Genomic DNA, 144,179 nt, shown 5'->3' with positions numbered 1-144,179 from the left:
CAAGGTGGTCTAACAATAGCAAATGACACCCAGTCAGATTTAATTAACTTCTATTGGTTAACTAGACTTGTAAAAGACTTCCTTGAATAATGAGATACCATTTTACACCAGTCAGAATGGCTATTATTAAAAAGCCAGTTTGGGGCAACTAAAATGGCCAACTAGTCACAGCTGGGAAATGCCTCTCCCATGAAGAGGAACCACAATTTCAAGTAAATTATCACAAAACACTGCAAGTCAATAGAGAGACAACACAGACAACCTGGTTGAAGAGGGAAGAAGATGGGAAGCCTGCAAGGAGTTGCCAAGTACCAGGACTGGCTTTTGGTACTGAACAAGTCCTAAGGAAGGGGTGAGTGAACAAACGCCTGAGCACCACACTCCTGCTGTAGACCTCTGGGATCCTAGATACAAGAGATCTCACAACCCCCATAGATATTTGAATTGGCAGGGGAAACTTTCCAGAGATTAGGCAGAGGCAGAGCTCAAACCTGCACAAAACCCAGAAGGTTTCATGACATGTGGTACAGCTGCAGCAAAACACGACAGGCACCTATCCCTCAAGGCTCTCCATCATGCTCTGAGTGAGTGCAGCTCCTGCTGTCTGCTGAGTTGGGAGAGAGCAAGACTGCCTTTCCTGTGGGACAGCAGCATCAAATCCACGTGCCCCTTTGCAGGCCACTCCCTAGACCTCATGTTTGGCCGCTCCTGCAGAACTGTGTCTCTACTGCCTAGCATATTTTCCTGGCTACCTAGGAGCAATTTGGCCCACCCAGCCTAGCCAGTGCTAACCCTGAGGGGCCAGAAGACAAATCAGTGGGTGCAATCCAAACTTGTCAGAATTCAAACACATTGCCCGGGGATATTGAGCTAGATCTGCAGTCTGAGCTCAAGGAGGAGAAGAGCCCCCACACTGAGAACACTGAGAAGACTGTGGCACAGGTTTGTGTATGTGTGTGGGAGCTGCATGTCCATTCCTCCACAAGACAGGTCTGCTCTTGAAGGGTGTGGCCTGTTAGCCAGTTGCAGCTAGCTTCCTAGGGAGTGCCATGGTCCTCATCATTTGGAACAGCCCAGAGATCTGGGTGCAGAAGGCCTGGGACAAGCCTGGCTGGTCAGGCCTAAAGCTGGTACAGATGCTTGAGAGAAATGCACTGGGTTGGGGTAACACAAACTGAGCAGATGAGCAGATGAGCAGACCCCACAGCCATCTACTGGGCTGAAAGTCCCAGGAAACAATCATGACACCAGCTGCAAACACATGGTACCACCATCCTACCTAGACCACTGTCTTGGAGATTTCCTCCAAAGTTTTCTTGTAGTACTTTCATAGTTTAGGTCTTAGATTTAAGGATTTAATCCATGTTAATTTATTTTTTTATATAGCAATAGACGGGGGTCTAGTTTCACTCATCTACATATGGCCATCCTGTTTTCTCAGCACCATTTATGGAAGAGACTGTCTTTTCCCCAGTGTATGTTCTTGGCACATTTGTCAAAAATTAGTACATTGCAAGCATGTGAATTTGTTTCTGGGTGCTCTGTTCTGTTTCATTTGTCTATGTGTCTGTTTTTATCTCAGTAGCATGCTGTTTTGGTTACTATAGTTCTGTGGTATGACTTGAAGTCAGGTATTGGGATTCCTTCAGTTTTGTCCATTTTATTTAGGATAGCTTTGGCTATTCTGTGTCTTTTGTGGTTCCATATAAATTTTAGGATAGTTTTGTTCTATTTCTGTGAAGAATGTCATTGGTATTTAGATAAGGGTTGCATTGAATCTGTAGATTGCTTTGGGTAGTACGGACATTTTAACAATATTGATTCTTCTAATCCATGAATGTGAAATATATTTCTAGTTTTTAGTTATCTTTTTTTTTTAATTAGTGTTTTAGGGTTTTCATTATGGAGTTTTTTTTACTTCTTGGTTAAGATAACTCCTATATATTTATTTTTATTTGTGGCTATTTTACATAGGATCACATTTATATTTATTTGTCAGATTGTTCACTGTTGAAAAATGCTACTGAGATTTGTATGTTGATTTTGTATATGCAACTTTACTGACTGTGTTTGCAGTTTGAATAATGTTTTTGTATAGTCTTTAGATTTTTTTTTCAAATATAAGATTATACCATCTACAAACAAGGCTAATGTGACCTCTTCCATTCCAATTTGAAAGACCTTTATTTCTGTCTCTTGTCTAACAGCTCTGGCTCTGAATTCTAGTACTCTGTTGAATATAACATTAGTGAAAGAGGGCATCTGTGCCATGTTCTAAATCTTAGAGTAAACCTTTTCAGTATTGTCCTATTTAGTGTGATACTTGCTGTGGGTCTGACATATATGGCTTTTATTATGTAGAGGAATGCCCCTCTTATACCCAGTTCTTTGAGGGATTTTATTATAAAGGGATGTTGAATTTTATCAAATGCTTTTCAGAATCAATTAAAATGATCATATAATTTTTATTCTAAATTCTGTTGATATGATATATCACATTGATTAATTTGCAAATGTTGAACCATCCTTTCATCCCAGGGATAAATCCAACTTGGTTATGATGAATAATCTTTGTAATATATTGTTGAATTTGGTTTGCTAGTACTGTGCTGAGGATTTTCACATTAATATTCATTAAATATTGGCTTCTATGTTTCTTTTTTTTATGTGTCTTTGTCTGATTTTGGTATCAGGGTAATACTGACGTAATAGAATGCGTTTGGAAGTGTTATCTTTTCCTCTGTTTTTGAAACAGTTTTAGTAAGATTGGTATGAATTCTTCTATAAATGCCTGGTAGAATTCATCAGAGAAGCCATAAAGTCCTGGGTTTTTCTTTACTGTGAGACCTTTTATTATGGCTTCAATCTCCATACTTTATATTGGTCTCTTCAGGTTTTGGATTTTTTTCTGGTTCAATCTTGGTAGGTGGTAGATGTTAAGGAGTCTGTCAGCTTCTTCTAGATTTCTATCTAAAAGATGTGTCCAATACGGAAAGTGTGGTATTGAAGCCTTTAGCCATTATTGTATTGGGGTCTCTCTCTTTAGCTCTAATAATATTTGCTTTGTATATCTGAGTGCTCCAGTATTGGGTGCATATATATTTTAAATTGTTATATCCTCTTTCTAAATTGACTCCTTTATATTATATTATGTAATATAATATATTAATAATTATATTATCTCATTATTGGGGGAACCTGCCCCCAATATTTCAACATAGGTTCTATTTTCCATAAGCTGGCTGAGAAATAGAGAGAGAGTACAAACAGAGGAATTTTACAGCTGGGCCGCTGGGGGCGACATCACATATCAGTAGGACAATGATGCCTGCCTGAGCCTCAAAACCAGCAAGTTTTATTAAGGGTTTCAAAAGGGGAGGGGTGTAAGAACAGGGAGTAGGTGCAAAGATCACATGCTTCAAAGGGCAAAAAGCAGAACTACTAATAAGGATCTAACAAAGATCACATGCTTCTGAGGGAACAGGACAAAGGGAAAAAGCAGAACTACTGATAAGGGTCCAACAAAGATCACAAGTCAAAGGGCAAAAGCAGAACTACTAATAAGGGTCTATGTTCAGCAGTGCACATATTGTCTTGATAAACATCTTAAACAACAGAAAACAGTGTTCAAGAGCAGAGAACCAGTCTGACCACAAATTTACGAGGGCAGAGTTTCCCAACCCTAGGAAGCCTGAGGGTACTGCAGGAGAACAGGGAGTATCTCAGTCCTTACCTCAACCACATAAGACAGACATTCCCAGAGCGGCCATTTATAGACCTCCCCCAGGAATGCATTCCTTTCCCAGGGTATTAATATTAATATTCCTTGCTAGGAAAAGAATTTAGTGATATCTCTCCTACTTGCACATCCGTTTATAGGCTCTCTGCAAAAAGAAAAATATGGCTTTTTTTGCCCGACCCCGCAGCAGTAAGACCTTATGGTTGTCTTCCCTTGTTCCCTAGAAATTGCTGTTATTCTGTTCTTTTTCAAGGTGCACTGATTTCATATTGTTCAAACACACGTTTTGCAATCAATTTGTACAGTTAACATAATCATCACAGTGGTCCTGAGGTGATGTACATCCTCAGCTTATGAAGATAACAGGATTAAGAGATTAAAGTAAAGACAGGCATAAGAAATTATAAAAGTATTATTTGAGAACTGATAAATGTCCATGTTAAAATGAAATCTTCAAAATTTATGTTCCTCTGCCATGGCTCTATCGGGTCTCTCTGTTCGGGGTCCTTGAAATAAAGGGTATACAAATAGGAAAAAGCAGTCAAATTGTCCCTGTTTGCAGATGACATGATTATTTATTTAGAAAACCCAATCGTCTCAGCCCAAAATCTCCTTAAGCTGATAAGCAACTTCAGCAAAGTCTCAGGATACAAAATCAATGTTCAAAAAACACAAGCATTCTTATACACCAATAACAGACAAACAGAGAGCCAAATCATGAGTGATCTCCCATTCAAAATTGCTTGAAAGAGAATAAAATACCTGGGAATCCAACTTACAAGGGATGTGAAGGACCTCTTCAAGGAGAACTACAAACTGCTGCTCAATGAAATAAAAGAGGATACAAACAAATGGAAAAACATTCCATGCTCATGGATAGGAAGAATCAATATTGTGAAAATGGCCATACTGCCCAAGGTAATTTATAGATTCAGTGCCATCCCCATCAAGCTACCAATGACTTTCTACACAGAATTGGAAAAAACTACTTTAAAGTTCATATGGAACCAAAAAAGAGCCCGCATCGCCAAATCAATCCTAAGCCAAAAGAACAAAGCTGGAGGCATCACGCTACCTGACTTCAAACTATACTACAAGGCTACAGTAACCAAAACAGCATAGTACTGGTACCAAAACAGAGATACAGACCAATGGAACAGAACAGAGCCCTCAGAAATAATACCACACATCTACAACTATCTGATCTTTGACAAACCTGACAAAAACAAGAAATGGGGAAAGGATTCCCTATTTAACAAATGGTGCTGTGAAAACTGGCTAGCCATATGTAGATAGCTGAAACTGGATCCCTTCCTTACACCTTATACAAAAATTAATTAAAGATGGATTAAAGACTTACATGTTAGACCTAAAACCATAAAAACCCTAGAAGAAAACCTAGGCAACACCATTCAGGACATAGGCATGGGCAAGGACTTCATGACTAAAACACCTAAAGCAATGGCAAAAAAAGCCAAAATTGACAAATGGGATCTAATTAAACTAAAGAGCTTCTACACAGCAAAAGAGACTACCATCAGAGTGAATAGGCAGCCTACAGAATGGGAGAAAATTTTTGCAACCTACTCATCTGACAAAGGGCTAATATTCAGAATCTACAAAGAACTCAAACAAATTTACAAGAAAAAAACAAACAACCCCATCAACAAGTGGGTGAAGGATATGAGCAGACACTTCTCAGAAGAAGACATTATGCAGCCAAAAGACACATGAAAAAAATGCTCATCATCACTGGCCATCAGAGAAATGCAAATCAAAACCACAGTGAGATACCATCTCACACCAGTTAGAATGGCCATCATTAAAAAGTCAGGAAACAACAGGTGCTGGAGAGGATGTGGAGAAATAGGAACACTTTTACACTGTTGGTGGGACTGTAAACTAGTTCAACCATTGTGAAAGTCAGTGTGGCGATTCCTCAGGGATCTAGAACTAGAAATACCATTTGACCCAGCCATCCCATTACTGGGTATATACCCAAAGGATTATAAATCATGCTGCTATAAAGACACGTGCACACATATGTTTATTGCGGCACTATTCACAATAGCAAAGACTTGGAACCAACCCAAATGTCCAACAATGATAGACTGGATTAAGAAAATGTGACACATATACACCATGGAATACTATGCAGCCATAAAAAATGATGAGTTCATGTCCTTTGTAGGGACATGGATGAAGCTGGAAACCATCAGTCTCAGCAAACTATCGCAAGGACAAAAAACCAAACACCACATGTTCTCACTCATAGTTGGGAATTGAACAATGAGAACACTTGGACACAGGAAGGGGAATATCACACATTGGGGCCTGTTGTGGGATAGGGGGAGCGGGGAGGGATAGCATTAGGAGATATACCTAATGTAAATGATGAGTTAATGGGTGCAGAACATCAACATGGCCCATGTATACATATGTAGCAAACCTGCACGTTGTGCACATGTACCCTAGAACTTAAAGTTTAATAAATATATATATATAAAAAAGAAAAAGAAAACATTTTACATATACACCACATATATACCATGGAATACCATGCAGCCATAAAAAATAAGATTATTTCTTTTGTAGGAACCTGGATGGAGTTGGAGGCCATCATTCTCAGCAAACAAACACAGGAACAGAAAACCAAAGACTGAGTGTTCTCACTTATAAGTAGGAGCTAAATGAAGAGAACTCATGAAGTCAAAGAAGGGAAAAGGAGACAATGGGGCCTACTTAAGGGTGGAGAAAGGGAGAAGGGAGAGGAGCAGAAAAAATAACTATTGGGTACCAAGCTTAGTACCTGGATGACAAAATAATCTGTACAAGAAACATTTATAACCCGAGTTTACCTATATAACCAATCTGTACATTTCTCCCAAACCTAAAATAAGAATTTAAAATAAGGAAACAAAAAAGAGCATAAAATAAATAGTTTTTAACTACATAGAAAATAAACTAACTGGTGAATAATAAAAAAAGAAAGATTTCAATTCAGCAACTCCGTTACTAAAAGTATCGAAACTTGTATGAGGGGTGGGTTCATCAACCCCTCCCTATACAGAGTGCAGCATCCCTGCAGCTGAGTGTAGACAAACCACAGAACTGCCTGTTTTGGGCTAAGGGAAGAAGTTCCACCCTGAGAGCATTTCATTGCTAGCCACCAGATGGGTGTATACCATGGATGTCAATCAAAATGTGGCCTGAAGGGCCTGCCCTAAAAGAGCTCCTGAAGGAAGCACTAAACATGGAAAGGAACAACCGGTACCAGCCACTGCAAAAACATGCCAAATTGTAAAGACCATCGAGGCTAGGAAGAAACTATAGCAACTAACGAGCAAAATAACCAACGAACATCATAATGAGAGGATCAGATTCACACATAACAATATTAACGTTAAATGTAAATGGGCTAAATGCTCCAATCAAAAGACACAGACTGGAAAACTGGATAAGGAGTCAGGAACCATCAGTGTGCTGTACTCAGGAAACCCATCTCACGTGCAGAGACACACATAGACTCAAAATAAAGGGATGGAGGAAGATCTATCAAGCAACTGGAAAACAAAAAAAGGCAGGGGTTGCAATCCTAGTCTCTGATAAAATAGACTTTAAACCAACAAAGATCAAAAGAGACAAAGAAGGCCATTACATAATGGTAAAGGGATCAATTCAACAAGAAGAGCTAACTATCCTAAATATATATGCACCCAACACAGGAGCACCCAGATTCATAAAGCAAGTCCTCAGTGACCTACAAAGGGACTTAAACTCCCACACAATAATAATGGGAGATTTTAACACCCCACTATCAACATTAGACAGATCAACGAGACAGAAAGTTAACAAGGATATCCAGGAATTGAACTCAGCTCTACATAAAGTGGACCTAATAGACATCTACAGAACTCACAACCCCAAGTCAACAGAATATACATTTTTTTCAGCACCACACCACACCTATTCCAAAATTGACCACATAGTTGGAAGTAAAGCTCTCCTCACCAAATGTAAAAGAACAGAAATTATAACAAACTGTCTCTCAGACCACAGTGCAATCAAACTAGAACTCAGGATTAAGAAACTCACTCAAAACTGATCAGCTACATGGAAACTGAACAACCTGCTCCTGAATGACTATTGGGTACATAATGAAATGAAGGCAGAAATAAAGATGTTCTTTGAAACCAACGAGAAAAAAGACACAACATACCAGAATCTCTGGGACACATTCAAAGCAGTGTGTAGAGGGAAATTTATAGCACTAAATGCCCACAAGAGAAAGCAGGAAAGATCCAAAATTGACACCTTAACATCACAATTAAAAGAACTAGAAAAGCAAGAGCAAACACATTCAAAAGCTAGCAGAAGGCTAGAAATAACTAAAATCAGATTAGAACTGAAGGAAATAGAGACACAAAAAACCCTTCAAAAAATTAATGAATCCAGGAGCTGGTTTTTTGAAAAGATCAACAAAATTGATGGACCGCTAGCAAGACTAATAAAGAAGAAAAGAGAGAAGAATCAAATAGATGCAATAAAAAACGAAAAAGGGGATATCACCACCGATCCCACAGAAATACAATCTACCATCAGAGAATACTACAAACACCTCTATGCAAATAAACTAGAAAATCTAGAAGAAATGGATAAATTCCTCGACAAATACACCCTCCCAAGACTAAACCAGGAAGAAGTTGAATCTCTGAATAGACCAATAACAGGTTCTGAAATTGTGGCAATAATCAATAGCTTACCAACCAAAAAGAGTCCAGGACCTGATGGATTCACAGCTGAATTCTACCAGAGGTACAAGGAGGAACTGGTACCATTCCTTCTGAAACTATTCCAATCGATAGAAAAAGAGGGAATCCTCCCTAACACATTTTACGAAGCCAGCATCGTCCTGATACCAAAACCTGGCAGAGACATAACCAAAAAAGAGAATTTCAGACCAATATCCTTGATGAACATTGATGCAAAAATCCTCAATAAAATACTGGCAAACCGAATCCAGCAGCACATCAAAAAGCTTATCCACCATGATCAAGTGGGCTTCATCCCTGGGATGCAAGGCTGGTTCAACATACGCAAATCAATCAATGTAATCCAGCACATAAACAGAACCAAAGACAAAAACCACATGATTATCTCAATAGATGCAGAAAAGGCCTTTGACAAAATTCAACAACCCTTCATGCTAAAAACTCTCAATAAATTAGGTATTGATGGGACGTATCTCAAAATAATAAGAGCTATCTACGACAAACCCACAGCCAATATCATACTGAATGGGCAAAAACTGGAAGCATTCCCTCTGAAAACTGGCACAAGACAGGGATGCCCTCTCTCACCACTCCTATTCAACATAGTGCTGGAAGTTCTGGCCAGAGCAATCAGGCAGGAGAAGGAAATAAAGGGTATTCAATTAGGAAAAGAGGAGGCCAAATTGTCCCTGTTTGCAGATGACATGATTGTGTATCTAGAAAACCCCATTGTCTCAGCCCAAAGTCTCCTTAAACTGATTAGCAACTTCAGCAAAGTCTCAGGATACAAAATTAATGTACAAAAATCACAAGCATTCTTGTACACCAATCACAAACAAACAGAGAGCCAAATCATGAGTGAACTCCCATTCACAATTGCTTCAAAGAGAATAAAATATCTAGGAATCCAACTTACAAGGGATGTGAAGGACCTCTTCAAGGAGTACTACAAACCACTGCTCAATGAAATAAAAGAGGATACAAAAAAATGGAAGAACATTCCGTGCTCATGGGTTGGAAGAATCAATATCGTGAAAATGGCCATACTGCCCAAGGTAATTTATAGATTCAATGCCATCCCCATCAAGCTACCAATGACTTTCTTCACAGAATTGGAAAAAACTACTTTAAAGTTCATATGGAACCAAAAAAGAGCCCGCATCGCCAAGTCAATCCTAAGCCAAAAGAACAAAGCTGGAGGCATCACGCTACCTGACTTTAAACTATACTACAAGGCTACAGTAACCAAAACAGCATGGTACTGGTACCACAACAGAGACATAGATCAATGGAACAGAACAGAGCCCTCAGAAATGATGCCACATATCTACAACTATCTGATCTTTGACAAACCTGACAAAAACAAGAAATGGGGAAAGGATTCCCTATTTAATAAATGGTGCTGTGAAAACTGGCTAGCCATATGTAGAAAGCTGCAACTGGATCCCTTCCTTACACCTTATACAAAAATTAATTCAAGATGGATTAAAGACTTATATGTTAGACCTAAAACCATTAAAATCCTACAAGAAAACCTAGGCAATACCATTCAGGACATAGGCGTGGGCAAGGACTTCATGTCTAAATCACCAAAAGCAACGGCAACAAAAGCCAAAATAGACAAATGGGATCTCATTAAACTAAAGAGCTTCTGCACAGCAAAAGAAACTACCATCAGAGTGAACAGGCAACTTACAGAATGGGAGAAAATTTTTGCAACCTACTCATCTGACAAAGGGCTAATATCCAGAATCTACAATGAACTCAAACAAATTTACAAGAAAAAAACAAACAACCCCATCAAAAAGTGGGCAGAGGACATGAGCAGACACTTCTCAAAAGAAGACATTTATGCAGCCAAAAAACACATGAAGAAATGCTCATCATCACTGGCCATCAGAGAAATGCAAATCAAAACCACAGTGAGATACCATCTCACACCAGTTAGAATGGTGATCATTAAAAAATCAGGAAACAACAGGTGCTGGAGAGGATGTGGAGAAACAGGAACACTTTTACACTGTTGGTGGGACTGTAAACTAGTTCAACCATTGTGGAAGTCAGTGTGGCGATTCCTCAGGGATCTAGAACTAGAAATACCATTTGACCCAGCCATCCCATTACTGGGTATATACCCAAAGGACTATAAATCATGCTGCTATAAAGACACATGCACACGTATGTTTATTGCGGCACTATTCACAATAGCAAAGACTTGGAACCAACCCAAATGTCCAACAGTGATAGACTGGATTAAGAAAATGTGGCACATATACACCATGGAATACTATGCAGCCATAAAAAATGATGAGTTCATGTCCTTTGTAGGGACATGGATGAAACTGGAAACCATCATTCTCAGTAAACTATCACAAGGACAAAAAACCAAACACCGCATGTTCTCACTCATAGGTGGGAATTGAACAATGAGAACTCATGGACACAGGAAGGGGAACATCACACTCCGGGGACTGTTGTGGGGTGGGGGGAGGGGGGAGGGACAGCATTAGGAGATACACCTAATGCTAAATGACGAGTTAATGGGTGCAGGAAATCAACATGGCACATGGATACATATGTAACAAACCTGCACATTGTGCATATGTACCCTAAAACCCTAAAGTATAATAAAATAAAAAAAAAAGAAAAAAAAAAAAAAAGAAGAGTCAATTGAAAAAAAAAAAAAAATGTGGCCTGAAGATGAACCATAATGTCTATCTGGACTGAAAGTCCTGAGTCTTGTGATAGGGGCATGATAATAAAGTGAATTACATTCCTGCCTGCCCAAAACAAGGAGTTGGTTCAGAACCCTCTGCACCACACCTCAGACCTGAGAGTATCCCATTACAAAGTCTCCCTGCCAGTCCAGTCAAGACAGGTGTTTCCATTCATCATCACAGTAGCCAAGGGTGAGCTGGCTGTTACTTTTAAGTGCTACCTGCTGGACTGTGGCACTTAAGTACCACACAAAAAAACTGTACTACACACACACAGAAAAAACCATGTGGGTAGAAGGGCATAGTGCTAGGATATGAATTAACTATCCTGAGACCTCTGTGCTCATAGCCTTACAGAAGATAGTAAGTTGGCTCATATATCCAATAAATTGCTACAACAAGCAGCATTTGAGAAAGCCACAGCACAAAAGCAATCTATAACCAAGGAATTCACACAGAAGCTTGGCCCCATGAAAACATGCATAAATGAAGCCAAATGATTATATACAATATATACTACAGTTGGAACCTCAGTGGAGAAAAGAATAAAAAAATAAAAAAATAAAAAATTATAAAAATGAAAGCAATCTCAAAAATAAGAAGTGAAAGCTTCTTCAAATGAGAAGAAATCAGTGTAAGAACTCTAGTGGTACAAAGAGACAGAGTGTTTTGATATCTCCAAAGAATCTCAGTAGCTCTGTAACAATGGATCCTAACCACACTGAAAATTCTGACGTGACAGATAAATAATTCAAAATACGAATTGTAAGGAAGCTGAATGAGATCCTCGAGAAAGCTGAAAAGCAACATAAATACATAAAAATTCAGGATATAAAAGACAACATGGATATATATATATATATACATACATAATATATATACATATGTATGTATGTATATATATACATTTCACAATTTTTTTCTGGGAATTTCTCTCTATATATATATATATATATAAAACTCAGGTTTCGAAAACTCAGGTTTTTTGAAATTTTTTGAAAGTACAGTTGAAATCTTTAAAAATAGATTAGACCAAGCAGAAGAAATAATTTAATAGCTTGACGGCCAGTTTTTTGAATTAACCCAGTTAGGCAAATATGCAGGAAAAGTAATATAACCAAAGCCTTTGAGAAATATGGAATTATGTAAAGTGACAAAACTTATAAGCATTCCTGAGGGAGAAGAAAAAGGGAAAAATTTTTTAAATGGCTGAGAAAATAATTCAGGAAAATTTTCCTGATCTTGCTATAAATGTAGATATCCGGATACAAGAAATTCTGAGAACACCGGGAAGATATGGTACAAAATAAGCATCACCAAAGTATATACCCACCAGACTATATCCGGGCAACATGAAAAAGCAATTTTTAAATGTATGTAAAGAGAAGTTTCAAATCATCTATAAAGAAAATATCAGACTAACAGCAGACATCTCAGCAGACCTAAGCCAGAAGAGATTGGGAGCCTATTTTTAGCTTCCTTAAAAAGACTCAGCAAATATTTTATATTACACAAAATTAAGCTTCATAAATGAAGATGAAATATAGTCTTTCACAGAGAGTAAATGCTAATGGAATTCATCACCACTAGACCAATCACATAGGAAATGCTCAGAGGCATTATAAACATGAAAATAAAAGGATGATGCTCATCATCAAAAAAACAAACATCAATACAAACCCACAGGTTCTATAAATCCATTACACAATTGTGACTACAAACCAATTAGCTAACAATGCTACGACAAGCACATAATCTTACATATGAATATTAACCTTTAACATAAATAAATAAAATGCCCCACTTAAAATACATAGTCATATTGGATAAGAAAAATAAAATAACCATCTGCTTCTTACAAGAGAGCCATCTAATGGCTAAAGTCACCTACATATTCAAAGTAAAGGGTTGGAAAAGGATATGCAGATGAAAAACAAAAGTGACCAAGAATTGCCATTCTTATATCTGATAAAACAGACTTTATACCAATAAGAGTGAAAAATAAAAGACAAAGGGAATTATATAATGAAAAAGGTTCAATAAAACAAGATTTAACTATCTTAAATATACATGCACCCAACACCAGAGCACATAGACTTATAAAACAAATAATACTAGAACTAAGAGATTGACAGCAATACAATAATAATGAGGGACATCAACACCACACTGATAATGCTAGACAGACCATCAAGGCAGAAAATCAATTTAAAAACCTCTGAAATTAAGCTGGACTCTAAACCATATGCACCTAGTAGACGCTTATGGTACATTCCACCAAACAACCACAGAATATATATTTTTCTCACCTGTGCATGGAACATTCCCTGAAATGCATCATGTATTTGGCCACAAATCAAGTCTCAATAAATTTTAAATTAAGACTGAAATTATATAAAGTATCTTTTTGGATCACAGTAGAATGAAATTAGAAATCAATACCAAGAGAAACCATCAAAATGCATGGAAACTAAAAAACTTGCTTCTGAATGACTTTACAGTATATGACAAAATTAAGGCAGAAATAAAAAAAAATTCAAATGAATGCAAATAGAGACACAATATACCAAAACCTGCGGGATACATCAATAGTAAGAAGACAGTTTATACTATTAAATGCCTACATCAAACAGATATAATGATATCAAATTAACAACCAAATGGTAACACCTCAAGGAATTATAGAAACAAAAACCAACCCAAAGCTAGAAGAAAAAAAATAACAGAGATCAGATCACAGCCACATAACACTGAGACCAAATATATATATATATATATATATATATCAACAAAATGAAATGCTGATTAAAAGAAAATATAAAGCTGATAGAGCACTGACTAGATTAACCTAAAAAAAGAGAGGTGATTTAAATAAGCACAATCAGAAATGATAAAAGTTTCACTAAAACTGATACAACAGAAATACAAAAGATTGCCAGAGACTATTAGGAATACCTGTACACACACAAACTATAAAAATTAGATGAAATGGATAAATTCCTGGAAACATACAGCCTCCTAAGATTGAACCAGGAAACAATAGAAATCCTGAACAGACCCATAATAAGTAATGAAATTAAATCAGTAAAAAAAAAAAAATTCAACAAAAATGCCAAGACTAGACAAATTGACAACTGAATTTTACCAGATGTACAAAAAGATCTGGTATTAATCTTTCTAAAAGTATTCCAAAAATTTGAGGAGGATAAATTTCTCCCTAACTCATTGTAAGTAACTAGTATTACTCTGATACCAAAATCAGTCAAGGACAAAACAAAAATAGAAAACTACAGGCCAATATCCCTGATGAATATAGATGCAAACAGTTAACTACCTCAGAAAACTGTGAGGAGAATCAAATTAAATAATGGAAATAAAACCAAATTTTGATTTGCAAAACATAATACAAACTTTCATTTTGTTTTGATAAGTAGTCATTAGGTCAGTGGGATAGCAGTAGACGGGGTGAAAGACTTCCATGAGTTTTGACTGTTGGAACTATTGATAAATTTTGGAAATCAGCCTCTAGGGGAGACATTATTATTCACAAAATTACTGCTTTTTAGATAAACATCTATTCAACACACGCTATCTGTCAGTGTGTTAAAGGTTGAGGGAAGATAGATGTCTTGTGAAGAAATCCTGCTTTTTAGATTACTAAATTACTGCTTTTTAGATAAACATCTATTCAACACAAGCTATGTGCCAAACAGTGTGTTAAAGGTTGAGGGAAGATAGATGTCTTGTGAAGAAATCAATTACTATATCAGTTTTAATAAATTCATGTTCTGGAAAAATGAATGTAAACCACTTTGTTACCTTTATATATTAAAAACGAAAATGGTCTAATCTTTTCTTCTCAATGTAAAAAAAAGTAAAAAAAAAAAAAGTATGACTGGGGAAACAATGGTGTGCAAATTGTTATATACCAGATGGTAGGTAAAAGTTGGAATGTCTCAGAAACTAGCTGAAATTACTTATGGGTGCTTCCCCAGGTAGTTTGAATAGATTAAGTGGTATCACATTTTTTGTGCTTCAATTTTATTTTTAGCAATAGCAAAAATTTGGAGCCAAAGTTGTGAGTAAAGTGAGTTATTAAGCCTGAGAATATGATTTCGATTAAAAAAACAGATTGTGACTATTAAAACAGTGATCTATTTTTCGTTTAAGTGGCTCGTAAACTTACTCTAAAGACATTTTTCAAGAAGAATTTCTAAAAGAATCTTGAAGCTATAGCATAATTGTTGAAAAATGTGTATTTTTCTATGGTAACAGCTTTAAGGACACAACTTTGATTTCATTATTCTTTTTTCTATGTCTGTATTTTTCAATCACATTTATTTAATAACATAATTTTATTAAATCTATCTAGTTAAACAAAATAATCATGCCTGTAACCCGACCATCCAAACCAACTTAATGTTTTATATTTTATTAGATAATAGTCACTGCAGCTGGGCGCAGTGGCTCACGCTTGTAATCCCAGCACTTTGGGAGGCCGAGGTGGGCGGATCACGAGGTCATGAGATAGAGACCACGGTGAAACCCCGTCTCTACTAAAAATACAAAAAATTAGCCGGGCGTGGTGGCGGGCGCCTGTAGTCCCAGCTACTCGGAGAGGCTGAGGCAGTAGAATGGCGTGAACCTGGGAGGCGGAGCTTGCAGTGAGCCGAGATGGCGCCACTGCACTCCAGCCTGGGTGACAGAGCGAGACTCCGTCTCAAAAAAAAAAAAAATAGTCACTGCATATAATGTATTATTATCCATTTATGCAATGAAATTTCATATTTAGGTATACATCTCATCCATCTGTAGCCCCAGCTAAAAAAAAAAAATAAGCCAAAAAGAAAACGCGCTTATTTAAGGCTGGAAAGACCCTCCATGATTTGATGCCCTTTTGGATGAAATTAGTAAATGTCAGGTTGCTCAAACTATTTTGTGTAGCTTATTTCTTTTGTTTGAAAGTTTCCGACATGCATTTTTGAAGTAGGAATATTTACATTTCTTGTTTTCTGCTGCAAATTCCAGCTTCCTGCAGACTGTATTTGAAAAGTTTATAGCTAGTTAAATGAGGATTACTATATATGACTTCATGTGACTTACCAAGGAGCAAGTCTTTTCATTGTATGGCAACATATTGTAAAATCAATCACGGTAATGAAACACACACAGGAAATTACTAATGTTGTGCTGTAAACACAAGGGTTAGTAGACTCTATGCAGTGAAAAAGTCTGGCATGTTACTGGAAGGTAGGACTTAGTAGGTCTGTCGAGAATTACCATTAATAAGGGAATATAGAAAATAATTTGAGTGAACACATATTTACTAGGGCTGAAACTGTGGGAACTATGCAACAGCCTGTGGAGAAAAAACAACTATGATTTTGTTTCTCTTTTACAAAATATAAAGGAGCACTTCCTTACCTTCTGATGCCACAAGATGCTCCAGGTGCATCTTGTATTTTCTCTGTCCTAGCCAAAGAATTAACCACTTTCCCATGTCAAAAGGTTAAAGAAACTGTGTTAGTCCATTCTCATGTTGCTGTAAAGAAATATCTAAGACTAGATAATTCATAAATAAAAGAGGTTTAATTGTTGCCTGGTTCTGCAAGCTGTACAAGCATGGTGCTGACATCACTTGGCTTCTGGGGAGGCCCCTGAAGCTTACAATCATGGTAGAAACTGAAGAAAAATGAGGTACTTCACATGGTGAAAGCAGGAGCAAGGGCGGGGGTGGGGTGCTACACACTTTTAAACAGCCAGATCTCAGGAGAACTCACTCATTATTGTGAGGAGAGTACCTAGAGATGGTGCTAAGCCATTCATGAGAAATCAGCCCCCATTAGCCAGTCACCACCCACTAGGTCCCACCTCCAACATTGGTAATTACATTTCAATATGAGATTTGGGTGAGTACACAAATTCAAACTATATCAAAAAACAATTTGAAATAACTGCTGTCTTAGTCTGTTCAGTTTGCTATAACAAGGTACCTTAGATTAGGCAATTTATAAACAACAAATGTTTTGCAAACAATTCTAGAGGCTGGAAAGACCAAGATCAAGGCATCAGCAGATCCAGTGCTAGGTGAGGGCTTGTTCTCTGCTTCAAACACAGTGCCTTGTTGCTGCATCTTCCCATGTAGAAGGGGGTGAAAGGTGTACTCAAGCCTCTTTTATGAGGGCACTAACTTCATTCATGAGGACAAAGCCCTTATGACCAAATTGCCTCCGAGAGGCCCCACCTCTTATTACCACCAAAATGAGGATTAGGTTTCAACAAGAATTTTGAAGGGAGGCAAACATTCAGACCATAGCAAATCCCAATAACTTATGATGTTTGCATCACCTTCTCTTCATCTCATCATGAGAGAGGGATTTCTTGCCTCAGGATTAAGGGGATGACTGAACACATGACACATTACTGGTCAGATGAGATTGAGAACAGTTTGTTAGTCACATATATTCACGCCCTGGGGAGTAGGGGAGTAGGACACTGCATGCCATGCAACGACACAGGTGTGGTGCACTTGGGAACATAGTGAAAAAGCAAGGGCTGTGTAAATCAGACTTTGTAGTATCAAAAGGGTGGCATGGCCCCTGGTTCTTGCAGAAACATGTGATTAGCTCGTCTGCACAAATCCACTGGCTCACAAAATACTAAAACTTGATACCTAGGGATAAACAGCAATGGTACCTTGTCCCCATTATAAAAAGGATTGTTTGGCTAGGGAAGATATCTATGGGAACAGAATGTGGAGGAGAACTTGCAGTTTGGCCATTTGAGGCCATCCAGATTTCAGCAGATGTCAAAGCAGCACATAATGTTAATTATTAATTTTAAGCCTTATACCACAAATGGAATAATTTAAATAATAAAATAAACAAGAATAATATTGTTAGCCACAGAATAATATGATGTCTTTTTTATAGAAAATTATAATTAATAGATATGGATGAAAAATGATAATAAAAACTACCATTAGAACACCACAGTAATAATTGTTTTTGGCAAGATCTACTGAAGCATATTAAAATTAGTGGACAAAAATTTACAGAAAATTAGCACATATGAATAGTCTCAAAGTACCCTCCCCAAAATATTTATTACTAACAGGAGTACAATAGTAAATTTATGGTAGAGTAAGCTGTCAGGCACTGCCTTAACTGAGTGATTAAGATTAATGTTACCAGTAACGAGAAATAGAGATATCCGGTAATCCCAATATAATTCAGTGAAAAGCAAAACACGACCTCTGTGGTCTTCTTCCAAATATTGCACCACTTCAGTCTAATCATCAGAAAACATTAGAGAAAACCTATTTGAGGGAAAACCTATTAGAGAAAACCTATTTCTAGAAATACACTGACCAGTATACTTCAGAATTATTGAGACATAAAAGACAAGTAAATTTCAAAGAATTTTTGCAGCTTGAAGGAGATTAAGAAAGCATGGCGACTTAACACAATGCAGTATTTAGGATTAGATCCTGGAACAGGAAAAAAAATGGAAAACTGAAGCAAGTTTGTAGTTTATATAACAATAATGTATAAATGTTATTTTCTTAGTTTTTATAAATTCACCATGGTTATGTAAGATGTTAATAGGAGAAACAGGGTGAAGAATGTATGGGAACTCTACTATTTTTACAATTTTTCTGTATGAGTCTAAAGTTATTCAAAATACATTTTTGAAAGATCAGCTATATACACACAACACAAGAGAACCACCACCAACGGATCCACATGGTGATATAATTTCAAAATTGCTTGTACTTTAGTTTTTGTTGTTTAAATTACACGAACTCTGGAATATCGTTTTGTTCCATTCCCAATAAAAAATAGGGTAGAGTTTGGAGGATTCCATATTGTCTTGTCATGTATATAAGTAGTATGGACCCCAGCTTCATGCATGTCCTATAACCTTTGCTATCATTAAATGAAGCTCTAGCTAATTGCTGTTGTTTTGCCATCCACTTCAACTGGCATTTACTGTGGTAATCCTGGACCCACTGTGGCCTCTGGTTGATAGTCTTTGCACTATGTGTCCTCCTTATCCAAGCCACTAATATACGTCTCCTTGGCCTGCCTTATTTCAACTTTCCCTGCACTCACCTGAGGTATAGGAATTTTACAAAGCTCTATAACAAGGTACATATAACTCAGTGAGCCTACCTTTAGGTCTATCTACTTTTACTTTCACTCAAACATTGTTGGTTGAGAGTTCCAGCACCATGCTGAATGCATGTCTAACAATATTCTCAGCTAACAACATGAACAGCTAGACAAAGGTTGCTTCTACTTTAGAGAGTACCCTCCAACTTATCTGGTGTTTCCTTCACATTGTCCCTCTACCTGGAATGAGTGTGGGGAACACACGATCCCTTATTAGAGATACTCAGTGTCTTCTAACTCTTTTGCTCTAAACTTCAGCCTTAGCATCAAACATATCTCTTTTTGGGATGGTAAAAGCTCTACATCAAGGTATATATGACTCAGTGAGCTTACCCTTAGGTCTATCTACTTTGACTTTCACTCAACCATTGCTTGTTAAGAGTTCCAGCACCTTGCTGAATGCATGTCTAACAATATTCTCAGTTAACAATATGAACAGCTAGACAAAGAGTGCTTCTGTTTTAGAGAGTGAGGTAAACTTATCTGGTGTTTACCTCACATTGTCCCTCCACCAGGAATGAGTGTGGGAAACACAGGATTCCTTGTTAGAGATACTCAGTGTCTTCTAACACTATTACTCTAAACTCCTGCATTAGCATCAAACATATCTCTTTTGGGGATGGTGAAAGAGTGTAATATAATCATGAATTCTTTCCTCACTCATTTTTATAACATAAATGTTATCCACGTAATTTTTTAATCCTTCAAATGTTTGTATTTACATTCATGCTGCTGTTACCATAATAATGGATTTTATATCTCCAAAGTCTTAATATAGATCCTACAAAATCAGAAAAAAACTTGGCTTTCAATACTATTGATCATTTTCCATGAGTTTTACAAATGTATTTAAAAACTCAATTGATAGGGTGTTATCAGCAAGGTGGTGCAGTAGTCGACAAGCCTTTCAGCCTCCACTGTCATAGTCTGTTTTGTATTGCTTATAGCAGAATAGAGGAAACTGGGTTATTTATAAAGAAGATGACATTTATCTCGTATAGTTATGGAGACTGAGAAGTCCAAGTTTCACTTGAGAAGTTCAATGATTGAGGAGCAACATCTTGGGAGAGCTTTCTTGCTGGTGGGGACTCTCTGTACAGTCCCAAGGTGGTACAGGGCAGTTCAGGGCATCACATGGCAAGGGAGCTGAGTGTGCTAACATGCTAGCTCAGTTCACTCTTTCCTTTCTTATAAAGACACCAGTTGCCTTCCCATGATGACCTATTAATTTACGGATGAATAGATTCATCCATTTGTGAGGGGAATACCCTCACAAACCAATCACCTATGAAACGCCCGACCTTTTGACACTGTCACATTGCGGATTAAGTTTTACCATGAGTTTTGGAAGGCACAATATTCAAATCATAGTATCTACAGAAAGCAACAAATAGACAGTTATTCATGAGGAATAACAGCCCTGGGAGGGATCAAGGGTTAATTTAAGAACTTGAAGCAACACAGTGGAGAAAAAAGAAAAAAGCAAAATGAAACAATACATTAAAATGAAGAGTAAAGACACAGAAAAGATCCCTGGGGAAGTTGGCATACCTGAGATGTCTGGAGATAGTAGGAACAAAGAAATAGGCCAGTGGCTGTCAGCATCAGTCAGGCAATGGGTGACATCATGGTCTTCAGTTGCCTATGCTAGAGAGAACACTAGCATCTTTTACCAGTGAGGTAATCAACAGCAATCCCTTCCAAGAACCCCTGAGATGGAGATGTGAGTGTGCCCCCGCCCCCCCCCCAAGAAGAAGCAGCTGCACGCTGTTTCAAGGCTGGAGCCATCACCTCTTCCAACCTTGCACACACTCTTGACTCTGAAGTTGTGACTGCTGTGCATATGCCCACACTTCAAACACTGGCTCCAAAGAACTCCTCATTGTCTAGTGTTTCAGACTCTGGCTCTGTGGCCAAGCCACACACACCCATGCTGCAAACACCAGAAATATTGCAGCTACAGGCCAGCCTTGTCTCATTCTCTGGAGCCTTGGTCACTCTGTGCGTGCCTGTACTACATATTCCTCCTCCAGGGCTGCTTTATGTGTGCCTACTCCTAGGACATCTGAGCTGCAGTTACATCAAGTTAATCACTACTACATCTGGAACTCCAGAGCCACTATAACTTCTTATGTGCCCATGTTCCAGACTGTGACTACCTGGCTGTGCTGCCTACACAGTTATGTATCCACTATAGGTTTTTTTTTCTTTTCTTTATTATTATTATACTTTAAGTTTTAGGGTACATGTGTACAACGTGCAGGTTTGTTACATATGTATCCACGTGCCATGTTGGTGTGCTGCCCCCATTAACTCGTCATTTAGCATTAGGTATATCTCCTCATGCTGTCCCTCCCCCCTCCCCCCACCCCACAACTGTCCCTGGAGTGTGATGTTCCCCTTCCTTTGTCCATGTGTTCTCATTGTTCAATTTCCACCTATGAGTGAGAACATGCGTTGTTTGGTTTTTTGTCCTTGCGATAGTTTACTGAGAATGATGGTTTCCATTTCCATTACATAATGGTAAAGGGATCAATTCAACAAGAAGAGCTAACTATCCTAAATATATAAGCACCCAACACAGGAGCACCCAGATTCATAAAGCAAGTCCTGAGTAACCTACAAAGAGACTTAAACTCCCACACAATAATAATGGGAGATTTTAACACCCCACTGTCAACATTAGACAGATCAACGAGACAAAAAGTTAACAAGGATACCCAGGAATTGAACTCAGCTCTGCACCAAGTGGACCTAATAGACATCTACAGAACTCTCCACTCCAAGTCAACAGAATATACATTTTTTTCAGCACCACACCACACCTATTCCAAAATTGACCACATAGTTGGAAGTAAAGCTCTCCTCAGCAAATGTAAAAGAACAGAAATTATAACAAACTGTCTCTCAGACCACAGTGCATTCAAACTAGAACTCAGAATTAAGAAACTCACTCAAAACCGCTCAACTACATGGAAACTGAACAACCTGCTCCTGAATGACTACCGGGTACATAACGAAATGAAGGCAGAAATAAAGATGTTCTTTGAAACCAATGAGAACAAAGACACAACATACCAGAATCTCTAGGTTTTTGCTTTGTGGTCAGCATGAGATTTCTTATAGTTAGAAAAGACTATTTTAAGCTAATAACAGCATAATCTTAAATGAATAAAAAGAACTCTACACTTTTACTCCCCCTCCCACTTTTTATGTTTTTGATGTCACAATTCACATCTTTTTATACTGGGTATCCATTAACAAATTATTGTAATATAGTTATTTTTAATACTTCATAGTTTTACCTTTAAAATATTAATGAGTTATAGGTGGTTTACAAACCATCGTTGTGAGTATTCTGAATTTGATTATATATTTATTTTACCAGTGAGCTGTATATAGCAGATACACAAAAGATAACAAGAGATGAGTCAGGGCATACCACTACAGGACAGGAAATCATCAAATCACCAAAATAATGATAATAATAATAATCATAATAAAGACAGCAGCAAGAGTATAAGAAACAACAAAAGATCTACAACATAACCAGAAAGCATTAACTAATGGCAGTAGTAAGTCCATACCTATCAATAATTCTTGAATGTAAGTAGATTAAATTATTTAACCAGAAGATGCAGAGTGGCTAAATGAATAAATAAACAAGACCCAATTATATTATCCCTGTAAGAGGCTCACTTTAGATTTAAGGACACTCAGGGACTTAAAGTGAAGGAAAGAAAAAAAGATATTTCATGCATATGTAAACCAAAAGAGAGCAAGAGTAGCTATAGTTTTATCATATAAAATAGACTTTAAATCAGAAACTGTGACAAGAGGCAAAGAGGGTCATTATATCATGGTAAAGGGGTCAATTTATCAAGAGAATAGAGCAGTTGCAACTATGTATGCACCCAGAATTGGAGCACCTAAAATATAAAGCAAATATTAATAGATCTGAAGGAAAAATACAAAACAATAATACTGGGGGATTTGAAATCCCAGTTTAAATGACAAATAGACCATCTAGACAGAAAATCAATAAGGAAACATTGTTCTTGAAGAACACTTTAGACCAAATGAACCTGGAAGGCATATACACGCATGCCTTCCAACAACAGCAGAATATACGTTTTTCTCAAGTGCACGTAGAACATTCTCCAGGATAGATCTTATATTAGGCCACATAACAAGTCAGTGAATTTAAAAGATTGAAATAACATCTAGTATCTTTACTGACCCAAATGGTATGCAACAAAAAATAACAGGAAGAATTTTGGAAAATTCAAAATTTGTGGAAATTAAACAACATGCTACTGAACAAAAAATAGATCAAACAAGAAATCAAAAGGAAAATTTAAAAGTTTCTTAAGACCAATATAAATAAGAACACAGCATATCTAATCATATGAGATGCAGAAAAAGGTGTTCTAAGAGAGAAGTTGCTAGAAGTAAATGCATATATTAAGAAAAAAGAAAGTTTCCAAACAACCTACTTTTACACCACAAGGAATAGAAAAACTGAAGTTAGCAGAAGAAAAATAATAAAAATTAGAGCAGAAATAAAACAGAAATGAGGAAAAAAATATAGGAAACTTCAACAGTCATTTTTTTAATATAGTAAAATTGACAAACAGCTATACTAAGAAAAATCAGAAATGAAAATATGTTACAACAAATAAAAGGATCATAAGAGACTACTATGAACAAATATATACCAACAAATTGGATAACCTAGGAAAAAATTGATGAATTCCTAATCATATACTGTCTACCAAGACCTATTTCATGAAGAAATAGAAAATCTGAACAGACAAATAAAGAGTAAAAAAATAGAATCAGCAATAAAGAATCTACAATCAAAGAGAAACTCAGGAATGTTTTATGGCTGAATTCTACCAAACATTTAAAGAAGGAGTGCTATCAGACTTTCTCAAATGCTTCCAAAATACAGAAGTAGAGGGAATATTTCCAATTCATTTCATGAGGCCAGCACTAGTCAAATTTCAAAGCCAGACAAGGACACTAGAAGAAAAGAAAATTACAGACAAATATCCCTGATGAACATAGATGAAAAAAATTTCGACAAAATATTAGCAAAATCAAATTCAACAGCACACTCAAAGAATAATTTACCATGATCAAGTAGCATCTGTTCTTGGGATGCAAGGATGGCTCAACATATGCAAATCAATAAATGTGATAAATTTATATGTGGAATCTAAAAACAAAAGTCAATTCACGGAAACAAAAAGAAGAAGAATGATTACTAGAGGCTAGGATGATGGGAGAATGAAGAAATATTGGTCAAAGGGTATAAAATTTCAGTTGTAGAGAAGTAATTATTTTTCGAGGTCAGTTGTGTATTATATTATAGTGATTATAGTTAATAATAATGTATACCTGAAAATTGCTGAGTAGATTTTAGATGTTCTCACCATAAAAAAAGAGAGAAGATGCGTATGTTAATTACTTTGATTTAATCATTCTATGTTGCATACATACATGAAAACATTTATTTTCAATTAAAAATAAATAAAAAATTTAAAACTCACCAAACTGAAAGGTATTAAAAAATAATTTTTTTTAAAAAACTTAGTTGACTTGGTTCTCTCAACATTTTTCTGAGGCAAATGAATACCCCTTGAGTGTTCATTGTCCCTGAGGTAATGAAGTGCTATGGGCCAGTAGGTACAGCCAAGTAAACACGAAGAGAAAAATATGTTCAATATTAGATGTTATTTAACTACAATCCAAACACATAGTGTGGTAGGGGTACGCCTTAAGACTGAAAAAGTTATATTGCCTGTTTATTTTTATGTTTTGTAATCAATGTGGAACAGTAGCTAAAAATAAGTATTAGACAGGTCTGGCTCCCACTATTCAATCACCTCCCACCAGACTCCTCCCTTGACACATGGGAATTAAAACTCCAGATGAGATTTGGGTGGGGACACGGCACCAAACCAAATTATCGTCTTCATAAAATGAAGATGAAATGACCAACTGGTAGTGTGATTGGGAAGATTATTAAATGAGATAACAAACATAAAATATTAAAATGTGGCTAAATTGAAATTGGAAATGTTCTAAATTCTTAATTAGAGAGTAGAGATCTGGACTTAAAGTTGAATAAATTAATATTTTTTCCTTGTTATTCTCCATGTTTAGGTTATATTTTACACATACATACACAGTTAAATACATAGAATAATATTACAAACCACCTTCTGCTGATCCTCTAGAAATGATGTTGTAGATTAAGTGTGTCCCTTTAAAATTCATATATAAAAACCTAATATCTAATGTGATGGTATTTCAACTTTTGTTATCTGTGTGTGTGTAGGAAATTGTTTTATATGCTTAAATATTCACATAAAACAATTATACTATGTATATGTATTTGTGAACTTTGTTTTTATTTTACTGGATATTATGTATTTGTGACCTATCTATATTAATGCATCAAAATCAGATTCATACATCTTAATGGCTGCAAGATAATGCATCAGAGGAGCATATTGCAATATATGTATTTATTTCGATTATGAACAATGTGACGATGAATGCTCTTTACCTATCTCCTTTTGCACACATGCAAGAATGTTTCCACGGAGTATACAGAAAGAATTAGAATTATTAGGTAATAAGGTATGTATATTTTCTGATTTACTAGATATTTCTACTTCATCTTCAAAAGGTTTGCACCAGCTTATATTCCCAATAACAGTGTATGGAACTTATCATTTATCCCAGAAGTGTTCTTTTTTTTTTTTTAAACTTTTATTTTAGCTTCAGGGGTACATGTGTAGGATGGTTATACAGGTAAATTTCATGTCACAGAGATTTGATGTTCAGATTATTTCGTCACCCAGGTAGTAAGCATAGTATCCAATAGGTAGGCTTTTTTTTTTATCCTTACTCTCCTCCCACTTTTCAACCTCAAGTAGGTCCTGAGGTCTCCTGTTCCCTTGTGTTCATATGTACTCAAATTTAGCTCTCACTTGGAAGTGAGAACATGCAGTGTTGGGTTTTCTGTTCCTGTGTTAGTTTGCCTAGGATAATGGCCTCCAGCTACATCCGTGTTGCTGCAAAAGACATGACCTCATTCTTTTTTATGGCTGCAGGGTATTCCATTGTGTATATGCATGTAATTTTTTTTTTCCAAGACAGAGTCTTGCTCTGTCGCCCAGAGCTGGAGTGCAATGGCGCAATCTCAGCTCACTACAACCTCCACCTCCCGGGTTCAAGCAATTCTCCTGCCTCAGCCTCCTGAGTAGCTGGGATTACAGGAGAATGCCACCATGCCTGGCTGATTTTTGTATTTTTAGTAGAGACAGGGTTTCACCATGTTGGCCAGGCTGGTCTCAAACTCCTGACCTCAGGTGATCCACCTACCTCGGCCTCCCAAAGTGCTGGGATTACAAGCGTGAGCCACATGCATGGAATTTTTAAAACTTGTCTGCTGCTGATGGTGTTTAGGTTGATTCTATGTCTTTGCTATTGTGAACAGTACGACCATAAACAAATGCATGCATGTGTCTTTATATTCCTTTGGGTTTATACGCAGTAATGGGAGTGCTGGGTAAAATGATAATTATGTTTTTTTTTGTTCTTTGAGGATTCACCACACTGCTTTCTACAATGTCTGAGCTAATGTGCACTCTCACCAGCAGTGTATAAACGTTCCCTTTTCTCTGCAACCTTGCCAGCATCTGTTATTTTTGGACTTTTTAATAATAGCCTTTCTGGCTGATGTGAGATGGTGTCTCATTGTGATTTTGATTTGCATTTCTCTAATGATTAGTGATGTTGAGCATTTTTCATATGCTTGTTGCCCACGTGTATGTCTTGTTTTGAAAAGAGTCTGTTATTTCCGTTGCCCACTTTTTATGAGGTTGGTTGTTATTTGCTTGTAAATTTGTTGAATTTCATTATGGATTCTGGATATTAGACCTTTGTCAGATTCATTGTTAGCAAATATTAATTTTCTCCCATTCTGTAAGTTGTCTGTTTACTCTGTTGATAATTTCTTTGGCTATGCAGAAGGTCTTTAATTAGGTTCCATTTGTCAACTATTGGTTTTGTTGCAATTGCTTTTGGTGTCTTCATCATGAAATCTTTTTCGGGTCCTATGTCCATAATGGTATTTCCTAGTTTTTCTTCCAGGGTTTTTACAGTTTTAGGTTTTACATTTAAGTCTTTATTATATCTTGAGTTGATTTTTGTAGATAATGGAAAGGAACTGATTCAGTTTCAATATTCTGCATATGGCTAGCCAGTTTTATCAGCACCATTTGTTGAATAGGCAGTCCTCCCCATTGCTTGTTTCTGTCAATTTTTGGAAAGATCAGATGGTTGTAGATGTGCAGCATTGTTTCTGGGCTCTCTATTGAAGGCCTTTCGTTATTTGACCCCAGCCTGCCTTTTCACCTCTATCTCTTGCCATTTTTTCATACTAGAATGAAAGTGTCATAAAATGGAACAGAGACCTTGTCTGTCATGTTCACCTTTTCCTCTCTGGTGCTGGAACAGGGCCTGGAACATATAGGCACACAGTAAATATTTGTTGAATAGAAGCTCTTCTTTTTCCAGAGAGATGCTGAGAAGTAGAATATACTTTGACATCTCTAAGTCTTTTCTCTTGCTATTCTATTTGCTTGAAATACTCTTCCCCATGTATTTTTTTTATTTTCAAGAACTAGATCAAATGTTATACTTTCTTCAATTCTGAAAAATACTGCCACCAAACTCAGAATTAATTTCTCTCTTTTCTGTTTTCCTATAGCCCATTTCTGTATAATGTTTTGCTTTTACACTAGAATGTAAGTTATCTAAGGGCAGCAATCCTCTCTCTCCTAACTGCCTTCCCAACTTCCAGCTATTCAATACATTTAAAAGCAGGTGATTTCAGTGTGTTGTCATAAAAGAAATCCATATTTGTAAAATTGTATTACAAATTAAAAGTCAGGGTTAAAAAATCTTAATCAATTTCATGTTGTTGTAGAACTGATATCTCTATTTCCTTGCAGGCTTTCATATGGAAACCACCCACAGCATATGGGCCTCTTTCTGACCCCTTCACATCATTCAGTACTTCCCAGAAGCAGCCGTAAAGTAGCAAATTCTTCTCATGGTGCCATCCCACTGACACTTCTTTTATCATCACTTCCTTCTCTCACTGCAGCAGAAAACAGGCCCCAGATACTAAGAAATTGTGTATTTAGATTGGACCCACTCAGGTAATCTAGGATAATCTTTGCATTTTAAATTTTACAACTAGATTGCATCTGCAAAGTCTATTCTGCCATGTCACTTGAAATGGTTTGACTCTGTGTCCTCACCCAAATCTCACCTTGAATTGTACTCCTATAATTCCCACATATTATGGGAGGGACCTGGTGGGAAATAATTGAATCATGGAGCAGTTTCTCCCATACCATTCTCATGGTACTGAATAAGTCTCTCAAGATCTGATGATTTGATAAGGGGAAATCCATTTTGCTTGACTCTCATTCTCTCTCTTTGCTGCCATCCATGTAAGATGTGACTTGCTCTTCCTTGCCTACCACCATGATTGTGAGGCTTCCTCAGCCACGTGGAACTGTAAGTCCAATTAAACCCCTTTTTTTGGTAAATTGCACAGTGTCAGGTATGTCTTTCTCAGGAGCATGAAAACAGATTAATATAGTAATTGTTACTAGGAGTGGGGTGTTGCTGAAAAGATACCCCAAAATGTCAAAGTGCCTTTGGAACTGGGTAACAGGCACAGGTTGGAAAAGTTTGGAGGGCTCAGAAGAAGACAGGAAAATGTGGGAAAATTTGGAACTCCGTAGAGAATTGTTGAATGGCTTTAACGAAAAGCCTGATAGTGATATGGACAATCAGGTCCAAACTGAGGTGGTCTCAGATGGAGATAAGGAAATTGTTGGGAACTGGAGCAAAGGTGACTCTTGTTATGTTCTAGCAAAGAGACTGGCAGCATTTTGCCCCTGCCCTAGAGATTTGTGGGATTCCCAACATGAGAGAGATAATTTAGGGTATCTGGAAGAAGAAATTTCTCAGCAGCAAAGCATTCAAGATGTGACATGGGTACTGTTAAAGGCATTCAGTTTTATAAGAGAAGCAGAGCATAAAAGTTTGGAAAATTTGCAGTCTGACAATGTGATAGAAAAGAAAATCCCATTTTCTAAGAAGAAATTCAAGTCCACTGCAGAAATCTACATAAGTAATGAGGAGCCAAATGTTAATATCCAAGACAATGGGGAAAATGTCTCCAGGGCATGTCAGAGGTCTTCATGGCAGCCCCTCCCATTACAGACCAGGAGGCCTAGGAGAAAAAAAAAATGGTTTGGTGGGACAGGCCTAGGGTCCCTGTGCTGTGTGCAGTCTACGGACTTGGTGCCCTGTGTCACAGCTGCTTCAGCCATGACTATAAGGGGTCAACATACAGCTCGGACTGTGGCTTCAGAGGGTGGAAGCCCCAAGCCTTGGCAGCTTCCATATGTTGTTGAGCCTGTGGGTGCACAGAAGTCAAGAATTGAGATTTGGAAACCTCTGCCTGGATTTCAGAGGATGTATGGAGATGCCTGGATGTCCAGGCAGAAGTTTTCTGCAGGTATGGGGCTCTCATGGAGAACCTCTGCTAGGGCAATGCAGAAGGGAAATGTGGGGTTAGAGCCCACACACAGAGTCCCTGCTGGGGCACTGCCTAGTGGAACTGTGAGAAGACAGCCACCATTCTCCAGACCCCAGAATGGTAGATCCACCAACACCTTGCACCATGTGCCTGGAAAAACCACAGACAATACCAGCCCATGAAAGCAGCCAGGAGGAAGGCTGTACCCTGCATAGCCACAGGGGCAGAGCTGCCCAAGACCATGGGAACTTACCTCTTACACCAGTGTGACCCATATGTGAGAAATGGAGTCAAAGCATGTCATTTTGGGGCTTTGAGTGTCCCACTGGATTTTGGACTGGCATGGGGACTGTACCTCCTTTGTTTTGGCTACTTTCTTTCATTTGGAATGGCTATATATACAAAATGCCCATACCCTAATTGTGTCTGGGAAGTAACTAACTTGCTTTTTATTTTACAGGCCCATAGGCAGAAGGGACTTGCCTTGTCTCAGATGAGACATTAGACTGTGGACTTTTGAGTTAATGCTGAAATGAGTTAAGACTTTGAAGGACTGTTGGAATGCATGATTGGCTTTGAAATGTGAAGACATGGGATTTGGCAGGGGCCAGGGTCAGAATGATATGGCTTGGCTCTCTGTCCCCACTCAAATCTCATCTTGAATTGTATTCCCATAATTCCCACCTGTTGGGGAGTACCCAGTGGGAGATAATTGAATCATGGGAGCAGTTTCTTCCATACTGTTCACATAGTAGTGAATTAGTCTAATGAGATCTGATGGTTTGATAAGGGGAAACCCATTTCAATTGGCTCCTATTCTCTCTCTTTGCTGCTATCCACGTAAGATGTGACTTGCTCCTTCTTGCATTCTGCCATGATTGTGAGGCTTCCCCAGCCATGTGGAACTGTAAGTCCAATTAAACCTCTTTCTTTTGTAAATTTCCCAGTCTCAGGTATACCTTTATCAGCAGCATGAAAACAGAATAATATATTACAAAACAGATTCAAAATTCCCAGAGTTTAGGGCATGAACATCTTTGGTAGACCATTATTTGGCTTACAACACAATGGAATAAGAGGCATGACTTGCGAGAGAAACTGTAAAATATGGGATTTGGTAGCCAACTAACTTACTAGAATTTGGGGTAAGGCATGGTTCAGAATAATAAAAAAAAGGGGACAAGAAGAATGGTGGTATTACCCCATGAGCCAAAATGGGGAGATATATAGGGTATTATTGTTAGAGGTCATTAAAACTTTCAGATAGTTGTGTTATAGCAGGTGGCAAAGTCCTGCTAAGTGTTAGGTGATATTTATTTCTGTATCTTGCGTCTGACACTGATTATATTAATATGAATGCTGGATTTGCTCTAGTATTAGTCTGTATGTCAAAGCTACATTTAACTAGGAAGGACAGGTGATGCTTTTTCTTGTGACTCGCTGCAATTTAAGTGAACATTTCTCTGTAAAAGATATGTGTTCAAAAGTGCATCCATTACTTGACCAAGATTTCGAAAGGTGTAAATATTGGAGTTATATGATCACTAAGAGTATTGATTGGGGGAAAAAACTGTCTAAGCTACTTTTAACTTATGTTTCTGATATAATTTGGATATTTGTCCCTGCCAAAATTTCATGTTGAATTGTAATCTCCAAATTTGGCGGTGGGGCCTGGTGGGAGGTGCTTGGAACATGGAGTCAGACCCTTCATGAATGGTTTAGGCCATTCTCTTTTTGGTAACGGAGATATCGGTCTGAGTTCACATGAGATTTGGTTGTTTAAAAGTGTGTGGCACCTCCCTACCTTATACTTTCTGTCTTGCTCCTGCTTTCACCATGAGATATGCCTGCTCCCACTTTGCCTTGCACCGTGAATGTAGTTTCCTGAGGCCTCTCCAAAAGCAGATGCCCCTATGCTTCCTGTAAAGCCTGCAGAACCATGAGTCAATAAGACCTGTTTTCTTATAAATCACCCAGTCTTTGGAATTTCTTTATAGCAGTGCAAGAATCGTCTAATACAGTTTCTTTAGGGTTTCAATGGGCTTGAGACTGGCAGTTTTAGGTGGAGTCTCAGCTGTGGTTGAAGAGGAAAAGTGAACTATTCATTGGTATTCTAAGTTTGTATTCTCCTTGTGAAATTAATTGACACAACACTTGGTACTGCTTCTCTAGCCTGGCTACCTCCCCACCCAACTTGTTAGAGGAAACTTATGAAAAAATACATAAATTAAGTCAACACTTCCAGAAGTTTGGAGAAAATGTTTTATTAGGGATAAAGCCAAAAATGGGGAATGTTTTAACATAAAATGGGTCATAGCTGGCATTACTTTTTGAGTCTGCAAAACCGGGCTCTCAACCTTGCAGAAGTCAAAATCAGATGCTGTCAACTCATCAAGAGTACATTTTTTTTTCTCAGATGCTGGATCTGACAGTCCAATCAATGTGGCCTATATGTTCAAGAAATAACCACTTCTAGATTAAAGTGCTCTTTTCATGGACCCCTGCACAAAGAAAGAGCTGGAGAAATGAAAGTTCAAGTGTCTATTCCTAGTTTAGTCAGATTCTCTCGTAATTTGACAACAGAAATGCTGCAGGAAGTTCACAACTGTGGGTTACTGAGCTGAAAGGTCATGTAAACTCAATGGCTGAGCCTTATGACCCTTTGTAATCTTATGTGAGAACCATAAATGTCAATATGCAGAAAGAGAAGAATGAAGATTTGCAAAGAGAAGCAGAAGAGAAAATTTATGGCCCCTGAAATATGGTAAGTAATTTCAGTTTTTGAATTTCCAGTTTTAGTCCTTGTGTGGCTCCTTTTCTTCTCTTGCTTGTCAATTGAATTGACAACTGTTGTCATATAATATGTTTCCCTTTTAAAAGATATGTTTGGGTGCAATAAAAATATTTGACTAGAATATAAATAGGCTCACATTATTTAGTCATAAAATCTGCTGCAGTAATATAAATAGCTGTAGTCAGTATATTGTACACCATTTTAGATGACTGTGAGAATTATTCATGAAATATTTTAGATATGGGAAAACTGAGACCCAAGGAAGTTATTTAATCCATCCAATGTTATATATCTAGCAATGTACTTGGGACAAAACATGAGCCAAAGTAATCATACTCCAGAGTCTATGTAGTATATTATCCACTATGATATACAACTAGTGCCTCTCCTTTGTCTGTAGTCTAAGTTCATTCTTTTCTGCTCAGTTCTCTGAGTGCATCCTTCAACTTTATTTTGTCTTTACATCTTAAGTAATATCTTCTCTCACTATGCACCTGTTAAAAAAATTCTTTTGCCCTCACTGCCTGTGTTGGTGAAATTGGGGTCCAAAGCTGTGATAAGATAGATACATGCTGCCTGAGCTCAGCAACAAGGCCATGTTTGAATAATAATTTACCAAATGTCACAGCTGATTTCTGAAATTAGCTGGTTTCTGAAAGAGTTCTTGCCCTCCACAAAATGAACAAATTTTTCCCTCTTCTCATCAATTAAATTTAGCTTTTGATAATATTCTGGCATCTCTATTTTAGCCTCTACTTGAACTAAAGGTTGTATTTGTCTAAACAGTCCTCAGAAGGATGCTGTTCTTTGTCTCTGAGGATCAAATTTCAAAGCTCAGCTGTCTCAGTATTGATTTTCTTGGTTAAGAATGGGTTATATTCACACAAGAAGGCTGAAATAAATGACACTGGCACTACCTAAGACAGTAAATAGCCTCTTGGGGCAGAAGTCATCTTCCCTCACTTTCTCCTTTATCACAAAGCCTCATGGTCTGTTCTTTCTCCAGTATTCCAATATTTTCTATTTAATTAATAGCATCAACATCCATAGAGTTTTTCTTTTCTTCATTTGCCCCACTTCTAGGTTAAATCGCATAGTCTAACTACTTTTCCCTTCAAAATATATGTCTTCAATTTATCCACTTGCCTCCACAACCCCCACTTTTTACCATCATCCTAGAACAAACCACCGCTTTATCTTTTTTGGATGTATCGCCATTGCTTCTTAACCCTTCTACTTGCATCCACTCTTTCCTCCTTCAGAAACATTCAGCACATAGTAGTTAAAGTAAATATGAATATTCATTTTATGTGGCACTTTAACCTTTTATTAAGATTGTGATAAGTAAAAACATGTCCTGAGATGGATAAGAGCTTATTAAAGATCATAAGTATAGCCAGTGCAACTAGAATGTGATTAAAGAGAGAGTGCCATAACATATGATTTTAGAGGTATGAAATTGCCATTCCATGCAAGGTCTTTAGGCCATGGTAAACAGTTCATATCTTATTGAGTTTTAGTCATAGAAGAAGCACCTGTGCCAAAAGAAGTATAAATAAATCTCTGTGGTCAGTGACAGAAATAGTAGTAAAAATAGGCCAGGCACGGTGGCTCACGCCTGTAATCCCAGCACTTTGGGAGGCCGAGGTGGGCGGATCACGAGGTCAGGAGATCGAGACCATCCTGGCTAACACGGTGAAAACCCGTCTCTACTAAAAATACAAAAAATTAGCCGGGCGTAGTGGCGGGCACCTGTAGTCCCAGCTGCTTGGGAGGCTGAGGCAGGAGAATGGCGTGAACCCGGGAGGCAGAGCTTGCAGTGAGCCGAGATTGGGCCCCTGCACTCCAGCCTGGACGACAGAGTGAGACTCCGTCTCAAAAAAAAAAAAAAAAAGAAAAAAAAAAAGAAATAGTAGTAAAAATATTGCCTACCAAAGGGGCAGTTCAATTTAGTTATTTGCCTGTTCTTCTGAATGCTGTCTCTCTAGGAGGCAATAACGACAGAGAGCTCTTCATGCAGAAACACTTTTTTTCTTATATTCTAAGTTCCTAACACAGAGAAGCACACAAAAAAAGAACAAGCAGGATGAATGAATAAATATATAAGGGCATGGGTGCAGGAATCAAACACCCTAAGTCTAAATCTCAAATCTATTGTTTACTGCTGTGTGACTTTGCACAAATTAACTTTATTTTCTTACATTGTTTTCCTCTTCATTAAAATGGGAATCATAATGATATCTGCCTCAAAGAATATGTTAAGCATATAATTAGATAGCGCATGAAAAAATGCCTAATATACTATTGAGCACATTGTAAGTACTCAAAAGATGCCAACTGTAGCTTTCTATCACTTAATAAACAGCTCAGAGTTTGTTAGGTAGGATAGGGTTGGGGAGGGAAACTGGGGAAGCCAGTAAGAGCTTTATCTAAGAGTTTAAATTTGAACCAAAGAGAGCAAACAGGCATCTTAAAAACCTCTCTTCCCTAGGCTCAGCACAGAACAAACAGGCAATAACACTCAGCTCCAAGTTTTTTCCTGGAAGCATTTTCACTGTACAACTTTCCTTCTGTTGTCTAAGGATAAGGTCTCTAACTAGCTTCTATCCATAAGACAATGGAACTCGGGATTAGTAAGACCTTCAAGAGCCTGAATAAGAGTGTGGGCACTTCCTGTGCTTTCTGCCCCCAACTCACTCCAGCAATAAAATTAAATTTCTAGCCTCTCCCTGGAAGGAATTGGTCCACACATTGAGCACTCCAACTTTTATGGCTCCCACATAGGAGACCAGCTCCTATATCGTCAATCTCTGGAAGAAAATGCGGCTCAGCATTCATGATTATTTGTGCACCACAAGGAACAAAAAGACCATTTAAACTGGCATGGTGGTGCTAGCAATGGCTATTTCCCTTATTTTAGCACAAAGTGTGCAGTCAAAAGCATCTAGCTCCCAGTTTCTCACTGCAAGGAGTTTGACTACATAACTATTTTCCTAATTTACCCAGCTTCTGCCAGTGGGTTGAGCTTTTACTTAACTAGCATCCAGAAGCTGGCAGGATAGGCAATCAGTAGTCCACAGGGAGCCTGAATGGATATGTGAACACTTTCTATGGATTCTCTCCCTGTATCATTCCAGAGATAGAACCAAGCCTCCAGATAATCGACTTGTTTCTGAGAGGTAAAAAGGACCTAGCATGCAGTAGGCACCGGGGGCCACACAAAAAAAGAAATAGGTTGAAAGAATGTATATTCTGAACAAGAGAGTAGATATTTGTTGCAGATCCTCTACCTGGTTTACTGCAGAGCAAGTAGGAGATAAATGTCATCTCCTTGCCTATTCCTGGGGAGAGGAAGAACTGAATTTTGATTCAGCACCCCAACATCTCCAGCTGCTTTTCAAGGAAATGACTTCTATCTTGCCTCTCTTGGGCAATGATGGGACTTGGCACACTCAAATCTCCTGGAAGTCATTTAAAATGAAATCAGCTCTTTGGACAAGCACAAAGGTTTGAGAGGCACCAAGAATCTCTGGCCAAGCTGATAAGTGAGTTTCAGCTCCCACAAGAAGCCAGTCTCACAAGGCTGAAAGAGGTGGCTGTTATATCTAATGTTCACAAACCAACACAAATAATCAGGAAAATTAAGAAACATGAAAATATGTTCCAAATAAATGAACAAGATAGATCTCCAGAAACAAACCTCATGAAATGGAGATAAGTGATTTACTCCATTCAGATAATTCAAAATAATAGTCATAAAGATGCTCACTGAAGTTAGGAGAGCAATGGGTGAAGAGGTGAAAATAACAACAAAGAGATAAAAAATTTAGAAGTAAAAAATTAGAAAGCTGACAAATATAATAATTTGAAATGAAATATTCAGTACAGAAGCTCAAAAACAGATTTGATCAAGCAGCAGAAAGAATCAATGAATTCAGACGCAGGTCATAGGAAATCATACAATAAGATGGTACAAAAAGAAAAAAGTCAATGGAAAAGAGTGAAGGTAGCTTAAAAGATTTATTTTTCATCACCAAGTGGACCAATATACACATTATGGAAAATCTATGCAGGAAAGAGAAAGGAATAAAAAGCTTAGTCAAGGAAGTACTGGCTGTAAACTTCTCAAACCTGGGGAAGACAATAACCATCCAGATCCAAAAGCCTAAAGGACATTAAATAAGATAAATGCCTAAAGACTCACACTGAGATGCATTATTATCAAATTTTCAAAACTTAAAGACACAGAATTTGAAAGCAGCATGAAAAAAGTGACTTGCTATGTACAAGAGAAACTCTGTAAGACTATCAGCAGATATTCCAGCAGAAATTTTGCATGCCAGAAGGCTGTGGGATGATATATTCAAACTGCCAAAATAAAAAAAAATGAATACTATACCAAGAAAAGCTCTAATTGAAAAATGAAGAAAAGATTAAAAACTCTCTCAGATGAACAAAAGCTGAGGAAGTTCATCACCACTAGACCTGACTTACAAGAAATGCTAAAGGGAGCACTTGAAGTTGAAAGTGTGCGGAACAGCAAAGTGAGAGTACCAAAAAGTAGAAAACTGGTTGATAAAGTTAAAATAATATTATTACTATCAATGTGATAGATAGTTTTTAATTCCACTGAAAAAGGTGAAAGTATTAAAAAGAATAATAAGTAAATTATGTTAATGAATATATACTATAAATAGATGTAAATTGAGACATCAGTAGCACATAATATGGAGGGAAGAGAGAAGAAAGCAGAGTTCTTGTATGCAAGTAAAATTAGGATGGCATCAGCTTGAAGTAGGCTTTAGTTATAACTGTAATGTAGTTAATGTAAGCCTTTCAGTGACCACAAAAAAACATAGAGATTATGCACACACACAAAAAGAAAATGGAATTAAAAGCTATCAATACAGAAAAACTATGAAATACTAAAAAATGACAGCAAAAAAGAAAAAGAACAAAGAAACTAGAAGACAAACAAAACAGTTTTAAAATGGCAATAGTAAATTCTTCTCTATTGACAATTACTTTAAATGTAAATAGAATAAATTCCCCAATAAAAATATACAGAGAATGGAATAGATAAAGTAAAACAAGGTTTAACTGTATGCTGTCTACAAAAAACTTACTTTAGATCCAAGGATAGACACAGGCTGAAAGTGAATGAATAGAAAAAAAAATTCACGCAAATTGCAACCAAAAGAGAGATGGAGTGGGTATATTTATACAGACAAAGTAGGCTTTTCTCGAAAACTATCTGCGGAGACAAAAAGGTCATTACATAATGATGGTGTCAAGTCAACAGGAAGATATAAGAATTATATAAAATAAATGCATACAAAATCAGAGCAACTAAATAGACAAATATTGACAGATATGGAAGGAGAAGTTAATAGCAATACAATAATAGTAGTGAAATTCAATATCCTAAGTTCAATAAAGTATAAAACAGAAATTCAATTAAGAAACAGAGGACTTCAACAACACTATTAGAATAAGTAGACCTAACAAAAACAGAATTTCCCATCCCACAGCAGAATACACGTTCTTCTCAAGTGCACAAACAATATTCTCCATGTAGATCATATTTTCGATGGAAAAATAAATCTTAACAAATTTAAGATCTAAAGTATGCCAAGTATGTTTTCCAAGCACAATGGATTGAAACTAAAAATCAATACAGCAAAAAAATGGCAATATTCTCAAATATGTAAAAATTAAATAGCACTCTTAACCACTGTCAAAGAGGAAATAAAAAGAAAATTTGAAAAATATTTTGAGATAAACAAAAATGAAAACACAACTTACCGAAACATAGGGGATGTGGCAAATGTAGTATGGAGGAGAAAGTTTATAGCAATAAATGCTTACATCTAAACAAAAAAATTGAAGAAACAACCTAACTTTATACCTCAAAGAACTAGACAAAAAATTAAAGTAAACCCAAAATTAGCAGAAGAAAGAAAATAATAAAGAACAAAGCAGAATAAACCAAAAAGAAAACAGAAAAACTAAAAAATAAACAAAACTAAGAGGGTAATTTTAAAACAATAAATGAAATTGATGAACCCCTAGCTAAATGAAAAAAAAAACAAGCATTAAATAAATCAAATCAAAAAGAAAGGGGATACATTGCAACATATGTCTCAGAAACAAAAAGAATCAAGTCTATTATGACCAATTACCTGGCAACAAATTGGATAAACTAGAATAAATGAATAAATTGATTGAAACATACAACCAACCGTAAACTAAGAAAAAATAAATAGCCTGAGTAGAATGATAAATCAGGGGCTTAAAGTAGCAATTAAAACCTCCCAATAACAACAACAACAAAACCCCAGGGCCAGATGGCTTTATGGATCAATCCTATCAATTATTCAGAGAAGAGTAATAAAAACCTTTCTTCGATTCTTGTTTAATAAAAGGAGAGAAAATACTTCCAAGCTCATTTTACAAGGTCAGTATCATGCTGATATCAAAGTTGAACAAAGACACCAGAAGAAAAGAGAGCCACAGGCCAACACCTCTGATGAACACAGATGCAAAAATTTTCAATAAAATTCTAGAAAAATAAGTTGAATAACACATAGAAAATATTATACCCCATAATTAAACAGATGCAAACTTGGTTTAACAAAAACAAATCAATCAATATGATACATCGCACTAACAGAATAAAATACAAAAACCACATTATCATCTCATTATATGCAGAAAACACATTTCAAGAAATTTAATATACTTCCATAATAAAAAAAATTCAATAAATTAGATATAGCAGTAAACTTTCTCAACAAAATGAAGGCCATATATGACAATCCCACAACTAGCAACATAACAAATACAGGAAAACAAAAAGCTTTTCCGGTAAGATTTAGTACAAGTATGTCCACTCTCATCACTTCTATTTAACATAGTACTGGAAGTACTAGCAAGAGTAATCAGTCAAAAGAAAAAGAGATAAAAGCATTCAAATTAGAAAGGAAGAAGTAAATTATCCCTGTTTACCGATAGTGTGATCTTCTATGTAAAAACCCTGGAGAAAAATTTGACAACAAGATAGCCCACTAGAAGTAGGTAGTGTACATACTGGTCTCACAGAGGAGACAGAACGGCAAGTAAACATTAGCCTTCAAGTGAATTGTCCAGGAGGCCACTTTGGGATTTATCAAGGAAGCAACAGCAACCCATGGAGAGCAAAAGGAACAAGGCAGGACGGTCACCTACCTGGAATTTGTGCAGAGACAAGGCAGACTCCCCACTGTGGGGAAAGGGTGAGTGAGAGCCCTCAAGGATCCACACTTCTGCCATGGATCTTTGCAATCCTGGGCACAGGAGATTCCCGCTGACCCAGCATGTCCAGACTGACACAGCTGTGTAGAGTCTGGGCAAAGCTGCCACTCAACCCCATGTGAAACCTCAAGAGCCTTAGATCCGTGAGCCCCCTGACACTAGATGCCGTAGTTCTACCAACAAGAAAGGCCGGGCTTTCTCGTGCATCCACAGGATAGCAGCTGCATCCACAGTGCTGAAGAGCAGATGGATTACAAGTCTCACCTGTGTTGCACCTTGTCAGGCTAAGCCCACTGGCCTGGGACCTGAGCACAGCCACCCCATCTACACCTGAGCACTCCAGCTGACTGTGGCACTCTATTTCTCTGAGACAGAGCTTCCTCCGGTTTAACAAAGAAAAAAAAACAGGCCTGCTATAATTGCTGCAGCTGTAGCTCCCACCCCCTAGAGCCCTCAGGCAGGGGAGGTAGTAAAGACTCCAAGAACTGTCAGAGTCTTCCAGCACACCACAGCTACCATATGGAAAAGTGGCCAGACTGTTTTCTACCTGGGTCCCTGCTTCTGCTACTCCTCACAAGGCAGTGCTTTCTGATCTAAGTTCTCAGTGCAATAACTCTACCCCTGTCTGATCACTTCATTTGGGGGCAGCTCTGTGTTTGTCTGAGGTGGTATTCCCAGAGACAACTGATAGGCTGCCTGCCCTTTCTACTGCAGCGGTATCTGCCCTAGCTGCACTCAGGCTATGGAATGAACACAGACCCTGATCACTTTGCTTATACCTCCAGGATGCTACAGTCACCCTATGGAAAAGAGTCAATCTCTCTTCCCTTTGAGCTTCCCAATCCCCTGCTCTTTGTCAGGCAGGGCCTGCAGCTTGGGCCTGAAGAGCAGCTACCCCACTCTCAGCTGAACATTCTCATAGGCAGTGTCTGTGTGTCTCTCTGGAGTGGAGTTCCCAGAGGCAACTGACAGCTCATCTGCCATTGCTGCTCCCATGGTAACTTCCCTCGCTGTCATGGGGCTGAGGAAGAAATAATGATCCTGAGTGTTTTATACACACTTCCAGCACACCAAAGCTGCCCTAAGGGAGAAGGCCAGACTGTCTTCCCTATGAGCACCCAACCCCCTTGCTCTGCACTAGGCAGGGCTGTTGAATTGGTCCTGCAATGCAGCTACCCCACCCCAGGTTGATTATTCTGATTGACAGTAGCTCTGCATTTCTCTGGGGTAGAGCTCCCAAAGACAAGTGACAGGCCCTGTGCCATTACCACCAGCAAGTTCCCTACCCCTGCTTCCCTCAATCTGGAGAGGGAACAAAGAGCCTGAGAGCTCACTTGAGGACTGCAGTACATAACCCAGGAGTGCCAAACCAAGATCTGTGGCCAGCACTTGAGCAGGAGAGGAGCCCATATACTCTCAGAGCACTGAGAGGGAACACGGCTGCAAAGATGAGGAAATACGGAGAAGTGGCAGGACTAAGAGCCTATTTAACAGCACCTATGCTTAAGTGCCATCTATTGGATCACAGACAAAACTTCAATATCAAAAACGCTTTGCTAATATAAACCCCATGAAACCAAAGACAATAATTCAGCCACAAATATAAAGACCCTGCACAAAGACTCAGCACTCTTAAAACATACAAAAATGAAGCCAACTAACTATACTCAAATTACATGACAGTTAAGGAACATCAGCGCACACAGATAAGACAGAACCAGCAAAGAACTCCGGCAATTCTAAAAGTTAGAGGGTCTTCTGACTTCCAAACGACTGCACTAGCTCCCTAGCAATGGTTCTTAACCAGTCTGGATGACAATGAAGATCATCAAGATACAGGAGAAATTTGAAACCCAATCCAATAAAACAATACAAGAGAAGAAAAAGAAAATAACCATTTTAAGAAAGAATTGAACTGATCTGATAGAGCTGAAAAACTCATTCCATGAATTTCACAAGACAATTGGCAGTATTTATTGCAAAATACACCAAGCTGAGGAAAGCAACTCAGAGCTCAAAAACCAGTTATTTGAATCAACTCAGTCAGACAAATATAAGAAAAAAAGAGTTTTAAAAATTAACAAAACCTCTGGGAAATATGGAATTATGTAAAAAAATTAAATGTACAACTCATTGGCACCACTGAAAGAGATGGAGAGACAGTAGGCAACTTGGAAAACATATTTAAGGATGTTTTGCATAAAAATTCCCTCAGCCTCACTATAGAGGTTAAAATGTGTGAATTTCAGAGAACTGCTAATGGATACTACACAATATGACCATCCTCAAGTCACACAGTCATCAGGTTCTCAAAGTTCGAATGAAAAAAAAATCTTATAGACAGCTAGAGAAAAAGTGCAGTTCACCTACGAAGAAAATCCCATAGGTTAATAGTAGACTTGTCAGCAGAAATCCTGCAACAACCCAGAAAAGACTGGGGCCTCTTTTTGGCATCCTTAAATAAGATAAATCCAAAGAAGAATTTTGTGTCCAGTCAAATTAAGCTTCATAAAATGAAGAAAAGATAAAATCATTTTCAGAAAAACCAGTGCTGAGGGAGTTTGTTACCACCACACCTGCCTTACATGAGGTCTTTAAGGGAGGGCTAAACATGGAAACAAAAAACTGTTTCTGGCGACCAGAAAAACACATGTAAGTACATGAGTCATTGAAAATATAAATCAACTACATAATCAAGTGTACATAGCAACCAGCTCACAGCACATGACAGGATCAAACATGTACATATGAATATTAACATTGAATAAAAACAGGCTGAATGTTTCACTCAAAAGTCACAGAGTGGCAAGTTGGATAAGAAAGCAAGACCCAAATCTACGCTGTGCATAAGAGACCCATCTCACATGCAAGGACAACACATAGGCTCAAACTAAAGAATAGAGAAAGATCTACCAAGCAATCGGAAAATAAGAAAAGATCAGGGATTGCTATTCCTATTTCTAATGAAACAGACTTAAAAGTACAATGATCAAAAAAAGACAAAGAAAGGCCTTATATAGTGATAAAGATTTTGATTCCACAAGAAAATGTAACAATTCTAAATATATAAGCACCCAACAATGGAACACCCAGGTTCATAAACAAGTTCTTAGAGAAATGTACAAAGACAACTAGATAACAACACAATAATAGTGGGAAATGTCAACACACCACTGACAGTATTAGACAGATAATTGAGGTAGAAAACTAACAAAGGTACTTGGGACATAAACTCAACACTTGACCAACTGGTCCTATCAGACATCTACAGAACACTCCATCCAACAACAGAATATATGTTTTTGTTTCTTTTTTTTGCACATGCCACATACTCTAAAATTGACTATGCACTCAGTTATAAAGCAATTCTGAAAAAATTCAAAAATCTGAAATCATACTGCCTACACTCTTGGACCAGAGTGTGCACGTGCACGCACACGCAAACACACACACAAATCAATAAAAAGACTTCTCAAAACCATACAATTACATGAAAATTATGCAACCTGCTCCCAAATGACTATTGGGTGAACAATGAAATTAAGGTGGAAGTAAAAAAAAATTTGAAAATAATGAAAACAAAGATACAACATACAACACACCAGAATCTGGGGAAACAGCTAAAGCCTTGTGAAAAGGAAAGTTTATAGTGCTCAACATTTATATGGAGAAGTTAGGAAGATCTCAAATTAACAATCTAACATCACACCAAGAGAAAATACAAAAACAAGAGCAAACCAACTCCAAAACTAGCAGAACAAAAGAAACAAAAACCAGAGTTGCACTGAATTAAATGGAGAAAAAGACATACAAAACATCAATGAAACCTACAATTTGGCTCTTTGAAAAATAAATAAGATTGATAGAATGATAGCTAGATTAATGAAGAAAAAAAGAGAGAAGATCCAAATAAACACAATGAGAAATGACACAGAAGACATTGCTATTAAACCCACAAAAATATGAAAAACCCTCAAAGATTATTATGAGCACATCTATGCACACAAACTAGGATACTTGGAAGAAATGAATAAATTCTTGGAAATATACGACCTCCTGATATGGTTTGGATTTTTGTCTTCACCCAAATCTCATGTTGAATTGTAACCCCCAGTGTTAGAAGAGGGGCCTAGTGGGAGGTGATTAGATAATGGGGGGATTTCCCACTTGCTGTTCTCCTAATAGTGAGTTCTCACCAGATTTGGTTGTTTAAAAGTGTGTAGCACATCCCCCCTTCTCTCTCTTCCTTTTGTCCCAGCCCTGTAAGATGTGTCTGCTTCCCCTTCATCTAGCACCATGATTGTAAGTTGCCTGAGGCCTTCCTAGAAGCAGAAAACTGTACAGCCTGCAGAACCACGAGCCAATTAAACCTATTTTCTTTATAAATTACCCAGTCTCAGATAGTTCTTTATAGCATTGTGAGAATGGACTAATATACCTCTCAAGTTCAATCCAGGAAGAAATTGAAACCTTGAACAGACCAATAATGAGTTCCAGAATGGAATCAGTGATTTTAAAAAACCTACAGACTAGAAAATGCCCTGGACCAGATGGATTGACAGCTTAATACTACCAGATGTATAAAGAAGAGCTAATGCCATTCTTACTGAAATTATTCCAAAAAATGAAGGATAAGGGAATTCTACCTAACTCATTCTATGAGGGGAACATTATTCTAATGCCAAAACCTGGCATAGACACAATAAAAAAGAAAATTTCATGCCAATATCCCTGATGAACATAGATGCAAAAATCCTGAACAAAATACTAGTGAGCTACATCCAACAGCACATCAAAAAGCTAATCCAACACAAATAGGTTTTAGCTTTGAGATGCAAGGATGATACCAAAATGCAAATTAATAAATGTGATTCATCACATAAACATAAATACAAACAAAAACCACATGATTATGACAATAGATGCGGGAAAGACTTTTGATAAAATTTAACATCCCTTCATGATAAAATCTCTCAACAAACTATGCATCAAAGGAACATACCTCAAAATAATGAATCATCTATAACAAACCACAGCCAAACTCATACTGAATGGAAAAAACTGGAATCATTTCATTTTAGAGCCAGAGCAAGACAAGGATGCCAACTCTTACCACATCTAATCAATATATTATTGGAAATTCTAGCCACAGAAATCAATCAAGGGGAAGAAATAAAAGGCATCCAAAGAGGAAGAGAGGAAGTCAAACTATTCCTGTTTGTAGAAAATGTAATTTTATACCTAGAAAATTCCTTAGTCTCTACCCAAAGCCTTCTAGATCTGGTAAATAACTGCAGGGAAGTTTCAGGATAAAAAAATCAATGTACAAAAATCAGTAGCATTTCTATACATCAATAATATCCAAGCTAAGAGCCACATCAAAAACACAATCCTATTGACAACAGCCACAAAAAGAATTAAATACCTAGGAATACTGCTATCCAGGCAGGTGAAAGATCTCTACAACAAGAATTACAAAACAATGCTGATAGAAATCAGAGACAAATCCAAAAGCATTCTATGCTCATGGATAGGAAGAATCAACATTCTTAAAATGGCCATACTGTACATACCTCCAAAAAATAAGAGCCATCTATAACAAATCTACAGCCAACATCACACTGAATGGGCAAAATCTGGAAGCATTCACCTTGAGAACTGAAACAAGACAAGGATACCCACTCTCATCACTCCTACTCAATGTAGTATTGGAAGTTTTAGCCAGATAAATCTGGCAGGACAAAGAAATAAAAGGCATCTAAATGGGAAGCAAAGAAGACAAACTGACTCTCTTCTCAGATGATGTAATTCTTTGTCCAGAAAGCCCCATAGTCCCTAGTCAAAGGCTTCTAAATCTGATAAACAACTTCAGCAAAGTTTTAGCATACAAAATCAATGTAAAAAAAAAGTCAGTAGAATCTCTATATGTCAGTAACTTTCCAACTGAGGGCCAAATCAAGAAAACTATCCTATTCACAATATCCTCAAATAAAATAAAATACCTAGGAATACAGCTAACTGGAGGGGCAAAATATTTCTACAAGAATTAAAAAACACTGCTGAAAGCAATCAGAGGTGACACAAACAAATGAAAAGACGTTCTGTGCTCATAGATAGGAAGAATAAATATTGTTAAAATGACCATATTGCCCAAAGCAATTTACAAATTAAATGCTATTCTCATCAAACAACCAATGACATTTTTTACAAAATTAAAAGGTAAAAAAATATTCCAAAATCCATTTGGAATAAAAAATGAGCCCTAATAGCCAAGGCAATCTTAAGCAAAAGTAGAAATCTGGAGGCATCACATTTCTTGACTTCAAACTATTCGACAAGTCTACAGTAACAAAAACAGCATGGTACTAGCACAAAAATAGACAAGTAGACCAACGCAATAGGTTAGAGAATGCAGAAATAATGCCGCACATCTAAAACCAGCTGGTCTTGAGTGAAGCCAACTATAGCAAGCAACGGGAAAAGGACTTTCCAATTAGTAAACATTGCTGTGATAACAGGCTAGCCATATGCAGAAGAGTGAAACTGAACTACCACCTTTTACTGTATACCAAAATCAGTGCAAGTTGAATTAAAGATTTAAATGCAAATCCTAAAAATATAAAAATCCTAGAAGAAAATCCAGGAAATACCATTCTGGACATCAACCCTGGCAAAGACTTTATGGTGGAGATTTAAAAAGCAATTTCAACTGAAACAAAAGTAGACAAATGGGACCTAATTAAACTAAACAGCTTCTGCACAGCAAAAAAAAATATCAACAGAATAAACAGATAACCTACAGAACGGGAGAAAAATTTTGCAAGCTATGCATCTGACAAACATCTAATATCCAGACTCTATAAAGAAATTTAACAAATCCATAAGAAAAAAAATCCCCATTAGAAATAAGTAAAAGACATAAACAGACCCTTCTCAAAGTAGGACATACATGTGGACAAGCATATAAAAAATGTTCAACAAAACATCGCTATCATTACAGAAATACAAATCAAAACCACAATGAGATACCACCTCACACTAGTCAGAATGGTAATCATTAAAATGTTAAAACAAAAAAACAAATGTTGGCAAAGCTGCAGAGGAAAAGCAAAACTTATACATTATTGGTGGAAATGTAAATTAGCTCAGCCCCTGTGGAAAACATTTTGGATATCCCTCAAAGATCTTTAAACAGAAGTACTATTCGACCCAGCAATCCCATTACTATGTATAAATTTAAAAGAAAATAAACTGTTCTACCAAAAAGACTCATGAACTCATATGTTTATTGCAGCGTTATTTACAATAGCAAAATTATGGATCAATCTATGTGTCTATTAATGTTGAATTGGATAAAGTGTATATATATACACCACAGAATACTATGCAGCCATAAAATGAATAATGTCATATCTTTTCAAGAAACATGTATGCAGCTGGAAGCCATTATGCTAAAGGAATCAATGCAAGAACAGTAAACCAAATACCACATTCCAGTGGGAGCCAAACTTTGAGTACACATGGACACAAAGAAGGGCACATAGACTCCAGGGCCTACTTGAGAGCAGAGAGTGGGAGGAGGGTGGGTATTAAGAAACTATCTGTCAGACACTATGAACATTACTTAGGTGACGAAATATTCTGTACAGCAAACCCCAGTGACACAATATTTACCTATTAACAAATCTGCACATATACCACGTGAACTTATGATAAAAGAAAAAAAGAAACACAATTTAAAGATTCCACAAAAAATGTTAGAAGTAATAAACAGTTTTATATAAGTTTCAGGATACAAAATTGACATGCAAAAATCAGTTTTGTTTTTACAATAATAATTATCTGAAGAGGAAGTCGAGAAAATAATCTCTTGTACAATATTATTATAAAATAAAATATTTCAAAATAAATTTAACCAATATGGTAAAGTATTTGTACACTGAAATGTATATGACATTGATGAAAAACATTGACGAATACACAAAGACATAAAAATGCATTATTGTTTTTATGAATTATAAGAATTGATATTGTTAATATGTGCTTACTGTCAAAAACAGTCTACAGATTCAAAGCATTATCTATCAAAATTCTAATTGCATTCTTCACACACCCCAGGTTCAAGATGGCACAGTAGTTTTGTAAGCCCCAGAGACCAGACCCAGTTCCATAGCCACTTCAAATGCCTGCAATCTGGAACCCAGTGCCACTGTGGCTGTCCAGGGCTGTGTCGAAGTTGCTGCCAAGAAGGAATCCCTCCACCAGGACTCTCACCCATGGGGAAAGGAGAATAAGAGGAACCCAACATCTGAGGTTCCTAACAAGCTATGCTGTCATCACTGCCACAAACTCTTTCAGCCTATGCCACTAAGGCACCTGCTGCATTCACTAATGTTTACTGCAGCCGAGAGAGATGCACAGAGACTACATTACTGCACCTGCCCAAAACTGGAGCCACCTCACCTTAACCAACTGGTATCATTTTACCCAAATGCAAATGAATATCTTTTCCCATAGAAGACAATCTAGGTTAAGAAAAAGTGACTGAATTGTTGAATGCGCAGACATCAACATAGGGACCTATCAAACATGAGAAAAACAAAGAATCATGACATCACCAAAAAAGCATAATAATTACCTATTAACTGACCCCAAAGAAATGCAGATTTTTGAATAGCCTGAGAAGAAATTCAAAATAATGATTCTGAAGGAACCTCAGCAAGATACAAAGAATGCTGATACACCATGTAATGATATTTGGGAAACTACTTGTGAGCAAAACAAGACATACAGCAGAGAGTTAGAAACCATAAAAAGGGAACCAAATAGAAATCCTGGAGCTGAATAATATAATGAACGAAGTGAAAAATGCAATAGGAAGCTTCAATAGTATACATGATCAAGCAGAAGAATCTGTGAACGTTAAGACAGGTCTTTCGGAATCATCCAGTCAGAGAAAAAAATAAGAAAAAATAAATAAAAATGAGTCAAGAAAGCATACAGGATTTGTGGGACAACATTAAGTGAACTAGTGTAGGTACTATAAAACTTCCAGAAGAGGCAGAGAAAGGGGCAGAAATCTTATTTAAAGGAATAGTGGCAGAAAACCTGCCAAATCTTGAAAGAAAAAAATGAATATATAGATCAATGAAGCTTAAAGGTTCCCAAATACATTAAAGCCAAAGAGATCTTTACAAAGGCACATTAAGATCAAGTCATCAAAAGTCAAAGATAAAGATAATTTTGAAAGCAGCAAGAAAAAAGCGACATGGCTCCATACAAGGGTATCCTTATTAGATCAGTGTATTTCTCAGCAGAAATCTTGCAGGCTAAGAGATAATAGTGTTATAGATCCAAAATGATGAAAGAAAAAAAACTGCCAACTAAGAATACTAGGTCTGGCAAAATTATCCCTAAGGAACGAAAAATGAATAAAATTTTTCTTAGACAAGCAAAAGCAGAGGAAGTTTTTCACCACCAGACACATCTTATAAGACATGCTAAAGGTAATTTTTTAAGCTGAATAAAAATATGCTAATAAGTAACAAAAACATGTAAAAGTATAAAATTCGCTGTAATTAAAGACACAAATTCAAAACACTCTAATACTTTAATGGTCATCTGTAAATCATTTGTATCTCTAGTATAAAGGTTAAAAGACAAAACTGTTAAAAATAACAATAGCTACAATAAATTGTTAAGGGGTATGCAACATAAAAAGATGTAAATCATGACATCAAAAACATTAAGTGTGGGGGAAGGAAAGTAAAATTGTGAAGTTTTTGTATGTGATTGAAGTTGATATTAGCTTAAAACAGACTATTACAAAACAATAATCAATGAAATGTTGTCTTTAGACAAAAGGCAGCCTACAGATTGGAAGAAAATATTTTCAAACCAGTTATCTGATAAAGGATTAAAATTCAAAATACATAAGGAACTCTTACAACACAACAGCAAAATAACAGATAAATTAATTTAAAAATTGGCAAAGGACTTGAGTAAAAATTTTTCTGAAGAAGACATATAAAGATGGCCAACTAGTATATACAAATGTGTTCAACATCACTAATCATCAGGAATACGAAATTTAAAAAGACAATGATATAACATCTCACGTCTGTCAGAATGGATATTTTGAAATGGATAAGGAATTAGGGATGGTGTATAGTAAAATGATTCTTTGTATACCTTTCAAAGTATGAATGTAAATTGGTACAACCATTATGGAAGCAGTATGGAGGTTACTATAATATTGGAAATATAACTATCATTATCTAGCATTTTCTCTTCTGGGTATGTAGTCAAAGAAAATGAAATCAGTGTCACATAAAGATACAAGCGCTCCCATGTTCATTGCAGCATTATTCATAATAGCCAAGAAATGAACACAACCTAAGTGTCATTCATCAACAGATTAATGGATAAATAAATTGTAATATAATGGAATATTATTCAGTCTTAGGAAACAAGGAAATCTTACCACATGTGACAATGTGGATACTATGCTAAGTAAAATAAACCAGACATCAAAAGACAAATGCTGCATGATCTCATTTGTATGTGATATCTAAGAAAGTTAAACACATAGAAACAGAGTAGAAAGGTGGTTACCATGGGTGGGGAATTGGGAGAAAATGGAAAATATTGGTCAAAAAGTAAAACATTGCAGTATGTAGAATTAATAGGTCTAGAGATTTAATGTAAAGTATGATAAGTATAGTTAATGCTATTGTATTATATTCTAAAATGTTGCCAACAGAGTAGATTTTAGGTGCTCCTAACACATTAAATAAAGGGTAACTGTGAAGAGATGGATATGTTAATTTGTGTAAATCTAGTAATCATTTCACTATGTTTATGCATATGGAAACATCATGCTGTACACCTTAAATATATACAATGAATTAATTCAACATCTCTGTCTTCCTTAAGTAAGGTCTGTAGCATTCAATTTCTTCAGGTGAAGCATGTAATAATTGGCTTAACTTTGTGATGCAGAGGAGTGTATGGTTATATTGTTGGGCCCTAAGATATAAATATTTGGTTTTATTTCAAGTTGTGAGTGGATATTGAGCTGAATCCTAGAAGCGTGGATGGGACAGATTGCAAATGCCATGAGGGTAGAGGGATGGGTATAAGTTCTCTCTGGGGTTTTCGTCCTTCCTCAAAATTTCCAAAAGGCTTGTTAAAGAAGGCAAAACCATTACCCTGAATTTGAATTATTGCTAATTATTGAAAAAAATTAAAAACAATTTTTTAAACCCATATATAAAGTAAGTATTTTTGTAAGTTCAGGTATGATATCATTTAATCTTCACAACAATTCTCTAAAATGGATTACTATTTCCATTTTATAGATGATTAAATGAGGAAAATAAAATGATAAGCATCTGATAATACTGATAGGTACTGCTAATTTGGTTAGCTAATTTTGGGCTAAAACTTTGAGGTAATTAGGACCTGGCCATGAATTTGATCTCTCTGTGGCATACTTTGCCTTTGCCTCACTCTATTTTTGAGTCACAGACTATACTGTAACAACCCCCTCACCAGGGATAATAGGATACTGCGGTTTTATCATCGAACTGATGGTGAGTTTTATATTTACAAAAGCCTGGGTTCTGTTTATACAAGTTGGTTCATTTTGTCTGTGTTTACCACAACTGGCAACCAGATATAGCCACTAATCTATCAAATAACTTCTAAATTAAAGAAAACAGATGTTGCCTGCCTTAACATGACTGGAAACGGAGGGGTATCTTAAGAATAGAAGCTGTGTAACTCAACAAACACTTACTGACTGCCATTTATAAAATTGACCATATGCTAGGCACTGGGAACACACAACAATTGACCATAGCAATTGACCATATGTTAGGCACTGGGAACACACAACAAACAAGAAATGGTTCTTACCATTAAACAGTTCACAATGCAGTGTGAAAGACACACATGTAAACAATTCATTACAACACACTGGGATAATATGATAGTAAATATATGCACAGGATATTAACATTATATTGGCATAGTATAGTAAAGAAAATAATTTGAGGACAAGATTTTAAAAGAATGCATAGGAAAAATGATAACTGAATATGACTTTGAGGGATGAGTAGGCATTTACCATGAAGGTGAGAACGGGAAAAGACAGTAGAGAAACCATTCTCTTCAATTGTGCACAGCAGTGCATTGCATGTCTCTGGCTTTTTGTGGGGAAATTACTTATTTGTAGTCTTAAAAGTCTGGTTAAACTGCTTTATAAATAATATAAATAAAGTTATTGTTCACAAAATCAATCTAAGAAGAAACGTTAATCTAATTCTATGTGTTTTCAGAGAATGAATTATATTGTGCCTGGCAGTGTGCTAGGGATTATGAGAAATGATATGCAATATTAAATTCCAAATAGGTCAGAAATGTCTCACATTGGCAGTTTCCAGGATTTTTGTCAGTATATTATTTTATTATCACTTTCATTGCATTACTTGTAATAGTATTTTTGTATATTATACTGAATTTTGGATTACTAGAATTGAGTTTATGCTGTCATTTGACAAATAATCAACTATAGTTACATATTATGTATCACTGTATCTAGAACAACTTTCCCATGACATTCTTTAGATCACTGATAGAAATGTCACTTTTCACAGCATAATTTTCCTTGTCAGGACTCCTGGAAATATTTACTATATGTCAATATAAGGTTATGGCCTAATCCCTGGTTAGCACTATCAAAATAAAAGTACTTTTTAAGAGAGGTAATGGGGGTGGGAAAGTGCAGGGATGGGAGTAATAAATGTTACATCTTTTAATTTACTAAACTTTAAACCAATTGAGGCATAGGGCAAAGTAACCAAAAAGGTGATTATCATAATGGCAGCTACACTTTGATAAAGAAATATTAAAGAGCATGGGTTAGATTGCCTGGCAACAATTGACTTCCTATTATTGCATCCTAGAAGAATCGTAAGCACAACTAAACACCTCCAGACCATTCCTGACAAGTACAGTAATTTAACTGCTAACTTTCCTACGTGGCTGAACAGCAGAGTGTTCCTTTTCTGTAGTTACATCCTCCTAGAGAAGTGTTGAAGCAAAATCAGGTAAATCATTCCTCCTCCTATAGAGAAGGCAGATGTATCACAGTAATTAATGTCCTTCCACATGGAAACATGAAGCTAAGGGAAAGGAGGTCCTCCCAACATGAATTACCAGAAAAAAATGCATATATGTGACAAAAATAAAACTAGACGTACTATAACCAAGCTAAAAAGGTTCATAAAACTCCCATATTCATTGAGGATGGATTATCCTCATAAACTTAAAGACATTAGAGTAGAAGATAACACAGTGGAGATTTCCTGACTTGGAAACTACAGTTGCTGTACTGTGTGCTATTGGGTTAATTTCTATTCCTAGTGTACACCTTTTAATTAATCACTCAGTTATTTTGGCTTTCTCCAGGATAATAATAGTTCTTCACACACTGTGTTGCCAGCTTTCTTATGTAAGTTGACCCTGTTCTGTTCTTTTTTTCTTAAAGCGATTACTTACTATTTTAAGACTGCACTCTTCTAAGTACTTATTATAGATCATGCTCTAGTACCTACAAGAAGCCAAGCTGCCTCATATTTGCATTCAAAGAAATCATCAGAAATCTAAACACAAACAAAAAGGATTTTTAATAATTTATTGCAGGCTTTTAATCAACTGTTAGTGAGATATTTTGTTAATAATAAACTACACAAATAGAAGCTGCCCTCCAAAGTCTTTCCTCTCTAATGCCACTGCATATTCCACAAGATTCTCTGGCTTTACTTTACTGTTTTTTTGTTTGTTTGTTTTTCTCCTTCATTATCCCAAACTTTTAACAGTTGGTTAAAGAAAATTGATTTAATTCTCCTTAAAAATTAGATGAGGGTAGAGTATTTACAAAAATTATTTGGAAATCTTCTGAATAGGAGATGTCTTTCTCTCTTATTAAAATTTTTGTCCATTATTTAATAGAATTGTTTCCTGATTACTGAGTTTTGAGAGTGCCTTGTGTATTTGGATGCAAGTCCTTTATCAGATATGTGTTTTACAAATGTTTTCCCATGTTGTAGCTTGATGTTTTATTCTAACAGTGTCTTTTGTAAAGAAAATGTTTTGAATTTTGATAAAATCCAATTTATCAATCATTTCTTTCATACTTCATGCTTTGAGTATTCTACCAACAAAAAGTCATGATCAAACCCAAGATCATAGATTTTCTTCCATGTTTTCTTCTAGTAATGTGATACTTTTTGCCTTTTCACATAAGCTTATGATCCATTTTATGACAATTTTTATGAAGTCTATATCTAGGTACTCTTTTTTGCATATCGATGTCTAATCATTGCAATGCCAGTTATTTAAAAGACTATCCTTTCTCCATTGAATTACTATTGCACCTGTGGTCAGCTGACTATATTTGTATAGGCCTATTTCTGTGCTCTGTATTATATTCCATTATTCCATTGATCTGAGTCTATTCGTTCATCAACACCATGCTGTCTTGATTATTGTAATCTTTTTTTTTTTTGAGACGGAGTCTTGCTCTGTCGCCCAGGCTGGAGTGCAGTGGCGCCAACTCGGCTCACTGCAACCTCCACCTCTTGGGTTCGCGCTATTCTCCTGCCTCAGCCTCCTGAGTAGCTGGGACTACAGGCAGCCGCCACCAGGCCCGGCTAATTGTTTTTTGTATTTTTAGTAGAGACGAGGTTTCACCGTGTTAGCCAGGAGATTATTGTAATTGTATAACATGTCTTGAAATCACGTAGTGTGAGTCCTTCTTCAGCGTCATGTCAGCTACTTTATGTTCTTTGTCTTTTTATTTGAACTGTACTGTCGGTTTTTCAACAATAATTATAGAAAAATCTTGAAGAGATTTTAAACCAGATTGCATTGCATCTACAGATCTAGTTGTAGATAATTTACATTTTAACAATTTGGGGTCTTCCAACACATGAACATGGAAATCTCTGCACTTATTTATATATTTGCTTTTTGTTTTCCCCACCACTCTTTTATAGCTTTTGCATATAGTTACAACATATATTTTGTTAAATTTATACCTAAGCATTTTATTTTGGAATGGGTGCTATGGCAAATTGTATTGTGTTTAAATGTAAAATTCCGATTGTTCATGATTGGTATACGAGAAATTAAACTGACTTTTATTTATTAATCTTGTATTCTGCAACTTTATTAGACTCATTTATTAGTTCCAGCAACTTTTTTTTGTAACTTCGGGGGGCAGATTTACATAGATAATATTTACTCTGTACATGCAGACAATTGTATATCTTCCTTTCCAATCTGCATAACTTTTATGTCCTTATTTATCTTTTTAAATTAAAAAAATTATGTATTTACCATGTAAAACATGATGTTTTGAAGTATATTATACATTGTGGAATAAGTAAATCTAGCTACTAACAAATGCATTATCTCAGTTATAATTTTGGTGGTGAGAATGCAATAGTCACTGTTTTTGCATTGTTCAAGAGTATAAAATATCATTAAGTATTGTCACTATGCTGTACAATGTATCTCTTGAACTTATTTATCCTATCTAACTGTAATTATATAGCCTTTGACCAACATCTCATAATCTCCTAACTACCCCGGCATCTGCTAACCACCATTCTACTTTCTACTTCTATGAGATCAACTTTTTTAGATTCCATGTATGACTGAGATCGTGCGGTATTTGTCTTTCTGTGCCTGGCTTATTTCTCTTAACACGATGTACGCTACACTCACTCATGTTGCCACAAATGACAGGATTTCATTATTTTTATAGTGGAATAATATGGCATTGTGTTCACATACCACATTTTCTTTACCCATTGAAGGGCACCTAGGTTGATTCCATATCTATAGTTAATAGTGCTGCAATAAATATTAGTGTGCAGATATCTCTTCAACATACTGATTTCATTTCCTTTGGATATATACCAGTAGTGGCATTGCTTGAACATGTGGTAGTTCTGTTTTTCAGCTTTTCAGGAACCTGCATACTGTTTTCCAAGATTGCTGTACTTGTTTTTATTTACTTGTTTTATTCACTAGCTAAAGCTTTCGTTCTGATGTTGGGTAATGAGAGAAGACACATTGTTTTTTCCCAAATTTAGGAGAAAACATCTGGTTTCTCACGATTAAGCATGATGCTATCTGTAGTTTTCTGTTGGTTGGTTGGTTTTCATAGAATTCTTTATAAAGTTGAAAAAAATCCTTATATTCCTAGTTTGCTAAGAGTTATTACCATGAATGAGTACTGCATCTTGTCAAACAATTTTCCTTTCTCAATTAACATGATTTTTCTTCTTTATTCTGTTGATGTGATTGATTACATTAATTGATTAACTGACTTTTGAGTGTTGGACCAATTTTGTACACCTGTTAGTCGTGGCGTATAATTTTTTGTATATATTGTTGGATTTGTTTTGCTAACATATGTTGAAGATTTTTACATCTGTGTTCTTGAGAGATACTGGTCTGTCATTTTAATTATAATTTTAAAAATATGGTTCTTATATTAGGGTAATCCTGGCCTCATAGAATGAGTTAGGAAATGTTCATGCTGCTTCTATCTTTTAAAAGTGTAGAGAATTGGTATGTTTTCCTCCTTAACTGTTTGGTAGAATTCACTGATGAAATTATCTGACACCAGTGATTTCTTTTTTGAAAGGTTATTTGATGATTAATATTGATTCAATTTACTTAATAGAATACAGCCATTTGAGTTATCTATATTTCCTGGTGTGAGTTTCGGTATTTCACATATTTAAGGAATTTACCAATTCATTTAAATTATCACATTGTAGGCACAGATTTGTTCCTAGCATTTCTTTAATATCTTTTTAAATGTCTATGGGGCCAAAAATGATGACCCCCTCATTTATTCATACACTGGAAATTTGTTTAGTCTCTCTCTCTCTCTCTTTTTCCTTATTAGCCTGGCTAGAAGTTTATCAATTGTATATGTCTTTTCAATGAACCAGTTGTTTTTAAATTTTCTTTATCATGCCCTGTGTTTAATTTTATTAATTTCTGCTCTAATATTTATTATTTCTTTTCTTCTCCTTGTTTTAGGTTTCAATTGTTCTTTTTCTCTAGTTCATTTAGACCTAAGCTTAGGTTATGGATTTCATATCATTTTTCATCTGCAACATGTGTATTTAATTCTATAAATTTTTCTCTGATCACTGCTTTTGCTACATTCCATATATCTATATAAATTGGATGTTGCACTGTCATTAGTCCAAATATTTTTAAATTTCTTTTGAGAGTTCTTGGATCCATGTGTTATTTAGAAGTATGTTGCTTAATCTCCTAATATTTGAGTGTTTTCTAGTTATGTTTCTGCTATTAATTTATAGTTTAATTCCATTGTGGTATGGTATCACACACTGTATAATTTGTGTTCTGTTAAAATTATTAAGTGTGTCTTATGACCAACATGTGGTCTATCTTGGTGAATGTTCTACGAGAGCTTAAGAAGAATGTGTATTTTGCTATGTTGGAATATTATATAAGTGACAATTATATCATGTTGATTAATAGTATTGTTCAGGTCAAACACAGGCTTATTGATTTTTCAGCCTGCTTGATCAATTATTGATAGGTGGTATTAATGTTTCAAATATAATACTGAATTTTGCTACTCCTTCTTTTGGTTCCATCGGTTTTGCCTCATATATTTTGATGCCCTGCATTTAAGTGCATATAAGCTTAGGACTCTCAGGTCTTTTTGGAGAACTGACTCATTTTACCATTATATAGTGCCCCCCTTTACTGGTGATATTTTACCGTGTTCTGAAATCTGCTTTATCTGATATTAGTGTAGCAAATCCAGCTTTCTTTCAATTGGTATTAGCATGGTATATATTTCTCCATTCCATTGCTTTTAATCTGTATGTACTCTATATTTAAAGGAATTTCTAGTAGAAAATACATAATGGGTCTTTTTTATCTGACAATTTTTTTAACTCTTATTTTAAGTTCAGGGGTACATGTGCAGGTTTGTTATATAAGTAAACTCACGTAACAGGAGTTTGTTGTACAGATAATTTTATCGCTGAGGTATTAAGCCTAGTACCCATTAGTTATTTTTCCTGATCTTCTCCCTCCTCCTAACATCTTCCCTCTGGTAGCTATGGTGTCTGTTTTTCTCCTGAATGTGTCCTTGTGTTCTCATCATTTAGCTACCACTTATAAATGACAACATGCAGTATTTGGTTGTCTGTCCCTGTGTTAGCTTGCTAAAGATAATGGCCTCCAGCTCCATCCATGTTCCTACAAAGGGCATGATTTCATTCTTTTTTAGGCTGCATAGTATTCCTTGGTGTATATGTACACATTTTCTTTGTCCACTATACCACTGATGGGCATTTCAGTTGATCCATGTCTTTACTATTGTGAATATTATTATTCACAATATTTTGTGAATAGTGCTGCAATGAACATATGTGTCCATGTGTCTTTAGGACTGAATGATATATATTCCTTTGTGTATATACCCAGTAATGGGATTACTGGGTAGAATGATAGTTGTGCTTTTAGCTCATTGAGAAATCACCAGACTACTTTACACAATGAATGAACTAGTTTACACTCCCACCAACAGTGTGTAAATTTTTCTTTATTTCTGCAACCTCACCAGCATTTGTTATTTTTTGACTTTCTAGTAATAACAATTCTGACTGGTGTGGTATGGTATCTCATTGTGGTTTTGATTTGTAGTTCTCTAATGAACAGTGAGGTTGAGATTTTTCATATGCTTGTTGGCCACATGTATGTCTTGTTTTGAAAAGTATCTGTTCATGTCCTTTGCCCCCATTTTAATATTTTTCTTCTTGTAAATTTGTTTAAGTTCCTTATAGATGCTGGATATTAGACCTTTGTTTCATGAATAGTTTGCAAATATTTTCTTCCATTCTGTAGATTGTCTGTGTACTCTGTTGATAGTTTATTTTGCTGTGCAGAAGCTCTTTAGTTTAATTAGATCCCATTTGTCAATTTTTGCTTTTGTTGCAATTGCTTTTGGCATCTTTTTCATGAAATCTTTGCCAGTTCCTATGCCCAGAATGTTATTGCCTAGGTTGTCTTTCAGGGTTTTTATAGTTTTGGATTTTACATTTAAGTCTTCAATCCATCTTGAGTTGATTATTGTATATGGTATAAGGAAGGGGTCAAGTTTCAATCCTTTGCATATGGCTAGCCAGTTATCATGGCACCATTTGTTGAATAAGGAGTCCTTTCCTTATTGCTTGTTTTTGTCAGCTTTGTTGAAGATCAGATGGTTGTAGGTGTATGGCCTTATTTCTGGGCTCTCTATTCTCTAATTGGTATATTAAGACTATTTAGAATTAAAGGAGTTATTGATATCTTTGAATTAATATTATCCATGTTTGCAACTATTTTATGTTGATTGCCAGAGTCTTCCTTTTCATCTGTCTTTGGGTTTACGGAGCACTTTATATTATTGCACTCTATACCTCTTTTGGCATATCAATTATACCTCTTTTAAAATATATCTTAATCATTTCAATATACATTTTAACTAATTTAATTCCACCTTAAAGTACCATGATACCATTTTTTGTGTAGTGCAGGTATCCTGTAATGGAATACTTTTATTTCTTCCCTTCTGGTCCTTATGTTATTTTTGTCATTCATTTATTATTCATATGCTGTAATCACCCAATACATAGCTACTATTATTGTTTTCAACAAACAGTTACCTTTTAGATAAGTTAGAAATATGAAAAATAATAGATTCTATTTTATCTCTGCTTTATGTAGATCTAAGTTTCTGAACTAAAATATTTCTTTCTTCCTAAGAATTTATTTAAACATTTTTGGAGGCATGTCTTTAGTTTTCACTTTGGTTTGCTTTTTGGTTTTGTTTTGTCTTAAAAAGATTTTATTTTTCTGTTATATTTAAAGGTTAATTTCACACTTTAAATATCTCATGTCATTCTCTTTTTGCTTGTATGGTTTTTGATGAAAAGTCCACTGTAATTGATATTATTTCCTCTCTATAGGTAAAGTTTTATACCCTTGGCTTTTTTCCAAAAGTTTTTCTTTGTCTTTGATTTTCTGCAATTTGAATAGCATATTCCTAGTTGTACGTTTTTTTGGTGTTTATCCTGCTTGGTGTTCTCCAGTTTTTCTGGATCTCTGGTTTGGTGCCTATCGTTAATTTTGAAAAATTATCAGTCATTTATACTTCAAATATTTCTTCTCTGTTTTTCTTCTCCTTCTGGTAGTCGAATTATACCTTTGAAATTGTCTCAAATTTCTTGGATGTTATTGTTTTTAAATTGTTATTATTTGCATTTCAGTTGCAGTTTCTATTGACCTATCTGAAACATCACTGAATCTTTCCTTTGCCATGTCTAGTCAACTGATGAGCCCAACAAAGGTATCCTTCATTTCTGTTACAATGGTTTTTATTTATACAATTCCTTTTCATTGTTTCTTAGACATTTTTATTTCCATGCAAACATCATCCATCTGCTCTTGACTTTTGTTTACTTTATCAATTAGAGCCTTTATTATATTAACCAGTTATTTTTAATTTCCAATGTAGTAATTCCAAAAGTTGTGTCATACCTGAGTCTGATTCTGATGCCTTCTTTGTCTCTTCAGAATATGTTTTTTCTTCTCCTTTTCTTTTAGTAAGCCTTGTATTTTTTTGTTGCTGTTATTATTGAACAGCAGACATGATGCATTAAGTAACAGGAACTGAGATAAATAGGACTTTAGTGAGGATTCATGTTAATCTCTCTCGTAGTTAAACTATGTTTAATGTTTTTTACAGTGATAGATACTAAAAGCTTCAAATTCCTCTAGTGTCTTTGTTTTTGTTTTCTCAAGTTTGGGCTCCTTGAGTACTTTTCCGTAGACATTTTCTGTATTATAGCTCTTTCAGCTATAATCCATTGTTAACATACTGTAGCATATTGCAGGCTTCTTGGTATCATTGTAAGATGTAGGAGAGGCAGAGACTTCCAAAATCTTCTGATTAAGTATCAATACTTTGGTGGGCTTATTTCTTTGGCTTGTGATCTTCAAGAGTGTTTTTTGTTTCTTGTAAAGCTCCCATCCCCCTTTGGTGAGACTAGAAGGCTAGAGCGGTCTGAAATGGGAGGAGTGTCATTCCCCCAGTTGACATAACTCTCTGGTAAAGTCTTTTTCTTTAAAGAGTAGGTCTTTGTTATGGAGAATGATCTGAACATATCCTAAAATTGCTACTTTTCTCCTACTTCTGCTCAAAACGTTAGAGGATATTTTTTGGCTCTTCAATATAAGAAGTAGGTGAGGTTCCTAAATATAAAACTTATGAAAATATGTGGCCCTGCTAAGACTATGGCTCCTGGCTGTTTCTCACTTTCACATTTGTAAACATGCAGTCTCCAACAGTACATCAAAATTACCATTTAAGTGTTCTTACCAGTTTATGGCTACAGCAGCTTCTGCTCCTTATACGCAGAGGTCAATAATGACTCTGAATTTGCTTGTTTATAAATTATTCATGGGGTGGTTGTTCTATAAACTAAGTACTTTCGAGGTTTCATTCATATTTCGTTTGTCTACCTTTTCTGTTTTAAGGATTAGAGTGATTACTTCCAAGCTTTTTGTATTTCAGACCTCTATTCATAATGAATTTTGTTACTCTGGGCCAAACTGCTGACATGGTAGTTAACAGTATATCTTTCATAAACCCAGAAAAATATTTTTATGTGTGCTTATAGTGGTTATTTGAGTCTTGTTTCTTTATAATTGAATAAGCATGATTCACTTTTCTCTAGCTTGCAGACATGTCTAAAAAATCTTATTAGATTTGTGTGCATATTTGATAATATATTTTTTACTTCAGTAAAAAAATTATCAGTGCTCTGTTTCTTGTCTCTCCTCAAAATAGGGCACTGTGGGATGACTATTATGGCCATCAAATTTGAGGAGACACAATTTTTGATGGAAATTGTTCCTGACATTAGCTTTTTCTCCCATGATATTACTGATTCATTTGTTTGGACGAAACTCTGAATATCTTTTCTGGAAGCTGAATTGTCTCCACCTGAGATATTTAACTCTAAATCTGAAATGCTAAAACTAAACTTAGACATACTCTCAAAATACGAAAGTTAAAATAAATTTTAGTCACCATCACAAAAAGCATTGTAATTTACCCAAAGTCATACATTAACTTAAAGGCAGTGTTAGGACTGGGCCCAAGTCTACTGTCACATAACTCTTTAATACACAAGTTAATTGATTTTATTGAGTAAACATTTGTTGGTGCAAAGATTTACATTACTCAAAGTTGTATAAGGATTAGTTCTTGCCATCCAGATATTTTCAACGTAGTTAGGAAGATGAGGTTCAGAGTTGGGACAGGGTAGATCTAGTAGAAAGATCAGTGACGTCAAGTCCAATGCTCATCTGTCTTCTTCCAAAAATATTCTAAACTAGTTACTTTTATGCTTTACTGAATGTTCAAACTCTTCCCACATTATTATTCTATTTAGTAAAATAAGTGCAACATATATATTAGGAGGTTGGACCTACATAAGACAGACCTGTGTTCAAATCTTAGCTCCATGATATGCTATTTGACTAAAGACAAGTTTAGCCTAATAAAATTCTAATCAATTCAAAAAATTTAATAGAATTTCAATTCAATTTCTAGATGCTTGGGAAGACCTCCATTGGAAAAAAAAAAAGCAGAAAAATATATCTGCTTTATAAAGTAAAGACTTTCTCCTTTTGGATCCCCAGGCTAATGGGATTGCCTCTGGAATTGCAGTCAACTGGAGTTGGATCTGGGTCAAGTGGCTGCTGCTGGATCCACAGTGGGGTCAGCTTGCAATGGGAGACTAAAGTGGATGTGGATCCTGTATGTTCCCTAGGTAAACTAGACTGCCTTCAGGACCTTATTTATTAAAACTGGTGCTAGGATAAAAGTTTACTTCAGTGTCCACAAATAACAGAACTGTTATCAGATACATGCGTGTGTGTGGCTTCTTGTTCTATGAGAGGGCTCTTGCTGGGTTACTAGGTTGTGCCTAGACAGGCAGTGATGGCCCTGGACTACAGTTGAGGAGTACTGGAACCAAGTTACAGAGATGCTTCAGAGTCCACAGCCAAAATGTAGGTACACAGGCCTGCCTTCAGGGACCTGGATGGGCATATATCTCTTTGGGTCCTTGGTCAAGCGGGACTTCTCTAAGGTTATAGCTGAGAATCACTGGAGCTTAATTACAGGGCCACTGAGGGAATGAGGTCTGCAAGTCTATTCCAGGAACACAGATGGGTATGTCTGCCTCTGGGTACGTGTATGCATAGGACTGCTCTCAGATTGCAGCTGAGAAGGGTTAAAGATGAGTTATAGAACCATTTCAGAGTTAACAGCTGGGATCAAGATTGGCAGACTTGTCACCAGAGGTGCAAAAGGGCATGACTCCTCCTGGCTTCTTTGGTAGATGGTTCTGTTTGCAGGACCAAGGCCAAATAGGACTGTGGTCAATTCCACAGAGGGGGGATCATTTCCGGGTCTGCAGTCAGGACAAAAGTCAGTGAGCTTGCCACTGGGCACAGGTTTGCCCTCTCAAAACAGGTCTCCTAGGTCTTCTCGACCAGTGGTTCACAATTTCCTACCTAAAACCCAAAGACTGCACAAAGGCAATTTCGTCCTTGGATAGATGTAAAAGTATTGTTGCGGGGGGAGGATGTGAGTGGGGACCTATTCTGCCAGCTTGCTGACACCACTCTGTCTTGTTTCTGAAAAATAAAACTGTATTTCACTATTAAGAATGACGACAGTAGTATGTTTCTGTATGCTTTTTATCAACTTGAGAAAATTTCTATCTATGCCTAGTTTGCTGGGAGGTTTTTTGTTGTTGTTGTTTTCATTTTTTGTTTTGTTTTGTTTTTTTGCTATGAATGGGTAAAGGATTTTGTCAAATTCTTTGTCTATATCTACTGAAGTGATCAGATAGTTTTCTATTTTACTTTGTTAATATTGTGAATTACATTGATTTTCAAATGCTATACCAATCATGCATTCCTGAGATATACTTTACTTGATCATGATCTATTACCATTTTATGTGATCCAATTGGATTCAGATTGCTAAAATTTATTCATATCTTTTGGTTTTGTATTTGTAATTATAGGGCATATTTGTCTATAGTATTTTTATCATATATTGTTTTCATCTATTTTTTGTATTAAGATAGTGTTCAGCTCATCAAATGTGTGGAAAGTATTTCACTTCCTTAATATTCTGGATTACAGTGTGTATATGTAGTAGTCATATTGTTTCTTCTGTAAATGTTTGGTACAATTCACCAGTGAAAGCCACTTTGGCATTGAGATTTCTTTATTGAAAAATTTTTAATTAAAAATTCAATAACTTTAATACAAATAGGGCTATTTGGGTTGTATATTTTCTCTTGACTGAGCTTTGATGGTTCATGGCTTTCAAAGACTGTCCATTTCAGCTAAGTTGTTGAATTCATAGGCATAAATTTGTTCACAATATTCACTTATCATTAAAAAATATATTTTTAGAATATGTAGTGATGTTACCTCTCTCATTTCTGATGTTGACAAATTGTGTCTTCTTTCTTTTCCTTCCTAATCTGTTTGGCTAGAGGTTTATAAATTTGATTAATCCTGTCAAAAAAACAGTATTCGGATTATATTGTTTTTCTGTATTTTATTTTATTGAGTCCTCCATTAAAATTTATTTCCATTTTATGCTTATTTTGTATACAATTTGTTCTTCCTTATATGGTTATTTTTAATGTGGAGGATAAGAACATTTTTATTCTCTAATATAAGGCATTTAGTTCTCTAAATTTCTCACTAGTGCTGTTTTAACAGCATTCCACAAAGTTTCTGGATGCTTTTAAATTTTTATGTTTATCACTGGCATAGATCAATTTGATTATGATGTGACTTGGTATAGATTTATTCATGTTTCTTGTGCTTAAGTTTTGTTGAACTTCTTCAGAATGATCATTTTCATAAACTGAGGAAATTTTTGACCATTAATTCTTCATCTATATTTTGTCACCACTATCACTTTTAGTGAGTCTAATTACACATATGCTAGGTCACTTGAAGTAGTCCCACAGTTTTTGGATGCTCTTTTAATTTTATTGGGTTATTTTTTTCCTGTGTGTCTAATTTTGAATAGTTTCTATCACTATATCGCCATAACATAATCCTACCTTCTATAATTTCTAATTTATTGTCAATCAGTTTAAGTACATTTTCATTAGACATATTAAAGTTTTCGCCTCTAGATTTTTTTTACAAGTCTTAATGTTCTCGGCATATGGAATATAGTTACAATAATTGTTTAATGTTTTATCTGCCAAATCTAACAGTTGTGTCAGTTCTGAGTCAGTTGTAATTGACTAGTTATTTACTTCATTATGGGAATGTTTTCCAGTTTCTTTGAATGTCTATTCATCTTTGGACATCAGACATTGTGATTTTTACTTCAATAGATGTTGAATATTTTTGTATTTTAGTAAATATTCTTTAGCTTTTTCTTGGGATGCAGTTCAAATACTAGAAATCATTTCGATCTTTTTGGATATTTGTTAGGCAAGACCAGAACAGTTTTCAAAAGGAGGCTAATTATTCTCTTCTACTGAGGCAAGGTCTTCCTGAATACTGTACCCACTGCCACATAAATTGTGTGTTTTTCCAATCTTACCAGTGAGGAAAGGTGCTATTTCTGGTCCTGTGTGAACATAGGCCACTCTTCTCTAATCCTTTTGGATGATAGTTATTCTCCTGGCCTCAGGTGATTTCCACATACACATGTGCTTTTCAATTCTCAGCCACACACTATAGGGGCATTCTTTGCATAGCTCTATTGTTCTGTCTGTGCAGCTTTCTCCTCTGTGGTACCCTGTACTGTGAATTCTAGCCACCTTGTTCTCCCTGGACTTTCAGCTCCCTTACCTTATGTCAGGGATGCTAAGGATTCTCCACCTGAATTATTTTATTCTGCATTGCAGCCTGGAAACTCAAGGAAACAATTTGGAGCAAGCACAGTGCTCAGTTGATTTGTTTCCCCTTCTCTCTGCTGTCACTTTCCCTCATTGTTTGATATCTAGTGTCCTGAAAGCAATTGATTCACACATTTGTTTTTCTGTTTGGGTTTTTTTATGGTTGTTGTTTCAGGAGGAAAGGCAAATCTGGTCCCTGTCATCCTATATTATTCAAAAACAGAATTCTTTATTATTTGATTTTAACATAAATTTGCATAAATAAAGTAAGTGATTTTGGTAAAAAATCAGCTTTATGGTCAGAAACACTTGTGTTAGAATTTCAATTTGCAACCTTAAACATCTTCATGCCCTTGGGCAATTTATTTAACCTAAGATAATATCTGAGTTTACAAACAGTGCAAATAAATGATTAAGATTGTGAGATCTGATGTCACCAGCACAGCAGAGGAATTTCAAGTCTTATTGTGTTAGGGTATAACATTTGTGTTATGATACAAAGGTGACCCTGAAAACTATGTGTTTAGCCAGACAGTAGATCCCAGTCCTGAAAAAGAGAAAGGATTTTACATGCTCCCCTAGTTTATTCTCCCAGGTTCACCAATCAGTTAAGCCATTCCTCCTCTAATGAGGAGAAAGACCAAGAGTATTACACATAGGGGAAGGCTTCCACATGGGAACATGTGGAGTGGAGAATAAGTAACCGTTCCTCAAAATCAATCAACTCTTAGAATAAACAGACAGATAGGCAGAAACTACCTACTGTTCAAGTTTAATTACAGGACTAATTCCCTAAAGTTCAATAAGAAGAGGTGATTATACAAAATATCTTAAAACCATATTTATACCAGCAAGAATATTTTAAGTAATTGAAAGTAAGATTTATTGTGAAATATCTATGCTCAGATAACGGGACATTGACTCTAACGTCAAAGCCCTCATTTTGGTCTATTTTTATGGATGAGATTTTGTGCCATATAATTGAGCTCCCCAAAATCAAACCATGAGAGAAGAAATTACAGTACTGAGGCAGATACTCTTTCAATGGCTTACAAGAAATACCATTTCTTAATAAGGCTTTGATTAGTGATCACTCTGCAGAAAACATCCTGTGTACCGAAGCATGTAATAACATGTCATGAAATAAATTAAACCAGCAACTAACCTTTTGAAAATACCTCCTAAATGTTTTTTTTTCTTTTTCATGAAAAAGAAGGGGAAAGGACTGAATTTTTTTTAACATTTTATTCTCCATTGGAGCCAGGTCAAATAAAAGTATGGATTCTTCAAAGGAATGTAATATCTAGAGTACATAAATGTGTTTCACCTATTATGTAGCAGCTGGGATTGTCTTGGTATTCTCTTTTCAGTCTCTCTTATTAGAATGACAAAATCTTCCATTTTATTAGTGTAGAATTCACCAATAATAAAATAACTTTATCTACTCAAAATAATATTAACTGGGTTTTCATAATAGACCCAACTAAGCTACCATGTCAGGTCTTTCAAAAGATTGTATCTTTAGTCTTTGTTTTTATATTTAACTTAGCAGATTAACATCAATTTCTCTACTTAGAGTACAGGGCCAATAAAATGGTAAAGCAGCATAAATGGCTTAAATGTTTCCTACCACGTCCTATACCTAGTAATGTATAAATGCAGTTTTTATCTAAAGACTTTCCAGTCCAGGAAAACCAGAAAACTATCAAATATCCTTTAGACCCTTAGTTCTTTGAGAGTCTGAGAAGGGAGTGATAAGTACAGGTTGGAATGAATAGGAAGGTCTTGTAGAGAAAATGTCTTTAAGGAACTGTTAGGAATTATATAAATTAAGAATAGGAGAGAGAGCAATCCTAGATGTGGAATCAACAAAGAAGTAGAGATGAGATTGATGTAAGGGAAAAAAATCAAGCAGAAATTTAGTGAGAAGGGATTGGTGGATATAGGGTAAAGCCTACACATGGAAATCACATAAAAGTATTCACGATTGATGCAATGACAAATAATGCATCATTAATGACTTCTGTGCAAAAGAACAATGTATTCAAATTTACGTTTTAGGAAATTGAGAGGCTGTATAGTAATGGCAAGACATAGAGAAATGTAACAGGCTGCTGTAGTAATTTATGTTTAAAATATAGAGAAAATGTGGACAATTACAAAGGGAAACAGACTGGTCCATAATTAAACTGGAAGATACTAACATCGATTCCCCCACAGCGACTGATAGATTACATAGACAAAACATGAATAAAGATATAAAAACATGGTTAACAAGCTTTATCTGGAGAACATTTACCTGTATCCACCATTTACAGAATATACATTCATGTAACACAATATTGACTATGTATAGGTCACAAAGCAAGTATAAAAATAAGATATGTAACCCATTTTGCTGATGACTATGTGATAAAATTAAACATCAATAAAATGAGAGTACCCAATTCCCATACGTTAATAAAAAGGCAAAAGAAAATTCTATATAATTTATGGTTCAAAGAAGATGTAATAATATAAATGATAAAATACTTGTAATTGAACAGTAATGAAAACACTGCATTTCTGATCAGGGATGAAGCTAAACTGACAAATAAAAGAAAGTATGTATTCTTTAAATATTTTCTACCAATTTAGAAATTTCAAAGATAAAATTTGTATTGGTAATCATATTAAAATGGTGTCGAGTGGGGGGTGGAGCCAAGATGGCTGAATAGGAACAGCTCCGGTCTGCAGCTCCCAGCCTGAGCGACACAGAAGACAGGTGATTTCTGCATTTCCGTCTGAGGTACTGGTTTCATCTCACTAGGGAGTGCCAAACAGTGGGTGCAGGACAGTCGGTGAAGCACACTGTGCGTGAGCCGTAGCAGGGCAAGGCATTGCCTCACTTGGGAAGCGCAAGGCGTCAGGGAGTTCCCTTTCCTAGTCAAAGAAAGGGGTAACAGACGGCACCTGGAAAATTGGGTCAGTCCCACCCTAATACTGCGCTTTTCCAACGGGCCTGGAAAATGGCACACCAGGAGATTGTGTCCCGCACCTGGCTCAGAGGGGCCTATGCCCACAGAGTCTCACTGATTACTAGCACAGCAGTCTGAGATCAAACTGCAAGGTGGCAGCAAGGCTGGGGGCGGGGCGCCCGCCATTGCCCAGGCTTGCTTAGGTAAACAAAGCAGCCAGGAAGCTCCAACTGGGTGGAGCCCACCACAGCTCAAGGAGGCCTGCCTGCCTCTGTAGGCTCCACCTCTGGGGGCAGGGCACAGACAAACAAAAATTCAGCAGGAACCTCTGCAGACTTAAATGTCCCTGTCTGACTGGCAGCTTTGAAGAGAGTAGTGGTTCTCTCAGCACGCAGCTGGAGATCTGAGAACGGACAGACTGCCTCCTAAAGTGGGTCCCTGATCCCCGAGCAGCCTAACTGGGAGGCACCTCCCAGTAGGGTCAGACTGACACCTCACTCGGCTGGATACTCCTCTGAGACAAAACTTCCAGAGGAAATATCAGACAGCTGAATTTGTGGTCTCACGAAAATCCGCTGTTCTGCAGCCACTGCTGCTGACACCCAGCCAAACAGGGTCTGGAGTGGACCTCTAGTAAACTCCAACAGACCTGCAGCTGAGGGTCCTGTCTGGTAGAAGGAAAACTAACAAACAGAAAGGACATCCACACAAAAAACCCATCTGCACATCACCATCATCAAAGACCAAAAGGAGAGAAAACCACAAAGATGGGGAAAAACAGAGCAGAAAAACTGGAAACTCTAAAAAGCAGAGCACCTCTCCTCCTCCAAAGGAACGCAGTTCCTCACCAGCAATGGAACAACGCTGGACGGAGAATGACTTTGACGAGTTGAGAGAAGAAGGCTTCAGACGATCAAACTACTCCGAGCAACGGTAGGAAATTCAAAACAATAGCAAAGAAGTTAAAAACTTTGAAAAAAAATTAGACAAATGGATAACCAGAATAACCAATGGAGAGAAGGGCTTAAAGGAGCTGATGAGGCTGAAAGCCAAGTTTTAGGAACTACGCGAAGATTGCAGAAGCCTCGGGAGCCGATGCAATCAACTGGAAGAAAGGGTATCGCTGATGGAAGATGAAATGAATGAAATGAAGCGAGAAGGGAAGTTTAGAGAAAAAAGAATAAAAAGAAATGAACAACGCCTCCAAGAAATTTGGGACTATGTGAAAAGACCAAACCTTCGTCTGATTGGTGTACCTGAAAATGATGGGGAGAATAGAACCAAGTTGGAAAACACTCTGCAAGATATTATCCAGGAGAACTTCCCCAATCTAGCAAGGCAGGTCAACATTCAGATTCAGGAAATACAGAGAACACTACAAAGATACTCCTTGAGAAGAGCAACTCCAAGACATATAATTGTCAGATTCACCAAAGTTGAAATGAAGGAAAAAATGTTAAGGGCAGCCAGAGAGAAAGGTCGGGTTACCCACAAAGGGAAGCCCATCAGACTAACAGCTGATCTCTGGGCAGAAACTCTACAAGCCAGAAGAGAGTGGGGGCCGATATTCAACATTCTTAAAGAAAAGAATTTTCAACCCAGAATTTCATACCCAGACAAACTAAGCTTCATAAGTGAAAGAGAAATAAAATACTTTACAGACAAGCAAATGCTGAATGATTTTGTCACCACCAGGCCTGCCCTAAAAGAGCTCCTGAAGGAAGCACTAAACATGGAAAAGAACAACCGGTACCAGCCACTGCAAAAACATGCCAAAGTGTAAAGACCATCGAGGCTAGGAAGAAACTGCATCAACTAACGAGCAAAATAATCAACTAACATCATAGTGACAGGATCAGATTCACACATAACAATATTAACTTTAAATGTAAATGGGCTAAATGCTCCAATTAAAAGACACAGACTGGCAAACTGGATAAGGAGTCAGGACCCATCAGTGTTCTGTATTCAGGAAACCCATCTCATGTGCAGAGACACACATAGACTCAAAATAAAGGGATGGAGGAAGATCCATCAAGCAAACGGAAAACAAAAAAACGCAGGGGTTGCAATCCTAGTCTCTGATAAAATAGACTTTAAACCAACAAAGATCAAAAGACACAAAGAAGGCCATTACATAATGGTAAAGGGATCAATTCAACAAAAAGAACTAAGTATCCTAAATATATATGCACCCAACACAGGAGCACCCAGATTCATAAAGCAAGTCCTGAGTGACCTACAAAGGGACTTAAACTCCCACACAATAATAGTGGGAGACTTTAACACCCCACTGTCAACATTAGACAGATCAACGAGACAGAAAGTTAACAAGTATATCCAGGAATTGAACTCAGCTCTGCACAAAGTGGACCTAACAGACATCTACAGAACTCTCCACCCCAAATCAACAGAGTATACATTTTTTTCAGCACCACACCACACCTATTCCAAAATTGACCACATAGTTGGAAGTAAAGCTCTCCTCAGCAAATGTAAAAGAACATAAATTATAACAAACTGACAGAAATTATAACAAACTGTCTCTCAGACCACAGTGCAATCAAACTAGAACTCAGGATTAAGAAACTCACTCAAAACCGATCAACTTCATGGAAACTGAACAACCTGCTCCTGAATGACTATTGGGTACATAATGAAATGAAGGCAGAAATAAAGATGTTCTTTGAAACCAACGAGAAAAAAGAAACAATATACCAGAATCTCTGGGACACATTCAAAGCAGTGTGTAGAGGGAAATTTAGAGCACTAAATGCCCACAGGAGAAAGCAGGAAAGATCCAAAATTGACACCCCAACATCACAATTAAAAGAACTAGAAAAGCAAGAGCAAACACATTCAAAAGCTAGCAGAAGGCTAGAAATAACTAAAATCACAGCAGAACTGAAGGAAATAGAGACACAAAAAACCCTTCAAAAAAATTAATGAATCCAGGAGCTGGTTTTTTGAAAAGATCAACAAAATTGATAGACCGCCAGCAAGACTAATAAAGAAGAAAAGAGAGAAGAATCAAATAGACGCAATAAAAAATGAAAAAGGGGATATCACCACCGATCCCACAGAAATACAATCTACCATCAGAGAATACTACAAACATCTCTACGCAAATAAACTAGAAAATCTAGAAGAAATGGATAAATTCCTCGACAAATACACCCTCCCAAGACTAAACCAGGAAGAAGTTGAATCTCTGAATAGACCAATAACAGGCTCTGAAATTGTGGCAATAATCAATAGCTTACCAACCAAAAAGAGTCCAGGACCTGATGGATTCACAGCTGAATTCTACCAGAGGTACAAGGAGGAACTGGTACCATTCCTTCTGAAACTACTCCAATCGATAGAAAAAGAGGCAATCCTCCCTAACACATTTTATGAAGCCAGCATTGTCCTCATACCAAAGCCTGGCAGAGACATAACCAAAAAAGAGAATTTCAGACCAATATCCTTGATGAACATTGATGCAAAAATCCTCAATAAAATACTGGCAAACCGAATCCAGCAGCACATCAAAAAGCTTATACACCATGATCAAGTGGGCTTCATCCCAGGGATGCAAGGCTGGTTCAACATACGTAAATCAAAAATGTAATCCAGCATATAAAGAGAACCAAAGACAAAAACCACATGATTATCTCAATAGATCCAGAAAAGGCCTTTGACAAAATTCAACAATGTTTCATGCTAAAAACTCTCAATAAATTAGGTATTGATGGGACGTATCTCAAAATAATAAGAGCTATCTATGACAAACCCACAGCCAATATCATACTGAATGGGCAAAAACTGGAAGCATTCCCTTTGAAAACTTGCACAAGACAGGGATGCCCTCTCTCACCACTCCTATTCAACATAGTGCTGGAAGTTCTGGGAGAGCAACCAGGCAGGCTAAGGAAATAAAGGGTATTCAATTAGGAAAAGAGGAAGTCAAATTGTCCCTGTTTGCAGATGACATGATTGTATATCTAGAAAACCACATCGTCTCAGCCCAAAATCTCCTTAAGCTGATTAGCAACTTCAGCAAAGTCTCAGGATACAAAATCAATGTACAAAAATCACAAGCATTCTTGTACACCAATCACAGACAAACAGAGAGCCAAATCATGAGTGAACTCCCATTCACAATTGCTTCAAAGAGAATAAAACACCTAGGAATCCAACTTACAAGGGATGTGAAGGACCTCTTCAAGAAGAACTACAAACCACTGCTCAACGAAATAAAAGAGGATACAAACAAATGGAAGAACATTCCATGCTCATGGGTTGGAAGAATCAATATCGTGAAAATGGCCATACTGCCCAAGGTAATTTATAGATTCAATGCCATCCCCATCAAGCTACCAATGACTTTCTTCACAGAATTGGAAAAAACTACTTTAAAGTTCATATGGAACCAAAAAAGAGCCCGCATCGCCAAGTCAATCCTAAGCCAAAAGAACAAAGCTGGAGGCATCACGCTACCTGACTTCAAACTATACTGCAAGGCTACAGTAACCAAAACAGCATGGTACTGGTACCACAACAGAGACATAGATCAATGGAACAGAACAGAGCCCTCAGAAATGATGCCGCATATCTACAACTATCTGATCTTTGATAAACTTGACATAAACAAGAAATGGGGAAAGGATTCCCTATTTAATAAATGGTGCTGGGAAAACTGGCTAGCCATATGTAGAAAGCTGAAACTGGATCCCCTTCCTTACACCTTATACAAAAATTAATTCAAGATGGATTAAAGACTTAAATGTTAGACCTAAAACCATTAAAATCCTACAAGAAAACCTAGGCAATACCATTCAGGACACAGGCGTGGGCAAGGACTTCATGTCTAAAACACCAAAAGTAATGGTAACAAAAGCCAAAATTGACAAATGGGATCTCATTAAACTAAAGAGCTTCTGCACAGCAAAAGAAACTACCATCAGAGTGAACAGGCAACCTACAGAATGGGAGAAAATTTTTGCAACCTACTCATCTGACAAAGGGCTAATATCCAGAATCTACAATGAACTCAAACAAATTTAGAAGAAAAAAAACAAACAACCCCATCAACAAGTGGGTGAAGGACATGAACAGACACTTCTCAAAAGAAGACACTTATGCAGCCAAAAAACACATGAAAAAATGCTCATCATCACTGGCCATCAGAGAAATGCAAATAAAAACCACAGTGAGATACCATCTCACACCAGTTAGAATGGCCATCATTAAAAAGTCAGGAAACAACAGGTGCTGGAGAGGATGTGGAGAAATAGGAACACTTTTACACTGTTGGTGGGACTGTAAACTAGTTCAACGATTGTGGAAGTCAGTGTGACGATTCCTCAGGGATCTAGAACTAGAAATACCATTTGACCCAGCCATCCCATTACTGGGTATATACCCGAAGGACTATAAATCATGCTGCTATAAAGACACATGCACACATATGTTTGTTGCGGCACTATTCACAATAGCAAAGACTTGGAACCAACCCAAATGTCCAACAATGATAGACTGGATTAAGAAAATGTGGCACACATACACCATGGAATACTATGCAGCCATAAAAAATGATGAGTTCATGTCCTTTGTAGGGACATGGATGAAACTGGAAAACATCATTCTCAGTAAACTATCACAAGGACAAAATACCAAACACCGCATGTTCTCATTCATAAGTGGGAATTGAACAATGAGAACTCCTGGACACAGGAAGGGGAACATCACACTCCGGGGACTGTTGTGGGGTGGGGGGAGGGGGGAGGGACAGCATTAGGAGATATACCTAATGCTGAATGACGAGTTAATGGGTACAGCAAACCAACATGGCACATGGATACATATGTAACAAACCTGCATATTGTGCACATGTACCCTAAAACCTAAAGTATAATAATAAAAAATAAATAAATAAATAAAAAATAAATAAAAATAAATGAAATGGTGTCAAAAGTACAACAGCATCAACTAAAAGAACTGGAAAAAGGAAATAAACATATAATAGATATTAGAACATGAATTAATATACTATAGTAACAAAAGGAGAGACTTAAAACACAAAACAAAACCTGGTTCTTTTAGAAGTTTAGCAAAATAAACAAGCCTCTGTTAAGATTCAGTCTCCTAAGAACAAGTTGCATTTGTTGTTTTTCATACTGTTGATGATGTTTTTCATCAATATATCCCTAGAACCTTAGCACAGGTCTTGGAATATATTGTTTCTTGATTAATGCTTGTTAATACATGTTGTATTAGATGTGATGAGGTAACATCTAAATGGATGGGAAACAGGATGAAGTGTAAGCAAACTAACACTTGTCTGAGAGCCAAGACCTCCACAGATGTCTAATCTTGGCTGTGTGTGTTAGTCAGGGTTCCCTAGAGGGACAGGACTAATAGGACAGATGTATATACGAAAGAAAGTTTATTAAGGAGCATTGATTCACACGATCACAGGAAGTCCCACAATAGGCCACCTGCAAGCTGAGGAGAAGGAAGCCAGTCCAAGTCCCAAAACCTCAAAAGGTAGAGAAGCCGATGGTGCAGCCTTCAGTCTGCAGCCAAAGCCCCAAGAGCCCCTGGCAAACCACTGGTGTAAGCACAAGTCCAAAAGCTGAACAACTTGGAGTTCAATGTTTGAGGGCAGGAATCATACAGCGTGGGAGAAAGATGGAGGCCAGAAGACTTAGCCAGTCTAGTCCTTCCATGTTCCTCTGCCTGCTTTTTATCCTAGCCGAGCTGACATCTGATTAAATGGTGCCCACCCAGATTAAGGGTGGGTCTGCCTCTCCCAGTCCACTGACTCAAATTTTAATCTCCTTTGGCAACACCTTCACAGACACACCCAGGAACAATACTTTGCATCCTTTAATCCAATCAAGTTGACATTCAATATTAACCATCACACTGTGTAATGTTAGAAAAGTAACTTATCTATCTTCTTCATTTTGAAACTTTAAAACAGAAATAGAAAATAGAAGGTCTTGAATTTGCTCACATCTCTTCTAGCTGTGAGACTCTAAATCTGTAATTTTCTTATTTATAAATTGAACATTTATTGATTTGCTTTTCTATTTGTTCTGCATCCTCCCCACTAAGCTACACTGAGTAACATTACCTGTTTCACTTCCAATGTATAGGCAAGATCTAATGCTGTTCTTGGCACTGACTAGTGCTTGATAAATGTTTGTTGGCTTATTGAGTAAACATTATAAGGGAACACATTTAAGACAGACATTGAAGAGAGCCCGATAGATCATGAGCAGTAAAAAATACATTTACATGATTTGGGTGAAAAGTCCACAGGAAGTTTCAGTTTCAGGAGGCATCAGAATAGAGGTGTTAGGTAAAGCTGTGAGGAAAATAAGTTATTAAAGAAAACAAAATGTGGGCCTCTAATTTATTTTAATTGTATACAATTTTCTACTTAAAAAGTAATGCAGAGTCATTGTATAGAATTTGACAAATAGAAAAATGTACAATTAGGAAAACAACAGTTTTTTGAAAATGCTTGCAATTCTCTCAAAACTCTAAGTTTTAACAACAAGATACATCAATTCTCTGTTCTCTGTAAGGTTGTGTGTGGGTTGTTGGTAAAATATTGGAAGTTGCTATTAAGCAAGCAGGAAATGTGGCCCCTGTCCTAAAAAGCTTGCAATTAAATTGAAAGGACAAAACAAGCCCCATGGAATAGTAAAGACTAATCTTAAAGTACCATATGATTAAGGGCTTAAATATACACAAAAAATTAAAACTTGAATGTTCTGCTGAGAGCCAGAAGTATAAATCTGCAATAAGCGTGGGCTGGAGAGTGGAGTTAGTCAGGTTTACCAAAAGAGGAAAATTTTTGCTTAGGACATGATGGGATCTAGGAGTAGGTGGTGGGGATGACATATTAATGTAGAGAAACAGAGAAATATGAGGGAGAGAATACATGTTGTTTGAAAACAGTTGAAGGCCTCCTTTGCTTTGTAGTTTCACAGAGGCAGTTCTCGTATAGTACAATGGCCTTGCAGCAATATGACCTGGGATCTAGTCCCGTTATTGTCACTAATTCAATGTGGGTACTTAGAGAATTTGCCTCAAGCTCTCTATCTTAGAAGGACTAGAATTTCTTCTAGCTCTGATATTAAAGGAAATATACAGAAAATTTGTCATTTAAATGCATCCGTCACCCATTTTGCCTCTTTTAACTTTCATGCAAAGCCTGTCATTAATGGAGAATGCAGGTTGATTTAAGAGAAAGAGCATTTATTTAGGCAAAATATTACTTTTCCAGCTAGAATAATTTTTTATATAATTTAGAATATTTTAAACTAGAGGTAAGACCAAAGGCAGATTTGCATAATGATTGATATAAAAGCTATGTCACTTCCCACTTGGCTATTCAGCTTGCACCCAGAATGAAAGAAGGTTCTGAAACACAAATTTATGTAAAGCAAAACTTTCCCCAAGAAGTAACAAATTGCATAGTTAAGTACTTGTAACCAGGGATATGTTCAGTGTTTTATTAATACTCTGCAACTTTCAGAATCCACAGCAATTTGCCTCCTGTGGCAAAATTCTTCTCATTGACTATTATGTACTGTTTCTGAAGGCAAAAAACCCTCCAGTTTTATGGTCAGTATCTTTTGCCTTTTCCCCCTGATATTTCTAACAGTTTTAAATGTCATTGCTTTACTTCCTTCCCTCCCTCATTTCTCTCTTTCCTCCTTCTCTTTTTCTGAATACCTCTAACTTTTCATATGTAAAGCAGCTTCATTCTCTATGCTCCAATTACATGTTAAGGTTAAGTTTACCTTCATAACCTCTGTTGAAGTTTTTGTGAGAACGTAGATTCAGACACCTGAAGTTTTCCTTGTCAGCTTGAACTCAAGGAAAAAGAACTAAAGGTGTGTTTAGGTTGCATAATAAAAAGAACAATAAAAATTCATGTCAACATGTCAGTGAAAAGCCCATGAAAGTAAGACTACAAAATATTGTTTATTAATACGCCAGTTAAGTAAAAATCTAAAATCTGTCAGCTAGGGCAGCAGAAAATGCAAAGTCTCAGTTAGTATTCAGAAGAGTAAACTCATTTTACTTCATTCTAGAAATGAAGGAGTTGGGCTTTAGACAAGTCTTTCTATTCTGTTCTGCAGATCTCAAACACATCCCCCTTATGTTGTTTCAGAAATAACTTTGGTATGAGATGTCGTCAGTGGATAACTCTTGAACTCTCATTCTCCTCTCTCCTTATCATTTTTTTCTTTCTTTCACACAGCCCCACACTTTAGTCTATGACATATATACCAATCAAAACATGTTTTCCATTTTTTATATTGAGAGCTGCCTAGAGATGGTATTACAAATGACGACATTGACCACATTTTTAATGCTTTCAAGAACAATAAGATTATTACGACCCGAAGTAGAGGCATTAGTTTTCTTATTTATCATCAGTTAATTTCAACAATAATAGTATCATCTAATGTAAGGCTGAAAAAAATAAACACAGTACTTACAAAGTCCTGTTTTCTCCAGTATCATTTTTAAGATTTTCAGATCATATAAAACAACTAAAACAACCATCAAAACAACATTGAATGCCCAATAATTTTTTAAATATTTGAGTGTTTTTCTTTCTTGAGATGTATTGACTCTAGATTTATCACCATTGGATTCTATTGGGCTAAGTAGGTAGTTCTGGTGATTTAGAACACTTGTTTGCTCACCTACTATAGACAAGGTAGTTGTAGCACATTAATTCATTTATATATTTTGATCATTTTAGATGTACCTGTGGATACTGTGTCTAACTTAGGGGGAAGAATTATTCTTGCTGTGATAGCTTTGGATTATATGTGTTAGGTTCAAAGCAGAAAATGCCAGACACGTTTTCCTCCTTCCTATCCCTTCTTTCTATACACAGAACACTTAGGTTAATCAGTTTTTTGAGTCTTTATGCTCTATGCTCTGAAGTGTTCTTCATAAAACAAAACAAAATTCAGAAGGAAGGCCCTTGCATGGCCTTTGCAAGAATCCAAAGCAAAGTCTCAAAGGTTGTCTTCGTCTTTAGCCTGTTCTCTTGGAGTTGACCCATGAAATCTGGAACATGCACTCATTCTAATTATAAATTATCTACAGTCATTAGAGAAGTTTTTAAAATTTAATCATTCTTTTAAGAAATAAATAATTACTTACTAAACCTCAAGATTTAGAAAGCCTGTTATTATACTCTTGGTTAAAAATGCAGCTTCTACCTGCAAAGTATTCATAGGGCTCTAGTTTTTAATCTATTAGCCATGTTCAGAAGAGTCATGGTTGAGGCTCTAAAGCTGAAAATAACAATGCATGATGAATTTCTGTTCTCTTTTGCTGTTTCTTATAAGCTAAACTTTGAGTAGACAAAAATAAGGCTTCCTCCAAATAGCTGTAATATATAAGGCCAGACTCATTTGGGCATTCTCTTTAAATAACACAGAAACAGTTTTATCTCCAGAGAAAATTTCTGAAGCATTATTTTTTGAGGTAAAATTAGAAAAACATACAAAAAAAATCCTTTTTATTCTTACTGTCATTGCCTTATGCCAAGTACTCCTTACTTCTCACTGGTACTAATTTAATATCTCTTCATTGGTTTTATCCTCTTAAATCAATTATTTACCTCCAGAAGGATTTGTTTAAAATATAAATTATATTAATTATTATAATTCCCCTGAGCAAAAAAATGTGGATTGCTAACCACACTAATTCAGATTTGATTCTGAAGACAGCATTTATTTATTTTTTTATTTTACCTCTACTGAATTTTTTCAATATTATTTTTAATTGACAAATAATAATTGTACATATTCATGGGATACATCATGATGTTTTGATATATGTAATGTATCAGATCAGGGTAATTACCATTAATAAATAAAAATTAAATTTTAAGCCCCCTCCCCTCCTCTTCCATTGACCAAGGGAACTCCAGAGAAAAACTGAAAACTGAGTTCTTGCCATGATGGAATGGGAGGTCGGACAGGTCTCATTATGCCCCCTCCCACACTAATCACCATTAGGTTTCTTTTTCCTAAGGGTTAAACAGAAACTAGCCCTTTCAAAAAACTAGCTGCACTGCTGATTTCAAACAAACACCTGATGCTGCTCCTTCCTTTTGTGGCTTTGACAAAACAACTGACCAGCATTCCTTCCTGATAAGAGATCACCAACCATGGAGTGGTTCTTGCCAGTCTACAGATGATGTGCACTAAAGGGGTATTGAGTCCTCTGCTTCACCTTCTGAAGTCAGAGGGCTGAAAACTCTACCCTTGGGTCATGCTAACACAGCCATTTTTTGAACATGAATCCTATGGAGGGAAATGAAGCTCAATTTGACATATGCATGTTTCTTCTTTTATGACTCCTTCTATAGCTTATTGAATATATATATACACATATATACACACATATATATACACATATACACACATATGTATATATACATATATACACACATATGTATATATACACATATACACACATATGTATATATACACATATACACACATATGTATATATACACATATACACACATATGTATATATACACATATACACACATATGTATATATACACATATACACACATATGTATATATACACATATACACACATATGTATATATACATATATACACACATATGTATATATACATATATACACACATATGTATATATACATATATACACACATATGTATATATACATATATACACACATATGTATATATACATATATACACACATATGTATATATACATATATACACACATATGTATATATACATATATACACACATATGTATATATGTACATATATACATATATACACATATATATACACATATGTGTATATATGTATATATATACATATATACAGGTATATATACACATATATATACGTATATATATATATGTAGCCACCTCCTTTAGCATAAATCCCTGTCTCATTCTTCCCACCCTCAAAGTGTCTGTTTCCAGATTCTGGCCAGAGGCTATGCTTCCCAGCCTGTTGGAATGGCCACTCTGCAGGCTGCAACCCTTTAAGAGAAGTAAGTTCCCCTTTCCAAATTTATGAACCTTGTCATTCTTCAGTTGACACCATATCCAGTATCTTAAGCATTTGTTATTTATTTATGTTGGATACTTTCAATATCCTCCTTCTAGCTATTTGAAACTATATATTATTAACTACGGTTATCCTGTAGGATATATTTCAAGTATCCTCCTTCTAGCTATTTGAAACTATATATTATTAACTAGTTATTAACTACAGTGGTATATAATGCTAGAACTTATTCCTCTTATCTAGCTGTAATTTTGTGTCCTTTAACAAATCTTTCCTTATCCCTCCTTGCCTCCTATCCTTTCCACCCTGTAGTATTCTCTGTTCTGCTTTTTACTTCTATAAGGTCAGCTTTTTTTTTTTTAACTTCCACATATGAATGAGAATATCCACTGTTTAGCTTTCTGTTCCTGACGTCTTTCACTTAACATATCCTCCAATTTTATCCATGTTGCCACAAATAAGAGGATTACATTTTTTGTGGCCAAATAGTATTCCATTGTGAATATACACTCCATTTTTTATCCATTCGTCTGTAAATGAACACTAGTTTGATTCCATATCTTGAGTATTGTGAATAGTGCTACAATAAACATGGAGGTGCAGATGAACCTTCAATATAATGACTTTCTCTCCTTTGGATACCTGCCCAGTATTGGGATTGCTGGTAGTTATATTTTATGGTAGTTATATGTATGTATGGTAGTTATATTTTAATTTTTTAAGAACTTCATGCTGTTCTTCATAGTGGGTGTACAAGTTTACATTCCCACCAACAGTGTATGAATCCCCTTTTCTCTGCATCCTTACCACAATTTGCTATTTTTTGACTTTTTGATAATAGTCATCTTAACTGAATGATACTCGATTATGGTTTTGATTTGCATTTCCCTGATGATTAGTGATGTTGAGCATTTTATTTTTCATATATTTGTTGACCATGTGTATGTCTGCTTTTGAGAAATGTCTGGTCAGATCATTTGCTCATTTTTAATCAGATATTTTGTTGTTGTTGTTGACATGTTTGAGTTCATTGAAAGTTCTGGATATTAATCCTTTGTCGGATGAGTAGCTTGCAAATATTCTTTTTCTATCCTGTAGGCTGTCATTTCACTCTGTTGATTGTTTGCTTTGCTGTGCAGAAGCTTTTTAATTTGTTTTACTCGATTTATTTTTGCTTTCATTACCTCTATTTTAAAGCTCTTATTCACAATTTTTTCCCCAGGCCAATTTCCTGTAGCATTTTCTTTATGTTTTGTTCTTAAGCACCACTTATTGAAGAGACAATCCTTTCTTCAATGAATGTCCTTGGCACTTTGTCAAAAATCAGCTGGCTGTAGATATGTGGATTAATGTCTATGTTATCTACTCTGCTCCATTGCCCTTTGTGTCTCTTTTTATGCTAGTATCATGCTGTTTTGGTTACTATAGCCTTGTAGTATAATTTGAGGTCTGATAGTATGATACCTCCAGCTTTGTTCTTTTTGCTATGAATCACATTGGCTATTTGGAGTATTTTGTGGTTCCAAAATATTTTAGGATTTTATTTTTCTAATTTTGTGAAGAATGTTATTGGTATTTTGATAAAGATTGCATTGAATCTGTGGATTGCTTTGAGTAATATTGTCATTTCAACAATATTAATTCTTCTAATCCACGAACATGAGATGTTTTTCTATTTGTTTTGTATCCCCTTCAATTTCTTGCAACAGTGTTTTGTAGTTTTCCTTAAAGAAGTCTTTCACCTTTTTGGTTACATCTATTCCTAGGTATTTTTGTAGCTATTACAAAGGGCATTGTCTTCTTGATTTCTTTTTCAGCTAGATTCTTGTTTGTGTGTGGAAAGCTACTAATTTTTGTTTATTAATTTTGTATCTTGCAACCTTACTGAATTCATTTATCAGTTCCAAGTGGGGTTTTTTGGTAGAATCTTTTGTTTTTTCTAGATATAAGATGATGTCATCTGCCAACAGGGACAATTTGACTTCTTCCTTTCCAATTTGGATGCACTTTATTTCTTTCTCTTGAATAATTGCTCTGGCAAATCTAAAAATCCGGTAGATCCAATCTACCTTTTAAATATCTAATCTTTAACTAGAACCTTCCATACATCCAGGCTCCAGACACATGGCCCCCAATGTTTAACAAGCCAGCAATATATGCTCTTATGGCCATGCCTTCATTCGTGGCTCCTTGAACCATTCCCTAGCTAACAAAATTTCTTTTTACTTATTGCCACTTACCTCAACTCTGCCTATATTAAACTCACACTGATTCTCTCAGTTGAAATTAAATAATTTTGTGTTAAGCACCCTATAACACTTGACTTGAACTCTTATAACATGTTGACCATTTCAGAAGGAGCAGGTTGAGGAAGCATCTTATATCTTCTTGAGTGAATTTCAGTAGTTCGTGTCTTTCTAAGAATTTGTCTATTTCTTCCACGTTATTTAATTTGTTGACATATAGTATTTCTAAAAATTCTTTTTTATTTTTGTATTTCTGTAAGGTTAGTTAGATTACTACCATTAGTCTCCCTTTCGTCTGATTTCAGTAGTTTAGTAGTTGATTAGTCTAACTAAAGGTTAAGGTAAACACTTAAATATTATTTTGTCTTCACATATGTATGATTAATAATGTCTAATATATATACTAACTCAAAGTGACAGCTCTAATAATGCATGTGCAGTCTACAAAATTTGCCATTCATCAATACTGCATATCGGAATACCTGGCATTAGAAAGACTGAATTTAAAACCTGTTTATATTATCACAGCAATTTACAACATTAAATTTGTCAGTGAATGAACAAGAACAGATATTAGAGTGAAATTAATAATTTCAATGTTTGTAAAAATTTGAAAGGTAGTAAGAATAACATTTAATAACAAAATCACCCACTTGTGCAAAACAGTTTTCTCTCATTAATGGTGACTATTAATAATTTGAACAGAGCATAGTAAATGGTCTTAAGCAGAAGCAGAATGATTATTAATAATTTAAACAGAGCATAGTAAATGGTCTTAAGTACTTTGAGCACAAAATATGTTATGAAAAATTCCAGTTTGGGGCTATAATCAGCCTAGACCAGTCTACCCAACCAGAACATCTATAAAAATGAAAGGAAGAAAAAGAAACTGAGACATTTGGGAATTGAGTGGCCAACATCACAGAGAAGAAGAAAGTCATTAAGGTATTGCCTCCCTTTCCAGCCACTTTTCTCTAATGTAATTTGCCAATTTACCACTCTGAGCTTGTAGGTCAAAGAGAAAAAAACTATGGTTTACAACTTGTGACTGTCTCACTGCGCTGTAGTGTGGTTGGAAGGTGAGTTAGTTCAGCCATTGTGAAAAGCAGTAACAAATTCTGAAATAACTTTAATTATTTTGTTTTCAAAAGAACATTTGAAAGTTACTTTCAGCTATTTAAAAATGTACAATATATAATTTGTACAATGTGTAGTTAGTACATGGTGTACTATGTTAGCCATATATATATATATGTATATATATATGCAACCTTTTGTTGTAGGTCAGCCATTCACTTGATAAGAACTTGTGTCTAAATTTCCAGAATTTCAGCTCTTTCTCTACAGGAGATAGGACTCTGATTCAGGGCAATCTTTGAATATCTGAAGCTCAGTATCTGTTTCTGAAACTGGGAGTTTGAATCTCTGAGTTAATCATTTTCTTTCATCCCTTTGTCCAGTCAACTTAGGAGCAACCAACCAGATTCATTATGTTCCTTGGTTCTCCACATATAGTCAAAGGTATTATGTATAGAGTCACTAAACACATTGCCTCTCACCAGCAGTGAATCAGGAGTGTCAAATGCATTTATTTTGCATAACTCTCTAAGCAGTTCATGCCAAGGACTATCAGTGATCTCTATACTATTAGAAGTGGAGTCCTTAGCATTTGGGGATCTAATAATATTAAGCAGCCCACTGCTGCAGGAACCCCAAAACCAGCGAATGAACTCCATCCTTAATATTCTGTTCTTCTAGAACCACTCCTGGTAGCAAAATCTCTATTAGTCAGGGTTCTCTAGAGGGACAGTACATATATACATACATATATATATATACACACACACATATACATATACCCTTGTATATATATATATATATATATATACACATATATGTATATATGTGTATATGTATATACATATATGTATATATGTGTATATATATATACATATATGTATATGTGTGTATATATATATATGTGTGTATATATATATATATGGGAGTTTATTAAGTAGTATTAACTCCCATGATTACTAGGTCCCACAATAGGTTGTCTGCAAGCTGAAAACCAAGGAAGCCAGTCCAAGTCCCAAAGCTGAAGATCTTGGAGTCTGATGTTTGAGGGCAGGCAGTATCCAGGACAGGAGAAAGATGTAGGCTGGGAGGCTAAGCCAGTCCAGCCTTTTCACGTTTTTCTTCCTGTTTTATATTCACTTGCAGCTGATTAGATGGTACCCACCCAGATTAAGGGTGAGTCTGCCTTCCCCAGCCCACTGAGTCAAATGTTAATCTCCTTTGGAAACACCCTCACAGACACAATCAGATCAATACTTTGCATCCTTGAAGCCAATCAAGTTGACATTCAGTCTTAACTATCATAATATGTTTGCATACATAATTTTTATATGTATGCATTGTGTGCAATGTAAAGTAAGGGTCCAAATTCAATCTTTTTCATGCTGGATATTCAGTTGTTTCAACACCATTTGCTGAAGAGACAATTATTTCACTATTGTAAAGCCTTGGTACCCTTGTAAAAGATTATTATACCATATGAATAAAAGCTTATTTCTGGGACCTCTATTCCATTTCATTGATCCATTTCTGTCTTATGCCAATATTAAATTGTTGATTATTGTAGCTTTGTAATATGTTTCAAAATCAGGAAGTATGAAGATTACAGCTTTATTTATTCATTTTTTATTTATTTATTTATTTTTTTGAGACGGAGTCTTGCTGTCGCCCAGGCTGGAGTGCAGTGGCACGATCTCAGCTCACTGCAGGCTCCGCCCCCCAGGGTTCATGCCATTCTCCTGCCTCAGCCTCCCCAGTAGCTGGGACTACAGGCGCCCGCCACGTCACCTGGCTAATTTTTTTTGTATATTTAGTAGAGACGGGGTTTCGCCATGTTAGCCAGGATGGCCTTGATCTCCTGACCTCGTGATCCACCCGCCTTGGTCTCCCAAAGTGCTGGGATTAGAGGTGTGAGCCACGCTTTGTTTTTTTTCCCTCAAGTGTGTTTTTGTTATCCAGGGTTCTTTGAGATTCCATATAGTTTTAAAACATTTTTTGTCTGTGTCTTAAAAAAATTCCATGGAGATTTTTCTATGGATTGCAATGAATCTATTAATTAGTGATTCAATCTTCTTACTAGTTATAAGTCTGTTCAGATTTTTTAATTTCTGCATAAGTCAGCATTGGTAGGTTGATGCTTCTAGAATACTCATTTCAAGGCTTTATGCATTCCTTCTAAGTTTTCCCGTTTATTAGCATGAAATTGTTTATGGTAGTCTCTTATCAACCTTTCTGTTCTCTTGTGGCATAAGTTGTAATGTCTTCTCTTTCATTTCTAGCTTTATTTATTTGAGTCTTATCTTTTTGTTTCTTGTTCTAGCTATGGGTTTGTAAGTTTAGTCTAACTTTAATAAAAACAGCTCACAGTTTCATATTTTTCTATTGTTTTTCTATTCTTTAGTTTATTTCTATTCTAATCTTTATTATTTCTTTGCATGATAGTTTGGTGCTTAGTTTACTTTTCTTTTTCTAGTTCCTTGTGGTATAAAGTTAGGTTGTTAATTTAAAATTTTTCTTCCTTTTAAATGCAGATATCCACTTTCTAAAATTTCCCTCTTAGTACTGATTTTGCTGCATCCCATAAGATTGGTATATTGTATTTCTATTTTTATTTCTCTTAAGATTTTTAAATTAGTAGATATACCTAATGCTAAATGACGAGTTGATGGGTGCAGCACACCAACATGGCACATGTATACATATGTAACAAACCTGCACATTGTGCACATGTACCCTAAAACTTAAATAATTTAAAAAAGAAAAAAAAGAAAAAGAAATACTTCAAACAACTGGCCAAAATCACTATGTCAGCAAACCTTTTCATCAGAAGCTATAACAAATAGGTGAAATGGGATTTTTTCATAAATGCTATGGCTTTCCGTTTACTTAATCATTTCACAGATTTGCATAATTTAAATTAAGATTCTAGAGCATGGACATTTAATTTATTGTAAATTTTACCTTCTAATCATTCCATTAAAATTGTAAATTTTACCTTCTAACCATTATCCCGCTGAAAACACTTTTGTTCCGAAATAAATACTTTTCACAAAAAAAGATTATTACTGCTTTATCTTAGACAAACTCCCAAGAAGCAATCAATATATTTTCCTATTTTTAGTTGTATTCATATTTTTCATATTTGACCCATGGATTGTTCAAGAGTACATTGTTGAATTTCCACAAATATGTGAATGCCCAGGTTCTCTATTGATAAGACTTGTTTTGTGTCCTTACATGTAATCTATTCTGGCTAATGTTCCAACTGCAGTTTAGAAAAATGTGTGTTTTTCCAATGAGTGTGTGTGGAGTGTTCTGTATATCTGTTAGGTTTATTTGGTCTATACTGTTTATCTAGTCTTCTCCTTTCTTATTATCTTGTCTCTGGTTGACCTATCCATTTAAAAGAGAAAGGACATAAATGCTACCACTACATGAAACAACCAAACAAAAATCATGAATAAGCGGGTAAGAAAAGAACACAGGATATACAAAACAAACAAAAAATTAAGAAAATGCTAGGAATAAGCCCTCGTATATCAATACTAACCTTGATGGTTAATAGATTACACTTTCTACATGAAAAAATATGGACTGGTTGAATAGAAAAAGGAACATGACACAACTCTATGCTGCAAAAAAGAAACTCATCTTACTTACAAAGACACATATAGAATGAAAGTTAAAAGAATGGAAAAAGATATTCCGTGCAAATGGAAACCAAAATCAAACAGGAGTAGCTATACTTACATCAGGCCAAAGAGATATTAAGTCAAAAACAGTAAAAGGAGACAAAGAAGATCATAAAATAATAACAACAAGATCAATTAAGCAAAAGGATATGACAATTCTAAATGTATATATAGAGAGGCAGAGAATGACACCAATTTAACAACTATGACGCACTAAAAAAGCACATTCATAAAAATCAAAAAACAGGTGAGCACTCAGAGTACCTAGGTTTTACTTTATATCACTGAAGGCGCCATGGAAATAAGGTAGAAAAGAGTCTTGAATTGTCAATGCCACCTTTCCCTTATCCCCTGGCAGCAGGCATATGGCACAGAGACCAAATCTTTATGTTCAAGAGAGAAAGAGTGCAGTGATTGTGAGACACTGTATTGAACTTAGTGCTGTCTTGTCACAGCAGAAATTAAAACCAGGCTGAACTCAGGTGATGCTCACTTATGGAGGGAGCATTTAGACAAGCTGCCATCTAAGGATAATTGGCCACTTCAGCAGTCTGAACTTGAGTTCCATCAAGCCTCACCACCATGTGCTAAAGTAATTTGAGGCCTTAAACTTAAAAAACTGTGAAGGCCACAAAGACTGAAGCTCTTAGGTGAGTCTTAATGTTGCATTGTGCTCAAAGCCAGTGGACTTGTGGGGCATATGACACACTAAGACACCAGCCAGAGCAGCTATGGGAGTGCTTGTGCTACCTCTAACCAACCATAGGCTGCAGAGCTTGTGGCTCCAAAAGAGACCCTTCCATTTTATTTGAGGAGACAAGGGGAAATAGTGTGGAGGACTTCACAATGAATTTTAAATACCAGCTCAGGCACAGAAGGACAGGGCAATAGAATCATGAGGCCCCCATTCAAGGCCATAGCTTCAGAATGACACTTCTAGACACACTCTGCATGAAAAGGGAACTTGTTGCCTTGAATGTAAGGACCAAGTCCCAAAAGAATTTATTATCTGTTGACTAAAAAGCCTTTGGGTCCTAAATAACCAGCAGAGGTACCCAGGTTGTATGCCATGGGCCTTGGGTGAGACTCTGAGAATACCTGACTTCAGGTGAGAGTCAGCACATTCTCAGCTGTGGTGGCTATGGGGAGAGACACCTTCTGCTCCAGAAAAATTGAAGGAGGAGGGATCTGGCAAGATGGCCAAATGGGAATAGCTCCAGTCTGCAGCTCCCAGCAAGACCTACACAGAATGTGGGAGACTTCTGCATTTTCAACTGAGGTACACAGTTTATTTCTTTGGGACTGGTTAGGCAGTGGGTCCAGCCCAGGGAGGGTGAGAAGAAGCAGGGTGGGGTGTTGGCTCAGCCAGGAAGTGCAAGGTGCTGGAGGACCTCCCTCCCACACCAAAGGAAGCTGTGAGGGACTGTGCTATCTGGCCCAGATACTATGCTTTTCCCACAGTTTTTGCAATGTATAGATCAGGAGATTCCCTCGTATGCCTACAACCACCAGGACTCTGGGTTTCAAGCACAAAACTGGGGGGCTGCTTGGGCGGATGCTGAGCTAGATGCAGGAGTTTTTTCATACCCCAGTGGTGCCTGGAACCCCAGCAAGACATAACCATTCACTCCCCTGGAAAAAGGGCTTAAGCCAGGGAGCCAAGTGGTCTTACTCAGTAGTTCCCACTCCCATGATGCCCAGCAAGCTAAGAACCACTGGCTTGAAATTCCCACTGTCAGCACAGTGGTCTGAAGTTGACTTGGGACAATCAAGCTGGGTGGAAAGAGGGGTATCTGCCATTATTGAGGCTTGAGTAGGCATTTTTCCCCTGACAGTGCTAAGGAGGCCGGGAGGTTTGGACTGGGTGGAATTCACCACAGCACAGCAAAGTAGCTGTGGCCAGACTGCCTCTCTAGATACTTCCTCACTGGGCAGAGCATCTGTGAAAGAAAGGCAGTAGGCCCAGTCAGGGGCTTACAGATGAAACTCGTCTCCCTGGGACAGAGTAACTGAAAGAATGGGCGGCTGTGGGCACGGCTTCAGTGGACTTAAACTTTCCTGCCTGCTGGCTCTGAAGAGAGCAGCTGATCTTGACAAGGAGGATTCTTCCAGCACAGCGCTTGAGCTCTGATAAGGGACAGACTGCCTCCTCAAGTGGGTCCCTAATGCATCTTCCCTGATGCATACAGGAGAATGCTGGCTGGCATCAGGCCAATGCCCCCTCTGGGATGAAGCTTCCAGAGGAAGGAGCAGGCAGCAATCTTTGCTGTTCTGCAGCCTCCATGGGTGATACCCATGCAAACAGCGTCTGGAGTGGACCTCCAGCAAACTGCAGCAGACCTGCAAAAGAGGGGTCTGACTATTAGAAGAAAAAGTAACAAACAGAAAGCAACAACATCAACATCAACATAAAGGAACCCTACACAAAATCCCCATCCAAAGGTCATCAGCCTCAAAGATCAAAGGTAGGTAAATCCACAAAGATGAGAAAAACCAGCGCAAAAATGCTGAAAATTCCCAAAACCAGAAAGCCTCTTCTCCTCCAAATGATCGCAACTCCTCTCCAGCGAGGGCAAAAAACTGGACAGAGAATGAGATTAATGAATTAACAGAAGTAGGCTTTAGAAGGTGGGTAATAACAAACGCCTCTGAGCTAAAGGAACATGTTCTTACCCAATGCAAGGAAGCTAAGAACCTTGCTAAAAGGTTACAGGAACCGCTAACTAGAATAACCAGTTTAGAGAAGATCACAAACAACCTGGTGGAGCTGAAAAACACAGCACAAGAACTTCATGAAGCATACACAAGTATCAATAGCTAAATTGATCAAGTGGAAGAAAGGATATCAGAGATTGAAGATAAATGGAGATTTATGGAGATTCTTTAATGAACTAAAAGTATATGTACTATTCAATCCAGTAATCTCACTACTGAGTATCTACTCGAAGGAAAATATGTCATTATATCAAAAAGACAACTACATGTGTATGTTTATTGCAGGACAATCCACAATTCCAAAAATATAGAATCAGCGTAAGTGCCATCGACCAATGAGTGAATTTTTAAAATAGTGGTATATATCTATAACATAGAATATTACTCAACCATAAGAAAGAATGAAAAAATGTCTTTGCAGCAACTTGGATGGAGCTGGAAGCTGATATTCTAAGTGAAGCAACTCAGGAATGAAAAACCAAATACCATATATTCTCAGTTATAAGTGGAAGCTAAGCTATGGGAATACAAAGGCATACAGAGTGATGTAATAGACTATGAAAACTCAGAAGTGGCATAGTAGAGGAGGGATGAGGAATAAAAAAACTACATATTGGGTACAATGTACAATACTTGGATGCACTAAAATATCAGCCTTCCACTATATAATTTATCCATGTAATGGAAAACCATTTGTACCCCCAAGAGCTATTGAAGTTTTAAAAATATATTTAAAAGCAAATTGATATAGGTAGAGACAGCTTGGTTAAAAGCCAGTTTTGTTGCTAAGGGGCTTCCTATTCCTTTTAAATTCCTTTTAAATTTAAATTCCTTTTATATTTCAGTGAAACATCAAAACAGGCTTTAGATTTTGAATCTGAAAGTCTGTTATTGAGAGAAAGTACATATCATGCATAAGTTTCATTACCACAGAGATAAATATGTTAGCCAATACGACTGAGAATCAGAAGGTGGAATTGAAATGGGGGTAGAAGACAGAGAGATCAAGAGGAACAGAGAGATTGAGATACCAAAAAAGACAAATAAAAATACCAGAGCACCCCAGAAAAATAAGAGAACAGTCATAAGGAAGTATGATTGGAATTTATATAATTTATACAATTGCTTCCAGCAAATTCCCTTTTGAAAGCAAGATTATTCACAAAGTTCTTTTTTTTTTTTTTTTTTTTTTACTTTAACCAACAGGTAAGAAAAGAAGGTTTATTCAGTACAAAAGGCATGCAGAATTTTTTTCTTCTTAAATTGAACTTTACTGTCACGGAAGAAGCAGCTCATACAGAGAATGACAGTGCACAAACCTGCATAAAAGAAAACTTGATTGTCAAAAGTAGAAGGATTTGATTCAACTGGGTGTTCGAGAGGCAGGGTGTGTGCTTTTTGGTGGAGGTAAGGCCTTGACATGTTTGGTACAAGTGTAGCTAAAGAAAACAATCTATTCATAAGGAAGCTCTTGCCCAAAAACATGAGGAGTCAGCAGAAGAGAAGTCAGATTTTCTTTTTTACTGTATTTTTCTCCTCTCCTAAGAATAATCTCTTCTCAGATAACCCATCTGCAAAATGTAATTTAAATAAATGGATCTGTCCTAAAATTACATGAATTCCAAAGAAAATAAACCATCTGAAATGTTTATTCCTATAATCCAACATCTGTTGTTTTTCTTTTCACTTTTTCTTGAACACAGGAAAAATTTCACTCCTGGGCTGAATGAAACATTCATAACAAATTTTTATGGAAGGATTTTTTAATACTTGAATGATTGGACTATAAAATGAGAAATTCTAAATTAATTTTGGGATGAAGCTAAAATGTATCATTTAATTTCTCCCATCTTTTTCTGGGAAATAGCTTTGATTATCTTTGCCTTAACTATTCCATGATCCTCCTTCTGCAGTGTTCCAAAAATGTTTACCTTGGCTACTGAAATGTTGGTTTAAATTTATGGGCTTTGCTTGATTACTAATCTTAATTTGAAATGTAAATTTAAGTTTGATATGGTAGCTGTGGCCAGGAGGTAGGGAAGGATGCTAGGGAAGAAAGAATAGAATATATGTTGGGTATAATATGATCTTTCAGAAAGCATAATAGAAATTAGCATTTGTCTCAAGAATTCCTACTGCATGCATTTAATGTACCACTATATATGGTATTTAAAAATATATATTGTTTGGTATTGTAGCTAATTGTATATTTGGCTAAGCTCTGTTACTAGACTGAAAACTACAAGTGTATAAAAGGGAGAATTTTATACATTCTACCTACAATATTATCTGGCACATACACATAAAAGAAGCTTCGTAAATGTCTGTTAAATGAAGTAAGAAAAGATGGAAGAAGGGATGGAAAAAGGAAAGGAGCAAAGGAGATAGGGAGGTTATAAAAGGAATTGGCAGCTATACCTATGTGGAGATAATAATATAAACATAATATCATTGTCCTCCGAACAAAAGAATCAATTGAAGATGCATCTTTTTTCTTTCCTAATCTTCTTTTGTCTTCTACTTCCACCTTATTTGCCTCCCAACAAACAAGCAAAAAAGTAATCAAATAATTCAATGAATGGATAATGGTGAACCACAATTAAAAAAAATCAGTAACATTTTGTTATGGAATTACTTTTGATATAGTAATTCTCAGCTTAACTTGCAGTTTTTCTACTGTCTTCATCAGCCCATATTGAACTCTTTCTATTTTGACAGTACTAATGCTTTATGCCATATATTTATACTTATTGTATAAACCTTGCATTGCTTTTTATGCCACTATGTTCTGTCTAGCTAAATATATTGAAAATTTTTGCAGATATTAGACAGAATAGCATTATTGTATTTCTTCATATCGCCAAGCATGATGCATTGGAGTAGCAGTCACTCAGTAAATGTAAATAATTTTTAAATTAAAATAATATATAGTGTGGTTTCTATTTATGCTTAAAAAAGGCTACCTCTATTATTCTCATTTTTTTTCTTTTACTGCTAAAAAAATCCTGGACAAAGCACAGTAGTAAAGTCTAGGAAGATTCTGAAATGTGGGAAAAGGATGTGCTGCCTGGAGACATGCGGCTTGAGAAATGATATGATTGTCAGTTCCTTGGCTTTCCTTATTGCCTCCCAAATATCAAGGACAAGGTTCTGTGAAATCTTCCAATCTGGAATTACTACTTGGCATAGACAGAAAAAAAAAAAGGCTACAAGAAAAACCTGTTTCTCCTACAAAAGAAACAGGAAAAAACATGACCAAATAACAGAAAATTTCTGGGAATTCTCACACTACTCCAGCCAAACACCAACAAAAATACCACATGCTACTTCCCTGTGGTTTCAGTAGTGCTGAATGGGTAGTAGTTGATCTTCCATTCTATCCCTGACTCCAACATAAGTAGATAGCAACTCTTTCACTTTCCACCCAGTGGTGTCTGCAGGACCAAGTAGGGAGGTAAACTTACAACTACCACCTGGTAGAAGACAGCAGTTCTCTAATTCCCAGACCAGGGTAGTGTAAATGGGATTCAGAAGCAAATAAAACTTTTACTCCCACTGGGCAACAAAGAGACTCATTAAGGGGAGGTGAAGTAGGGGTAATTAACACTATGCTCCACTTCTTCTCCTCCCTCACATCAGCAGGGCTCAGAGGCAATCTGAGCCACCACCCACACATGGAATCAGTAAGACTGAACAAAACTGTTTGAGCAGGGGCTACAAGGGATTCCAATTTATCTTAACCCTTTCTCCCATGTCAGCTAGGCCCAATGGAAATCTGCACCTCTATATGTACCAGGCATCAACAAGGCAGAATGAAATGGTGTCAGGCAGGGCAGTTGAAATTCCACCCTATACCACCTCTGATTTCAGCAGAGCCCAGTGGGGGAGCTAAGCTTACACTCATATTCCAAGGCTGTAAGACTGCACAAGTTAATGTTTCGCTTTGCTAGGGAAGTGTCAAATGTGGTTGAATAGGTAGCTGAACTTTCACCTTACTCTTTTTCAATCTGGAATCATAAGTCGGTAGTCCACTTTTGACAGGACGGTATTGGCAGAGCCAAGTGGGAAGCTGAATATGCAAACAAACCTGGTCCTTCTCCTATACCTCAACAAAGTAACTGCCTACAATAACAGAAGATAAACTAAAATTCAGAATCTCATAATATGTAAAATATCCAGGACACAATGAATCACATATAATACCAAGAGCTAGTAAAATCACAATATGAATGAGAAAAGACAATTAACAGATACCAGCACCAAGATAAATTAAATGTCATAAATTTCTGAAAACAATTTAAAGAAGCCATAATAACAATGCTTCAATGAAAAACTATTAACATTCTTGAAAAAAAAAAAGGAAAAAGAAAATCTCAGCAAAGTCCTGGGTGTTATAAAAAATAAGATGAAACTTATTTAACAGAAAAACACAATAACAAAACAATTTCTATGAATAAACTCAGTATTACAGTGGATGTGACAAAGGATTAAATCAGTTACCAGAGCACAAATCAATGAAATTCACTTAATCTCAAAAACGGAGAGAAGTAGACTAAAATAAGTATCTTAATAACCTTTGAGACAATGACCAAAAAACCTATTATTTATATCACTAGTGTCTGAGAAAAAGATGAGTGTGAAATTGAAAGAATATATTTAAAGAAATAATAATTTAAAACTTTCCAAATATGGCAAAGCCATTAACCTACAAATTATAGAAGCTGAGTAAATTCCAAAAAAGATAAGCATAAATTAATCCACACAAAGACATATTATAATTAAAATTCAGAATGGACAAAGGAAAAATCCTGTAAGCAGGCAGAAGTGATATATTACTTGTAGAACAGTACCAATTACAATGACAACAGACTTCACATCTGCAACCACAGAAAAAGAAGGAAGTGGCACAAAATTATAAAGTGCCAAAAGAAAAGGACTATCAGCTGAAATATCAAAGTCTGTATCTGGCAAAAATATCATTCACAAGTGAGGGGGAAATAAAGGCATTCTCAGACAGACAAAGAAAAACTAAAATAATTTGTCGCTAGCAGACCTGCCTTTAGAGAACACCAAAAGAAGGATCTTTAAATAGGACTAATATGATAAAGAAAGAAAACTGGAATATTCAGATAACAGAAGAACAGAAAGAGCAAATATATGAGTAAACATAGTGACTTCTCCATGTGAGTTCTCTAATCATATGGGATAATTGAAAAAAATACATCACGTGAAATATGTAATAATCATGTTTTAAATGGGAAAGATAAAGAAATCTAAAATAAAGTAAGGTTTCCAAACTTCTCTTGAATGCAAAATTGTTTATTCCAGTAGACTGTAAGTTACATGTGTATTTTAATAACCACAAAACCAGTAAGAAAACTACACTAAGTGATAAACTGCCAAAACATTATAAATATATCAAGCTGCAATTCTAATATAAATGGTCAAAAAGTTCATGGAAAGAGGGCAGAGTAAGATGGTGCAACAGAAGTCTACACTGTTCATCCCCACCTCCACCCACTGGAACACCAAATGTTAAAAAGTATCTGCACACAGAAAAGTACCGTCATAAGAACAATAAATCAGTTCAGCAAACACAGTATCTGGTTTTAACTTCGTATTGCTAAAACAGACAATGAGGATGGCAGGGGAGACAGTCTTGAATTGTGTATGTCACCCCTCCCCCACACCATCCAGAAGCAGCTGAGTGGCACAAAGAGAAAATCTGTGCACATCAGGGAGAGAGAGCACAGTGACCGGGGGACTTTACATGGAATTCAGTGCTGCACTGTCACAGCAGAGAAGAAAGTCATGCCAGCACTCATGTATGGAGGGAGCATTTGGATCAGCCCTAGCCAGAGGGGAACTGCCCATCCCAGGGAGTTGGTACTGAGTTCCTCATCAAGCCTCACACCATGGGATGAAGTGCTCTGGGGTCCTGGGTAAACTTGAAAGACAGTCTAAGACACAAAGATGGAAATTCCTAGCAACTTCTAGTGCTAAGCTGGGCTGAGAGTAAGTGGACTAGGGTGGCATATGACCTAGGGAGACACCAGCTGGCAAGACCAAAGAAGTGCTTGTGCTCACCCTCCCCCAACCCCAGGTAGTGCAGCTCACAGCAATGAAAGTGGCTCCTTTTTTCTGCTTCAGAGAAGACAGTAAAGAGTAGAAGGGACTTTGTCTTGCATCTTAGATACCAGCTCCACCAGAGCAGGATCGGGTACCGCCCAGAGTCACAAGGACCCTATTTAAGGACCTAGCTCACAGATGACACTTCTAGACACACCCTGGGCCAAAAGGAAACCCACTACCTTGGAGAAAAGGACTCAGCCCTGGCAGGATTTATCACCTGATTAAAGAACCGTGAATGAATAACCAGCAGTGATACCCAGGTAGTACATTGTGGGCCTCAGGTGAGACTGGCTTTAGGTGTGACCCAGCACATTCCCAGTTGTGGTGGCTATGAGGAAAGTCTCCTTCTGTTAGAGAAAAGCTGAGGAAAAAGTAAAGGGGACTTTGTCATGTAGCTCAGCCACAGTGGGGTAGAGCAACAAGCAGGCTCTTGGGGTCCCCAATCCCAGACCTAGGTTCTGGGAAAACATTTCTAAACCTGCTCTAGGCCAGAGGGGAGCCCACTGCCCAGAAGGGTGAGTGCCAGAAAGAAGAGCCCTTGGGCGTTAAGTGAATATCAGCAGGTGCCTAGTGGAACCCCCAATGGAACAGTGGTGATGGTGGATGCAGACAGGGGTTTCTATCCCTGTGGAAAGGGGAGGCAAAGGAAAGAAAAACTTTGTGTTGTAGTTTGAGAGCAAGCTTAGTTACAGTAGAATAGAACATCAGGAAAACCGTTAAGGATTTTGAACCCAATCCTTGGCTCACAGACAGCATCACTGGACATGCCAGGTTCCTGGGAGAACTAGTGGCCCTAAAAGGAAGGGCCTTGGTCAAGAACCAGTGCATTGCTGGCATCAGGTCTGGCTCAGTATAGGTTAGCAATGGTGGCCACAGAGGCGTTGGCATCACCACACCCCCATTTCCAAGTGTCTCAGCACAGAACAATGAGATTTTATATGCTTGGAAGAATACTAAAAAAATAAAAAGAGTTTTTTTTTCTGGTAATCCAGAGAATTCTTCTGAATCTTATCCAAGACCACCAAAGTGGTACCTCTGTGATTCTAAAGAAACCACAGTGTTATTGGGTTGGGGACAAAGTGCCTTTAAATACTTGGAAAGCCTTCCCGAGAAGGACAGGCACAAATTAGTCCAGATTGAATTTTATAATAAATGTGTAACTCTTCAATGCCCAGACACGAATGAACATCTACAAGCATCACCACCATACAGGAAAACATGACTTCACCAAATGAGGTCAGGATAGGGTACTGCCCAGAAAAAATCCTAAAGAGAAAGATATATGACCTTGAAAAAAAAGAACCCAAAATAGCTGTTTTGAGGAAACTCAAATTCATGATAACACAGAGAAGGAGTTCAGAATTCTATCAGATAAATTTAACAAAGGAATTGAAATTATTGAAAAGAATCAGGCACAAATTTTGGAGATGAAAGAGCCAATTGACATGTGGAAGAATGCATCAGAATCTTAACAGCAGAATTTTTGAAGCAAAAAAGAGTAAGCTTGAAGACAGGCTATTTGAAAATACATAGTCATAAGAGAGAAAAGAAAAAAATTATTAAACACGCCTACAGGATCTAGAAAATAGCCTCAAATGGGCAAAGCTAAGAGTTACTGGCCTTAAAGAAGAGGTGGAGAAAGAGATAGGGATAAAGAGTTTATTCAAGAAGATAAAAACACAGAAAACCTCAAATCTACAGAATGATATCAAGATTAAAGTACAACAAGGTTATAGAACACCAAGCATATTTAATTACAAGAAGAATATCTTAAGGCATTTAATACCCAAACTTCCAAAGTCAAGGATAAAGAAAAGATCCTAGAAGCAACAAGTAAAAAGAAACAAATAACTTACAATGCAGCCCCAATATGTCTGGAAGAAGTCTTTTCAGTAGAGACCTTACAGGTCAGGTAAAAGAGGCATGACATATTTAAAGTGCTGAAGAAAAAAAAGGCAAAAGACTTTTACTCGAGACTACTGTAGCCAGCAAAAATATCCTTCAAGCATTAAATACAAATAAAGACCTTCCCAGGAAGAGAAAAGCTAAAGGATTTCATCAACAGCAGACCTGTCCTGCAAGAAATAAAACGAGTTCTTCAATTTGAAATAAAATGATGGTAATGAGCAAGAAAAAAAATCACTTGAAGATACAAAACTTTCAAGTAATAGTAAGCACACAGAAAAACAGAATAGTATAACACTGTAATGGTGCTGTGTAAACTATTCTTGTCTTAAGTAGAATGACTACAATAAACCAATCAAAATTAATAACTACAACAACTTTTCAAAACATATGCAGTAAATTAAGACATAAAGAGAAACAACAAAATACTAAAAAGTGGGGATACAAAGTTAAAATGTAGAGTTTTATCGGTTTTTATTTTATGCTTTGTTTAGGCAATCAGTGTTAAGATGTCATCAGATTAAAATAATGGATTATAAGACAGTATGTGCAAGAATCATGGTTACTTCAAATCAAAAAATACAAGAGATACACAAAAAAATTATAAATAAATTTTAAAAATTACAGTATACCACCAGAGAAAATTATATTCACTAAAATCAAGACAGGAAAGAAGGAAAAAAAGGAAGAGAAGACCATAAAACATTCAGAAAACAAATAATAACAAGGAAAGAGTAAGTTCTTACTTAATAATAACATTGAACGTAAATGGACTAAAGACTCCAATAAAAAGACACAGAGTGGCTGAATGGATGGCAAAACAGGACCCAATTATCTGTTGCCTACAGGAAACACACTTTACCTATAAAGATATATGTAGACTGAAAATAGATAAAAAATGATATTCCATACCAAAGAGAGCAAAAAAACTACTTATATTATAAAAAACATAAGTAGCTATACTTAGACAAAATAGATTTCAAGACCAAAACTGTAAGAAGAGACAAAGATGGTCATTACATAATGACAGAGGCCAATTCAGCAAGAGGATATAAAAATTACAAAAATATATGCACCAAACACTGAAGCAACCAGATATATAAAGGGAATGTTATTAGAGCAAAAGAGAGAGAGAGACCCCAGTACAATACCTGGAGACTTCAACATCCCACTTTCAGCATTGGATCTATCTCCTGGACAGAAACTAAATAAATAAACATCAGACTTAATCTGAACTATAGAAAAAATATACTTAATAGATATTTGCAGAATATTTCATCCAATGAATAAAAAATACACATTTTTCTCCTCAACATATATGTCATTCTCAAGGATAGAACATACGTTAGGTCACAAAACAAGTCTTAAAACATTTTTAAAAATTAAAATAATATCAAGCATCTTTTCTGACCACAATGAAATAAAACCAGAAATAAATAAAAAGGAATTCTGGAAAATATAAAAACACAGAAATTAAACAATATTCTTCTGAATGAATGGCCAATTAGGAAATTGAAAACTCTTGAAACAAATGACAATGAAAACACAACATACTAACATCTATGAGATACAGTGAAAACAGTACCAAGAAGAAAATTTATAGCTATTAAGTGCCTACATCAAAAGAACTTCAAAAACCTAATGATGTACCTTAAAGAACTAGAAAAGCAAGAGAAAAGTGAACGCAAATTAGTAGATTAAAAGAAATAACAAAGATAAGAGCAGAAATAAATGAATTTGACATAAAGAAAAGAATACAAGAATGAAGCAAAATGTTGGCTTTTTGAAATGATAAAGCTTATACACCATGATCAAGTGGGCTTCAACCCTGGGATGCAAGGCTGGTTCAACATACGCAAATCAATAAATGTAATCCAGCATATAAACAGAACCAAAGACAAAAACCACATGATTATCTCAATAGATGCAGAAAAGGCCTTTGACAAAATTCAACAACCCTTCATGCTAAAAACTCTCAATAAATTAGGTATTGATGGGACGTACCTCAAAATAATAAGAGCTATCTATGACAAACCCACAGCCAATATCATACTGAATGGGCAAAAACTGGAAGCATTCCCTCTGAAAACTCGCACAAGACAGGGATGCCTTCTCTCACCACTCCTATTCAACATAGTGCTGGAAGTTCTGGCCAGAGCAATCAGGCAGGAGAAGGAAATAAAGGGTATTCAATTAGGAAAAGAGGAAGTCAAATTGTCCCTGTTTGCAGATGACATGATTGTATATCTAGAAAACCCCATCCTCTCAGCCCAAAATCTCCTTAAGCTGATTAGCAACTTCAGCAAAGTCTCAGGATACAAAATCAATGTACAAAAATCACAAGCATTCTTGTACACCAATCACAGACAAACAGAGAGCCAAATCATGAGTGAACTCCCATTCACAATTGCTTCAAAGAGAATAAAATACCTAGGAATCCAACTTACAGGGATGTGAAGGACCTCTTCAAGGAGAACTACAAACCACTGCTCAATGAAATAAAAGAGGATACAAACAAATGGAAGAACATTCCATGCTCATGGGTTGGAAGAATCAATATCATGAAAATGGCCATACTGCCCAAGGTAATTTATAGATTCAATGCCATCCCCATCAAGCTACCAATGACTTTCTTCACAGAATTGGAAAAAAACTACTTTAAAGTTCATATGGAACCAAAAAAGAGCCCGTATCGCCAAGTCAATCCTAAGCCAAAAGAATAAAGCTGGAGGCATCACGCTACCTGACTTCAAACTATACTAAAAGGCTACAGTAACCAAAACAGCATGGTACTGGTACCACAACAGAGACATAGATCAATGGAACAGAACAGAGCCCTCAGAAATGATGCCACATATCTACAACTATCTGATCTTTGACAAACCTGACAAAAACAAGAAATGGGGAAAGGATTCCCTATTTAATAAATGGTGCTGGGAAAACTGGCTAGCCATATGTAGAAAGCTGCAACTGGATCCCTTCCTTACACCTTATACAAAAATTAATTCAAAATGGATTAAAGACTTAAATGTTAGACCTAAAACCATTAAAATCCTACAAGAAAACATAGGCAATACCATTCAGGACATAGGCATGGGCTAGGACTTCATGTCTAAAACACCAAAAGCAATGGCAACAAAAGCCAAAATTGACAAATGGGATCTCATTAAACTAAAGAGCTTCTGCACAGCAAAAGAAACTACCATCAGAGTGAACAGGCAACCTACAGAATGGGAGAAAATTTTTGCAACCTACTCATCTGACAAAGGGGTAATATCTAGAATCTACAATGAACTCAAACAAATTTACAAGAAAAAAACAAACAACCCCATCAAAAAGTGGGTGAAGGACATGAACAGACACTTCTCAAAAGAAGACATTTATGCAGCCAAAAAACACATGAAAAAATGCTCATCATCACTGGCCATCAGAGAAATGCAAATCAAAACCACAGTGAGATACCATCTCACACCAGTTAGAATGGCCATCATTAAAAAGTCAGGAAACAACAGGTGCTGGAGAGGATGTGGAGAAATAGGAACACTTTCACACTGTTGGTGGGACTGTAAACTAGTTCAACCATTGTGGAAGTCAGTGTGACAATTCCTCAGGGATCTAGAACTAGAAATACCATTTGACCCAGCCATCCCATTACTGGGTATATACCCAAAGGACTATAAATCACGCTGCTATAAAGACACATGCACACATATGTTTATTGTGGCACTATTCACAATAGCAAAGACTTGGAACCAACCCAAATGTCCAACAATGATAGACTGGATTAAGCAAATGTGGCACATATACACCATGGAATACTATGCAGCCATAGAAAATGATGAGTTCATGTCCTTTGTAGGGACATGGATGAAACTGGAAAACATCATTCTCAGTAAACTATCGCAAGGACAAAAAACCAAACACCGCATGTTCTCACTCATAGGTGGGAATTGAACAATGAGAACTCATGGACACAGGAAGGGGAACATCACACTCCGGGGACTGTTGTGGGGTGCAGGGAGGGGGGAGGGACAGCATTAGGAGATATACCTAATGCTAAATGACGAGTTAATGGGTGCAGCAAAACATGGCCCATGGATACACATGTAACAAACCTGCACATTGTGCACATTTACCCTAACACCTAAAGTATAATAATAAAAAAAAATTGACAAATCATTAGCCAGACTAAATGAGAAATGAGAAATGAGAGAATACCAAAATAAATAAGATCAGAGTTGAAAAAGGAAACATTACAACTGATAACATGTAAATTTAAAGGATTATTACTGACTATGATAAAGAACTATGTTACAATAAATTTGAAAATTTAAAAAACGAATTCCGAGACACATACAACATACCAAGAATGGATCATGAAGAAATTTAAAACCTGAATAGACAAATGAGTAACAAGTTTGAAGCCATAATAAAAATTTCCCAGTAAAGGAAACTGCAGGACCTAATGGCTTCACTGCTGAATTCCAACAAACATTTAAACAAGAAGTAATACCAATTCTATTCCAACTGTTCCAGAAAATAGAGGAAGAAGGAATACTTTCAGACTTATTCTGCAAGGTCACTATTATCCTGGTAACTAATCCAGACAAAGATACATAAAAAAACAAACAACTACAGGCCAGTGATGATGCATATCTCTGATGAATATAGAGGCAAAAATCATCAACAAAATCTAGCAAGACAAATTCAACAACACCTTAAAAAATCATTCATTATGACCATGTGGTATTTATCCTATGATGCAATAATCTTTAACATATGCACATCAATCAGTGCAATATATTATATCAATACAATAAAAGACAAAAACCATATGACCTTTTCCATTGTAACTGAAGAGCACTTGATAAAATTCAACATCCCTTCATAATAAAAACCTTCAAAAAACTGGGTATAGAAGTATCATACCTCAACATAATAAAAGCCATATAAGACAGACTCACAGCTAATATCATACTGAATGAGAAAAAGCTTAAAGCCTTTCACCTAAGACTGGGAACATGAAAAGGATGCCCACATTCATCACTGTTATCCAACATAGTACTGGAAGATCAGCTAGAGCAATCTGATGAAAGAGAGAAAGGGCATCCAAATTAGAAAGAAAGAGGTCAAATTATCTTAGTTTACAAATTATATGACCTTATATTTAGAAAAACCTAAAGATTTCACCAATAAAACCATGATAACTGACAAACAAATTCAGTGAAGTTGCAGGTTTAAAAATCAACATAAAATTCATAGCATTTCTATAACCCAACATTGAACAATTTGAAAAACAAAGTAATCAAATTAACAATAGCCACACATAAAATTAAACACTTAACAATTAATTTAACCAAACAAGTGAAAGATCTCTGCAGTGTAAACTATAGAACACTGATAAAAAACATTGAAGATGACACAAAAAAATAGAAAGGTACTCCATATTTATGAATTGGAAGAATCAATGTTATTAAAATTTTTATACTACCCAAAGAAATCCACTAATTCAATGCAATTCATATCAAAATTCCAATGCATTCTTCACACAAATAGAAAAAAAACCCACAATTTTAAAATGTAGATGGAACTACAGAAGACCCAGAATAGCCAAATCTATTACAAGCAAAAAGAACAAAACTGGAGAAATCACATTACCTGACTTCAATTTATGCTAGTTATAGTAACCAAAATAGCATGGTACTGACATAAAAACAGACATACACACCAGTGGAGCAGAATAGATAACTCAGAAACAAATCCACACACCTACAGTGAACTCATTTTCAATAAAGATGCCAAGAATGTACACTGGGGACAAGACAGTCTCTTTAATAAATTATGCTGGGAAAACTGGATATCCAAATGCAGAAGAATAAAACTAGACCCTTCTCTTTCACCAAAAACCAAATCAAACTGAATTCAAGACTTAAATCTAAGACCTCAAAGTATGAAACTACTACAATAACACATTGAGAAAACTCTCCAGGACATTAGTTTCGGCAAAAATGTCTTGAGTAATACCGTACAAGCACAGGCAACCAAAGCACAAATGGACAAATGGAACCACATCGAGTTAGAAAGCTTCTTCACAGAAAAAAAAGTTAATAAAGTGAAGAGAAAACCCACAGGATGGGCCAAAACTTTTGCGAACTATCCATCTAACAAAGGAGTAATAAATAGACTATATAAGAAGTTTCAACAACCCTATAAAAATTAATAATCTGATTAAAAATGGGTAAAAGATTTGAATAAACATTTTTCAAGAAAGCACACAAATGGCAAACAGGTATGTATGAAGGTGCTCATTATCATTGATCATCAGACAAATGCAAATCAATACTACAATAAAATATCATCTCACCCTAGTTAAAATGGTTTATATTCAAAGGACAGGCAATAACAAATGCTGGTGAGGGTGTGGAGAGGAGAGAACCCTCATATACTATTGGTGGCCATATAAATTAGAGCAACCACTATGGAGAACAGTTTGAAGTTTTCTCAAGAAAACTAAAAATAAAGCTACCATACAAGCCAGTAGTCCCACTGCTGGGTATATACCCAAAAGAAAGGAAATCAGTATATTGAAAATATATCTGCTCCCCCATGTTTGTTGCAGCACTGTTGAAAATAGCCACAAATTGGAAGTAACCTAATGAAAATATGCAGAATGGAGTATTATTCAACCATAAAGATAAATGAGATCTTTTCATTTGCAACAATGTGAGTGGAACTGGTGATTATTATTTTAAATCAAATAAGCCAGGCACAGAAAGACAAACATCACATGTTCTTACTTATTTATGTGATGTAAAGGGGGAAACAAATGAACCCATGGATATAGAGAACAGAAGGATTGTTTTCAGAGGCTGAGAAGATTAGTGGGGGTTTGGGAGGAAATGGGGATGGTTAATAGATACAACAAAATAGAAAGACCTAGTAATTGATAGCACAACAGAGGGATAATAGTCAATAATTATTTAATTGTACATTTACAAACAACTGAAAGAACTGGATTGTTTGTAACACAAATTTAAATGCTTGAGGATATTGATACCCCTTTTTCTATGTTGTGATTATTATGCACTGCATTCCTGTACTGAAATGGTGTGTACTCCACAGGGAGTACTTCCAGGCTGTTGCAGATGTACCCTTAAGTCCTAAGGGTTCTTGGGTCAGCTTTTAGTGAATACTGCCTGGCCTGGTACTCACCCTTCTGGTCACTGGGTTTTTTGCTTTTCTGGCCAATAGCAGGTCCAAAAATGCTAAAGCCAAGGCCTAGAATCAGGGCACCCATAGCTCACTTCATGCCCTACCCCCACTTTGGCAGACCTGGTACCTATTGGGCAAGACAAAGTTCCCTTTAATTTTCTCTCACTTTTCTCAAGCAGGAAGCATCTCTCACCTTAGCCACCAAAGCTGGGAATGTACTGAGCCTCACCTGAAGCCAACAAGTCTAACCCAAGGCCCAGGACATACTACCTTGGTATTGTTGCTGGTTATTGAAGGCCCAAGGGCTCTTTAGTTAGCAGGTGGTGAATACTGCCAGGAATGAGTTCTTCACAGCTGAATTCTACCAGAAACACAAAGAGGAGCTGGCACCATTCCTTCTGAAACTATTCCAAACAATTGAAAAGGAGGGACTCCTCCCTAACTCATTTTATGAAGCCAGCATCATCTTGATACCAAAACCGGAAAGAGAGAGCAAAACAAACAAACAAACAAAAATTCAGGCCAATATCCCTGATGAACATTGATGCAAAAATCCTTAATAAAACACTAGCAAAATGAATCCAGCAGCACATAAAAAATTCATCCGCCACAATCAAGTCGGCTTCATCCCTGGGATACAAGGCTGGTTCAACATCACAAATCAATAAACATAATCCATCACATAAACAGAATCAATGACAAAACCACATGATTATCTCAAGAGATGCAGAAGGCCTTTGATAAAATTCAGCATCCCTTCATGTTAAAAACTCTCAATAAACTAGGTATTGATGGAATATATCTCAAACTAATAAGAGCTATTTATAACAGGCAAAAGCTGGAAGCATTCCCTTTGAAAACCAGTACAAGACAAGGATGCCCTCTCTCACCACTCCTATTCAACATGGTATGGGAAGTTCTGGTCAGGGCAATCAGGCAAGAGAAAGAAATATATGGTACTCAAATAGGAAGAGAGAAAGTCCAAGTTGTGTCTGTTTGCAGATGACATGATTTTATACTTAGTAAACCCCATTATCTCAGCCCCAAAACTTCTTGAGCTGATAAGCAACTTCAGTAAAGTCTCAGGATATAAAATCAGTGTGCAAAGATCACAAGCATTCTTTTACACCAAAACAATAGGATAGCAGAGAGCCAAATCATGAATGAACTCCCATTCACAGTCACTACAGATAATAAAATACCTGGGGATGACACTAATCATCAGAGAAATTCAAAACCACAATGAGATACCATCTTATGCCAGTCAGAATGGCGATTATTAAAAAGTCAGGACACAATAGATGTTGGCAAGGCTGTGGAGAGATAGGAATGCTTTTACACTATTGGTGGGAGCGTAAATTAGTTTGAACTACTGTATGGTGATTCCTCAAGGATCTAGAACCAGAAATACCATTTAACCCAGAAATCCCGTTACTGGGTATACACCAAAAGGAATATAAATTATTCTACCCATGCACATGTATGTTTATTGCAGCACTATTTACAATAGCAAAGACATGGAATCGAATCAACCTAAATGCCCATCAATGATTGATTGGATAAAGAAAAATGTGTTACACATACACCATAGAATACTATGCAGCCATAAAAAGGAAAGAGATCATGTCCTCTGCAGGGACAGGGATGAAGCTGGAAGCCATCATGGCAAACTAACACAGGAACAGAATATCAAACACAGCATGTTCTCACTCATTAGTGGGAGTCGAACACTGAGAACACATGGACACAGAGAGGAAAACAACACACACTAGGGAATGTTGGGGGCAGGTAAGGGGAGGAAACTTAGAGGACAGGTCAATAGGTGCAGCAAACTGCCATGCCATATATAGTCCCATGTAACAAATCTGCACGTTCTGCACATGTAAGAAAAATGACTAACTGCTCAAAGTAAGATAACTGGCATGAGAAATAGGGATTTTACTCTGTGACTCAGAAAATCACTTCAACTCCTTGCATCATTTTTCATTCTGAAAGCCACTACAAAGGATGTTCTTACAGATTTCTTCCGAGACTAACCTTCTGTGACTTGCTATTCTCAAACTTCTGCAGACTACAGCTGAGATACATTAAATGTTGGACCTAGAGTGGGCAACATAATAAGGCTCCATCTCTATTAAAAGTAAAAAAAAAAAAAAAAAAAGAAAAGAAAACAGAAAAAGAAAAATTAGCTGGGCATAGTGGCATGCACCTATAGTCCCAGCTCCCTGGGAGACTGAGGCAGGAGGATCACTTGAGCCCGCACTCAGCCTAGGTGACAGATCCATGTCAAATGCAGCCAAGCAGGACCTGTTCAAAGGAGAGTAGCCAGAATTGTTATGAGATTTGAGACCATATCATCAGATAATAAATTTAGCAGAGAGAAGACAAGATGTGGAAGGGCCCTGACTGCTTCCTTTAGGTATTTGATGTATTTTCATATTTTGTTTATTTAGGTATTTGTAAATTCAGGTGGAATGGGGCTAGGTTCAATCTATATGGCCAGCAGTTAACAGAGACAACTAATTACAGAAATACCAGAGTAACAAAGTACGGTTTAATTAAAAAAATTTTTTTTGTTTATTAGTAGAACTGTTCAATAAAGGAATTCCCTCTCTCAGGAGGTAGTGAGTCAGTTCTCTGTGATTCCTTGTGCACAAGCCTGGAATGGACAATCACTTAGAGGACTCTGGAAAAATGGACGTAAAACTCAGTTGAGGGAAGGTGGATGTTGGACTATTTCTTCTTTTGATAATTTCCAATATTGACAGTCAAATGCCATTTGAGATTTTATTACTCTGTGAGTGAAAACATAATTACATATACTATATTTTAAAATTTGAAAATAAAAGAACCCTATTGTACTACATGGTGATTACAGTTAATGACAACACATCATATTCTTAAAAGTGACTAACAGAGTAGATTTTGTGTTCTCACCACAAAAAAATGATAAAGATGTAAGTTAATTTATACATTAATTAGGTTGATTCAGGCATTCTACAATGTATACATATTTAAAGCCATTATGTTTTACATAATATACACAATTTTTGTCACTAAAATTAAATCTAAAAATGTTAAAACTTAAAAAAATAAAATAATAAATATTATATGTATATTTTATAACAAAAATGAGAAATATTTATAAACTCGTAACAATTTTTAAAATATGTGAATTAAATTTTATCTAAATTAAACTTTTATGCTTCAAAGGATACTATCAATAAAGTGAAAACAATACCTCAAAACGACAGAAAAATTTTTCAAGCCATATATCTGATAATGTTTCAGTACCTCAAATATATTTTGAACTCTTACAACTCAAAAATTGAAACACAAATAGCCCAATTAAAAGTGGGCATCGTGGCCAGTCGTGGTGGCTCATGCCTGTAATCCCAGCACTGTAGGAGGCCAAGGCAGGCGAATCACCTGAGGTCAGGAGTTTGAGACTAGCCTGGCCAACATGGTGAAACCCTGTCTCTATTACAAATACAAAAATTAGCCAGGTGTGGTGGTGCACGCCTGCAGTCCCAGTTACTCAGGAGGCTGGGGCAGGAGAATCGCTTGAACCCAGGAGACAGAGGTTGCAGTGAGCCAAGATGGTGCCACTGCACTTCAGCCTGGGTGACAGAGTGAGACCCTGTCTCAAAATAAATAAATAAATAAAAATAAAAATAAAAAAATTTTAAAAAGTGGGCATCGCATTTGAATACATATTTCTCCAAGGAAAATATATGAATGGCAATCAGCATATCAGAAAAACTGCAACATTATTAGTCACCAGGGATATGCAAATCAAAACTGCAATGATCTATTACTGCACACCTAGCAAGATAGCTATAAACAAAAAGACAGAAAATAATGTGTATTGGAAAGGATAGGGGGAAATTGGAATTATTATATATTTCTCATTGAAATGTAAACTGGTGGAACTGCTTTAGAAAAAGTTTGCCAGTTCTTCAAAAGCTATATATTAAGTTATCATAGGACCAAGCAATTCTACTCATATATATATATATATATATATGAGTACATATATATATATGAGTACATATATATATATGAGTACATATATATGAGTACATATATATATATGAGTACATATATATGAGTACGTATATATATATGAGTACATATATATGAGTACATATATATATGAGTACATATATATATGAGTACATATATATATGAGTACATATATATGAGTACATATATATGAGTACGTATATATATGAGTACGTATATATATGAGTACGTATATATATGAGTATGTATACATATGAGTACATATATATGAAACATATGTTCACACAAAACTTGTACTTAATATTTATATGATAATTATTTACAATAGCTAAAATATAGAACTAACCTAAATATCCATCCACTGATGAATGGAAAAATGAATTGTGGTATATTCATACAAAAAATATTATTCAGCTATAAAAAGAATAAAGCACTGATTCATGCCACAATATAAATAAGCCTCAGAGATAATATGCTAACTGAAAGAAGCCAGACATAAAAGGCCATGTAGCTATGATTCCACTTACAACAAATATCCAGAGTAAGCAGATTTATAAAAACATAAAGTATATTAGTAATTGCCAGGTCTGGGGGAAATTGGGGAGTGAGTGCCAATAGTTATAGGGTTTCTATCAGAGGTAATGAAACTGTTCTGCCATTAGATAGTGGTAATAGTTTCAAAACTTGTGATTATACCAAAAGGCACTGAATGGTACACCTTAAATACATAAATGTTATGGGTTGTAAATTATAACTCAATAAAAAATAACAAAAATAATAAACATTATAAATACTTAAAACTTAAGAAAACAATTTATTGGAGGAAAGGGAAAGAGAAGAGCAAATGTAAAAAGGATTTTTTTATTGCAACTTTAATAAAATGAAGGTGAAATACAGGGTGCAGTTAGGGTTGAATAGCAACCCATATTCTACTTGGTTTTGCTTTTAATGGGAGACAATAAAGGTGTTCTTATGCTTAATTAATTTGGAGACTAGAGGAACATTTTGAATACTTAGAAAAAAAGAATGAGTTAATTGATAGAGTATGGCCTTCAGGATTTGGAAGGAGATGCAGCCTAAAATAACACTGGTGGAATTAGCTTTCGATGAAGGAAGAGACACTGCTTTTTCTAAAATTAGAGGAAAGGAGGAGTGGATAGACCAAGGTATAAAAATAGCACAGAATCCTCTGGTTAAAATGGAAATTCTCACTTAATTGATATTTTTCTACATTAAATAGAAGTTAGTTTTGTACTCAAAGTAAGAATGGATATTGGTGAGAAGGCTTGAAGAGAGTGAAAAAGTCTATAATAATTATTTGGGTTAACTAAAAGAGGAAATGATTAAAGAATATTAAAAAGATTGATAAGCAGCTCCTAGCAGCTCTGATGTGCAAGTTGTTATTTGAAAAAAATATTTTGTAGAAAAACTAATTTGTACATTTGCACAATTATAAACACCTAAGCTCCTTGATATAGGAGAAGAGAAGACAAATTTTAAGACTTTTTCCAAATTTAGTGACTAATAGGGTAAACATGATAGAAAGAACACGATGGTACTCAAAAGAATATTTTGGCAATTGACCATTGCATTCATAGTGGGAGAAAGCAAATTCAGTTCAGAGCTGATGGACTAAGATAAAGAAAATCACAATAGCCTCAGAGAGCTGGTGTAATGGGAGGGAGCGAGTTGGAAAAAAGTAGAAGGTCATGATCACATAGTAAGATATTGAACTTCAGACATCCTGTGGTGTAGCCATGGGAGTAGCCTGCTTATATCCAATACAGGTGAATGTTTGGGAAGTCAAGGACCTGTGAGGAAAATGAGTGGTTTATGGACTTTAAAGTCATCCAAGAAAATGGGTAAAGTAAAAACAGAGAGGATAATTGACAAATAAGTAAGAATATCCTTTAGATTGACAGATCATCACCATCACCATCATCATCTGACAAACACTAATATAGCTCTTTATTAAGTACTGTTCTAAGCACTTCACAGATAATAAGTTATATAATGCTCAAAATCTCCCTATTAAAAATATACTATTGTTGAACTTCATACATGAAAACAGAGACACAGGAATATTGAATAACTTGTATAGAATTACACTGTAAATAAGTAAAGGAATTGAGATTAAAGTACAAATAATATGTTTCCATAATTCATTATTTTGCTACTACACAATGGTACCTGGACACTGGACAAAGAAAAGGAGAGGTTGGACTATGGGGATTACTAACAATATAAAGTATTAAGTGTGTAAGCCATGAGATTAGTAACAGCCATTTGAGAAGGCCAAAAGTAAAATGATGTTTCTTGAAAAGATCTGGGTTTCGATTAAGACAAGGAACTGGTAGCAGGGAACGTTTGGGCCCCATCTACATCGCTTTGGTACTCACCGATTTATTTCTGGGGCCAGGAGCATGAGGAATTAATAACCTGGGAAGCAACTCTTTTGGTAGGCAGAATAAAGGCACCTCAAAATATTCACATTTTAACAAAAAATTAGCCGGGCGTGGTGGCGGGCGCCTGTAGTCCCAGCTACTCGGAGAGGCTGAGGCAGGAGAACGGCGTGAACCCCAGAGGCGGAGCTTGCAGTGAGCCGAGATTGCGCCACTGCACTCCAGCCTGGGCGACAGAGCGAGACTCCGTCTCAAAAAAAAAAAAAAAAAAAAAAAAAATTCACATTTTAATTCCAGGAACCTCTGAATATGTTAAGTTATACAAATAACGTAAAACAAGGTTTCTAATCAGCTAACCTTCAGATTGGCACATGATCCTGAATTATCTGGGTGGGCCTGGATGTAATCACAAAGTCCTCATAAGTGGAAGACGAAGGCAGAAGAGAGAGAATCAAAGAGATGTTAGTATTAAAAGGACTTGACCTGATGTTGCTGGCTTTGAAGATGGAGGAAGAGTCCTATGAACCTTCAAGACAAGCTTCTAGAATCCTGAAAATGGAAGGCAATGTGTCCTCCTCTAAAACCACCAGAAAGAAATAGAGTCAGGCTGACAACTTGATTTTAGTTCAGTGAGACACATATCAGACTTCTGACCTGCAGAATTGTAAGATAATGATAATCGTGATGATGATAGTAAGGATAATAGTACTAAATTTGTTTTGCTATAAGCCACTACGTTTGTGGTGATTTGTTAAAGCAGCCATGAAAAACCATTACAACCCTAAATCAGCTATGGACAGAAATTAGAAGATGATCCCTCCATCTTCCTCTCCCTTGTGTGAGACAACCGAGATGGGTTCTATACAATCTTCAAGAGGGCTCTAGCAAGGTTCAGTATCACTTACCCACATCTTAACCTGCTAATTAAAACACTCTATTAACTTTCTTCCTTTCTCTATCTCACTTCTCTTCTTTCTTACTGGTATTTTATTATTATTTTACTTTAAGTTCTGGGATACATGTGCAGAACGTGAAGGTTTGTCACACAGGTATACACGTGCCATGGTGGTTTGCTGTGCTCATCAACCAGTCATCTACATTAGGTATTTCTCCTAATGCTATCCCTCCCCTAGTTCTCCACCCCCAGACAGGCTCCAGTGTGTGATGTTCCTCTCCCTGTGTCCATATGTTCTCATTGTTCAACTCCCACTTATGAGTGAGAACATGCAGGATTGGTTTTCTGTTCCTGTGTTAGTTTGCTGAGAATTATGGCTTCCAGCTTCATCCATGTCCCTGCAAATGACATAAACTCACCCTTTTTTATGGCTGCATACTATTCCATGGTATATATGTGCCACATTTTCTTTATCCAGTCTATCATTGATGGGCATTTGGGTTGGTTCCAAGTCTTTGCTATTGTAAACAGTGCTGCAATAAACATATGTGTTCATATGTCTTTATAGGAGAAGGATTTATAGTCTTTTGGGTATATACCCAGTAAGGGGGTTGCTGAGTCAAATGATATTTCTGGTTCTCGATCCTTGAAGAATCGCCATACTATCTTCCACAATAGTTGAACTAATTTACACTTCAACCAACAGTGCAAAAGCGTTCCTATTTCTCCACATCCTCTTCAGCATCTGTTGTTTCCTGACATTTTAATGATTGCCATTCTAACTGGTGTGAGATGGTATCACATTGTGGTTTTGATTTGCATTTCTCTAATGATCAGTGATGATGAGCTTTTTTTCATGTGTTTCTTGGCCACATAAATTTCTTCTTTTGAGAAGTATTTGTTCATATCCTTTGCCCACTTTTTGATGGGATTTTTTTTCTTGTAAATTTGTTTAAATTCCTTGTAGATTCTGGATATTAGCCCTTTGTCAGATGGACAGAGTGCAAAAATTTTCTCCTATTCTGTAGGTTGCCTGTTCACTCTGATGATATTCTTTTGCTGTGCAGAAGCTCTTTAGTTTAATTAGATCTCATTTGTCAATTTTGGCTTTTGTTGCCATTGCTTTTAGTGTTTTAGTCATGAAGTCTTTGCCCATGCCTATGTCCTGAATGGAATTGCCTAGGTTTTCTTCTAGGGTTTTTATGGTTTTAGGTCTTATGTTTAGGTCTTTAATCCATCGTGAGTTAATTTTTGTATAATATGTAAGGAAGGGGTCCAGTTTCAGTTTTCTGCATATGGCTGGCCAGTTTTCCCAACACCATTTATTAAATAGGGAATCCTTTCCCTATTGTTTATTTTTGTCATGTTTGTCAAAGATCAGATGGTTGTAGATTTGTGGTGTGATTTCTGAGGCCTCTGTTCTGGTCCATTGGACTATATCTGTTTTGGTATCAGTACCATGCTGTTTTGGTTACTGAAGCCTTGTAGTATAGTTTGAAGTCAGGTAGCGTAATACCTCCAGCTTTGTTCATTTTGCTTAGGATTGTCTTGGCTATACAGGCTCTTTTGTGGTTCCATATGAAATTTAAGGTAGTTTTATCTAATTCTGTGAAAAAGGCCAATGGTAGCTTGATAGGGATAGCATTGAATCTATAAATTACTTTGGCAAATAAATGGATGGAAGAACATTTACTAAGCAAATAGATAGCAAAAAAAAGCAAGGGTCACAATCCTAGTCTCTGATAAAAGAGACTTTAAGCCAACAAAGATCAAAAAGACAAAGAAGGGCATTATATAATGGTAAAGAGATCAATGCAACAAGAAGAGCTAACTCTCCTAAATATATATGCACCCAATACAGGAGCACCCAGATTCATAAAGCTAGTTCTTAGAGCACTATGAAGAGACTTAGACTCCCACACAATAATACTGGGAGACTTTACCACCACACTGTCAATATTAGACAGATAAATGAGATAGAAAATTAACAAGGATATTCAGGACTTGAACTCAGCTCTGGACCACATGGACCTAATAGACATCTACAGAACTCTGCACCCCAAATCAAAGGAATATACATTCTTCTCTGCACCACATCACACTTATTTTAAAATTGACCATATAATTGGAAGTAAAACACTCCTCAGCAAATGCAAAAGAACGGAAATCATAACAGTTTCTCAGACCACAGTGCAATCAAACTAGAACTCAGGATTAAGAAATTCACTCAAAACCTCACAACTACAAGGAAACTGAACAACCCATTCCTGAATGACTACCGGGTAAATAACGAAATTAAAGCAGAAATAAATAAGTTCTTTGAAACCAATGAGAACAAAGGTACAATGTACCAGAATCTCTGGGACACAGCTAAAGTAGTGTTTAGAGGAAATTAATAGCACTAAATGCCCACAGAAGAAAGCAGGTACTTCCTTTTTTAAAATGATTTTTCCATAGGTTACTGGGGAACAGGTGGTGTTTGGTTACATGAGTAAGTTCTTTAGCGGTGAGTTGTGAGATCTTGGTGCACGCATCACCCAAGCAGTATACACTGCACCCTATTTGTAGTCTTGTGTTCTTTCTCCCCCTTCCCTCTTTCCCCCTATGTCCCTGAAACCCATTGTGTCATTCTTATGCCTTTGCATTTTCATAGCTTAGCTCCTACATATCAGTGATCACATACAGTGTTCGGTTTTCTATTCCTCAGTTACTTTAATTAATATAATAATCTCCAATCTCATCCAGGTCACTGTGAATGTCATTAATTCATTCCTTTTTATGGCTGAGTTGTATTCCATCATATATACATAGCACAGTTTCTGTATCCCCTTGTTGATTGACTGGCACTTGGGTTGGTTCTACAATTTTGCAATTGCAAATTGTGCTACTATAAACATGCATGAGCTAGTATCTTTTTCGTAAAATGACTTATTTTTCTCTGGGTACATACCCAGTAGTGAGATTGCTAGATCAAATGTTAGTTCTACTTTTAGTTCTTTAAGGAATATCCAGTGTTTTTCATAGTGGTTGTACTAGTTTACATTCCCACCAGCAGTGCAGAAGTGTTCCCTGATCACCACATCAATGCCAACATCTACTGTTTTTTGATTTTTTTATTATGGCCATTCTTGAAGGAGTAAGGTGGTATCACATTGTGGTTTTGATTTGAATTTCTCTGATCATCAGTGATGTTGAGCATTTTTTCATATGCTTGTTGGCCATTTTTATATCTTCTTTTGAGAATTGTCCATTTATGTCCTTAGCCAACTTTTTGATGGGATTGTTTGTTCTTTTCTTGCTTATTTCTTTGACTTTGTTGTAGATTATCAATATTACTCTTTTGACATATGTATAGATTGTGAAGATTTTTCCCCCATTCTCTGGGTTGTCTGTTTACTGTGGACTGTTCCTTTTGCTGTGCAAAAGCTCTTTAGTTTAATAAAGTCTCAGCTATTTACCTTTGTTTTAATTGCATTGCCTTTTGGGTTCTTGGTCAAGAAATCCTTGCCTAAGCCAATGTCTGGGAGGGATTTTTTTCTGTTTTTTTCTAGAATTTTTATAGTTTCTTAGATTTAAGTCCTAATCCATCTTGGATTTTTTTTTTAGAAATTTCAAAAAAAATTTTAGAAAAATTTTTTTCTAGAATTTTTATAGTTTCTTAGATTTAAGTCCTAATCCATCTTGAGTTGATTTTTTTATAAGGTGAGAAATGAAAATTCAGTTTTATTCTCCTACATGTGGCAAGCCAATTATCTCAGCATCATTTGTTAAAAAGAGTATCCTCTACCCACTTTATGTTTTTGTTTGCTTTGTCAAAGATCAGTTGCTGTAAGTATTTGGTTAATTTCTAGATTCTTTCTTCTGTTCCATTGGTCTACGTGCGTATTTTTATACCAGTACCATGCTGTTTTGGTGACTATGAACTTATAGTATAGTTTGAAATCAGGTAATGTGATGCCTCGAGATTTGCTCTTTTTGCTTATTCTTGATTTGGCTATGCAGTCTTTTTTTTGGTTCCATACGAATTTTAGAATTTTTTTCCAATTCTGTGAAAAATGATGGTGATATTTTGATTGAAATTGCATTGAATTTGGCAGTAGGCTCATTTTCACAATATTGATTCTACTCATCCATGAACATGGAATATATTTCAATTTGTTTTTTCATCTATTATTTCTTTCAGCAGTGTTTTGTCATTTTCCTTGTAGAAGCCTTTCACCTCCTTGGTTATGTGTATTTCTAAGTATTTTATTTTATTTGCAGCTATTGTAAAAAATATTGAGTTCTTGATTTGATTCTCAGCTTGGTCACTGTTGATGTATAGAAGAGCTACTGATTTGTGTACATTAATTTTGCATCTGGAAACTTTGCTAAATTCTCTTATCAGTTCTAGGAGCTTTCCAGATGAGTCTTTAAGGTTTTTGAGGTAAATGATCATATCATAAGCAAACAGTGACAGTTTCACTTCCTCTTTACTGATTTGGATGTCCTCTGTTGTTTGATTGCTCTGGCTAGGACTTCCAGTAGTATCTTGAAGAGGAGCTTTGAGAGTGGGCATCCTTGTCTTGTTTCAGTTCTCAGAGGGAACGCTTTCAACATTTCCCCATTCAGTATTGTCTTGGCTGTGGGTTTCTCACAGGTGGCTTTTATTACAGTGAGTTATGTCTCTTGTATGCCAATTTTGCTGAGAGTTTTAATCATAAAGGATGCTGGATTTTGTCTAATGCTTTTTCTGCATCTATTGAGATGATCATGTAATTTTTTTTGTTTTAAATTCTGTTTATGTGGTGTATCCCATATATTGACTTGCATATGTTAAACCATCCCTTCATCCCTGGTATGAAACCCACTTAATCATGGTGGATTATCTTTTTGATATGTTGTTGGATTTGGTTAGCTAGTATTTTGTTAAGAATTTTAGCATCTATATTCATTAGGCTTGTTGGTCTGTGGTTTTCTTTTTTGGTTATGTCCTTTCCTGGTTTTGGTATTAGAGTGATACTGGCTTCATAGAATGATTTAGGAGGGTTCCCTCTTCCTCTATCTTGTGGAATAAAGTCAAAAGGATTGGTACCAATTCTTCTTTGAATGTTTGGTAGAATTCTGCTGTGGATCCACTTGATCATGGACTTTTTTTGTATGTTGGTAGTTTTTTAATTACCATTTCAATCTCACTGCTTGTTATTAATCAGTTCAGGGTATCTAATTTTTCCTGATTTAAGCTACAAGGGTTATATGTTTCCTGGAATTTATCCATATTTTCTAGGTTATCTAGTTCATGCATGTAAAGGTGTTCATAGTAGCTTTGAATGATCTTTTGTATTTCAGTGATGTCAGTTGTAATATCTCCCCCTGCCCCCCCCCTTTTTTTTTTTTGACACAGCGTCTCCTTCTGTCGCCCAGGCTGGAGTGCAGTGGCATGATCTTGGCTCACTGCAAGCTCCGCCTCCCGGGTTCATGCCATTCTCCTGCCTCAGCCTCCCAAGTAGCTGGGACTACAGGTGCCCGCCACCACACCTGGCTAATTTTTTTTGTACTTTTAGTAGAGACGGGGTTTCACCATGTTAGCCAGGATGGTCTCGAATGCCTGACTTTGTGATCCACCCGCCTCAGCCTCCCAAAGTGCTGGGATTAGAGGCATGAGCCACTGCACCCAGCCTCCCCTTTCATTTTCTATTGAGCTTATTTGGATTTTCTCTCTTTTTTTCTTGGTTAATCTTGTTGATGGTTTATCAATTTTATTTATTGTTTCAAAGAACCAGCTTTTTGTTTCATTTATCTTCTGGATATTTTTGTTTCAATTTCATTTAGTTCTGCTCTGTTCTTGGTTATTTTCCTTCTTTTGCTAAGTTTGGGTTTGGTTTATTCTTGTTTTTCTAGTTCCTTGAGGTGTGACCTTAGATTGTCTGTGCTCTTTCAGTCTTTTTGATGCAGGCTTTTAGGGATATAAATTTTCCTCTTAGCACCACCTTAGCTGTATCCCAGAGGCTTTGATAGGTTGTGTCACTATTGTCCTTCAGCACAAAGAAATTTTTAATTTCCATCTTGATTTTATTTTTGACCCAATGATCATTCAGGAGCAGGTTATTTAATTTCCATGTATTTGCATGGTTTTGAAGGTTCCTTTTGGGGTTTATTTCCAGTTTTATTCCACTGTGGTCTGAGAAAATGCTTGATACAATTTCAATTTTCTTACATTCATTGAGGCTTGTTGTGAGGCCTATCATATTGTCTATCTTGGAGAAATTTCCATGCACTATTCAGTAGAATGTATATTCTGTGATTGTTGGATGGAATGTTCTATTTCTATCTGTTAAATCCATTTGTTCCAAGGTATAGTTCAAATCTATTGTTTCTTTGTTGACTTTCTATCTTGACAGCCTCTCTAAAGCTTTCAGTGGAGTATCGAAGCCCCCCAGTATTATTGTGTTGCTGTCTATCTTATTTCTTAGGTATATTATTAATTGTTTTCTAAATTTCAGAGCTCCAGTGTTAGGTGCATATATGTTTAGGATTGTAATAGTTTCGTATTGGACAAGGTCTTTTATTATATAATATCCCGCTTTGTCTTTTTTAACTTCTGTTTTGCTTTAAAGTTTTTTTGTCTGATATTACAATACCTACTCCTTTTCACCTTTAGTGTTCATTTGCATGAAATGTCTTTTTCTACCCCTTTACTTTAAGTTTATGTGAGTTCTTATGTTAGGTGAGTCTCTTGAAGGCAGCAGATGGTTGGTGAATTCTTTTTTTTTTTTTTTTTTTTGTATTTTAGTAGAGACGGGGTTTCACTATGTAGCCCAGGCTGGTCTCAAACTTCTGAGCTCAGGTAATCTGCCCGTCTTGGCCTCCCAAAGTGCTAGGATTACGGGCGTGAGCCACCTCACCTGGCTGGTTGGTGAATTCTCATTCATTCTGCAGTTTTGTATCTTTTAAGTGGAGCATTTAGGCCATTTACATTCAATGTTATGATTGAGATGCGAGGCACCATTCCATTCATTGTGCTATTTTTTTTTACTGTGTACCTTGGTTTTTTGTTTTTGTTTTTAATTTTTATTTATTTATTTTGAGATGGAGTTTTGCTTTTGTTGTCCAGGCTGGAGTGCAATAATGTGATCTGGGCTCACCACAACCTCTACCTCCTGGGTTTAAGTGATACTCCTGCCTCAGCCTCCTGAATAGCTGGGATTACAGGCATGCACCACCATGCCTGGCTAATTTTGTATTTTTAGTAGAGATGGGGTTTCTCCATGTTGGTCAGGCTGGTCTCAAACTCCCGAACTCAGGTGATCCACCCACCTTAGCCTCCCAAAGTGCTGGGATTACAGGCATGAGCCATCGGGCCCGGCCTTGTTTTTTAAATTGTATTTTTGTTTTATAGGTCCTGTGAGATTTATGCTTTAAAGAGGTTCTGCTTTGATGTGTTTCCATGATTTGTTTCAAGATTTAGAGCTCCTTTTAGCAGTTCCTGTAGTAGTGCCTTGGCAGTGGTGAACTCTCTCAGCACTTTTTTTTTTTTGTCTGAAAAAGACTGTATCTTTCTTTCATATATGAAGCTTAGTTTTACTAGATACAAAATTCTTGGCAGAGAATTGTTTTGCTTGAGGAGGCTGAAGATTGGACCCTAATTCCTTCTAGCTTGTAGTGTCTATGCTGACAAATCTGCTGTTAATCTAATAGGTATTTTTTTATTGGTTACCTGGTGCTTTTGCCTCATAGCTCTTAAAAATCTTTCCTTCATCTTAACTTTAGATAACCTGAAGACAATGTGCTTAGGAAATAATTTTTTTGTGTGATGAATTTTCCAGGTATTTTTTGTGCTTCTTGCATTTTGACGTCTAAGTCTCTAGCAAGGCCAGATAATTTTTCCTTGATTATTCCCCCAAGTATTTTTCCAAGCTTCTAGATTTCTCTTTTTTCTCAGGATTGATTATTCTTAGGTTTGGTCATTTCACATAATCTCAGACTTCTTAGAGGCTTTGTTCATATTTTCTTATTCTTTTTTCTTTGTCTTTGTTAGATTGGGTTAATTCAAAGACCTTGTCTTTGAGCTCTGAAATTCTTTCTTCTACTTGTTCAATTCTATTGCTAAGATTTTCCAGATAATTTTGCATTTCTATAAGTGTCCATTGTTTTCTGAAGGTTTGATTGCTTTTTATTTATGTTATCTATTTCATTGAATATTTCTCCCTTCATTTCTTGTATCATTTTCTTGATTTCCTTACATTGGGCTTGGCCTTTCTCTGGTGCCTCCCTGATTGGCTTAATAACTAATATTTTCAATTCCTTTACAGATAAATCAGGGATTTCTTCTTTGTTTTGATTCATCACAGGTGAGCTAGTGTGATTTTTAGGGGTGTGTTAAAGAGTCTTGTTTTGCAATATTACCAGAGTTAGTTTTCTGGTTTCTTCTCATTTGAGTAGGCTCTGTCAGAGAGAAGGTCTAGGACTGAAGGCTGTTGTTCATATTCTCTTGTCCCATGGGGTATTCCCTTGATGTAGCATCCCCCTCCCTTTTCCTATGGATGTGGCTTCCTGAGAGCTGAGCTGCAGTGATTGTTATGTCTCTTCTGGATCTAGCCACCCAGCAAGTCTACCAGGCTTTGGGCTGGAACTGGGGGTTGTCTGCACTGAGTCCTGTGATCTGAATCATCTGTGGGTCTCTCAGCCATGAATAACAGCATCTCTTCCAGTGGAGACTACAGAGGGGTGAAATGGACTCTGTGAAAGTTCTTAGCTTTGGTGGTTTCATGCACTATTTTTGTGTTGGTTTACCTCCTGCTGGGAGGTAGCCCTTTCCAGAGAGCATCAGCTGCAGTAGTATGGAGAGAAATAGGTGATGGGTGGAGCCCCAGAACTGTCCAGTGTATATGCCCTTTGTCTTCAGTTACCAGGGTGGGTAAGGAAGGACTGTTAGGTGGGGACACAGCTAAGCATGGCTGAGCTCAGATGCTCCTTGGGTGGGTCTTGCAGCGGCTAATGTGGGGATCAGGCTGAGGTTCAAGGTCAATAAAGTTATAATCCTAGGAGGACTGTGGCTGTCTCTCTTGTGTCATGTAGGTTGTCAGGGAAGTGAGGGAAAGCCAGCAGTCACAGGCTTTACCCAGCTTCCATGCACTCTGAAGGGCCGGTCTCACTCCCACCGTGCCACCCCCCACCCCAAATAAAATAGCACTGAATCTGTTTCCAGGCAGTGGGCAAGCAGAGTTGAGAACTTGCCCCAGACTACCTGTCTCCCATCTGGAAAAGCAAGTATGGATTTTCTTCTCCTGCCTGTGGATTCTGCACACTGGATTCACTCCCTCCCTGAGTTCTGGCCAGGAGGTTTCTCAATCAGTTTAAATTGTTACAAAGTTCAGCTGGAGAAGTCCTTCTCCCTGTGGCCTTTTCCCAGCACCTCTGGCTGCCCTCTCAAAGGATCCTTGTGAAGCCAGGCAAAAACGGCCTGCTTGGGGACCCAGCAAACTCACAGGGCTTTTCCCACTGCTTCCTCTACCTTCGTATTTTGCTCAGCTCTCTAAATTGTCTCAGCTCCAGGTAATATCCAAATCTTCTTTCATAATCTAGACCTTCATTTTCTCCAGTGGGGGTTTGTGTTTGGGGGTGGAAGATCTCACTTTCCCATTTCTGCAGTTTGGGCACTGACATTATTTGGTGTGTTGCCTGGGTTCTGAAGAAGCAATCCCCTTCTTTCAGAGGGGCTGTGGATCCTCTTGGGCATCCTGGTTTATTCCTGCAGTCGTTCTGGAATTAAAATTCATAATGCAATCCTCCATACACTGTTCTGTCCATCTAAATGAGAGCTGCAATCTCTTCCTGCCTCCTGTCTGCCATGATGCGATCACTTTCTTAACAAACTACTTGCACATTATTCTTTAGGACTGACTGCTGCTCGGTGAGACTAACCTAGGGCAGAGATTAAAGAAAAGTTTTACAAAATTCAAGAAGATGTAAGGGACATTTTTTCCTTATGAAGTGAGAATTTCTAATAGAAGATTCTTTAAGGAGGATTGCAAAGAGATAATGAGACACATTTCTAGGATATTTAAAATTATACATATTTGGATAATTTTTCAGGGATATGGGTAGTGCTTATTCACTTATTAAAACATAACTATTTAAATAGAATTAGTTTTTAAAATATATTAATATAATTTTGCCTCATCTGTTAAATATCAATGAAATGGTCACTATGTAATTTTTATGAAAATACACTCTTTCTTTTTAAATAAACTGTTCCTTTGAACTTTGCAAACTGACATGAAAAGTGAGTTCTGTTATTATATACTTAACCATCTTTCTAAATTGTTCTTAATTGCATAAATCCTAATTTAGGACACTACTGTCACCTTAAAAGTACAGATACATCTGATATTTAGGTGCAAAACTAAATATTAAACTCATTTTCAACCACAGAGATATAACTACTTGATTTATATTAATAATCACATTTTAATAAGTTAATTTAACCTCTTCATAGACCATGTAGGAGTTTTAAGAGTTTCAGTTTAAGTAGAAACTCAACTTACATTTCCTATTAATTATTATGATTGAAACTCTGGTTAAAAACGTTGACTTTTGGAGTCAGTCAAAAGTGCATTTTTAAATTTGGCATATAATATACATGTAGTAATTGGTTCTGTTCAACAGACTTCAAAAATATTTTTATGTCAAGATGGTGAAAGAGTGGTGGTTGAAAAGCTGTATTAGAAAACAAATTGACACTTCTATAACCTCCTTCCTCACCATCATAACTACACTCATACTGTTCTATCATATGTCAGAAATGGATAAATAGGCAAGATCTAACAAGAGGAATGGGGTGGGGAGATATGGCATTCTTGAGTGAAAATCTTCTTTTAAGAATGATTAAACATTCTGTGACAGAATGTTTGGTAATATTTAAAAGACACAGTTGAAAATCTTAGGGACAAGGAAAGCATCAGAAATTGAGTCAGGGAAAAGAAGATCACAAAAAATAAGGGAATGGGATGAGCCTATAAGAGATGACATATTTGTGGTAAAAATAAATTTCACGAGGAAAAAACAGAAGACTATTTAGAACTGGTAGCTATTTGAGTTCATACATTAACAGGCAGAAAATCATTATCCTTTGACACTCAAGAGTACTATCGGCATGATAACCATATTTTCCAAACTTCTAATTGGAACACATAAAATGATAAATATGAATATATCCATAAAGCAAATGAGATAGGATATTTGAAATTCATATGCTTTTCAGAAATCCAGATTACCACAGTTATGGAGGATAACAGCAACAGAACATACACTTCTTAACCACATATACGTGAACCATGGGAGGATTGAGAGGACTATCACAAGTGAAGTTTGCAGTATGATGCAAGAGAGTACTTAATTCTGTAGAATGAACTTTGGCTGCCTCAAAGAAAATTCAGACATACCTGAACTTCAAAAATACCTAAGATGTGAATAAGGAAGAAAAAGAATAAGGAATGATGTATTTTAAGGGATTGGTTAGTCCATAACAGTAGTAACTTCAGCATGTGGGAAGCAGGACTCTCAGAAAATATTTGCTGGATGTGTGTTTCAAAGGCTAGGGGGCAGGTGAAATAGAACATAGATATGAAACACCACTCAACTAAGAATTGTCTTAATGATTGGCAATGTGTTTTCAGCCACCTTACAATGACTTATATTTTAAATGACTTTTGTTTGTTGTACATCTATGTCACAATGAAATGGGCACAATACTTTATATGATGATATTTGGGCATAATTTCTGAACAGAACTGGAAACAAAATCACTAAAACATGGAAAATATATTATTAAGGCCCTAGTCTTCCTTTGTTTTTCATCCATTTTGTCTATTCACTTACCCCATTCTACCATATTACAGTCTCTATCTCAGTACTGTCATGTTGCCTGACATATCATTCATGTGTGAGAGGAAATAAATCTTATGAAAGAATTCATAGTTAAAAATAATTATAGAACCCTTCTTATTTTCAGTAAAAGCTTTATTTTTGTAATAATATACCCTAGGTGGAAAGATAAAATTAAATACTGAATTTGTAGCTGTAGATTTTTTCTGTGCTGCTGAATACAAACAAACATGGGTGGATTTTGTGAATCATAATATAAGAGTAATTATTTATTAACTACATCTATCTTTGAGGCTTGCACTGCTCTTGTAAATTCAGAGTTTCAGCTTGCTTTATCATGCAGCTAACAAGGTGGTTTTTTTGTTTCCTTTTTTTTTTTTAAAGTTTATTTTAGCCGGGTGCTGTGGCTCACGCCTGTAATCCTAGCATTTACGGAGGCTGAGGCGGGCGGATCATGAGGTCAGGAGATCGAGACCATCCTGGCCAATGTGGTGAAACCCCATCTCTACTAAAAATGCCAAAAAAAAAATAGCTGGGTGCGGTGGTGCATGCCTATAGTCTCAGCTACTCTGGAGGCTGAAGCAGGAGAATCGCTTGAACCCAGGAGGTGGAGGTTGCAGCGAGCCAAGACTGTGGCACTGCACTCCAGCCTGAGTGAGAGTGAGACTGTCTCAAAAAGAAAAAAAAATAGTATTTTAAGTTGAGGGGTACATGCACTGGTTTGTTACATAGGTAAACCTGTGTCATGGGGGGATTGTTGTAAAGATTATTTAATCACCCAGGTATTAAGCCTAGTACACAATAGTTATTTTTCCTGATCCTCTCCTTCCTCCTATCCTCTATTCTCCAAAAGGCCCCAGTGTATGTGGTTCCCCTCTATGTGTCCATGTGTTTTCATCATTTACCTCACACTTATAAGTGAAAACATGCAATATTTGGTTTTCTGTTCCTGTGTTAGTTTTCTAAAGATAATGGCCTCCAGCTCCTTCTACGTCCCTGCCAAGAAAATGATCTCGTTCTTTTTGATGGTTGCACAGAATTCAATGGTGTATATGTACCACATTTTTAAAATCTAGTCTATTATTGATGGGCATATAGGTTGGTTCCCTGTCTTCACTGCTGTGAATAGTGCTGCAATGAACATACACATGCATGTATTTTTATAACAGAACAACGTATATTCCTTTGGGCATAAACCCAGTACTGGAATTGCTGGGTCGAATATTTCTGTCTTCAGCTTTTAGAGGAATTGCCACACTGTATTCCACAATGGTTGAAGTAAGTTATACTGCACCAACAGTGTATAAGGGTCCCTTTTCTCCACAACCGCAGCACCATCTGTTAGTTTTTGACTTTTTATTATAATAACCATTCTGACTAGTGTGAGATGGTATCTCATTTAGGTTTTGATTTAAATTTCTCTAATAATTAGTGATGTTGAGTTTCTTTTCATGTGCTTGTTGACCACATGTATGTTTTTGTTTGAAAAGTGTCTGTTCGTGTCTTTGCCCACTTTTTTTTTTTTTTTTTTTTGAGACGGAGTCTCGCTCTGTCGCCCAGGCTGGAGTGCTATGGCGCGATCTCGGCTCACTGCAGGCTCTGCCCCCCAGGTTGAGGCCATTCTCCTGCCTCAGCCTCTAGAGTAGCTGGGACTATAGGCGCCCGCCACCACACCCGGCTAATTTTTTGTATTTTTAGTAGAGACGGGATTTCACCGTGTTAGCCAGGATGGTCTCGATCTCCTGACCTCGTGATCTGCCTGCCTCGGCCTCCCCATTTTCTTTAAAATTTGTTGAAGATCCTTACAGATGCTGGATGTTAGATCTGTGTCCAATGCATAGTTTGCAAAAATTTTCTCCCATTCTGTAGGCTGTCTCTTTACTCTGTTGATTTTTTTTTTTTTCTGAGCAGAAACTCTTTAGTTAATTCCCATTTGACAGTTTTTGCTTTTGTTGCAATTGCTTATGGCATCATCATGAATTCTTTGCCTGTGCCTAGGTCCTGAATTGCCTAGGTTGTCTTCCAGGGCTTTTATAGTTTTGGGTTTTACATCTAAGTCTAATCCATCTAGAGTTAACTTTTTATATGGTGTAGGGAAGAGGTTTCAATTTTCAATCTTCTGCATATGGCTAGCCAGTTATTTCAGCACCATTTATTGAAGACAGAGTCCTTTTCTCATTGTTGTTTTTGTCAAGTTTGTTGAAGATAAAATGGTTGTAGGTGTGTAGCCTTATTTTGTTTTTATTTTTATTTTTATTTTTATTTCTGTTCCATCGGTCTATGTGTCTGCTTTTGTGCCAGTATCATGCTGTTTAGGTTAGTGTAGCCCTGTACTACAGTTTGAAGTTGGGTAACATGATGCCTCTAGCTTTATTCTTTTTGTGTAAGATTATCTTGGCTATTCAGACTCTTTTTTGGTTCCATATGAATTTCAGAATACTTTTTCTAGTTCTGTAAAGAATCTCAGTGCTAATTTAATAGCAATAGCATTGAATCTGTAAATTCCTTTGGGCAGTATGGCCATTTTAAGAATATTGATTCTTTCTATCCATGAGCATGAAATCATTTTCCATTTATTTGTGTCATTTCTGATTTATTTGGGTAGTGTTTTGCAGTTCTCCTTGTAGAGATCTTTCACCTCCCTAGTTATCTGTATTTCTCAGTATTTTATTCTTTTTGTGGCAACTGTAAAAGAAAGTTTATTGCTGATTTGGCTCTTGGTTTGACTGTTGTTGGTGTTTAGTAATGCTAGTGATGTTGCACATGTATGTTATATCTTTGTTCTTATTAGTTTCAATGAACTTCTTGATTTCTGCCTTAATTTCATTATTTACCCAAAAGTCATTCAGGAGCAGACTATTCAATTGCAATTTAATTATGTGGTTTTGAGTGAATCTGTTAGTCTGGATTTCTAATTTGATTGCATTTTGGTCTGAGAAACTGTTGTGATTTCAGGTCTTTTGCATATGCTGAGGGGTGATCAATTTTACACTAAGTGCCATTTGGTGATGAACAGAGTGTATATTCTGTTGTTTTGGGCTGGACAGTTCCGTAGATGTGTATCAGGGCTTCTTGCTCCAGAGCTGAGTTCTGGTCCTGAATATCTTTGTTAATTTTCTGTCTTGATGATATGTTTAATACTGTCACTAGGGTATTAAAGTCTCCCACTATGATTTTGTGGGAGTCTATGTCTCTTTGAAGGTCTCTAAGAGCTTGCTTTATAAATCTGGGTGCTTCTGTGTTGGGTGCATGTATACTTAAAATAGTTAGATATTCTTGTTAAATTGAAACTTTTACCATTATGGGACGCCCTTTTTATCTTTTAAAAAATTTATTTCCATAGGTTTTGGGGAAACAAGTGGTGTTTGGTTACATGCGTAAGTTACTCAGTGGTGATTTGTGAAATTTTCTTTGTGGGTTTAAATTCTAGTTTGTAAGAAACTAGGATTGCAACCCTTGTTTGTTTTGTTTTGTTTTGTTTCTGTTTTCCTTTTGCTTGGTAGATTTTCCCCCAGTCCTTTATTTTGAGCCTATGAGTGTCATTGCTTTTGAGATTTTTTTTTTTTTTGAGATGGAGTCTTGCTCTGTCGCCCAGGCTGGAGTGCAGTGGCGCAATCTCGGCTCACTGCAAGCTCTGCCTCCCAGGTTCATGCCATTCTCCCGCCTCAGCCTCTCCAAGCAGCTGGGACTACAGGCGCCCGCCACCACGCCAGGCTAATTTTTTTTTGTATTTTTAGTAGAGACGGGGTTTCACCGTGGTCTCGATCTCCTGACCGCGTGATCCGCCCGCCTCAGCCTCCCAAAGTGCTGGGATTACAAGCGTGAGCCACCGCGCCCGGCCGAGATGGGTGTTTTGAAGAGAGCATGTAATTGGGTCTTGCTTTTTTATCCAGCTTCCCACACCGTGCCTTCTAATAGGGGCATTTAACCTATTTATTTTTAAGGTTAGTATTGATATGTGTGGATTTGATCGTGTCATCATGATGTTAGCTGGTTATTTTGCAAAATTCTTTAAGTGGTTTCTTTATACTGTCACTGGTTTGTGTACTTCAGTGTGTTTTTCTAATGGCTGGCAAAGGTCTTTTCTTTCCACATTTAGTGCTTTTTTTGAGGAGCTCTTTTAAAGCATGTCTAATGGTAACAAATTTCCTCAGTATTTGCTTGTATGAAAAAGATCTTATTTTTCCTTCACTTACGAAGCTTAGTTTGGCCAAATACAAAATTTTGGGATGGAATTTCTTTTCTTTAAGAATGTTGAATTTTCTTTTTCCCTTTTTTTGGGGGGGAGGGAGGGAAAGTAAGTGATATAAAATTAGATTCTTTCTTCAAAATGTTTATTTCCATAGGTTTTTGGAGATCAGGTAGTATTTGGTTACATCAGTAAGTTCTTTAGTGGTGATTTGTCAGATTTTGGTGCACTCATTACCCAAGTAGTATACAGTGAACCCAATTTGTAGTATTTTATCCCTCACCCACCTCCCATTCTTTTCCCCAAGTTCCCAAAGTCCATTGTATCACTCTTATGTATTTGCATTCTCATAGTTTAGCTCCCACTTATGAGTGACAACACACAATGTGTGGTTTTCCGTTTCTGCGTTACTTTACTTAGAATAATAGTCTCTAGTTCCATCCAGGTTTCTGCAAATGCCATTAATTCCTTCTTTTGTATGGCTAAATAGTATATATATATTATATATATATATAATCACAATTTTTTATCCACTCATTGATTGATGGACATTTGGACTGGTTCCATATTTTCACAATTGCAAATTGTGCTGCTATACATATATGTGTCCAAGTATCTTTTTCATATAATGACTTTCTTTTCCTCTGGGTAGATACCTAGTAGTGGGATCACTATATTAAATGGTAGATCTATTTTTAGTTATTTAAGGAATCTCCACGCCGTTTTCCATAGTGGTTGTACTAGTTTACATTCCCATCAACAGTATAAAGGTGTTCCCTTTCACCACATCCATGCCAACATCTATAATTCTCCCTCCCTTTTGTTTTTATAATTATGGCCATTCTTGTAGGAGTAAGGTGTTATCACATTGTGTTTTTGATTTGCATTTCCCTGATTATTAGTGATGTGGAGCATTTTTTCATATCTTCCCTGAGTGGAAGATGGTTCCATGTCACTCCTGGGTGGGCTGTCGTCCTGTCTTGCTTTGCTCCATTCTCTCTGAGTCAAGTTGTTTCCTTGACTAATCCCAATCAAGTACCTAGATCTTTCATTTGAAGGGGGTGTATTTACTCACCCCTTTCATTTCTCTCTGAGAACCATGCAAACTAGCTGCCTCTAGTCAGCCATCTTGGCCAGCTCCCCTAAGATTTTATTTTGTGCTTCTGTTTCTAATCTTAAAATTTGAAATTCAATTTATTGTTGATAAAAATTTTATATTTCAACATAAAATAATAAAAAATTAGTATTTTTACTAATTTCTCTATTTGTATCAAAGGGTAAGCATCCAAAGTTTCACCAGGATTACCAGTTTTGTTTCTAAATAAATAGCTTACCTGTGGCCCTAATATTATTCAAGTTGATAGTGAACAAAATAACTTATATTTGAATGTCCTTGTTTTTTGGTGCTAAATTATGTAAATGAAACTTTTTATCTTCATATGCTTTAACAGTTCCATTGATGCTTTTTCTAATTCAACAATCAACAAATCACATGATAAGCTTCTCCAAATAAAATTACATCAACTATGTAGGAAATGACAGAAAAAAGGCAATGCCAAGTAGCCCTGGTGAAAGAAGATAACTGCCCTAAAATTAACTTCTATTTCCTTAAGCAAATAAAAACATAAATAAATCTGTTAAATATATAGAAATGATATGAAATTTGAGTATTTAATTAAAAAGACAGAATCACCCTTAGCCATAGTGACCAGAGGATTCTGCGTTTTGATCTCTACTACAAATTTATTTTATTTCTTACCAGTAGACACTCAGAAGTCCTGAACTAAACACCTTGGGTGACATTTTACATTTTTAGTATTTACTGAAGTCATAATTTAGAAGTAAAATATTTCCACAAGGCAAATAATTACATTCTCTACCAATCTCATCTATTGACATTGTTATATTAACATTTAGCTTATAAATATATGATTAAGTAAGACATATCAGAGATTCTGGGAAGATCTATCAAGCAAATGGAAAACAAAAAAAGGCAGGGGTTGCAATCCTAGTCTCTGATAAAATAGACTTTGAACCAACAAAGATCAAAAGATACAAAGAAGGCCATTACATAATGGTAAAGGGATCAATTCAACAAGAAGAGCTAACTATCCTAAATATATATGCACCCAACACAGGAGCACCGAGATTCATAAAGCAAGTCCTCAGTGACCTACAAAGAGACTTAGACTCCCACACAATAATAATGGGAGATTTTAACACCCCACTGTCAACAACCGATCAACGAGACAGAAAGTTAACAAGGATATCCAGGAATTGAACTCAGCTCTGCACGAAGCAGACCTAACAGACATCTACAGAACTCTCCACCCCAAATCAACAGAATATACATTCTTTTCAGCACCACACCACACCTATTCCAAAATTGACCACATAGTTGGAAGTAAAGCTCTCCTCAGCAAATGTAAAAGAACAGAAATTATAACAAACTGTCTCTCAGAACACATTGCAATCACACTAGAACTCAGAATTAAGAAACTCACTCAAAACTGCTCAATCACATGGAAACTGAACAACCTGCTCCTGAATGACTACCGGGTACATAACGAAATGAAGGCAGAAATAAACATGTTCTTTGAAACTAACGAGAACAAAGACACAACATACCAGAATCTCTGGGACACATTCAAAGCAGTGTATAGAGGAAAATTTATACCACTAAATGCCCACAAGAGAAAGCAGGAAAGATCCAAAATTGACACCCTAACATCACAATTAAAAGAACTAGAAAAGCAAGAGCAAACACATTCAAAAGCTAGCAGAAGGCTAGAAATAACTAAAATCAGAGCAGAACTGAAGGAAATAGAGACACAAAAAACCCTTCAAAAAATTAATGAATCCAGGAGCTGGTTTTTTGAAAAGACAAACAAAGTTGATAGACCGATAGCAAGACTAATAAAGAAGAAAAGAGAGAAGAATCAAATAGATGCAATAAAAAATGAAAAAGGGGATATCACCACCGATCCCACAGAAATACAGTTTACCATCAGAGAATACTACAAACACCTCTACTCAAATAAACTAGAAAATCTAGAAGAAATGGATAAATTTCTTGACAAATACACCCTCCCAAGACTAAACCAGGAAGTTGAATCTCTGAATAGACCAATAACAGGCTCTGAAATTGTGGCCATAATCAATAGCTTACCAACCAAAAAGAGTCCAGGACCTGATGGATTCACAGCCGAATTCTACCAGAGGTACAAGGAGGAACTGGTACCATTCCTTCTGAAACTATTCCAATCAACAGAAAAAGAGGGAATCCTCCCTAACACATTTTATGAGGCCAGCATCCTCCTGATACCAAAGCCTGGCAGAGACACAACCAAAAAAGGAATTTCAGACCAATATCCTTGATGAACATTGATGCAAAAATCCTCAGTAAAATACTGGCAAACCGAATCCAGCAGCACATCAAAAAGCTTATCCACCATGATCAAGTGGGCTTCATCCCTGGGATGCAAGGCTGGTTCAACATATGCAAATCAATAAATGTAATCCAGCATATAAACAGAACCAAAGACAAAAACCACATGATTATCTCAATGGATGCAGAAAAGGCCTTTGACAAAATTCAACAACGCTTCATGCTAAAAACTCTCACTAAATTAGGCATTGATGGGATGTATCTCAAAATAATAAGAGCTATCTATGACAAACCCACAGCCAATATCATACTGAATGGGCAAAAACTGGAAGCATTCCCTTTGAAAACTGGCACAAGACAGGGATGCCCTCTCTAACCACTCCTATTCAACATAGTGCTGGAACTTCTGGCCAGGGCAATTAGGCAGGAGAAGGAAATAAAGGGTATTCAATTAGGAAAAGAGGAAGTCAAATTGTCCCTGTTTGCAGATGACATGATTGTATATCTAGAAAACCCCATTGTCTCAGCTCAAAATCTCCTTAAGCTGATAAGCAACTTCAGCAAAGTCTCAGGATACAAAATCAATGTACAAAAATCACAAGCATTCTTGTATACCAATCACAGACAAACAGAGAGCCAAATCATGAGTGAACTCCCATTCACAATTGCTTCAAAGAGAACAAAATACATAGGAATCCAAATTACAAGGGAGGTGAAGGACCTCTTCAAGGAGAACTACAAACCACTGCTCAATGAAATAAAAGAGGATACAAACAAATGGAAGAACATTCCATGCTCATCGGTTGGAAGAATCAATATCGTGAAAATGGCCATATTGCCCAGGGTAATTTATAGATGCAGTGCCATACCCATCAAGCTACCAATGACTTTCTTCACAGAATTGGAAAAAACTACTTTAAAGTTCATATGGAACCAAAAAAGAGCCTGCATAGCCAAGTCAATCCTAAGCCAAAAGAAGAAAGCTGGAGGCATCACGCTACCTGACTTCAAACTATACTACAAGGCTACAGTAACCAAAACAGCATGGTACTGGTACCACAACAGAGACATAGATCAATGGAACAGAACAGAGCCCTCAGAAATAATGCCACATATCTACAACTATCTGATCTTTGACAAACCTGACAAAAACAAGCAATGGAGAAAGGATGCCCTATTTAATAAATGGTGCTGGGAAAACTGGCTAGCCATATGTAGAAAGCTGAAACTGGATCCCTTCCTTACACCTTATACAAAAATTAATTCAAGATGGATTAAAGACTTACATGTTAGACCTAAAACCATAAAAACCCTAGAAGAAAACCTAGGCAATACCATTCAGGACATAGGCATGGGCTAGGACCTCATGTCTAAAACACCAAAAGCAATGGCAACAGAAGCCAAAATTGACAAATGGGATCTAGTTAAACTAAAGAGCTTCTGCACAGCAAAAGAAACTACCATCAGAGTGAACAGGCAACCTAAAAAATGGGAGAAAATTTTCACAACCTACTCATCTGACAAAGGGCTAGTATCCAGAATCTACAATGAACACAAACAAATTTACAAGAAAAAAAACAAACAACCCCATCAAAAAGTGGGCAAAGGACATGAACAGACACTTATCCAAAGAAGACATTTATGCAGCCAAAAAACACATGAAAAAATGCTCATCATCACTGGCCATCAGAGAAATGAAAATCAAAACCACAATGAGATACCATCTCACACCAGTTAGAATGGCCATCATTAAAAAGTCAGGAAACAACAGGTGCTGGAGAGGATGTGGAGAAATAGGAACACTTTTACACTGTTGGTGGGACTGTAAACTAGTTCAGCCATTGTGGAAGTCAGTGTGGCGATTCCTCAGGGATCTAGAACTAGAAATACCATTTGACCCAGCCATCCCATTACTGGGTATATACCCAAAGGATTATAAATCATGCTGCTAGAAAGACACATGCACACGTATGTTTATTGCGGCAGTATTCACAATAGCAAAGACTTGGAACCAACCCAAATGTCCAACAATGATAGACTGGGTTAAGAAAATGTGGCACGTATACACCATGGAATACTATGCAGCCATAAAAATGATGAGTTCATGTCCTTTGTAGGGACATGGATGAAACTGGAAACCATCATTCTCAGTAAACTATCACAAGGACAAAAAATCAAACACCGCATGTTCTCACTCATAGGTGGGAATTGAACAATGAGAACATATGGACACAGGAAGGGGAACATCAGGCTCCGGGGACTGTTGTGGGGTGGGGGGGGAGGGACAGCATTAGTAGAGATACCTAATGCTACATGAAGAGTTAAAGGGTGCAGCACACCAACATGGCACACGGATACATATGGAACAAACCTGCACATTGTGCACATGTACCCTAAAACTTAAAGTATAATAATAAAAAAAGATTATAAACAACAGCAACAAAAAAGAATATTGACAATGTTTCCTTAAATTCTTGGAGCCAGTGAAAGAGAAAATAAAATAAAGATAAAATTAAAAAAAAAATTTTCCTGGTTATTGCAGATTGCTTCCGTGCTGGAGTACTCTTTCAGTACTTAGCCAGGCCATTTACAACTATGTCTTAGTCTTCACTTTATGCTTGCCAGATCATGGAGATCATCCTGAAGTAAAATATTAGGGTCTTCTCAGGCCTTTTCTGTTCATGATTGCACCCCTGGGCATCCTCTTGCTCCTCTCAATTTCATGATATATGCAGAAACGTTTAACAACCCTACACCTCCCCCCCATGTATCTACTTTTTCAATGTCTTTCTTCTCAGGCTTTTTTTCCATTTATTGCTTGTCCTGGCTGTAATTCATTACCTCAAGCTGCTGTGCCCAATACTTTTGCCTTTAAGTTATTTCTCTTTATAAGTGCTTTTCTAAAATTTGATTAGATGTTTCTTGGAATGTGTTGCAGACTGAATTGTATGTCCCAAAATGATATGTTTAAATCCTAACTCTCATTACTTATAAACATAATCTTATTTGGAAATAAGACCTTTGCAGATGTAATCAAATTAAAATGTGTTAATACTGGATTAGGGTTAGCCCACTGAAGGTAACAACTTGTGTCCTTATAAAATGGCTATGTGAATAAACTGATATAGAGAGAATTTCATGTGAAGATACAGGCGGAGATTGGAATAATGTGTCTACAAGCCAAGGAATAACACCAGAAACTGGGAGACTCATGAAACAGATACTTATCTAGCGCTTTCAGAGACAAGAGGGCTTTGTTGATGCCTTAACTTTAGACTTCCAACCTCTAGAACCATAAAAAAAATAAATTTCTGTCAACTTTCACCACAACTTTTGTGGTATCTTGTTGCAGCAGCCCCATGGAAACTAGTACGGTGTGGTTAATTTATGTTTACCTTTCCTGGGGTGAATTGAGATTTGTGGATCTTTGGATTAATAATTTTAAACCCATATTTTTAAAAAAAGTTTTGGGTGTTTCTTCAAATTTTTTTTTTACCACTTTCTGAGACTTTAAATGCACAAAATCTACTTAATATGTTCACACAGGTCACTGAGACTTGGTATATTTGTTGAGCCTTTTTTCATTCTATGGGTCGGTTTCTACAGTGCATATCATCTTGATTTTAAGTTCAGTGTTATTTTCTTTTATCATGTCTCATTTGATGTTATTCCTGTTCAGTGAAGTTTTACTTTCAGATATAATATTTTATTTGAATTTTTAGCTTACTTAAATAAAGTAAATTAAAAATACATAACACTTGTATTTCCAGTGTTAAACTTTCTTTTGTTAATTTTACTGCTTTAATTTTGAAATAATTACAGATTTTAAGAAGATTCAAAGATATTACAGAAAACTTGTTTTTGTACGTATCCCCAAGTTTCTTCCAATATTTGCATCTTATGCAAATCGGGCTCAACATAAAAGCCAGGAAATTTACGTTCCTACAATGTGTATGTGTAGCTCTGTGCAATTTTATAATATGTGTAGATTTGTGTAACCACTATCACCACAATCATGATACAGACTTTTCCATCAACACAAAGATTTCTCTTGTTCACCTCCTTTATATTTGCACCCACACCCCTCACTTGTCCGGAGACCTTGTCTGCATCCCTAACTCCTGGAGACCACTAATATTTTCTCCACCTCTAAAATTTTGTCATTTTGAGGATAATATGTAAATGGACTCATACAGTGTAGGATATTTTGAAATTTATTTCTTTCCATCAGTACAATGTTCATGAGAGCATCTGTGTTCTTTCATGTATCAATAGTTTGTTCCTTTTTGCTGCTAAGTAGTGTTACACATTATGGGCATTACACAGTCTTATTTAGCCATTTAGCTATCAAAAGACATGCTTTGCTGTTTCCAATTTTTGTCAATTATGAATGCAGTTGCTCTGCATATTTGTTTATGTATTTTTGTGTAGACATAAGACTTCATTCCTCTGAAATAAATTCCCATGTTGGTGATTGTTGTAGAATTGTATGGCAAGTTTATGTTTGGTTTTTATAAACTGCCAAATTATTGTCCAGATTAAATTGATCATTTTACATCTTCTCCAGAAATGCAGGAGAATGATAGTTTCTCCACATCCTTACCAGCATTTTGTATTTTTACTATATTTTATTTTATCTGTGTGCAGTGATATACCATTGTCATCTTATTTTTAATTTCTCTGATGGCTATTCATGTTGAATATACTATGTCCCTATTTGCCATTAGCACATCCTCTTTTGTGAAATGCCTCCTGATGTCTTTTGCACATTTTCTAGTTGGGTTGTCTGTTTTTCAACTGTTGAGTTTGGAATATTCCTTTATATATTTTAGATACCAGTTTTTTTGACAGATATATCCATGCACTGCATAGTAACATTTTGTTAAATGACAGTCCACATATATGACAATGGTTTCATAATATTATAATGATGTGGCTAGGCCTCAAAGAAGCATACCTCAAAGTTTAAAAAGCCATGTATAACAAACCCACTGCCAACATCAAACTGAATGGGGAAAAGTTGAAAGCATTTCCCCTAAAAACTAGAAGAAAAAAAGGATGCCCACTTTCACCATTTCCTTTCAACATAGTACTGGAATTTCTAGCCACAGCAATCCAGCAAGAGAAAAAAATAAAATGTATCAAAATTGGAAAAAGGGAAGTGTGTATATATATGTTTGCTTAAAATATTATATCATACCTACAAAACCCTAAATACTTCTCCAAAGTACTCCTAGATTTGATAAATGACTTCAGTAGTTTCAGGATACCAAATCAACATACAAAAATTAGTAATGATTCCATATACCAGTAATTATCAAACTGATAAATAAATCAACCTATTTACAACTCAACTCAACCCCATTTACAATAGCCAGAAAAAAAATAAAATATCTAGCAATACATTTAACCAAAGATATGAAAGTACTCTACAAGGACAACTAGAAAATACTGCTGAAAGAAATCATAGACGACACAAACAAATGGAAAAATATCAGATTCTCATGGATGGAAGAATCAATGTTGTTAAAATTATTATACTACTCAAAGCAATCTACAGATGCAACACAATTTCTTTCAAATTACCATATCATTTTTCACAGTATCAGAAAAAAAACCGTAAAATTCATATGGGATGGAAAAAGAGCCTGAATAGCCAAAGCAATTCTAAGCAAAAAGAACAAAGCTGGAATCATCACATTATCTGACTTAAAAGCTGGAATCATCACATTATCTGACTTAAAATTATACTATACAACTGCAGTAACAAAAACAGCATAGTACCAGTATAAAAATAGATACAGATCAATGAAACAGAATAGAGAACCCAAAAATAAAGCCACCCCTGACCAACTGATCTATGACAAAGTCAACAAAAATATACACTGAGGAAAGGGCACCCTGTTCAATAAATGATACTGAAAAAAATTGGATAGCCATATGCAGAAGAATAAAACATGACCCATATCTCTCACTATATACAAAAATTAACAAAAGATGGATTAAAACTTAAATGTAAAACCTGAAGCTATACAAAACCTAGGAGAAATTTTCAAAAAGTACTCTTCTGGGCATTGGCCTAAGCAAAGAATTTATGAGTAATATCTCAAAAGCAAACAAAACAAAAACAAAAATAGACAAATAGAACTTAATTAAAAACCTTCTAAACAGCAAAAGAAATAATCAATAGTAAACTGAAAACCTACAGAATTGGAGAAAATATTTGTAAACTATATATCTTACAAATGGCTAATAACCAGACTCTAAAACTAACTCAGACAACTCAACAACAACCACAAAACAACCCTACTAAAAAGTGGGCATAACACACATCTTTTAAAAGAAGGCGACATACAAATGGTGAACAAACATATGAAAATTTAGTATCATCACTAACCATCAAAAAATGCAAAATGAAACCACAATGTGATATCATCTTATACCAGTCAAAATGGTTGTTATTAAAGTCAAAAAGCATCAGATGTTGAAAAGGACACTGAAGAAAGAGAATGCTTATACAAAGTTGATGGGAATATAAATTAGTACAACACCTATTGGAAATAGTAAGGAGAATTCTAAAAAAAAAAAAAACTAAAAATAGAACCACTGTTCAATACAATAGTCCCACTATTGGCTATTTACCCAAAGGAAAAGAAATCATTATGTTAAAAAAGGCAGCATCAACCTATGTATTCACCAATGAATGATTGGATTAAAAATGTGAGATACACACACACAGACACACACACAGAGGAATACTACTTAACCATAAAAAAAAAAATGAAATCATGTCTTTTCCACAAACAAGGAGGCAGCTGGAGGCCATTATCCTAAATGAAATAACTCAGAAGGAGGGTGGAGCCAAGATGGCCGAATAGGAACAGCTCCGGTCTCCAGCTCCCAGCCCCAGCGACACAGAAGACGGGTGATTTCTGCATTTCTGCTTGAGGTACCGGTTTCATCTCACTAGGGAGTGCATAACAGTGGGTTCAGGACAGTCGGTGAAGCGCACTGTGCACGAGCCGAAGCAGGGCGAGGCATTGCCTCACTCGGGAAGCGCAAGGGGTCAGGGAGTTCCCTTTCCTAGTCAAAGAAAGGGGAAACAGACGGCACCTGGAATATCGGGTCAGTCCCGTCCTAATACTGCGCTTTTCCAACGGGCCTGGAAAACGGCACACTAGGAGATTGTGTCCCGCACCTGGCTCGGAGGGTCCTATGCCCACAGAGTCTTGCTGATTGCTAGCACAGCAGTCTGAGATCACGCTGCAAGGCGGCAACGAGGCTGGGGGAGGGGCGCCCGCCATTGCCCAGGCTTGCTTAGGTAAACAAAGCAGCCAGGAAGCTCGAACTGGGTGGAGCCCACCACAGCTCAAGGAGGCCCGCCTGCCTCTGTAGGCTCCACCTCTGGGGGCAGGGCACAGACAACCAAAAACTCAGCGAGAACCTCCACAGCCTTAAATGTCCCTGTCTGACTGACAGCTTTGAAGAGAGTAGTGGTTCTCCCAGCACACAGCTGGAGATCTGAGAACAGACAGACTGCCTCCTAAAGTGGGTCCCTCACCCCTGAGCAGCCTAACTGGGAGGCACCCCCCCAGTTGGGACAGACTGACACCTCATTCAACCGGGTACTCCTCTGAGACAAAACTTTCAGAGGAACTATCAGACAGCTGAATTTGTGGTCTCACGAAAATCCGCTGTTCTGCAGCCACCGGTGCTGACACCCAGCCAAACAGGGTCTGGAGTGGACCTCTAGTAAACTCCAACAGACCTGCAGCTGAGGGTCTTGTCTGGTAGAAGGAAAATTAACAAACAGAAAGGACATCCACACCAAAAACCCATCTGTACATCATCATCATCGAAGACAAAAAGTAGACAAAACCACAAAGATGGGGAAAAAACAGACCAAAAAAACTGGAAACTCTAAAAAACAGAGCACCTCTCCTCCTCCAAAGGAACGCAGTTCCTCACCAGCAACGGAACAAAGCTGGATGGAGGATGACTTTGAAGAGTTGAGAGAAGAAGGCTTCAGACGATCAAACTACTCTGAGCTACGAGAGGAAATTCAGAACAATAGCAAAGAAGTTAAAAACTTTGAAAAAAAATTAGAAGAATGGATAACTAGAATAACCAATGGAGAGAAGGGCTTAAAGGAGATGATGGAGCTGAAAGCCAAGTTTCGAGAACTACACGAAGAATGCAGAAGCCTCAGTAGCAGATGCGATCAACTGGAAGAAAGGGTATCGCTGATAGAAGATGAAATGAATGAAATGAAGAGAGAAGGGAAGTTTAGAGAAAAAAGAATAAAAAGAAATGAACAAAGCCTCCAAGAAATTTGGGACTATGTGAAAAGACCAAACCTACGTCTGATTGGTGTACCTGAAAATGATGGGGAGAATGGAACCAAGTTGGAAAACACTCTGCAAGATATTATCCAGGAGAACTTCCCCAATCTAGCAAGGCAGGCCAGCATTCAGATTCAGGAAATACAGAGAACGCCACAAAGATACTCCTCGAGAAGGGCAACTCCAAGACACATAATTGTCAGATTCACCAAAGTGGAAATGAAGGAAAAAATGTTAAGGGCAGCCAGAGAGAAAGGTCGGGTTACCCACAAAGGGAAGCCAATCAGACTAACAGCTGATCTCTCAGCAGAAACTCTACAAGCCAGAAGAGAGTGGGGGCCGATATTCAACATTCTTAAAGAAAAGAATTTTCAACCCAGAATTTTCTATCCCGCCAAACTAAGCTTCATAAGTGAAGGAGAAATAAAATACTTTACAGACAAGCAAACGCTGAGAGATTTTGTCACCACCAGGCCTGCCCTAAAAGAGCTCCTGAAGGAAGCACTAAACATGGAAAGGAACAACCGGTACCAGCCCCTGCAAAAACATGCCAAATTGTAAAGACCATCGAGGCTAGGAAGAAACTATAGCAACTAACGAGCAAAATAACCAACTAACATCATAATGACAGGATCAGATTCACACATAACAATATTCACGTTAAATGTAAATGGGCTAAATGCTCCAATCAAAAGACACAGACTGGCAAACTGGATAAGGAGTCAGGACCCATCAGTGTGCTGTATTCAGGAAACTCATCTCACGTGCAGAGACACACATAGACTCAAAATAAAGGGATGGAGGAAGATCTATCAAGCAACTGGAAAACAAAAAAAGGCAGGGGTTGCAATCCTAGTCTCTGATAAAATAGACTTTAAACCAACAAAGATCAAAAGAGACAAAGAAGGCCATTACATAATGGTAAACGGATCAATTCAACAAGAAGAGCTAACTATCCTAAATATATATGCACCCAACACAGGAGCACCCAGATTCATAAAGCAAGTCCTCAGTGACCTACAAAGGGACTTAAACTCCCACACAATAATAATGGGAGATTTTAACACCCCACTGTCAACATTAGACAGATCAACGAGACAGAAAGTTAACAAGGATATCCAGGAATTGAACTCAGCTCTACACAAAGTGGACCTAATAGACATCTACAGAACTCTCCACCCCAAATCAACAGAATATACATTTTTTTCAGCACCACACCACACCTATTCCAAAATTGACCACATAGTTGGAAGTAAAGCTCTTCTCAGCAAATGTAAAAGAACAGAGATTATAACAAACTGTCTCTCAGACCACAGTGCAATCAAACTAGAACTCAGGATTAAGAAACTCAGTCAAAACCGCTCAACTAAATGGAAACTGAACAACCTGCTCCTGAATGACTATTGGGTACATAATGAAATGAAGGCAGAAATAAAGATGTTCTTTGAAACCAACGAGAACAAAGACACAACATACCAGAATCTCTGGGACACATTCAAAGCAGTGTGTAGAGGAAAATTTATAGCACTAAATGCCCACAAGAGAAAGCAGGAAAGATCCAAAATTGACACCCTAACATCACAATTAAAAGAACTAGAAAAGCAAGAGCAAACACATTCAAAAGCTAGCAGAAGGCTAGAAATAACTAAAATCAGAGCAGAACTGAAGGAAATAGAGACACAAAAAACCCTTCAAAAAATTAATGAATCCAGGAGCTGGTTTTTTGAAAAGATCAACAAAATTGATGGACCGCTAGCAAGACTAATAAAGAAGAAAAGAGAGAAGAATCAAATAGATGCAATAAAAAACGAAAAAGGGGATATCACCACCGATCCCACAGAAATACAATCTACCATCAGAGAATACTACAAACACCTCTATGCAAATAAACTAGAAAATCTGGAAGAAATGGATAAATTCCTCGACAAATACACCCTCCCAAGACTAAACCAGGAAGAAGTTGAATCTCTGAATAGACCAATAACAGGCTCTGAAATTGTGGCAATAATCAATAGCTTACCAACCAAAAAGAGTCCAGGACCTGATGGATTCACAGCTGAATTCTACCAGAGGTACAAGGAGGAACTGGTACCATTCCTTCTGAAACTATTCCAATCGATAGAAAAAGAGGGAATCCTCCCTAACACATTTTACGAAGCCAGCATCATCCTAATACCAAAACCTGGCAGAGACATAACCAAAAAAGAGAATTTCAGACCAATATCCTTGATGAACATTGATGCAAAAATCCTCAATAAAATACTGGCAAACCGAATCCAGCAGCACATCAAAAAGCTTATCCACCATGATCAAGTGGGCTTCATCCCTGGGATGCAAGGCTGGTTCAACATATGCAAATCAATAAATGTAATCCAGCATATAAACAGAACCAAAGACAAAAACCACATGATTATCTCAATAGATGCAGAAAAGGCCTTTGACAAAATTCAACAACCCTTCATGCTAAAAACTCTCAATAAATTAGGTATTGATGGGACGTATCTCAAAATAATAAGAGCTATCTACAACAAACCCACAGCCAATATCATACTGAATGGGCAAAAACTGGAAGCATTCCCTCTGAAAACTGGCACAAGACAGGGATGCCCTCTCTCACCGCTACTATTCAACATAGTGCTGGAAGTTCTGGCCAGAGCAATCAGGCAGGAGAAGGAAATAAAGGGTATTCAATTAGGAAAAGAGGAAGTCAAATTGTCCCTGTTTGCAGATGACATGATTGTATATCTAGAAAACCCCATTGTCTCAGCCCAAAATCTCCTTAAGCTGATTAGCAACTTCAGCAAAGTCTCAGGATACAAAATTAATGTACAAAAATCACAA

The sequence above is a fragment of the Symphalangus syndactylus genome, chromosome X, assembly GCF_028878055.3.
Source record: "Symphalangus syndactylus isolate Jambi chromosome X, NHGRI_mSymSyn1-v2.1_pri, whole genome shotgun sequence".
NCBI lineage: Eukaryota > Metazoa > Chordata > Mammalia > Primates > Hylobatidae > Symphalangus > Symphalangus syndactylus.
The sequence above is the reverse complement of the archived record's forward strand: the minus strand, read 5'-3'. Positions refer to the sequence as shown.